Raw genomic sequence first — 121,538 nt, 5'->3', positions numbered from 1 at the left:
TGGCCCCAGAGTTGTAACTTTCAACACAGCAGTTGATCAGGAAAATATCTGTGAGATGCTCTCTCTCTCTTAAAAAGTGCTCCGCTATATGCTATATGGAGTGCTCCAGAGAAGCATGAAACAACTTTTTGTTTCAAAGATGGCAGAAGTTACCAGGGGGACAGCCAATTTAGACTTGATTCTGACCAACAGGGTGGAATTGGTTGTGAATCTGAAGGTGGAAGGCAAGTTGGGGGAAAGTGATTATGAAATCTATTCAATTCTAGTTCATTCTCACGAAAGGAGTGAGAACAGCAGAATATGGACAATGGACTTCAAAAAAGCAGACTTTAGCTGACAGACTACTGGTAGGTAAAGTCCCATGGGAAGTATCAGAGAGGTAGCCGTGTTAGTCTGGATCTGTAAAAGCAGCAAGGAATCCTGTGGTATCTTATAGACTAACAGACGTTTTGGAGCATGAGCTTTCATGAGTGAATACCCACTTCCCATCTGACGAAGTGGGTATTCACCCAAGAAAGCTCATGCTCCAAAATGTCTGTTAGTCTATAAGGTGCCACAGGATTCCTTGCTGTTTTCCCATGGGAAGAAAATCTAAGGGAAAAAGGAGTTCAGGAGAGCTGGCAGTTTCTCAAGGAGATAATATTAAAGGCTTAACTACAAACTATCCCATTACAAAGGGAAGACAGCAAGAATAGTAAGAGGCCAATATGGCTCCAACAGGAGCTCTTTGAGGACCTGAATATCAAAAAGGAATTAAAAAAAAAAGTGGAAACATGGACAAATTACAAAGGGGAAATGCAAGGAATAGCACAAGCATGTAGGAGCAAAATCAGAAAGGCTAAGTCACAAAATGAGTTCTACCTAGTAAGGGACATAAAAGGCAATAAGAGGAGCATCTTTAGGGGCAAAAGAAAAAAGGAGGACAGTGCAGGCACTCTACTTAGCAGGGAAGGAGAACTAATAGCTGATGGCATCAAGCAGGCTCAAGTGTTTAACGACTATTTTGCTTCAATCTTCACTAAAAAGGTTAATGGTGCCCAGATACTCAACACAATTAATATTAACAAAAGGCGAGGAACACAAGACAAAATAGGGGAAGAACAGCTTGAAGACTATTTAGATTAGTTAGACATATTTAGGTCAGCAGGGCCTGATGAAATTTGTCCTCAGGTATTTAAGGAACAAGCTGAAGCAATCTCAGAACCATTAGCAATTATCTTCAAGAAATCCTGGAGGATGGGTGAGGATTGCAGAACAAACATAAAAAGAACAGGAGTACTTGTGACACCTTAGAGACTAACAATTTTATTTGAGCAGAAGATTTCGTGGGCTACAGCCCACTCCATTGGATGTAGCCCACGAAAGCTTATGCTCAAATAAATTTGTTAGTCTCTAAGGTGCCACAAGTACTCCTGTTCTTTTTGCGGGTACAGACTAACACGGATGCTACTCTGAGAACAAACATAGTACTTATCTTTAAAAGGGGAACAAAGAGGCCCCAGGGGACTATAGACCACTCAGCCTAACTTTGATATCTGGAAAGTTACTGGAAAAAGTTATTAAACAATCAGTTTGTAAGCACCAGAAGACAATAGGGTTATAAGGAATAGCCAGCATGGATCTGTCAAGAACAAATCATGCCAAACCAACCTAATTTCCATCTTTGACAGAATTACTGTCCTAGTAGATAGCTGGGAAGCAACGAAAATGATGTATCTTGAGTTTAGTAAAGCTTTTGACACAGTCCCACACAACATTCTCATAAGCAAACTCAGGAAATGTGGTCTAGAAGATGAAATTACAATAAGGTGGATGCACAATTGTGAGGCCTCAGCTGGAACAGTGTCCAATTCTCGGTGCCGTACCTTAGGAAAGATGCGGATAAATTGGAGAGAGTCCATAGAAGAACAACAAAGATGATAAAAGGCTTAGAAAACCTGACCTACAAGGAAAGGTAAAAAAAACTGGACATGGTTAGTCTTGTGAAAAGAAGGGTAAGGGAGCAACTCAGGACGGTGATCAATTGTTCCCCATGTCCATTGAAGGTAGGATGAGAAGTAAAGGGGCTGCAGTAATCTGCAGCAAGGAAGATTTAGATTAGATATTAGGAAAAGCTTTCCAACCCTAAGGGTAGTTAAGCTCTGGCATCAGCTTCCAAGGGAGATTGTAGAACCCCCATCACCGGCAGTTTTTAAGAACAGGCTGGACAAACACCTGTCGGGGTGGCCTGGGTTTATTAGGTCCTGCCTCAGCACAGGGACTGGACTTGATGACTTCTTGAGGTCCTTTCCAGCCCTCCATTTCCATGAGTCTGTGTTCTACTCAGATGCCATGGTGTTGGACACGGCACAAAAACAGATACAGTGGAGCAAAGTGTCTCCCTAGGATACTTATAGAACCCCATCATCTCAGCACCTCACTGTCTTTCCTGTATTTATCCTTGCAACCCCACTGTGAGGTAGGCAAGTGCGATATCCCCATTTTACAGATGGGGAGCTGAGGTCCAGCGAGACTAAGGAAAAGAGACTTGCTCAGAACTACACAGGAAGTCTGTGGCAGAGCAGGGAATTGAAACTGTGTTTGACCTCAACCACTGGCTCATCCATCCTCTGCTACGAGCATTAATCTGAGCTTAATCTCTTGAAGAACCACAGCTCTGCAGCACCAACACAGGGAAGTCATGCAGAGAAGTGACAGCACGCTAACCACTGGCCCACACGGTTTCGATTCCAAATGTTTTCAGGAAGCATAAACATGCATTCCTTTTGTCATCTGCTTCCTTTCTCTCCCTCAGCCTTTCTCCTCCCACTGTAGCTTCTCTCTTGGGCTTTAGTGTCCTCTGTCTTGTACTTTGTGTGGTCATGTTATAGGTGCAAACTGTGGGTAAGGTGGCTTTAAAATGCTTTCCCCAGACAAGCGAGAGGAGAATTCTGTGGCAGTAGCATTTCACACTCACTGCTTTGCAGGGGTGTCAGTGATGACACCAATGTCAGGGCCCACAGGGGGAGTTTGGTGTTAGTGAAAGGTGCCAGGTTGACAGCCCTCGAGACTGATGGACATCGTCTTCACCAGAGAGCAGACAAACGGAAGGTAACATGGGGCAAACGCCCCAGGTGTACAGCAATGTGTTCTTCCCATCTTCCAGGGGAGACTCACTGATAGAGGTAATCTTTTGTCTCGCTGTTGTCACTGCAGAGAGGGAGTCAGCTGGGCCGTTGCCCTAAGTCGACAACATCATTTATTATTCCTGTTAGCACCAGAGCACCCAGCAGCTACAGAATCCCATTGTGCTCGGCGCTGCACAAACACAGAATAGAAACAGTCCCTGCTCCAAGGAGCCTACAATCTAAATAATATTCAGGAAAGTCCAATGGCCTGTCAGACAGACTTGTGGTCCCTTCTGGCCTTATAATCAATCACTATGAGTCTCGATGGAAGCTTAGAGTGTAGCTGGCTTGCTCAGCCTCCCTGGGTGTAGGGAAGAGGGTGGGGATTTCCTTTGTCCCCTAGTCCACCAAACTGGGTCAGCCACAATGCTTGCACTACATGAGTGTAAGGACAGCTAGAGCTGAGCCGGGCACTCCACCTCCCACGGTGGGCATGGTGCATTGGGCGTGCGGCCGAAACCTCGGGTCGCTCTCTCCAGGGCATCTCTAGGATGCCGCAACCGGGGCAGTGGGTCTGTGCAAACCTGCCGCCCTGCATGATCCCTTCAGCGAAGGCCCAGGGACACCCCAGCGAGGTGCTGTGCAAACTTTGCTGCTTTCCTGATCCTCCGGGCACTGCACCTGTATCCACAGAACCCTGCCCGAACGCCACGTCCAGTGCACTTGGAGCTCACTCTAAAACCCGGGACGGATCATCTGGAGAGGGCTGAGGAAGGGGAGTCTCCTCTTGGGTTGTTCCAACATCCTGGTCAGGAGTCTAATGGGGATCAGAGCAGGGCTCAGTCGGTGCTGCTCCCAAAGAAGGCATTTTGACTCCCGTGCCTCACGTCGCCACTCCCCCCTCTCCACGCCCTCCGAGAGCTGCAGTGGCTGCAATAACCCATCATTTAACTCTGCATCCGTAACAGAGACGCACACACCTGCACTAACAACGCTCACCACTGCCACCGCGCTGGGCAGGGTGCTCCCGAACCCCCCCAAGTCGATGCCACGTCGGCACCGGGAGCAGCCGCACCATTGCCTTTTTGACTCAGCTCAGTGGCTTTTTGGTGGGGAAGCGAGCAGGGGCCAACCCTGGCAGAGACCCTGCCTTCCCCTTCCCTTGCAGCCATGAGCTGGGTCTCGGCCTGCATCCCTGGGCTTCCTCTTTGCCTGTTGCTCAGAAGGTGTCTCCAGACACTGGTCAGGGGACGGGGGCAAAGTCCTGTCACAGAAAGTAAAAGGTTTTCCTGCAAACAAGACACCTTCATCCGTCCCAGCAGCGCGGCACCCCTGGGAAGTGAAACTGAGAGCAGCAGACTTCAAGAGGCAGCCTGTGGGCTGGACGTGAGTTCAAAGGCAGGCAGACACCCTAGCAACAAGCCATATCACCGGCAGCACTGTGGGCTGACGTCAGCCATGGGCTTCATGCTGGGGAGTCACGTGTGGGTGGGAGGGGGCACGTGGGGAAAAGCCACAGAGAGGAGAGAATCTTTTCTGAGAGCAGGGATGAGTGGCTTGCTGCCGGCCTCCCAGCCATACCGTTGCAGCTTTGCTCTGCATTCCCAGAGCCACTGTACCCACATGGACACACTGCTTAACAGTCCCTAGAGGAGCCCTGACGGCCGTTCTGACCCCAAGTGGTGCTGAGACAAGGGGAAGTCCACTGGAGTTGAAAGTGCTTGACACCTCTGAGCAGCAGACCCTGGAAGCCACACAACAAGGCCACTGTCCTTCTGGGTTAGACAGGACTCCCTCCAGAGCTGCTTTGCAACCTGCTGGAGGGGCAGCAAGCTAGGCCAGATGCTCTCGTGGCTAAGCCACAGAACTAGGAGTCAGGAGACATGGGCTCTAGTCCAAGTCCTGACACTTAGGTAAGGCACTGCACCTCTCTATTCCTCAGTTTCCCTAGGTCTCCAGGAGAACCGAACAGACAGGAACTAGGAAGGGGTAAAAGGTTTCCAGTTATAGTAGAACAGATCAGGACTTTCACTCAGACCAAAGATGGACCCTTGAACCATGCCTAGTTTGCCTATTTCTTATAGGAACCATAACCACTCTTCTTCCCTACACCAGCACCCTGTCTCATTCTTCTCCTCGGTGCACTGAGGATTCCTCGTCCCACAAGCTGAGCATGCAGGACAGGGAACAGACCCAGGAGAGTTGGGGCTGTGTTTTCCTGCTAGCCCTAGAAATACCAGCGCAGGCTGTGACCTGACCCTGCAGAACAGCGGTAGACTTGCAAAAGCAGGATAGTACCGAACGTTACAGGAGATGAGAGACAGCTGGGCTGGGCAGAGCAATAACTGCTGCATCACATGCTGGCTGATGACTGGAGTTGGCCCCAAGGGATGCTTGCCTCTGGGGTTACAGTTCAGTCTGCTATAGATGCATAGATTTTAAAGTCCAAAGAAACCACAGTCCAGCGGTTCTCAGCCATCGACATACCAGTCCCATCTCACTACAGAAACAAGCCTCAGGACTACTTCTCCCACCTAATAAGTCAAGTTCAGTCTTTGGATGCTGGGCCATGAATCTAATCTCTCACTGCAGTGCACCCTAGAGTCTTAATGTCATACATGGATCCACGTAGGGACCTGATGGGTCGGAGGAGAAATGGTCTCAAATGAGAGAGGTGAGAAAGATGGCAAGCAGCTACATGTGATGCACTGGGTGTGGCAGACCTAATCCAAGGTGGTGTTAATCACTGGGGCTTTATGGCCTTTTACGTTCAAAATGGAAGTTTACCGGCTGTATTACCAATCCATGGTATCACCCATAATGCAGTAATCCCGTACCACCTTAGCGCCTGCCACGCAGGTTCTCAACATACACAACACCTACTGAGTCGGTAGGAATTATGGGTCTGAGCCAAAACCCACTGTAATCAACAGGAATCTTTCCACTAACTCCAAGAGGCTTTGGATCACGCCCCACGTACACAAAGAGTTTGCAAGCCTGGGCCCTCATGCTGCAAACACGGAGAGGATTTTGCAGTGTTGCACTTTGGCAGCTTCCTACAGAAAAACATGGTCCTGCTCTTTCCCAATGGGGGCAGATTCACCGGTATGTTGCAAACACACAATATGCAGGGTGGCCAACTCGCCATTTTATCCCAAGTCTCATGATACTTGGCATGTTTTTTAAATCATAGACTATCAGGGTTGGAAGGGACCTCAGGAGGTATCTAGTCCAACCCCCTGCTCAAAGCAGGACCAATCCTCAGACAGATTTTTGCCCCAGATCCCTAAATGGCTCCCTCAAGGGTTGAACTCACAACCCTGGGTTTAGCAGGCCAATGTTCTCAGCTCCGGGAGCCATGTGCCTTACATGAGAATTGCAGCTTTCAGTCAAAGAGGTGAGTGTTCTAGCCCTCCAAGCAGATGTTGAGTAAAAAGAACCCAAAATGTGTCATTTAAAAAAAAAAAAAAATCATGATTTTTGCACCAATCTCATGATTTTTGCATGCTTGAGGCTGGCAATCCTGTATTTACACCAAATGCAGACCAAACCCATGGGCCCACTCTCTCACACACACATGTATACACTTAACACTGGGGAACTTCAGCTCGTCCAGACTTTGCAGCCCCTGCACATCCCCAAATTCCTTGCTCCTAATTAGCACTTCTAGAAGCCAGCAGCCCCCTGGGAGCAAGTGCAGCCCCCAGGGGCACTCACAAACCATATGCCATTGTGCCAGGAAAGCAGAGACAACACGCCCAGGGGGGAGAACTCTTGGAATGATGGACCTGGGAGCAGAGCACTGATGGGCGGAAATGACAGGTGAGCTGAGCTGAAGAGCGGAGCATGGCTGAGCGCTGCTGGTGCCTGAGGAGAATGAGATGGGGAAGGCAGAGAAGGGGTATGGGTGTGTAGAGGAGAGGAAGAAGAGGAGAGAGCAGTGGGAGTTGCAGTCTGAGCCAGGAAACAGAGACTGGGTGGGTGTGGGAGGAAGCACTGAGGGCAGAAAAGCTCCTGTAAAGCTCAGAGGAATGGCTGAGCTGGGGAGCGGAGCACAGGGGAAGCTGGGTTGCTCAGGTGGTGCTTCAGAGGGGATACCTGGCAGTGACAATACCTGTGGGACAGGTCTGAGATGGAAAGCAGCAGCTAGAGGGTCACAGGTGTTGCTGAACGGGCGCAATTGGACCCTGCCATTAACTATTTCCCTGCCACAAACCATTTTTGTCAACTTGTTTCCTTCTGATTTAGTCTCTTCATCATGGTGACAGGTTTTGCTTCAGGTGACGCCCTCAGGCGCCGATAGCTCCCGTAATGGAACACATATAAGAAAAGACCAATGATCAGCAGCAGCACATCTGGACCTAAACCACACCAGTCAGCAGTGACCTTTCAGTGCCGGTATCTGGGTGAGAGATCGACGGGGCTTTTTTCAAAGTGTTCTTATTGATCTCAGAACTAATGACATTTCACCCTTCAGCATCTTGCTCTGGCCTCTTGCCTCGCTCCTGCCAGCCTGGGACAGCTGACAGTGTCACTGCATGCCAGCGAGGCTGCTTCTGACTCCACATGGTGCTACCAAACACCCTCAAATCCCATTAACTCCCGAAGTGCCATTATCAGACAGTACCTAGGTCGGACTGTCAGGAGTAATAGGCTGGGTATATTCAGCAGCAGTCAAGGGGTTAAATAGGTCCTTATTGGATGGGAAATTAGCCATTGCACGCTAAGAATCTTAAAAATAAAATCTAGCCTTCCTTCATCATGAAATTATAAAGCAACAACAAGGAAGAGGGGAATACCTGAGATCGAAAACTGGCTCTGCGTGTCTCCTTTCAGTAAGTCATGTTGGACCAGTTTCAAAGCCAGGTGACTAACATCAGGCACCGTGGCCTGATTTTCAGAGGCCCTTGAACACTTGCAGTTCCCAGAGACGTCTCCTTTGCCTAAAGAGTAAAACCCTACAATTCCCAGACCAAGCCAAAGAAGGCAATATGAGCAGAGTTCTTAAAAGATGCCTATGGGATTTGAATGCCCAGCTCCTATTAAAATGAATGGGTGTCAGGGCACCCAAATCCCCTAATCAGCTCTGAAAATCTCAACCAGGGCTTCTAATGCGCTGGCCTAATGTGCTAGTTCAGTTGCTGTACCATGCGCATGGCTCTGTTTCTACTTGTTTGATGTTTTTTGCCCTGTCTTGCTTCATTTCCAGGAGATGGGGAGCCCTCTGGCTACTGCATGTCAGTAACTCCAGGGATGATGTGGTTTCTTCCACTTCTTTTCATGCAGAACTGGGGGGGAGGAGGAGTGGAAGCACCACACGTACCCACTCACAGGACAGATTATCCTTCTGATGTCTGCCCCACCCCACACAGTTCTCTGAGAGCGGTATCTTTCCCAGCCATCCCTGCTCATGCTTCTTATAGCCGCATATCTACAGGCTCCTAAAGTGGGGTTGACCTAAGGTTGAAGCAATGCATTGGGCTGTGTGGTTGGAAATGGACTATAGAACACCACACATTATTAGGGCATCTGCTCCATCCTCCCTCAGAGCAGTGCTGGGACCTGTGAGGTGCTCCTAGCATTGGGATGGATATGGTACAGAATCAAAGATAAAATAGTTAGATTAAACAAACAGATTGGGCGGATAGTCTTTGGTGCAGAGAGAACAGCTTTCCTATCTCTTATTCATTTGCACGCACATCACCAGACGCAGACTTCACAGAAGACTTCTCAGCTGGGGTCACCAGAACTACATATTTGTTGAGGTGTTGAAATATTTTTTGTGCGTATTGGAAATAAGAGCAGCATGATTAGTTCCTGCAGACAGCCCCGCTTACACTTACTGTGGTTACATAGAGGAACGCTAGGCTAGAAATGAACACCAGGTGGTAAAATTGTGACCATCATGGTAAAAATTGTGATGATGATGATGACGACGACTCATGATAACACAAGAGAGAAACATCTGTTCAAACTTGCTGAGGTGGAGATGTGTTCTGATTGCTGACCGTGTACGATCAAAGAAGCAACCCTGGTACATTTCCTAGAAGTAGGTAAGTAGCGTGTTAAGTCACAAGTGATGCTCAGAAATGCTGAAGAGCTAATAAACCTGGCTAGATTCAATCACCAGGCAGCTGGCCTTGCCACACAGCTCTACAAGTGCATCTCAGTGCCGATGCACAGAACCCCTTGGGAGTGTAATCTAAAGAGTCCCATACAGTTCTGCCCGGGTACCTGATCCCTGAGGCACAACATCCCCTGCGATTCCAGTCCTGGGGATCTTTCCACACCTGCACGCAGCTCTGCCATTGCGCCTCATTCCTGACCCGGAGAACGTCCTGCCAGTCCAGTTGTAGGCTTTGACACAACTCTACCGATCAAGTCAGTCCTGACCTCTTCTTCCAGTCCTGGGCCTCCTTCCGCTGCACCTCTGTTCCGACCTTCAACACATGCGATTCCAGCCTAGGCCTCTCCCACATAGACAACCCTACAGGAGCAGATGAATTGTGTACAGCAATTTTATTCAAACCATGGTGTCCGGTAGTAAAGAGCTGTTGCATTAGACAGCTTGGGTAAAATCCTGGTTCTATTGAAGTCAATGGCCAAAATCCCTTTAATTTCAATGAAGCCAGGATTTCAACCCTACTTTCTTTCACAGAGCAAGAAGCTAGGAAATCCAAGTTAACTGGACCAGCCAAAAGAACAGAGTTGGCTGCTATTAAGGTGTCTCTCCAGCAGATGTATCTATCAACAGGAGCAGGATATTAAATTGGAAGGACCATTGACCAGTCTGGGAGAGTAAGTTGTATATCCTCATGTCTGTTGATTTCTGCTGTGCTAAACTGATACAAGAAACAAACGACAAACCAATAAAAGAGAAAGTCCTCTGGGTCGTACCAATTTAGCACTGGTGAAGCCAATGGTGGAATATTGCATCCAGTTGTGACCTCCCTGCATTAAAAAAGATGCTGAAAAGTTGGAGACGATACAGAAAAGAGTCACACAAATTATTCAAAGTCTGGGAAAAAATGACTTACTCTAAGAGATGGAACTCAGCTCAATACGCTTAGCTTGTCAAAAAGACGGAGAGGTGACTTCATTACAGTGTGCAATTACCTTCAGAGAGAGAAATACCGGGTAGTAAAGGGCTTTAATTTAACAGGAAAAGGCATAAGTCTTGCCAGTGACGGAGGCTAAGGCCCTGCAAATTAGAAATGAGACACACATTTTTTGCAGTGAGGGTAGAGAACCAATGGAACAAACTAACAAGGGAAGTGGTGGAATCTTCATATTTTGAAGTCGTCAGATCAAGACTAGATGCCTTTCTGGAAGCTGCGTTAGCCAGGCACGCTATTGGGCTCAACACAGGGATAACTGGGTGAAAATCTTGAGTCTGTGTCAAGCCGGAAATCTCACTTCTGGCCTTGAAATTTACTAATTTTACCCGTATGATTTACCCACCCACTCTTTATCTTCAGTACTTATATGAGCCCCATCACCATAGCACCTCACAATCTCAACACATTTATTTTTGCAACCCCCCTGTACTATTATATCCATTTTATGGATGAGGAACTAAGGCAACGAGAGACTAAGTGACTTGCCTAAGGGCACGCAGAAAGTTTGTAGCAGAGCCAGGGACTGAACCCAGGTGTCGCAAGCCCCAGGCTAGCACTCAAACCATTGAACCATCCTCCCTCTTGCTACTAGTTTCCAGAGTTTCCCTACATCCCCCTCTAGGATTCTGTCCTCTTTATTTGGCTTACAGCCACTCCAGGAAGAAGCCTGGTCTTCAGAGTTACTAATATTGTTCAAACTCCACACTGCTGCTATGTCCTGCCACTTACTGACTTGAAGGGAGAACGCTTAACTTGAACTTTAACAGAAGGATAGAGGGGTCCCTCTACTGGTGCTATTGGGAACCATCTATAATATAAACCTGAACATTTAAAAACACCCAATGCTATAATACATAAGAATGTGAGCTAATAACCCTTCTCCCTGCTTGTGTGCTAATCATAAAACATGCGCAGAATGTTTAAATAATACTGAGATTTCCCCTGATAGCTGAGTGAGCTAAGAGGGTTTTTAAATGTAAATATTGCAGTGTTGCGATTATGTCCAGATCTCTACTTTTTAGCCCTCTTGGTTTTGGAGAAAATCTTTTAAAAGGGACTTGAATGTAAACCGAAAAGCTAAGAAACCAGAAGGCAATTTTTAAAAAATTGTTATTTTAAAAAATCTCATTACTTTTAAGCCAATCTCATCATTTTTAAATGTTTTTGGGTTGGCAGGCAGAATATTCCTTAGTTCCCTTCCACTTCATTGGGTGCATTTGCTAAACTGCAGGATGGCCTGGCTAAGTTAGTCAGACTTAAACCTGGTCAGAGTCTGCCCTCCGTTTGCCCAGAAGGGGAATTACTGTTTTATGGTACATTGGGGAAAATGTGCCAGGCAGGACTGAAGTTTGCACTGGCAGAACAGTGCAGGGTGTCCCAAACAAGGAATATAAGGGTGGAGTAGCTGCAGATCAGAACTGAGTGCACAGTCAGAACCATGTAAGGGCCCTGGAGTCCAGAAGTGATACCACAGGTCTTAAATTAGGAAGTTTGGCAGAGCGGTACATGGGAAGTATGCAGAACACTTGCTTTGCCTGCACTATGGATTTCTTGGCAGTTTAAGACCTTCCTCCCTTTAAAACAATTAAAGTTGGAGGCTTTGCAAAGACATGGTTCCTCTCCTGTTCGGAGTGCTAATGAACCTCCACTATGCTGTCATCACCAGAGTTCTGTCTTAGCCCATAAATCTGGAGTCTTTTTCTGCTCGTTTACATGTTCCAGGAACCAAAGTGTGAATCACCACACAGAGCACCCTTTACACTGGAAAAACTCCTTTAAACGATTCAAGAAAAAAAGAGAGAGAGGAAAGAAACAACCTGCAAGCCATCCCTTTCCTTTTTGGCTCACCACTTACCTCGGAAGTGAACAACTGTCAAGTCTGTCTTGGCCATTTGATGAGAGAAAGAATGCAGCAGATGAAAGGACCTGGGAGCAGCCATAACATCAGGTTCTTGTCATCACAGATCCATGGAGCAAAGCCAGAGGAGCCAGTGAGAAAAGAGAATCACGTTATGGCCAAATTTTTCAAAAGGGTAACTAACAAATGCAGCGTGAATGTTGAATATTACAGTCAAATATGCAGTCTGAAATTAGCTCTAAGGGACAGCTACCCCAGGTGCGCCTTGCTAACGCTGGTCATTCAGATATTTTAAAGAGACAGCCTGTAAGCCTGAACAGATCTTTTTCAAGGTCTAAACACAGCAAAATACTAAGCATGTGCTTAATTATCAGCATATGAGTTGTCCTGTTGAGACCACACAACCTACCAGGTGTGACGAAATGAGGCCCAAAAGAAAAAAAGAAAAAACCTCAGGCAGGGAACAGAGTGCTGTAGATTGCTCTCCTTTAATGTGAGAAGTTCTTTGAGAACCTTAGTTACATGATTCTTTCTTTCTGATGTAAGCAATGGCCAACAGTTAAAGTGAGGGGGTGCCAGATTTGCATGGATCATAGGTAACTTTGGGAATTATTAGTAGTGCCTAGAGCTGGTTGAAAAACAAGAACATTTTTTGGGGGAAAAATTTGACCCTGTTTTTCATTAAAAAAAATTAGAATTTTTTTGACCAGTGCCGGTGATAGCCTTTGAAATGAGGGACAATTGAGAGGTTTCAGTGGGAGTTCTGGAGCGGAAAGTTAAGTGGACTTAAATACTTTGCTGAAGGGGCCTGACTTGACTTTTTGTTTTACTTGTGAACCGGTGGCTTCCAGAGGTATAAATCTCATTACTGAGATTATAAACTCCCTGGGGCAGGGAGCTTTGTGTCTAAAGACCTTCCAACTCAGCCCTGAAATGCAAGAAACCAACAGGCCAAGCTAGTTGAAAAACAGTAAGCATGTTTTATACAAAAATAAAATAAAATAAAGAGGAAAAGATTCCAATTTTTCATGAGTTTCCCTCCCTCTTCTCCCCCTGACTCAATGAGAAAAGGGGGGGTGGGGAGGTGGGAGAAGAGGTAAAAGAGAAAAAAGATGAATACATCAAAAATCCAAACCAATTCTGACTGTCAGTTTTGAAAATCCAAACGATTGGAGATGTTTTGCTTTTCACTTTTTTTTTTTTTGTCATTTATCGTGAAAAAATGAAAATCGCCCACAAACCTATTCATTACAAATAAATCTCTTTACAAGACAGTAAAGATGGGCCCGTGGCTACAATGTCTGATATCTAGAGAGAACTAGCTAGTACAGTACAACTATACCAACAACCTCCCTAGTGGAGCTACAGCTCATACCAGCAGAGAGTTCTTCTGCTGGTACAGCGTGTACCAGTTCCCCCAATAAAACAAGCTGAAGTGGCAAAAGGACTTTTTTGCTGCGATACCAGAGTCTACTCTAGGGCTTTTGCCGGTATAAAGAATCAGACCCCTGCCATTATTGTACCAGCAATTGTTTCCAGTATAGATCTAGCATCACTGGCTGAGACAAAGCTGCATGAGCTAGAAAGCATCTCTGGGTCTTCCTGCCAGAAGCCATCTCAAAAATGGGGAAATCTAAAAAAGTTTAAAAACAGGAACTGGCTCTGTCACGCAGGTACCCACCTCACAGAAGGGAAAGTTTCTCACTGTCATGTGGGCAGGCTCGGTAAGAGCAGTGTGGGTACAAAAGCACAGAGCACTTGGTTATTTTCAGATTCTGTGCTCCCTGCCGCGTCATTGCCTATCAGCGTTTTGGGTAGAGTTGGGGTTTTACCAAATGCAGGCTCTGCAATTTCCTACCCGGTGAAGAGGAAGAGGTTAAAGTTCATCTGGGCCATCTCTTTAAGGTTAAACCTTAAAAAAAGAAAAGAAGAGCTGAGCTTTACCAGTGCCAACCTTCCAAATCAAATCAATGAATTTGTTACATTCTGTAGAACGTAAGGGCCTGATTTCCAGCTTTGTCGTTCTCAGTGAAATCAGTTCTCAGCCCACCCCAGAAAATGAAGCCCATAAGGTCTAGATTCAGTTCTATTTTACACCGTTTGATGCTGATCCAAAGCCCCTTGAAATTAATGGGAATCGTTCCCATGATTTCAGTGGGTTTTGGCTCAGATCAGAACATGGGTGGGTTTGATTAAGTACATGGGAATTGGTGGGAATTCTCCCAGTTGACTAGGGAAACCGGAGACAAAGCTATGAGATTCTGTCTCCAGTCTGCTCTCTCTCTCTTTCTTTCACCCTAACAGGAGCTGTGTGCTCCTTCTGTTGACTGTGCTTTAATTCAGTTGGTTAGATCAGTGGTTCTCAGCCAGGGGTACATGTACCCTGGGGCTGGGGGTATGCAGAAGTCTTCCAGGGGGTAAATCAATTCAGCTAAGTATTTGCCTAGTTTTACAACAGGCAACAGAAAAAAGCAAAGTCAGTACAAACTACAATTTTATACAGATAATGACTTCTTTATCCTGCTCTATAGACTACACACTGAAATGCAAGTTCATTTATATTCCAGTCAATTTATTTTATAATTATATGGTGTAGCCCATAGGATTATTTTACTAGCTATTATATCCTACTAATTCAGCCAGCAGTATTAATTAATCTTTCTTTTTCTGATATTAATCCATTTTATTCTTATATTTTATCAGTATTAATTCCTTGGAATTTAGGATGTGCTGAGATATGAAGTTCCTAATAATAAATTTTGCTGAAATGCAAGAAGCTTACCAGTTTGTAAGATCCAGTAAGATCTGCTACATAGCAAAATGTATAATCAGTTATAAATATGTCAGCATAAAAGCTGGCAACCTTTGGCACTATTAAGAATGGTCCCTGAACTTTGGGGAACCAAAGGGAGGAACTATCCCCATCACATCACAGGTTTATCCAGCTGGTAACTGCAGGGTACACCACAACTCGAGGTCATCAAGAGAACCTAGGTTGGCAGTTTTGGAGTGAGATAATTCTTATTACTATATTTAGAAAGTAAGTGTTATAATCCACTAACCTATAGGAGAAGGGTACCCCTAAATTTCTTAGGGTACAGTATAGTAGGTTGGACCTGAATTACATAGATCAGGATCCTATAAAATACCCTGTAAGGGTTGGTTCATTAGTCAGTCTTCTAGGATAGTTTTAGGGATAGGTACTCACTCCTCTAAATTCTGGTTCTAAGCTCTATACTCTTGTAACTCCTGAAGCTTCAGTTTCTTGGATTACTTTACTCTGAGACCTTCTATCACACTATCAGCTCAGTTTATGCAGTATAACTACTCAACATTCCTAACCATCGGGGAAGCCAGCACCATCGTCTAATCAGGCATACCAGGAGTGAGGCTTGTCCTTCACCTCCTATTACCGGGCTCCTAAGGAAGGTGTGAGTATGTTAGGTTAAGGTACTTATAACAGAAATGTTACCAGCAGGAGTTTTGGAATTCTATTACCGTTTTGCAGTTATAAGTTTCATTGCATTCCTTGTTTTTATGTTAATGGCAATAAAGATTTTATCAATTTGATATTGTCCTCAGTGTCTGCGTTCTTGCCAAGCACCCCAAGAATCTTCTCCCAATATAGAACTCTTGAGTTCTTAAACTCTGGAGTCTGAATTGGATAAGAACCTATAAATCTTCTGGTCGGATGCGATCAGTGGCGAACCATAAAAATTCACCCATCAAATTCAGGTCAACAATGGTAAAAATGAGAAAGGGGGCAATTTTTCAGGAGCAGTATGGCTGTGACACTTGTATTTTTATGTCTGATTTTGTAAGCAAGTAGTTTTTAAATGAGGTGAAACTTGCAGGTACACAGGACAAATTGGACTCCTGCAGGGGGTAGAGTGAGCTGGAAAGGTTGAAAATCACTGGGTTAGATTATCATTCTGATGTGGTTGCTTTTGGTAGAACCAGGTGCAATCCAAGTCAGTCATTGCTGAGCCAATTCCCCACTGTTTTGCCAGTGTCTCTCAGTCATGGCTTGCTAGACCTGTTCACACAACACTGCTGTTGCACCTCATTCCAGCACCCGTTGTTATTCCAATCCTGATCCACTGGCAAGCTGGGCCAGGACAGCGAAGGATGAGATGCACCAGGCTTGGAAAGGTGCACAAACCCCTCCCCTTGCCTGCAACATACCATATGCACAACTCTGACGACCAGAAGAATATTTCTCTTGCAGGAGCAGCTGAATGTAAACCTGGCTCCCTAGAACAGAACTGAAAGGCTACGCAAGGTTCTCATTGTGATCTGCAGAGAAAGGGTGCTCAGAAGTGCAAGGTCTTATAATAAAACACATTGCCTTCAATGGAACTAGTATAATGTACATCAGCCGAGGCTCTGGCTTGCATGTGAATCTGTCTCCAAAAAGAGTATTTGATTCCTTTTCTCTTTCACAATTTTATGACTGTCCAGGAAGAGGGATGGAAATAAATGTCACTGCTGTTATACCCTAAGATGCTTGCATCTTTTTTCTCATGTAATTTAACTGTCCCTTCTAAATTCCCTAAAAGAAACAGGAAAGCTCAAAAAAAAAAAATCAACCACTGAATCTTTGACTTATGTCAGAGCATGAAGATATTGCTCTTACTTTTTTAAAAAAATTGTTAAATCCGTTCCTTATTCACTGCTGGCAAGGTGGTTTGTCCTGGGCAGTTGTATACATTTACCAGCATTGCAGTGCTGTTAGATGGAGGGTGATGCAGCTGTTCACAAGTTCTTTTGTATTCACTGCACTATTCAAATGAGGATGGTGTTTGCCAGTTGTGTTGTTGCAGCTCTGTGGCTTACAGGGCTGACCATCGTTTCTGGGTGTACACGGATGTGTTTTATGGATTAATAATGGTGCAGCCTTTAATTATTTGTGATATGTCAATGGCCCACTCACTGCCAAACTCAGCACGTACAGAAACGTCTATTGCAAAATGCCTTTGGAAATGATGAGTACGTTGCCTACGCATCTCAGGCCTGACTCAGTCGCAACGGCATCGTTTCATGACGTCTCAATGGGCAGTGCCCAGCTCCTCTCCAGGACCCCTTATTACGGGGGAAGTGAGACCCCGAGTAGCTAAGTAACTTGCACAAGGTCACACAGGAAGTCTGTGGCAAAGCAGGAAATCAAGCCCAGGTTTCCCACATCATAAGAACGGCCCTACTGGGTCAGACCAAAGGTCCATCTAGCCCAGTATCCTGTCTTCCGACAGTTGCCCGTGCCAGGTGCCCCAGAGGGAATGAACAGAGCAGGTAATCATCAAGTGATCCATCCCCTGTCGCTCATTCCCAGCTTCTGGCAAGCAGAGGCTAGGGACACTATTCCTGCCCATCCTGGCTAATAGTTATTGATGGGCCTATCCTCCATGAACTTATCTAGTTCTTTTTTGAATCCTGTTATGGTCTTGGCCTTCACAACATCCTCTGGCAAGGAGTTCCACAAGTTAACTGTGTGTTGTGTGAAGAAATATTTCCTTTTATTTGCTTTAAACCTGCTGCCTATTCATTTCATTTGGTGACATCCAGGCACAACACCCCAACCACAAGGTCATCCTTCCTCAGACCAAATCAATAATGCCTGGTACATTCACAGTTCCCAATCTCTGCTTTTGGGTGCAAGGACAGAAAAGTGACATCTCAACCAATTGCTGATTCTCTCTCTTAGGTACTTACATGGCCCCCCACTGCCAGGATAGCTGAGCACCTCACAATCATCATTGGATTTATCCTCACAACACCCCTGTCTGGTAGAGAAGTGCTATTATCCCCAGTAAACTAACATGCATGACTTTCAATGAGACTTAGGCTCCCCAGTCACGTAGGGACTTTTGAAAAATGTTCTCCTATGTGACTTTGGAGCACAAATCCCAAAGTCAATGCTCCTAACTCTCTGGGCCCAGGTCCTCAGAATAAATTACATGCCTCACTCCCACTGGAGTTAGGTGCCTAAATACCTTTGATGGCCCGGGCCAAGGCTTCTTTGAAAATCCTGCTCTTGGCCTTCACCTTCATCGTAATGCCTTGCGCACGGCTACACCAGGCATGTTGAAACACTCTACTTCCCTTGTTTTGTCTCTCCAATTATACAGATTATATATACACCCACACCTCATATTTTAGCCAAAATGTTTTATTTTAAAAATAATTCCTCCATTTATGATACTTAGAATATAATACAAAAGTTTGTATACAATATGTCTGTATTTCACTTTAGGAAATCATTAATTACACTATATGTATAACATATAACAATATGTACACTTCCACCCCGAAATAACGCAACCCAATATAACATGAATTTGGATATAATGCAGTAAAGCAGCATCCTGGGGAGGCAGGGCTGTGCACTCCGGTGCATCAAAGCAAATTCGATATAATGCGGTTTCACCTATAACGCGGTAAGATTTTTTGGCTCCTGAGGACAGCGTTATATCAGGGTAGAGGTGTATTTTTAAAGAACATTTTCAGGCAGCTCTTGTGTTCATATTTTGGCACATGTGGTGGCTATTTTGTATACAAAATAAATATTTAACTACAGGCATTTAAAATGAAAGACTTCTCAGCTCTGCTGTAGCACTTGGATTTTTTCCCTTGATCTATTTTATACATTACGGCACACAAAATGACATCCAAAGCTATTTACAGGAAAATATATTGCAAAATTGTGTAACATATTACAGATATGCCAAACTCACTCAAGATACATCAGCACTGCAATTAAAAACCCACGGCAGGCCTGTGCCAGCTGACTCGGGCTTGGGCTAAAGGGCTGTTTAACTCTGGCTGGAACCTGGGCTCTAGGACCCTGTGCAGTGGGAAGGTCTCAAAGCCCAGGCTGCTGCCTGAACTTCTACATCACAATTAAACAGTCACTTAGCCTGTGTCAGCTGGCACAGGTCAGCTGCAAGTGTCTAACTGCAGTGTGGACATACCCTTACAGGCATGTTAAATATACATATAATAATAATAATCACACTTTACATCATTGTGAGTATACATGTAAAATATATTACAATATATGCACATAAGTAAGGTCCTGATCCTGCAAACACTGATGCAAACACTTAGCTTTAAGCCCAGTAGTCGTCTCTCTGGAGGCTAGTTTGTATATGTTTGCAGAACTGGAACCATAGGGTATGTAATAAACTAGACCCATTTATATTAGACAAACCAAAATATGTAGGGGATAATTAACTTATTCACGTGTACAGTACAAAGGCTTATCCTTTGTTTTTGTCGCTGTTGGATGCCAATAACAAAACTTGCCACTCCTCAGTTTGGAAAGAGCTCTGTTTTTGTCGCTGTTGGATGCCAATAACAAAACTTGCCACTCCTCAGTTTGGAAAGAGCTCTGAAAGAGTACTTCACATTAAATCTCACCCACTCGGCCAGGAAGGAGGTAAATATCATCACTCCCATTTTACAGACAGGCAGACTGAGGAACAGAGGGATTCAATGATTTGCCCAAGACCCGTTTCACAGCTTGTATTTAATAGGGCACCTCCCATTAACTTTAAAAATCATTTACCCCCTTGAAAATATATGAGCCAACGAGAAGATGTGCAGCACCTCCACTACAGACACACTTGGCAACCAGTGTAGCATTTGTTCATAGAGCATGTTCCTACTCCAACTGAAATGAATTGCCAAACTCCTATTTATTTCAACCGGGAGCAGGAGCAGGCCCAGTGCTTGTTCAGTTCTTGAGTGTGAACTCCCCCAAAGTGTTCAAATACAGAATGGCAGCCTGGGTCTGGACTGTCTATCCATTACCGGTGGGATTCTGCAGAGCTCTACTATAATGATAGCTGCAGAAAGCCCTGGGTGTCGCACTGGAATATCAGTCTATTGGCTACACCCAGCCGACGCCTCATTTCAAGAAGAAGAAATATTATATCTAAGGGGCCTCGTGTTTTTTCAATTGTTTACATTGTTGTGTTCTGCCAGGCTAACGAGACAACAGCTGTATTCAGAGTGGGGTTTGCTGAGGTTAGTTAGTGAACAATGATAATTCTGTGGGCACAGAAAGAGGTCCAAAAGCAACAGTGGAAAGCAGCAAGAATCAGCGACAGGGGAGCCCAACGGTTTGTGAACCTCCAACTATTTGGGGCTTTGCACAGTCAGCTGGGGTTTGATTGGATTTTCGTTCCATGTGGCGATTCAGTTTAATTGTGATGTCAGGGCCAGAAGAATCCTCGAAAGCTAAGCTCGTACACATTGGGGCCAAACACACAACATAGACAAAGACAGTAGGCCAGATCCCCAGTGGCACACGCGTGGTTCTACTGATGTCAGTGGGTTAGGATCTGGCCCAATAACTACTATTTATGCTTTCATTGGAAGTGCTCTTTTCCTCCACTCCCCTCCCTTTTTTCATAGTCTCTGCATTTGCTTTTCATGCAGCCTGTTCCCACCCTTCACCTTTTTCCCCTCTGCAAACACCCATCTTAACAGGATGTTCGTTGTGATGCACATGAATGTAAACAGGAAGCACAAGAGTGGGTGTGTGTGGGGTTTGCAGGTGAAGTAGCAGTACAAATGCTGAGTGCTAAAGTCTGAAATTGGAACACGCTGCATGCTTGTTCTCTGAGTGGCCGTCTTTTAATCTTCTCCCCGCGTATCTGAATTTGCTTTCTCTCAAGGTTGTGAATATAAAGACTCTGCCCTCATACATAGACACATGGATTTGGACTATCCTCTAATAAGGGTTATTGGGATGGTATGAATACACTGATTTAGCTTAACAGGAGTCTGACCAGCAGAAAGAAGCAGAATGGCTCCAGATTACCACCTCTCAACAACGCTTAAAAACTGTTAAGAGGCAGTTCTGGAGTTATTACCTTCCATGATTCTGTTCTCATGTCTCCAGACAAACCTACAAAACTGTTTTGACCAGGAAAGGCCAAGGCCCACAAAACACAAGACAACAAAGGATCCTAGCAAGGTTTAAAGGGGGTCACTCTCTCAGGGGGAGGGAGAGCCAAAAGTGAAACCAGACTGGAATGAGACTCGGAAAGAGGAGCCACGTGGGAGGTCTGGAGATGCTAGGCCTGCCTAGGTCGCCAAATGATGGTAGAGCTAGACTTGTTTTGAAATCCTCTCTCTAATGCATTCTGCTATTGCTAAATACAATAGTTTGGGTTCAAAAAGGTCTGCTCACCATATACCGCTGCTCACAAACTCCCAAAGGGAAGAACAGTAGGTGCCCAAACTCAGTTGGACCTGCTCAGTTAGCTCAGTTGATACCCATGGTACTACAGCCCATGTCTCAGTCTAAGAGTGGGAGAATCACATGATTCCACCCCAAGAGAGGAACAGGCATAAGGCCTAAGACCCGAAGGGGTGCACTCAGAGAGACCAGAAAGGAGACACAGGCCCTGGAACGAACATCAACACATATAGAATATTCCTTTACATGGGGAGTAGTTATTGCATTCGGGGCGGCTCTACGTTTTTTGCCGCCCAAAGCACGGCAGGCAGGCAGGCAGCTTTCGGCAGCACACCAGCCGGAGGTCTGCTGGTCACGTGGATTCGGCGGCATGCCTGCGGGAGGTCCACCGGTGCTGCACCATCAGCGTCCCTGCCGCTGAATTGCCAGCAAAGCCGCGGGACCGGCGGATCTCCCACAAGTGCGCTGCCAAAAGCCACCTGCCTTGCCGCCCTCACAGCGACCGGCAGGCTCCCCACGCAGCTTGCCGCCCCAGGCACGTGCTTGCTGCGCTGGTGCCTGGAGCCGCCCCGGTTGCATTGCTAGGTTCCTACTGTTTGGCTCAGATGACAGTACACTGTAGTAAAACAGGGAATCAGTTTTTGATGAGGCTGGAATTGGAGTCGATTTGCTCTTCCTGGATAGGAATTCGAAAGCTCCTTCCATCTGAAAAACACAGAGTACAGAAACTTTGTACCGAGCAGGAGAGGAAAGAGAAGCAAATGGCTCTTCTAGTTCCATGCACACATGGGTGCACAGAACAACTGAGGCAGGGAGCGACTTCTAGATTACTGCTTGCTGGTCTAGCCGATACGGGGTATGTAGTAGACGTGGGATGGGTTTAGAGAACAATGGGAACATATTTTACTGGTGCTGTGTAATGAGAAGAGCAGGCAGCAGTGGGCTGACCCAGAACCACGCATCTAATTGGCTTTGACTGGAGTGCCCACCCCCTTGTCAGTCAAACTACTCATTCATTTGGAAAAGGTGAATGAAATACCCTGCAGCAGCTCATTTGTACATGGATAGAAAAGGGTCACAACTTCATCAGGCATCTTACAAGGTTGCCCGACAGAGTAGCAATTTTTTTTTATTATTATTTCTATAGTATTGATTCTCCTCTCCCCATGCAGGTGGAAAAACAGAAAAGAGATAAAGAAAAAAGGAAGGAAAGGACAAAATTGCAAATAGAGGGAGAAGTACAAGTTCTGACGACATAGGCAGAAACAGAATATTTCAGCCAGGCTGATCCTGTGTCACGGATTCACTCAATGGGTATATGATGCACTATTATTTTTTTCAGCATGCTGTATAAATTCAACCCTCCTCCTCGGTAAACTGATCTCAGCATGTGTGTGTGTCAAATATTTTGATAGCTATAAAGCCTAGAAAAGAAGGCTCTCTCTTTACTTCATTACACAGAAAAGAGTGTAATGAAGTAAAGAGAAAAGGGAGGAAGGGGGAACAGCAAGCAAGGCAGGAGGAAGAAAAGATAAAGGACTGGGAAGAGAAGTAAGGGAGTAGAGAGGGGAAAGGAGAACGTCACAGTTCCCATCCACTTGGGGTTAATTAAAGCCTTCTAAAATGTTAGACCATGGGTCGGCAACCTCTGGCACGCGGCTTGCCAAAGTAAGCACCCTGGCGGGCTGGGCCAGTTTGTTTTCCTGCCGTGTTGGCTCCCACAGGATGCGGTTCACCATCTCAGGCCAATGGGGTTGGCAGAAAGTGGCACGGGCTGAGGGATGTGCTAGCCACGGCTTCCCGCCACCCCCACTGTCCTGGGATGGCAAACTATGGCCAGTGGGAGCCGCAGTCCGCTGAACCTTCCGATGCGGCAGGTAAACAAATTGGCCTGGCTCGCCAGGGTGCTTACCTTGGCGAGTCACGTGCTAGAGGTTGACTGAGGCCCCTCCTCTCTGAAATACTGCCTGCTCTTTAGCAACCAGGTCATCCAGATCACTAAGTCAAGCTTCTACCACTGGAGACAATTTTCTCTTCCATCTAAGCAAGCCATGCAGCTATAGGCACTGCTATAGAGAGCCAAGCTTTCTGTGAGCTGGAGAGTTTCCAGGGTGATCAGATATATCCCCCCAAACTGTTCTCAGCTCTGGCAGACCCACACCTCCAGCAACAGTCTGCATTGGTCAGACCCATGCACTATAACTTACACAGGGACCAATATAAATGAAAAATTTGGATCAGCCTTAAACACAGACCACGAGCAGAGTTTTTAAATGTTTTTCATGGCACTTTCCCATTGGCAAAGGGCCAGGGACGTATGCAAATCTTTGTTCAAGGCCCACCACAGATAGTTTAAATTAGGGAGTCATGCAAAGTGAAAAAACTTGACTGTCTACCATACTGGACCGTCCAGAGGACACACAAATTTGGCCAGGGTGATTGTGGAAAATTTTTGGCAGACACCAAAAGCACGACTCCAGTGGGGCTGTGTCTACACTGCAAAGCAATAGGGGTGAAAGCCTGGGTCCTGGCTTGACCAGACTCGGACCTTCTACCCCATAGGGTCCTAGACACTTGGAGCCAAGCCCTGGGTTAACACAACGTGTGTTTAGTAGGAAGGGAGATTAGGCTTGAGTCTGAGTTTGAACCCTGGGCCTGCACTGCAGCGTAGCCATACCCTGAGAGAGACAGGTTATCCGCCCACTTGCTCCAAATTAATTGTGTAGGACAGCAAGATTTTAACAGAGACTCACCAAGTTGTCCATTCACAAGAGGCCTCTTTGGCTTCTCCTTTTTGGTCGTCTGGATAATCAAGAGGAGGATGGACATTCCAGATACCATGAGCAACGTTAAGCAAATCAAAATGAGCGATAAAGACCCTAGGAGAAAAATAAAGGAAGGACCATTACACACGAGAGAAAGAACACGCACTGCTGGGCCCCTGCATGATTACCATCCTGAGTTACATAAGACCTAGGCACTCCAATGCCAGGATGATGAGCACCACACAAAAACTTGTTAAATCAAATAAGATGGTGAGCATGAAAGCTGGGAGACAATGCATGAGAAAGTGATGACAATTCCAATAAGGATAATGACATAATGGTGGCAACCTCAGAACCATGAAGTGAACATGTCGCCCTACAATTAAGGCTACATTTATGTCACAGGAGTCAGGGTGTCCACGTTTCCCATGGTTTTTAAAAGCTAACCATGACTGCAAGTGGGCAGGTGGCTACGATAGCAAGAAATTAAATTGTTTCACGGAGTTGGCAGTTCATGAGAGCTGCCAAATTCAAATCTACCATGTATATGAGGCTAAGGAAGAGCAGGAACCAGTTAAGCTGGGGAAAGGAGTCATTCTTCCTGTTTGAGGAGGGAATACACCCGAGAGGTTATGGGATGCCTGGGTGGTTCAATCACCTTATTAATGCCTTGAATTATTTTTTTAAAGATATAATTATTTGTGTATATATATATATATATATATATATATATATATATACAGGATGAGAGGAATGCTCATTGCAGGGCTGTGGGGAAATAGGTCTGAGGAGGAGAGGTAGGCTGCATGGCATATAGGATTAGGAGAAGGCCTCCCAAAGCTTGGGGAAGGGACAGAGGTGCTTGTGGAAAGAGGTAACAGAGGGGCCATGGAGGCATACAGAGGAGAAGAGGAGGCTGGCAGGCAACAAGTGATGAGAGGTGGGCAGCAACAGAGCTGTGCAGGGAGCTTGAAACAGCTAAGAAAGGGGATGTGAAATCTGAAGTGACTGGTTACAAAAGGGGCTGATATAGTAGGAGGAAGGTGAGTTTGGCAGAGGCATTTTGGATAGACTGAAGGGGAACAAAAGTGTTATTCAGAAGAGTAGGCAAAAGGAAGACAAGACCCAGCCTTCCCTTACCCCAGTTAGTCTCCTTTTTAATGGGAGTGGTGGAAAGGGCGTCTTTGGACGTGAAGGGGGTGGGTGCTGTAGTAGATCCATTGCTTCTGCGGCTGATGATAGAGAGGTATAAGGTGGATGTTTGGAATGTGGTGGCCTGTTTGTCCTGGTCATCGCAGATGGCATCTTCTATTTTTGTCCCAGCTCTGAGAGTCTTTTTACCATAAGCCGTGCAGCTGCCAGTGTAAATAAATAAATGGAATTATTTAAATAGCTTCAGCGCCGAATATAAAGGTGACTGCACAGGAAAAAAGATGTAGCATATGCAAATTTTTTTTGGCGCGTGTAGCTTCTTTATGTTGTATAAAGAAGACCTGGATTTCTTTCAAAAAAACAAAAAAACGTTTCCTGCTTGCTTGAACATTGGAAATTCAGATGAACCCTTCATAGCAACACTCAGTAGCCACTCCAAAGTGGAGTATGGGTTGCAGCTGTATTCCCAACTTCTGCTCAACTAGAGAGAACACCATGGGATGAGACAAAAAGAAGAGTGGTGTAGAAATGCTCCCAGGGGAGAAAACATCATCAGTTCAGGCAATGCATGCTGGTTTAACAACATGAAAAGACTCCATGCTTGTAAAACTAAACTGGATCTTTACGAAGAAAACTGTTTACAGGGATATTGCGACATCAGCTAGCGTTCTCTAGTCATGTGCACACAGACCAATTTCCTAGAGCCTCCTCAAAACTCTTCCCTCTTGCAAGCTGCGGCCCTCCTTTCAGGTTCCATGTGGTTTGCTACAATCACCAATAGCTTCCCTGTGTGAGGTGCTGGAGCCCCTTCCAGATATGTGAAATTTCCACTTGGTCAGCTTTCTACTGAAGCCAGCATGGTGGAAAAGGGAAAATGCAGGATGCCAATGCATCCCTTGAGCTGGCACATAGCCCTCTTGCAGGCATCCTAAGAGTCATCATGAATACAACTCTTACTGTATTTATTGCTGGCTTATCTTTGGGAATTCCATATACTGACCTTAGGGAAGGAGATAGAAGGGACTGCTGTGAGCAACCCTTAACTAAACAAACAAAAGTTTAAGCCCAGTTTGTTTGGGTGAGGGATACGTACTTGGTCCAGGGCCGACATCTGTCATTGTTTCCATCGGAAAAATGGCCATCAGGACAAGGGAAGCATTCTGAAAAAGAGACAATATTTTAAAACTATGGTTGTTGGATACAGATTTGGAGTAGCTGTGAATATCCTTTGGATAAATCTGGAGCAAGAATGAAACATGAGCATTACAATGTATAAAACAGCTTCCATTCCAGAATGTCATGCAAAACCAGAGTACATACAACAGCACCATTGAAACGGCAGTCAACATTTGGGTCTGTACAAAGGGAAGGTAGCATATTGAACAAGTACAACACCTTTTTTATTCTGTTTCCTGGAGCGGTACCTTGCATTTCCTGCAGAGTGTTAATGGAGGTAAAAGAGGAGAGGTCCTGTGGCAGCATTTTGCATATCACCCTGTTAGCAATAGTTGTCTTGGAGACAGAGATAATTCACAAAACAGCCAGCAGGTGCTTTTCACTGGGAAGAATAAATACTGTTATAATTTTAAAAAAAGCTAATTACTCACCTCTTCCTGACGGAGATTCCTCTGACGATCTGCTGTCGTATGGGGTGTAACCCTTCATGCACACGCAAACTGTATCTGAGATCTTATCACACTTCTTCACCTCCATGCTTCCCCTATCTAGGAGCAACAGAGTTGGGGAAGTGGAAGGGAAGAAAGGAAATTAATTAAAGTACAAATGAAACTGGCCTAGTGCTCATTTTTCTGCACTGGCAAACGAGAGACATGGAGGTCAAATCTAGTCTCTTGAACCCGTTTGCATGCAATGGATTCCCTTGTGCCACGTAACCAGGTCATTAAAGAGCAGAAGGAATGGATTCAAGTTAGAGTCTTATCCAGTTCTTCTTTGACTTGAAACATGAAAAAAAAAAAATGAAAAATTAAACCACCATTTTTTCCCAGTCAAAATCTTGTCAAAATTAAAAAAAATTCCACCAGCTCTAATGGCTTAAAAAAATGGGCAATTTTTGTGTGTGCAAAAACTTCATCTGCCAGCCCTTTGGGGAGTAAGAAAGAGAAGAGGGCCTGAGAAGAGCACCTAAGGGCCTTAGGGGAATATTCTGGGGACCTCTTGTAAAGAAGTGGCCACTGCATAGCTGACTTACCTGTGTAACAGACGGTGCAGCTTTTGCATGGATAGTAGTTATGCTTTGAGTTATAGTATCCATTTTGGCAGGGGACGCACTCTGATTCGGATGATGGCAAGCAGCGGTTTCTCATTCCCTCACCTAGAACAAAGAGCACGTATGGGAGAGAAATACCTTTGTGTCACTGTCTGTGCATTAGCAACCACGACCCACTTCTAGACACCTACCAGCATTCTGAAAATGTGGACAGTATCATCCATCCCCTTCTAACATGCTTAATCAGCATGGTGTCTGTCCACTAAGAACATGATTAACGCCACCAAAATCATTTCACTTTCGCCACAACAGCTGTCAGAGGAGTCTGAATTCAAAACACTAATTCAGAAGTGATGTAAGATGGCATCATTTCCCTTAATAACTGAGATCAGAGGAGTGGAGTGGTACAGCGGTTCAGGCATTGGTCCCGAGTTCTAATTCTGTCTCTGATGCTCATTTCTTCGGTGGCACTGGGCTTAAATGTTCTGGTTCCTCATCTGCACTGTCCCATTGTTATTTAGCCCACTCACAGGTATGTCAGGAAATAATCAAATCACATTTGCAAAGTGACATAAAACACTACAGCACACGTCTTTCCCTCTATTCTAGAGATTGCTGCTATCTGCTTTACAAGCAGCTAGGTAACATATCCCACCTCTCTCAGAATTTGAATTCCCCCTTCGAGGAGTACATGTTTTAAATACACACAGCATTATACTAAAGGAATGCCTGAATGGGCAGAAAGTTTCCCCTGTTAAATGTTCGTCAGTTGTGCCCTGATCTCAAGCCCCAACACTCTCCTCAGAGAACTTGCATATAATAGGTAGTTTTTTCGCAAGAAATGAGGCACACTTATCTTGCTGCAACAGATAAATGCAACAATACCGTACTTGGTACTTTCAGCTGAGTTCAGAATGCTTCTCAAACATTAATTACGTTTCACAACACTTTTGAAGTGGGTAACAATTCAATCTAGTTTCTGTTTCATAGACAGATAATTAGGAGCAGGGATTAAATGACTTGCCCAAGGTCAAACAGCAAGTCAGTGGCAGAGCCAGGAATAGCATCAAGAGGTTCTGAGTCCCCATCTTATGCTCTAGGTATCGAGGCACATTTCCTATATCTCGCTAATGACCTAACATACAGTTACAGGGGTTTTCAAACATTTTGTATTGGTGACCCCTTTCACACAGCACATCTCTGAGTGTGACACCCCCTTATAAATTAAAAATGGGGTAAATTTAATTTAATGGGGGCTCAGAACTGTCAGCCCCATGGAGCTGACAACTTGCAACTCCCATGTAACCACCTTGCAACCGCCTGAGGGTCACAACCCCCAGTTTGAGAACCCTGGTATAGGCTACTTGAAAATAAGGAGAAATTATTTTTATGCTCAGTACTTTTAACATCCAGTGGTAATTAATTTTTTATTCTCACCCTTGCTCTTGGAAAATGAGGATCACACTGTACTTTTTTCCACCCCACTCATTCATTTTCTCTAAGTGTCACTGGGTGCTAACAGCAAACAGTTCTGAGAAAGGATAACTCATTATTCTCACACCACTAAAACCCATTAACTCACTATCTATTGCGCATCCTACACTCTTAGGAAACAGACTACTCTCCTGAATGCAGAATGTTCCAAGAACTGGCAGGCAAAATTCAGGGCATTTTCCGAGTAGCTGGGAGAGAATTCATTTGAACAAAATATCAACCCACAACACCCACAATGAAATGACCTTGTACTACAGAAGATACTGTCTAAATCAACTACCTTGACTGCTGCATTTTCATATGGCCATTACCAAAGACTATATATATCCACTGCTTTACCTCAGTAATTAATTGCAAGACATAGTGATATATTCATCCGTGGGGACAGGAGGGAGATAGGTTTTCCCAGTCTAGAACTGACTCAGTAGCTTCTAACTGACAGTCTGTGGAAACTCCCTCATCACATTAAGGAGAAAAGAAGTAGCATGTGACCCATGAGGGATTGTCTGTACCCATTTACCAGGGATGGGATGTGTCCCAGAATGAGGAACTCAAAAACCGTCATAATTCAGTAGCTTTGGGAATACCCTGACGGCTTGTGCAGCAAGCCAAGTCTCAAGAATGGAGATCTGTTACAACCACTGATTTCAGTTTTTGCTGCAGTAGCTAATGCAGTACAAATTTTACATGGATGGGTGGATGGAACTGTGAATAAAGAAAGAGCTCTAATTTGAAGATGCATAGACAACTCTGTACAGGATTTTTTAAAAACAGAAACCTCTTGCAAAAAGGTGCAAGCACACAATCTAATCATCCTGTAGGGGTGAGAATGTACCTTCCCTTCCTGTCAGCTCTGAACTCTACACGCCACTTTCTATTAACAAACTGCCCATTGTACAGTGTGGTGTCACATGCCAGTTGTGGTTACTCTGGGTTGTCAAGTAATTTCTATAATCATATCCAACTAATAGCGCCTGTGTATTTTTTGCACTTTTCCACTTCCTCAGCTCTAATTGCAGAACTGTCATTCCGCTCTAACAGCAGCTGTGAAAAAGAAAAAACAGACAGAGCAAAATTCATTCAGTTTCTACCAAAAAGGAGAAAGTGGGAGGAAGCAAGTACTCCCTTTGCTGCCACCTATGGTCTTGCCAAATCATGCTCATGAATTACGTGAAGCAAAGAGAACTAGCTCTCTTCACAGGGAGATGTCCACATGGCACGTGGATCATGCTTGCAGAGCAATTTAAAAATCCAAAGATGCGGCCATCCATAAATCTTGATTTTTCCAGTGATGTTTGGCATGCCCTGTTCTCTTCAATAGGAGAGCATATGGTCAGTCACTTTTTAAAAAAAAAAAAAAACATATAAGCTTTAGCTACAGTAATGGAAGCAGCTTTAAAGACATCTTGCACAGCCTTACCCTTAACTATACTAGACCTATTTTCTTAAGATGACCCACCATTGCAGCTACAATGTAAGTACTAGCACCAGCAAGGCTCCTGTGTCCACCAGCATTTTAACCAGCATGCCATTTACTGCTAATCTGTGTCAGGCTAGACAATATGTTAGTTAAGATATCGGCAGTCAGTCCCTGCTAGTGCTCCCATCACGGACCTGCACCAGTGGGAAATTTTAAGAAAAATAAGCCAGTGTAAACAAGTCTTTGAAGATTTCATTCAGTAGAGTGATACATAAGCGGGTAACCTTGAGAAACCCTAAATTACAGAAAGAGTTTATTCCAAAGTAGACAGAATTCTAGATATTTTATAAAACAGTATTTTACAGTTCAGACTTTGTTTCTGACATGTCAGTAACATTTTGGGTTCACAAGATTATTTCCCCCACCACCTACCTCATTAACTGCTGCACTTTACATCTAACAAGGACTGTCAATATTGAGTCGATGACGAGGACTTACCAGGAGCACACTCCTTGCAGCATCGGTTATGTAAGGGATATTCAAATTCTCCACAAATCTGCCCTGAACACTGCATAGCAGAGAACAACAGGGAGAACAAAACAGCAGTAAAAGAAGAGAACACAAATTTGGCTAATACTCGTCCAGCCATGCTGACTCTCCACTTCCCCTGCAAAAAAAAAAAAAAGGTAAACTCTAGGAGTGGTTGAACCTAGACTGCTGAAGAACAGGAAGGCAATTCATATGCCTGCAATGGGGAAATTCCCACCACGTATCACCTCTTTTCAGCTCCTCCTCTTTTCAGCTTTCAGGCTCCTTCAAGGAAGAAGGGAAAATAAAGCTTTCTGAATCAATTCTATGAAAGTTTTATTTTAGGCCCTAAAAAACAAGGGCCACATGCCATTTCTTAGCTTAAGGTTTTATTAGGAACGAACCACGTCCTTTGTGAGAAACACCAGCCTTAGCCTCCCGTTATCTGAACTGAAGCGCTGTCACTCATTTCAAAAGCTAGAAGGGGAACATACTGAATAGTTTTGCAAGAATTCTGGCGAGCAGTTTTCAGGGATAGTGGTTAAATGTCACATATTAGCCTCTTGCTATGCAAGTATCACTCCAGCTCACGTAAACGGGCAGGGCTTTAATGGAGGGAGAAATAAGAGACAGCGTCCACCATTATTATGACAAAATTAACTCCTAAGTATTAAAATTAAGAGTGTGGTGCATCATATATAGCTCAGGGAATGGTGCAAGTGAAATATGGACTGCATACACGCCGATTCCACGGGGGCTAGGTGCACACGGAATCTGCCCTTTTGCCCTTAGTACAACAGTGGGGCTACTGCATTGGAGCCACAGTAGCTTCCACAGCAGCTGCATTGCCGTAGGCAGGGGAATTTGGCCTATACACCAACCAGCCATTCTAACCCTTCTCTCAAAGCCTTCCTGTGCTCTGTGGGAAATGAAGCACCCTGCAGAACTGTTTCCCTTAGGGACAGGGGATGAGGAACCCACATGGATGTCCCTTAGTATTGTTTGTTGTCCTCCTGTACAGCAAAATCACACCAGTTCTGTTCCCTTCGTGCCCAAGGAGGAGGACCTGGAAGGAGTGCCTGGGATGTGGGAGGGGGAAGTCAGCGGCAGCGAGAAGTGGGGGGTGGAGGGGAAGGGCATCATCTTGTTCTCCTTCATGAACAAATTAGTACAGCACAGAAAGGGAGAATGAGACTCATGACAGACGCAGCGAGGTTTCACCTACATTCATCATTCAAGTTTTATCAATAGGAGTTAGACACACAGGTTTTGGGATTCTCCGAATCTGCTTAGTTACCCAGTGAAAATGGCCTTTAAAAAAGAGTGTTCAAGCCAAGGCCCAAATTAAAAGACAATAGTCAAAAAGGGATTTTATTTGATTTTTATTTAAATTTGTCAAGTTTTTTAGAACCAGACTTCTAAGACTCAGCATTTCTGACGTCAATTTACAGTTCACTTGCAAGAAACCACCACCAGGTCTGTATTGGAGGGAAGTAAATCTGGACTGCAAACTACATCCTTCATAATCTGATACAGTTGAGAGGATTGCAGAGCAATTCTATTGCTGTATTTTATTTATGCTGTTCCCCTCTCCCCCAATGTCTCTGAATTTTTAAAGACATACTAATTTTTTTTCCATTCCACAGTCCTCTCCAAATCATTGGAAAGTTACAGCTTTAGTAAAGCTGTTCCTTTAAAAAAAAACAAAAAAAACAAACAAACCCCAGAGCTGATGTTTTTTTCACTCCAAATTATCTTTTGCTCTATCTGCAATGAAAAAAGAACACAACCCAAACTGGTCTGCACATAGGAAATACAGTGGCATAAGTCTTGCTAGGTAACATCACTATAACAAAATTTTATATCGTACTGACTTATTTCTTCCCTTTGCAACTTTTGATCAACTTAAACTGTCTTCTTCCCCCTTTCATAGCAAGTAGCAGGATCTGGTTATTCATTTGGAAGGGAATCAGAACAAAAGACTTTGATGTGGATGAAATTTACAACAACATAAGGTTGGAATTGTGCTAACACATTCAAAGCAAAAACAATGTAAACACTGATGACTATATATTCAGATTCTACTTCATTACAATTGAATGCTGGTAAAATATCATTCAGTTGGTAAATACTGATTATGTACACACTTTGCATTGCAGTGCTGGAAGTTGTAACTATATGCACATATCCCAAATTATATCACACAATTAATAACTCAACATTAGTCTACTAAAGACCAAATAGGTGTAATTTAATTCCTCCCACCTTTCCCTAAAATACAAACCCTCCCACTTGCCATGTGCCATGATAGCTTGGCTACCAAGCACTTTATAGCAGTAGGCAGACTGCTTTTATGTTATGAACAGTGGTAAGTGACCATGGACAAAGTTAATCAACTACTGTAAGTAGTGCTAAATGGAAGAACTGGTTCAACAGCAGATTACTTGCAGATGAAAACTGCCCTGTGATTAAGAATCTGACCGATGCAGAAATTGGGAAAGGCAAGATTGGAAGTAGAACACTAAAGAACCTTAAGATGATTAAACAGAACAGTATCTGAAATTAGTTTCCTTCTTTCTAAAATGTAGAGAGAGGAATCATCTGAGTGTCTCCACACAGCCCAGTTTAATCCACAATGAAAGAGATAACAGTGATGCCAGGATAACATCATGTGTGAGATCAAAATCACAGAGATATTGTTTCAGGCCCTGCCTACACTACAACCCAACCACGTTTAAACAAAACCAGAAGTTGGTTGCAAGTCAGAGTAGCTGGGGTCTAAATCAGTCTCTGCAGACTCATTATAGAAGGAACATCCAGCTACTTTTGCCTACAAGTAGAACATGAGTAGACTATCACAATTTCCCCACTCTTTCCCCCCTTCTATTTGACTTATATTCACTTTCATAATTCAATTTATTTAATCTGAGGTCTTAAATAGTCTGTCTTAATGAAGAATCTCAATGCTGGAGCACTGCCAAAGCACAGAGAAATATATTTAATGAAAAAAAGATAAATGTATATAAAAAGACTTTGATACAAGCCATTTAACAAAAAAAAAAAAAAGGCCATTTTAAATCAAAAACAAACAGCAAACCCTGTATTTACATTATATTAAGAGAATAAACTTGATTAGATATAAACACACCTTAATTGCAATTTCAAGCAATCCCCCAAAAGATGGGTTTTTTACAGCAACGGTAAGGCTAGAATAAAGTGAAGCATTTTTTATTTTCCAACGTTAGTGGATATGACCCTTGCGTTGCAAGATTCTCCATAGAGATTACTGCCAAAACAGATTAAACCAAAAAGCTCAAGGAACCTTAAGCTCTGAACTGCCTCTGCTAGACCACAGTACAGCTAGAGAAGAGTGGGACATAAATTAAACCAATGGAGGTTGAAACCAATCCTACTTGTAGGGATAAGCTTGTGAGACCTAACCAAACAGCTCTACAAATTTAACTAGTTTTAACAAATTTAACCAGATTGAGACAGAGTGAATTCTAATTAGTTGCAACGCAGCCGATGATTCTAAGAGCTGAATCCATTTTTGCTCACTGCAGCTCCCTGAACATTCACAAGTTAAGACATTCCTCTCTCAGTGTTTAGAAATGTGAGCTCTTTCGAAATGAAAGTGATTAAAATGAGCTTCTCATTCCCACTTCTGCAGAACAGCACAAGGGCGGGATTTCTGTGACACTGTAGATCAGTTTCCATTCTGCTTTAAATCAAAAAAAGGATTTCACTTGTAAAATTTCAAACACTCCTGTTTAAAAAGGAAAGTAATTTTTCAGATTGCAAAAGCAGTGCTGGAAAAGCAGTTATTTAATAGTCTCCAATACTGGACATCCAATACCCAGACTAAAAGGTATTATGAAAAATGCAGGAAGAGGAGGAAGATGAACCAAAAAAGTACTGATCGGGCTGGATAGCCTCTAAAGCAACGTGATTGCCATTTCCTCTCTCATGGCTGTCTGTTCTTTCCAGCCGTATTGTTCCTGTCAGCAGAGTGCTAAAAGAAAATACTTACTCTGTTCAAAAACTTTAATAGACTCAGATGCAGCAGGCTTCTCATTGGTAGAATGGAATGGAATGGAATGAAAACCACGCCTGTCCAGCCAAAAGCAATGGTGAATATAAATAAGCTCCTCAGCAGTCATTGTTCGTCTGATGGAGCCTTTCACTTATAGTGAATATTTTAAGAGTGTTCAAATTTTTCTTTTCTTCACCCTGCTAGTGGCCATTCTAGTACAATTAGAGGTGAAGTGAGGTGAATATATATTAAAGGCAGCTGAAAACACAACCTAATCAGCCCACCTGCATTGAGACAGTGTGCACCTCTGATGCAATTTACAGCTGACTTTCATGAGCTGAAAAGTATATATCCACACTCCTACATATAAAGGATCCTGTGCTGAGCAAAACCAATGCAGTTTATACACCAATTAATCCCTTGCTGGATTCTCCTAGAATGCTGTCAGAAAAAAAATATCTGAAACAATCTCCTTTAAAAAAAAAAAACTAAGATCCTCCAATGTTAATGATTCATAGATCAGCAGCTTTGCAGGCAACAGAAGTTAGATATTTAAAGATACTTCACGAGGCCTAAGCTGAACTTTCAGCTCAATAACTGCACAAGGTAGTATGAACTGCTTAGTCCAGATCCTGCCTTGTTACTTACAGTCCTTTCCTTCTTTATACTGAAGGTTAAAGGAGAACTGCAGTTCTTCTAAATGGACAGGGGTGGGTTTAAGTCTAGGACAACACATCATTCACATACAACACATATAGCAGCAAGGTAACTTTCTTTTTGTTTTTGGAAAGCAAGAAGGTGCTTCAGAGCTCTGCAGAGATGAGCATGGTCAGAACTCCTCGTGAACATTACGTGCATAGTCCATAAGCTTGCTGCCAGTGAAGTATTCGCTGTATTTCAGGATCTCCTCCAGCTCCAAGTGATGGTTCTGATTCTCATCTGCCACAGCTATCATCTGCTTGGCTTCATTTAGGGCATTGTACTCATTCATAGGATCCATGTATTCCTACAATAGATAAGAAAGGTCATCCATCTCCGCCATTGGGTGTGGTATAGTACATGCCTCCGAGCCAAAATTTGGAACCCTCAGCCCTTGACTGTTTGAGAAAATACTGAGGCCTCCATTACTTGACCCAAAAATGAATATAAACAATAGAAACCACTAAAATAGGTCTGTCTGCCAGGTCAATAACTTTCCTCTCAAAAGGTCCTTCCAAACACCATCCCCTCCTTGGTTCTACCAGAAGTCCAAAACTTCTCTGATGTTAGCTGGTGGCTGACTGCAACTGGTATTTCAACAATTTGTTTGATGTGGAAATTGGCCTCCAGCAGTCTTAGTCAGTGACAGAAGGTAAGAGAGGTCTGCAAGTTTCCAGACACCAGATTAGACCTAGAATCAGACAAGAAAAGATACCACACAAAATAAAAGTAGTGGTTGCTTAGGCCCCACTAGACAACTTTGGAGATCATTTTTATTTTTGTTTCCTCTCAATTTCTGTTCTGAGGAAAATTACACCTGCAAATAGAGAGGCTGAGCTAGGGTCCCTTTGATAGTCTAGCCCTCAATCTTTTGGATTAATACTTTTCTGCATAGGCATTTATTACAAGACCTCTTTTACAAGTGAAGCTCATATGACTGATGAGGGAAGTTATCTGAAATCCACTCCACATCATGCTTTATTCACAAAATTGCCAAGAGATGCAGATGCCTGCTACCTTGTTGTTCATGAACTGTAGGAGACATTAAGAATACAGCTTGATTTTCAGAAAGCAGGTTGAGCCTGCAGTGCTCATAACAAACAATATCTTTGATCTTGTAACCTGAGCAAATGTGATCAGGAAGCCTCTGATGGAAGCCATGGACCCATTTTAAAGTTACTTCAATGAGCATGTGCATGAGACAGACAGACACAAACAATATGTATTCTGGTGATACCGGTTTAAAGGAATCTGTGCTCTGACAAAATAACCAACCCTCAGACAAAGGGCATCAGTGGCCTCTTCATTTAGACTTTCTTAATGTAGATTTTCATGATAAAGGAAGGTTTTTCTTTCAAAAGACAAAACCTAATTTTTTCAGTTTAAGCTATCATTGAATAGAATTTACCAGTTAGACACCACCCATGTGGAAAGTAAAAACACAAGGCATTTGTAAGGACTCTCCCCCATTCTGAACTCAAAATATTCCACTCTGGAGAGAAAAAAAGGATTCCATTCATGATATATGTAAAGCTCTTCAAGTCAGATAAAGGAGCAACAAGTTCTACCAGTGCCAATGGTTTCTATGACTTACTGTCTGCCTATATAATGGAAATCAGAAAGATCAAAATTAAACTCTCTCACAATGACTAACCCAGAAACAAAAACACATCAACCAAATGTGATCACCTGTTTTGATAAGATTGCTAAGAATGCCTCGTTTTCTCTCATGACTTAGTTTCACACAAAAATCGACACTACTAAACTTTTGGTTCTATTGAACACTAAAACGGAAACAAATTACAGAAGTTTCCACGACACCAGGCTTTGAGTAAATGAAAAAAAATACAAATTAAAGTTGTAAGAGGTCTCTTTTTTTGCATGATTGATGGGTGTGGGCATTGTTGGGTACTTTTAGGAGGAGGCATTGCTTTACATGCACTTAGGACCTGGGATAGGTGAAGCGAACAAATAATATTTAAAATTTGAAATATATTTGTAACTATCAGGTAAGGATTTCTGAAGGAAACTTTTGATCTAGATAGTCTCCTCCAAACCCACTGTCAAAAATCTGACATGCAACACTGTGACACTAGCAAACCAGATTCCAACTTGCACCAAGGTCCCCATGCTCACTTGGATACTGACAAATACATAGCTGGAATCAGTCTGGCTCACTTGTGTATTAGTACTGTTAAAAAAGGTATCCAAGTTACAAAAAATCTTTAGTGTTTAGACTTTATTGAATGCTTGCAAGTTGCTGCATGCATTAATCTCACATATAACATCTGCATCCCATGTTATAAGGCAGGAGTGGGCAAAATTTTTACCCCGAGGGCCACATCTGGGAATAGAAATTGTACAGCGGGCCATGAATGCTCACAAAATTGGGGTTGGGGTGTGGGAGGGGGTGAGGGCTCCGGTTGGGGGTGTGGCCTCTGGGGTGGGGCCAGAAATTAGGAGTTCAGGGTGTGGGACGGGGCTCCAGGCTAGGGAGTGGGGTGCAGGGTGTGTGTGTGTGTGAGGGCTCTGGGGTAGGGTTGCAGGCTGTGGTGTAGGAGGGTGTTCCAGGCTAGGACCAAGGGGTTTGGAGGGTGGGAGGGGGATCAGGGCTGGGATAGGGGTGCAGGCTCTGGGGTGGAGCTGGGGATAAGGAATTTGGGGTGCAGGAGGGTGTTCCGGGCTGGGATTGAGCAGTTCAGAGGACTGGAGGGGGATATGGGCTGGGGCAGGGGCATGGGGAGAGGCTCAGGGGTGCAGGCTCCGGGCGGCGCTGACTTCATGCGGCTCCCAGAAGCAGCGGAATGTCCCTTGTCCGGCTCCTATGCAGAGGCACGACAAGATGGCTCTGCATAATGCCCTGTCTGCAAGCACCACACCTGCAGCTCCCATTGGCTGCAGTTCTCAGCCAATGGGAACTGCGGGGGCAGCACTTGGGGCGGGGGCAGCATGCAGAGTGGAGCCCCTTGGCTTCCCCTACACGTAGGAGCTGGAGTAGGGCCATGCAGCTGCTTCCAGGAGCTGTGTGGAGCAGCCACCAACTCTGCTGCCCAGCTGAAGCACTGGAGAGGGACAAGTCCCAGATCCCGCTCTCCAGCGGGAGCTAAAGGGCTGGATTAAAATGACTGCCAGGCCCACCTCTGTTATAAGGTAATATTTAAGTGTTTGTACTGTAAACCTCTGTACCTGTGTAAATCAGACAGGAAAGAAACATGAATTAGTGTGAAATGCTAGCTTCCAACAGGTGTTAGCTCCTGCCCAAAAGAGAAGGCCCATCAACACCAGACAAACTACTGTGCAACCTCAGAAGACAGAAGACTTTGACTGCTCTTCCCACCCTACCCCCGGGGTTCCCCAGTGAAGAAGAGACATGTAAATAAGTGATTTCCTTCCCTCAGCTAAGTTTGCAACTCGAAACAGAAGGGTGGGAAGGAATAAAAAACCCTAACAAGGAGGAACTGTATCTTTTTTCTGCTCCGACTCTGAGGGCAAGAATTATCAAGCATAAGCAAAAGATACCCAAGTGCTTAGCCTGGGTTAGCCTTAAAGGGCATATAGACCTTGCTTTTCATAGAAGCTTGTATTACTTTTTGAAACATCAGACTGGAATACATCTGTGGGTATATATAGTTACCTGTTAACCTTGTAAATAACTCTTATTTCCTTTTCCTATATAATAAATCTCAAGATAGTTGGTCATCAGATTGGTTACAAGCTTTGTCTTTGGTGTGAAACCTAAGGGGCAGTTGACCTGGGGTTAAGTGACTGGTCCTTTTGGACTGGGAGTAATCTGAATATTGTTGTGATTTTTGGTGTAAGGGACCATCTCTCAGAAAGGCAAGCTTTTCAGGGTGGTGAGACAGATTTAAGTACCCAAGGGGACTACTTGTGACTCCATATTAACTCTGTTACAGTGCCTGAGAAGTTTACACTTGATAATTGGTTAGCGAAAGCTAAGTTTAGAACTCTCAACTAATGTGGCGTTTGTGCCCTGCTTCTTAATGCTCTGCCCAGTTTCTTCTCAATCACAAAAGTCCAGTGAAAGACTCCAAGGCAGAGGGGAAAAGAGGATGGGTAATGGAGCTCTCACTGGGGGACACATCTTGAAGAACTTGTTACTGTACAAGGTAAACAACCTCTCCTCCTTCAAGTAGTATCCCTAGGGATGCTCCATGTCAGGAGATTCCCAAGCAGTATGCAAGAGGGTGCTGAAGAGACTGATTCAGTATGGACTGTAGAACAGTGTCATCGAAAACTATGTCAGCTCTGGAAGCAGGAACAAGAGCATAGTTCTGGGAAAATGTATGCGCTAAAGACCAGGTGGCTGCCCCGCTGATGTCTGAAATAGGTATGTTTTTCAGTACGGGTACAGAAGTAGATTGCTTATTCCACCAGGGCTCACTCACCCTCAAAGGGGGACAAATCGCCAAGGCTTCATAATAGGTTAAGATGTACCCTGCAACCCATCTGGACAGTCTTTGGATGGAAGTCAGATGTCCTTTCATTGGTTCTGCAAACAAGATGTAAAGCCTGGGCAAAGACTTAAAGGCCCTACCCTGATCTAGATTAAAGGCCCTTTTTATGTTCAGTATATGGAGATTTGTTTTTTCTGTCAAAGAGTGAGGCCTGGAATAAAACACTCTTAAGTGAAACACCTGATTAAGGTGGAATTAGGAGGAAAAAAACCAACACTTTAGGTAGGCTCCAAGCTCCCCTTCCCTCGTGGCCAAGTTGATGACTATGAGGAATGAGGGACAAATGAAGGACGGAACAGTTCCCCAAAGGTTCAGGGAAGGTTTCCTCAGTGTGCTGAGGAAACCTTCAAGTTGAAGTCCCATGATCAAGCTGACTTCTTGACAGGAGGGAAAAAGTTGAACAGGCCTTTGATAAACCTTGCAGCGGACGGGTGGGAGAAGACTGAAAACACTTTGATGACGAAAAGGACAAGGTGTGATGGCAGCTAAACGAACCTTGACAGAGCTCAGCAATAAGCCTGTAGTTTTTAAATTCGGCAGGTAATAGAGAATGTGTCTCAGAAAAGACTTGAGGGGAGGCACAGATTGGTGACTGCACCAAGTCTGGAAGCATTTTAATTTCTGGAGGCAAGTTTTCCTTGTTGTGAGTTTTCTACTTTTAAGTAGCACTGTTTGTAGCTCTGGGGAACAGACCTGTTCTATACCATAGAGTAAATCAGTAGCCACGCCTTGAGGTAAAGTGACGAGAGGCTGGGGTGCGTGATGGCTCCTGACTTCTGGGTGAGGAGATTCGCTGTCATGGGAAGAGAGAGAGAGATGGTTGCAGAGAAATGCAAACCAGCTCTGGAAACCACACCTTTCTCAACCACAACGGTGCTATGAGGATGGCTACTATTTTTTCCTGTTTCAATTTGTTTAGGATCTTGAGCAGTAAAGGCTGAGAAGGAACTGGAGTGGTGGCAGGTCTGTCCCCTCCCTTTATCCTCTTGTCCCGGAGCATAAGGGTGTCTAGAGTGCAGGTGCAGACGGGCTGACACTGCTGACAAATCAATGATCAAGAGTACATGGGGACACATGCATTCTGATGTGGTGCACTCAGAGACATTACTTGAAGAAGAACTAGAAGTATTAATCTCACCATCCAGGACACATTCTAACTCAGGCACTATGATGAACTGAACACTTAGGTAGTGTTGCTCTGCACTGTTAAAGAGAAACCATGTTCCACTCCCCAGGAGATTTCATTCCATTATCCTTATATAAAACTCTTACTTGCTTACCTCACAATACACTAACTCAACACAATTTCTCAGTCCACCCACTTTCCTCCCTACTATTCCAAATTTAGATTTTGGAACTCAGAACTTTTAGCACGTTACTGATTACTCCTTTAGTAAGCCATCTAAAAAAGCATTTACTTTCTGGAATTTTGGTCTCTTATTGCTCACTAATCTTACTCCTCCCCCTACCCACACACAAGTGTCCTCCCTTAGACAGGAGAACCAGTGAGAAAAGATTCATTAACTAAAGGACTCCTTCACATAAAACAGATTATAGTCTGCCTAATCTGATTCATCTCTAGTTTTCATGTTTTTAATAATCCTTTTCAGAATCAAAATCTCTTAACAAAAAACAAGTGCATGTTTTGCAGTCGATGGCACACCTACTTACAGATAAATGATTTTTGAAAAAAAAGAGTATGTTCTCACTTTTTTTTTTTAAACTAATTTCAGTACATAGGTTGCCAGTTACTCACTTTCAGATAGGAAGTGTGATTCATTCTCCCAATATACTGTGCTTCTATTCCTGTGATTTTGTGCATTACACATTTAAAAACCCCTATACACGGCAATATGCAAAAGCCAAAAACACTCCCTCTCCGCCCCCCCAAAAAATGACTGGTATATAACCTAAAGTTACTCTAGCATCCTTCTATATTTGTACCTGGCTATATTATGGTCCAAAATGTAAGCATAAGAACGCCGCCTTCTCCATCACCCTTCATCTGAGGCCAGGTTTGGGCTTCCTCTGGGTTTGGAAAGTGCGGTCATATTTTCAACAATGATATACATAAATAAAATAATGATTTCAGAGTCACCCACCTCCAGCTCTTCCATGGTGACAATGCCATCGTGGTTGGCATCAATCACTTCCTCAAATTCCTTCTTTCTATCTCTCACCCAATCGTCATCAATATCCTGAGCTTGTTGGTTCTCTACTGTACCAACAGGCAAGGAAATGAACTCTGAAAGGGTGAGTTTCTTATCTCCATCTTGATCTGTAATGCAAGCCAAAACACAACTGGAGTGAGGAGTCTATTTACTTACAAATGTCCATTGAGAAGTAAGACATGAACAATTCCTAGAGTTCAAAGCTCTTGGTGGTACAGGCCCTGTGGTTTCAGCACAAGTGTAAGTGAGGAAATTATAAAACTGATTCCATTTGTTCCTAAGTTATGTTTCTAGCTAAAGCAGGAAACGATCAATTAAGAAAATGGCTGGCTAAGTGAGATAAACCTTATCTTTCAGTGTTCAGCTTCTGGTTATAAGCACAAACCCAACTCCCTAGGTGCAATAAGTTCTGTAGTTCATACTGCTCAAACCGCTTATGCCTTGGGGTGCTCCATGCCATCTCTGATCTGAAGCAGAGCAGCAGAGAAAAATGAACCATACACTGCTTACACTACAACTCACCTGCAGATAAAATGATCAACAGGAATCAGTTATTTTTGAAAGGTACTCAAAGGATATTAGGCCAAAAAACTAACATGCTTTAAGAATGATCCAACCGAGAAATCTTGACTTGCAAGTTATTTCATTTTTCCAACCAAAGAGAAAGTTACAAAAAGAGAGAGACATGCAGTGTCCTGTCAGATTAACAGCTCACTATTGCATGCACAGTAGAGGGCTTTGTGCATCAGCTGGTCAGTTAGTCTGGCTATAGGTAGAACATAAACCATGCGTGTCCTTTCAAATCAGTTTCTGGTTTATGAATCATGACAGCATGTTTTTAACCTTCATGAGCATAAACACAAATCATATATATCCGTGTAATTAGCGGGAAAGCTCTTCTGTACAGATTATATTGGCTACAGTGTTTTAACCTGTTTTTAAAATAGTCTTCACAATGTACACTTCTCCATAGTCTGTAAAGGTTTATACTATAAATTCCCATACATATCTTAAGGCTTTACTTGTACTTATTTGAAAATTATTGCAATAAGTCCCTTACTGAAAGGCATACAAGTTGAATTTCTTCTTGAACATGTGCAATTTGGAAAAATGAGAACCTTGTCTGTCTCCAGAACCCTGGCCTTGTGACGTTTTAACAACATTAATTGAATGCTGTAGGGATTCTTAATATATGCGGCAGCTGTTTCCTTATCAATGTATGAAATGATCTTTTCTTGATACTGTAATTGTTGAAGTGTGCTATGTGCATTAGAAGAAACCTACAGAAGGATTTGCAGTAATATTTTGTAAAATTTACTACTGATTATTATGAATTTGTTTTTAAAATAATGAATTGTTCTAGCACTATTATGAAAATACATCAATCATTCTAATTAAAATTATGACAGAGGAAAGTTAAATATTTGAACCAGACTCTATTAGAAGTCCAATGAGAGGTATAAATTTTATTTTATGATTTGATGTTTGCCTGTGAATGGTATAATTAAGGCTATATTTTAGTCACGGGTATTTTTAGTAAAAGTCACGGACAAATCACAGGCAGTAAACAAAAATTCATGTGTCCTGTTCATGACTTTTACTAAAAATATCCCTGACTAAAACCTGTGTGTGTGTGGAAGGGGAGGTGCGGCAGCCATGGGGTGTGTGGCCTGGGGGGGGTGCCATGGGTGCACAGGGGGTGGGGGCGCCATGGGTGCACAGGGGGTGGGGGCATGGCTGGGACAGGTTCTCTACCCAGCTCCTGAGAAGCTGCAGCCTCCAGCTCCACGTGCTGCCTCTGCTCCACCCCAAGCCCCGGTTCTGCTGATCCCATTGGCTAGGAACTGCAACCAATGGGAACTGCAAGGGCGGTGCCTGTGGATGAAGGCAGCATGTGGAGCTAGGAGCTGAGGGAAGGGAGTTCCTGTCACCATTCCGGGAAGCCCCCCCCCACCCCCAAGGTAAGCACTGCCCTGTACCACAATCTTCAGTCCTGATTTATTACTAAAACATAGTTCAAATGAAAGTCCCAGACATAGTCCGTTTCTCATACCCAGTGCATACAGTCCTCAGTCTCTCATCTTCTAGTTCAGACACAGCACATACTATGTTTAGTGTCTTCCACCACACCCAGGCTCTTTGTCAGTCCTCTCCTGTCCTTGAACCAGGACCACTACCCCAGCCCTTCAGCTGGAGTGCGACCTCACTCTTCCTAGCAGAGCACTCCCGACCCCAGCTTCTCTAATGGGAGTTAATCCTCACAGGAGCATCTGTCATGCGCCCTGTTGCTGTTAACCATTTTGTCTAAGATAGGTCAAGAGGTAGGACCTTCCACTGTTCCCCTGGCTCCAGCTCTCTAGCATGGAGTCATCAGTGGAGAAGACTGTCTGCTGCACCTCTGCTTCAACCCTCTCTGGTCCTCAGCTTTGATACTTAGGTTTAAAAGTCAGCAGACAACTCCCTCTGCTGCTCTCTTGCTTTCAGCCTTCCCCCAGGAGCCACTACAGTTTTCTTTGGGGGAACTCCTCCAGTCTCCTGGTCTCGCCTGCTGATGTCTACCGCTTTAAGGCCCAGTGTCCTCTTTTAAGACCAGCTGGAATCAGCTGACCAATCATGGGTGCACGGGCATCTTCCCTCTTATAGGGCCATCATCAACTTGTGAGAGTTCTTCATGCCACTGAATCACAAAATGATGAGAACACACATCAAGTCCATCTATACTATAATCTACCAGACTGAGTGATCTTGTAGTAACACAGCAGTATCCAAACATACTGTAGTATGGTTGGGTCTTGCCCATAATACAGTGGACCAAAACCTAGAACGCCCTTAGAATTAGTATTGTGTTACAGGCAGAGTTCACCACTGATATAAAACAGGAGCAACTCCATTGCCTTGCCTCCACATACACCAGTAGTGCATTTGACTTCAGAGCGATACCCTGATGATAGCAGTTTGGTCCCATCCACGTATACAAGATCAAACCATGTTTCAGTTTGTTCCAGGATGCTACCATTATGTAACATGTCCCCTAACAGTAAGTTTTGTAGGGTACACAGGCCCCAAATAGCTGACATACCTAGATCACGGATGATTTCTTTGACCATAAACTTCAGCATCCCCCTACTATGCTCCGGATGGAGAAAAGACAAGAACTCTTCCTCATTCAGTAACAGGTCAGCAGGTGGATTGTCAGCTTGGTACCAACGGTCTTTCAGATTATCTAAAACTTCCTGTGCTAAAAAAATAAAATAAAATAAAAATTGTAATCAGCCCTGTAAACTTAATAGTAGTATAATACTCTGTATTTGGATAATATAGATTTTATTTACAGCTCTTAAAATACAACACAATTTTTCATGAATTAATTTATGTAAGATAGACTGACCTGGTTCAATACTTCAGGGTACTAAATAAGTAATCTTTTATAATGATGGAATGTTTCACTCCAAAACATCCTAAACTATACAAAGAAATCATTTCATATGCCACTGAACTACAGCAACCTTTGGGATAAAAAACTTTTAGCAAACACTAATATTACAAAGCAATTTAGTATAGGACATGGAAAGTATTGAGAGGGTCAAAACAATGGGGTCTTTGTTTGGAAAAAAGTGCCATGATATCTTTAATGGCAACAAGTTGTCAGATTCAATATTTTGGTTTTATGACTTATCTAAAAGATAATCTTTAGCAGCACAATAACCCCTACTACTATGCTGGTAACTGGTTCAGAAAAGACAAAAGACTGTCACCTACTAAATCACAAACCACTACACTGCTTAAGCCTTCATTGAATGTTCCCAGTCCAAACAGATTTCTCTGTACTTGATTTGCTCTTATAGATTTTTCAGAGTATCTACTGAGTTAAGTTATTGTTATTGGTACTCTGCTGGTACTTTCTGCAATCTTTACATCAAGATTTGAGGACTTCAGTAACTCCGCCAGAGACTTTGGGCCTATTACAAGAGTGGGTAAGTAAGATTCTGGGGCCTGCGATGTGCAGGAGGTCAGCTAGATGATCATGATGGTCCCTTCTGACCTTAAAGTCTATGAGTTTATGAAGAGAGTCAAAAGCACTCTCAATGGAGATCTGTTCCTTGCAAGTTTCTATATTCTATCAATTTCGAACAGAGCCATACTTAAAGTTCCATTAAAAAAATAAAGGGACTGTTCCACTCCCCATGCCTGAATCATTTTTGACTCAGACTTCAAAACAAAAACAAGAACACTCCAGAGACCTTGGTCAAAGACTAAACCTTTGAGATTTCAGCCCAACAGATAATAGTTTTGGAAATTTATAAAAGAGACAAAGTAACAGCTTAGAATGGAAATGCTGTGGCAACCAGTTATCACTCCAGCTGCACAGTAAAAACTAAATCTACATTTCAATGAGTGAGTTTGGAACTCCTCTCAGTAACCCAGGTGTTCTATATTAGAATTGGAGTATTTCAGAATGTTTTATTTTTAAAAAATGGTTGTATTCAAGAGGAAACCTTGCAAATTCTTCAGTTATGGTTAGAATCTAATAAGTGGAACATTTTTGCTGCAACGAACGGATGCAAATTTAACCACACTTGCACAGAATTACATCGGAACAAAAAAAAACGCCACCTTATGCTTCTGTTCCTTTCATTTTTTTGCACATGTCATATGCCTGACAAGCATTTTTTTTTTAAAACGCGGATGTTTTCCTGAATTTGACTGACTGAAAAAGTTACCATCTGAATAGTTTCCACTGAAAGTACACTACAAAGTTGTTTTTTTAATCTGCAATATAATTTACAATACACATTTGGGCAATCTGGGACTGAAACTGAACTTGAAGGGATTAAATACATAAAGTTTCCCTCCTATTTTGGGCATTTTTTCATGACAGAAACACTGGAAGTCCAGCCTTTCACACACACACACTTACCACCCATCAGCTATGCCAATAAACATTTAGCAAGACTCAACACCATTCTACATAATCCTGTGATGCAAGTACAAAATTAATGTGTAAATTCCTTGTGACAGGGATCATGTTTTATCTGTTTTGGGAGGTGTCTAACATGCTTTCGGGTGCTGTTAAATTATAAATAAGCAAGAAAGCATCAGTTGCTGCTATATTTCTTTAGCCATTTCATAATTAATGATCTTTCCGCAGAATTTAGAAAAGGGTTTGTTATAGAGGGCGAGAGGAATCCTTCAAGTGGTCTTAGTGTGTGCTCCAACTATGGGCAAGTTTGGAAACAAACAAACTACAGTTTACACTGTTTCTTTTTTAACTGAGGTTCCCTCTGCCCATTTCTTACAACAAGTTCTCCTTCCATCTTTAGTACATGCTAGTCTAAGTAATAACAGGAGCCAGCCAGAAAGCAGTTAAAATACCGAATGCATATTTTGAAAAGGAGAACTAGACAATCCAAGTTTCCTGGGCAACATTCTCGCTCTCAGTACAGGCCTGATCCAATGACTATTGAAGTTAATGGGAAGACTCCTAAAATTAGACTCCTAAAATAGATTCTGATGTGCACGTGGCTGCTCATAAGCATCACTGAGCATATATGAGTTGCAAGCTTTGCTTACACAGTCTTAGCATTGTCAGCCCTAAATATTCAAAAATCATGAGTCAGGCTCCCTCAAAATTGCCCTTTTCCTCTGTGCAGTTTAGTCACAAGTGAAGTGAAATTATAGTTTCAACCTAGTCTGCTGCACCAAACTACCACCCAGTGCCCTTACACTTTGGATGTCCCAGTATCAGAACAGCGGGGGTGTTGCAGGTCAGCCATAAGTTACATTTGCACAATTACTGAGAGTAAGAGTGCCATCCTTACACATAGCCTGGACCTTGAGAGCAACATGATGAATATTTTATCTACACTATCTAATCAAGATGAGATATTGTATCGAGACTAAACGAAAAGTAATTCTGCCTGTCCTCATCCTCAGGAAGTGGTAGACAATTAGTTTAATTTTTCCAAACAAAGCTCAGTTGTCGGTTGCCCAGGTATTAAAATTAACTGTACGTACAATTTCCTTATTCAGCAAATCTTAAAACATTTTTATCTGATCAGCATTCCTGTAAACTGTAGCTAACCACAATGCCATAAGATATGGCAGGGAAAACACCTGTATTGCATAAAATTCAAAGGCCTGTTTGCATTTTGGTTGCCTTTTGATTAGTGGAAACTTAACCCACTTTCAAATGACTAATTCCTGCAAGGAAAGACTAACAGTAAATTTAATACTTTTGAGACAGGAAAAGAAATTACTCCTTAAATATGAACCATATTTAGAACAACAGGTGAGGTTCAACACAAAACTGCAGAGTAGCACAGAGCAATGTTCAATCTCACTAACTTGAAGAATCTCTTTTTGCACAATACGGAAATAAGAAGGCTGTGAACTGATCTGATTTTGGTGCTATATTTGTAGTATTCGTTGAGTGCTAGGCAGACAGTACATATTTCTGATAGTTTCTTGCATGTATTTTGTGTTTATATATAAATGAAAAAGTTCTGCACATTGCAAATCCCTCCTTCTCGTCATTATAACAAACAAAATATTCAACAAAAATATTGCAATAGGATTGAAATTGTACACTGTTTTACTAACTAATCAGCTTGCTATGTTATATATTTGTCCACAAGAACAGAAGAGCAATGGAGGCATTCAGCACTGAGATACAGAATATTTTCTGGATTTAGTCCTCGTTAGAGTAAGAGACCCAAAACTGCTGGCGAGTAACAGGGATAGTGTTAGTTCCAACCCATCATTATCGTAACAGCTTTAACAGATCTTCTGTTATTCAAGTCTTAAATATCTCCTAAGAAAAAACCACCCAGTATGCAAAAACTGTGGTGGTACTTTTTTTTTTTTTTTTTTGGAGGGGAGGAGGGGCATGTCACACTGTCTGGAATGGTTCATGACTTTGAGTGCTGACCTGTCAATTAAACTTGGCTAGTTGGAAAATACCTGTCTGTGATGCTTTAAAGGGGCTAACATTTCTTGCTTTGGGGCTTTTCAAATCCTCCGACATCTCAGTGCTCTCCAGAGGAGTCTCTTCCTTACTCTCCTTGACCAGATCAATTAAAGGGTCAGTAAATGTTCCCTTATCAGCACAACAAATCATATTCACTCCCATCTTCGTTTTGTGTTAAGCTTTCTATCTATTGACACGTACAGTTTGTACAGCTTCCCTGCAGTGAGGCTTCTTGACAATCCTTCCCAACAATCGTGCATTTTGTTTTTCCTCACTAGAATCAGCACTAACACCAAATCACCAATATCACATGATCCTTCTTCAGCATGCCTATCATACCAAGCCTTCTGTGATTCCTGACTTCTTTCCAGGTTCTGTTGCAACAAATCCATCACAACTTGTAAATTCTCTTTAAAACGAATGACATACTCCCCTACAGGTTGTCTTAGCTCCTCAGTACTATGCTCCCAAGAGCCTCGAATTAAATCTAAGGGTCCCCTAACCTGTCTCCCATACAGGAGATCAAAGGGGGCAAGGCCAGAAGATTCTACAGGAACACTTGTATGCAAATAAGGGAGTAACACATCCCACTCTCGCTCTCACCTGGTGCCATACATTTTCAGTACAGCTTTCAAAGTTCCATTAAATCTCTCTACCAGACCATTAGTTTCTGGATGATAGGGGGCAGCCTTTGAATGATTCACTTCAAACTACTCCCATAACTTTTTAAAGACATGAAGTTGGCACCATGGTCTGACAAGATGAAATTCAACAAGGACAAATGTAAAGTACTCCACTTAGGAAGGATCAATCAATTGCACACATACAAAATGGGAAGTGACTGCCTAGGAAGGAGTACTGCGGAAGGAGTATAGTGGATAACAAGCTAAATATAAGTCAACAGTGTAATACTATTGCAAAAAGGGCCATCATTCTGGGATTGTTGTAAGCAAGACACAAGAAGTAATTCTTCCACTCTATTCTGTGCTAAGGCTCAGCTGCAGTATTGTGTCCAGTTCTGGGTGCCACACTTCAGGAAAGATGTGGACAAACTGACGGAAGTCCAGAGGAGAGCAACAAAAATGATTAAAAGGTCTAAAAAACATGACCTATGAGGAAAGACTGAAAAAGCTGGGTTCATGTATTTCAGAGAAGAAAAGACTGAGGGGGGACATAACAGTTTTCAAGTACGTAAAAGGTTGTTACAAAGAGGAAAATGAAATATTGTTCTCCTTAACCTCCGAGGATAGGACAAGCAGCAATGTACTTAAATTGCAGGTTGGACTTTAGGAAAAAACTTCATGTCAGGGCAGTTAAGCACTGGAACAAATTGTCTAGGGAGGTTGTGGAGTCTCCATCATTGGAAGTTTTTAAGAACACGTTAGACAAACACCTGTCAGAAGTGATTTAGTTATTACTTACTCTTGCCTTCAGTGCAGAGGACCGGACTAGATAACCTAGTGAAGTCCCTTTCAGTCCTACACTTCTTGGATTCTATGACAGTTTCCCTGGGAAAACCCACTTGCTAAAAATGGTGAAAAGGGCAGCGGATACCATCTCAGGTTTGATATTAGATAATACTGTGGCTTCAGGGTACCTGGTGGCAGAATCCACCACACTAAGTATATATTTCTTCCCAGTCCTGGAAGGTTTAGAGAGCGATACTACAATATCTACAGACACTCTGGCAAACACCTGTTTGATTATGGGCAATGGCTATATAGCAGCCTTGCAGGGTTCCTTTAATCTCTTATGCTTCTGACCATAGTCACAACTCTTACAGTAATTTTTTGTTGTCTCAAACACGTGAGGGCAACACAAATTTCATTTAAGCCTGTCACAGGTCCTTTCCACTCTTAAGTGTCCTGTATATGGACAATCATGAACTAGCTGCAGCAACTCTCCTCCGTATTTCTCAGGCACAACTACCTGCTTGCAAACCTCACCAGCACATCTCCTTCTACAAAAATCTACCTTCTCCTCCCCCCACTGAGGTATTATTCTGAGCCGCAATCTGCTCTTGGTCCAGAGAAGGATCGGCTTCTTCAGCCTTCATAAACTCATTTTCAGCCTTGCTTAAGTTCAGAGCAGATTCTGGGCAAAGCAATGGCATTTTAAAATTTCTCCTCTGAAGACAAGTTATCACTCTCAACAGACAAAAGTACTGAGGGCATTCCCCCAGTCCCTTCCCATTCCTCCCTGTTTTGTCTGTGGACCGAGGAACACTCCTTCTGGCTGAAGGTTATAATATTAACCTGCTTAGACATGGCTAAAATGTTACTACCTGTTAAAATATTAGCAGGAAACAGATTCCTGATGCTACCATGACATCAACCTTAAAATTCCCCTGCTCAAGGTGGATCTTAGCGAGAGGCACAGTCACAGAGAACTCAGTCAAAGCATTACATTTAAACTCTTAGAAGGAGTTTTGTCTTCCTCTCACCAAACTCTCCTTAACCAAAGTGCTTGAGGATACTGTGTCCCTCCAGCTCTTACAATCTATGACATTTACATCAGCATCCTTAGTACATTTTCCACTACCTTCCCAAGACTCAATTCTAAAATAGTTCACTGGCTCTTCCTCCTCCTCGACTGCTGTCCTTGGGACAATGGTCGTGGCATTAACACCAAAGGTTGGGTGAGTATATTGTGTGGGGGATCTTTAAGTTTTGAGTAACTTAGTTTTATATGGTCGGAGTGGCAAGGCACCTCCTCCACTTTGCCAGGCTCAGTGCTTCCCTCTCTGATGGCGAGTGCGGGGGAAGGAGGAGGCGGCGGCCTGGAGTAAATCAGCCCCATGCTGGACAGTGTTTATTTCACCACTTGGGGTTTATTTCTCAATATTTTCCAGGTAGGTCTCGGGGCAGACCCAAGTACTCCTCCGCAAACAAAAGAAAGAAATTCATAACACAAAACAAAGGGGAATATCTTTTATTACCCCTTCTCTGGCGGGGGGGGTGGGGGTGGCCTTGTTATTGGCTCCATGGTGCCGGTCCTTCCCCTAAACAGGCAGTTAGAGTAGCTTTCCCTGTAAGGAGGAGAGCAGCCTCCTATCCTGGAGAAGTCTTTCTCCCTACGCCCACTAGCCCTTCAGCAGCTTGCCTCTTCTCCTCTCTAACAAGTGCAGGGTTTTTTAAAGGCCTCAGCCAACCCTTAACTGGACTGCCCCTAGTTAACCAGAGATAACCCCTTTTCAGCTTATAGGGAAAAGTGCTTTTATCATTCTAGGGCTAGTATACTTGCTTTCCACCATTCTCTTTGTAACTGTCCAGCCTAACTCCATCACACTGGGAGCCAAGCAGTGTGGCAGACTACCTGCCTTGCGTTAGCATAAGGGCGGGTGAAAGTAATTTAAAGGACTTACTGGTACACCGGAGTCCTGAGCAGAGGGTGGGGCTTCAACCAGAAGGGGTGTGGCCTCAACCGGAAGGCGCAGGACCTTTAAATCCCTGGGCCCTTTAAATCACGATTTAAAGGGCCCAGGGCTCCAGCTGCAGTAACTGGGAGCCCAAGGCCCTTTAAATCACCCATGGAGCTACCAGCTGCAGAGGCAGCTGGAAGCCCTGGGGCTCGGTGGCAATTTAAAGGGCCCAGAGGTCCAGCTGCTTCTGGGAGCCCCAGGCCCTTTAAATCACCTGCCTGGGGAAGCCAGTCCTGTCCAGTTCGGCACGGCATACCAGCTTTTGCTGGTATGCCATAACAAACCGGACCGGCTTACTTTCACCTCTGGGTAAGAGCTTTAAAATCTGGGCTCTCTTGAGGATTTTTTGTAATAAAGTTGGGGTTAGATTTATTTCTAGACTCCTCCACCCCCCTCTTAACCTGGGAGACAAGGGGATTTCCCTTCCCTTGGGATTTGCCCCTACCCCTCTTGAAAAGTTCTGTAAAGATAGCTTCAGATCAGGAACTGAGAGCTTTGCGCACAAGTTTTGACTAGGCAGCAGGGAAAGGAATAGAAGTGGGGCATGAATACCTTCTGCCCCAGATGCCACAGCCACTGATTGCTACGGCTGAAGCTCCAGGCAACCCAGAAAGAACGTGAACACTAGAGACTGATGGTGGAATTGCAGATCAAGGAGAAGAAAGAAACCTAAGAGGTGGAGGAGGAAGCTCACCAAAGATGCATGGAACTAGAAGCTGAGGAGAGAGCACATCAGAAACAGAAGGACGCTCACACATCACAGCTCAAAGTACTGGAGCAGCAAAAACAGCATCCCCAGCTAGTGAATATACCCCCGCACAAGGAGAAAGCCTGCTCAATTTATCAAGAGACTGACTGTACAGAGCAGTGCCTGTCCATCTCTGAGGAACTGTATGATATCCACAAGATTCCAGAGGATAAGCGGATACCAATCTTCTTGACTAGAATAACTGGGGAGGCAAGACAAATTTTTAACGATATGGAGGAGGGTGATGCTAAGATGTATAAGAAATTTAAAGAAAATGTACTGAAAAGGTTTAAGATTACACCTGAGTCCCATCAATTTGAAGTATAGGAATCTTAAAATGTTTGACAGTGTAACTCATGTTGAATGTGTGTATACAATGTGTAATTTTATGAAAAACGGATAATAGGGTTGACTATGAAAAACTCATCTGATGGTACAGGAGCAGTTGTTATGGGTAGTTACAGATGAGGTGAAGGCAGACATCTGTCACAACCTTCCATAGTTTTGGAGGCTGCAGAAATTGCTGATGAATATGCTGAGTCAAGGGGTGGAGCGTGGCAACATCTAGGTGATCTGGTCTGGTTTCCAGCTCTGAATGTGTCAGTACTCAGCTGACACCTACAAACTTGGAAAGAGCTGGTCCCTGGTTTGCCAGCATCACAGGGTACATTGGAAGAATGAGGACAAAGTTGAGACTGCCTAACTGACCTTCACTTTGGACAAAGAATTTGACCTTAAGTCTTCAGAAATGAAAAGCTATTGTACCAACCCAGCACACAACCCAGGCCAGGATAGAGAAAAAGAATTTACGGTAGAACCCTGTTTATCCAATCCTCCATTATCCAGCTTTCACAGAGCTCCAGAAGCAGACACTCTCTCCTGTGGCTGCCAGATGGCGCTGCAGAGTTGCATGTTCCCATTCTCCAGATTATCCAATCTGGTCCTGGTCCCAATTAGATTAGACAAATGGGGCTCTGCTGTATTTCTTTTTTCAAATGACCATTCCTACTTCTCAAAGTAAACAATGAGCTGGGCTAATCTGCACTTGCTGGAGAACGTATTGGGCACAATAATTTATTCTGCTTTTTCTTTTTTTTCCCCCCATCTTGCCATTCTACTGAGAAGTGAATTTCCCAGTTTTTAAATCACAGCTAAAAAGGTGATAATTGAAAAACTGAAGTGCAGTGATCCTAAAAATTTAGGGTCCAACCTTTATAGGATTAGAGGGCTCTCAAAGACCTGACCATGCAAGGTGGTGTTTAATGTTCAGCTTCTTTCCTCTCTTCATTCTTGGCGGCAGCTACTGTGGCATTTCACCTCTGTCTCCTTTCAAAGCCAAAGTAGATGCAGTCATACAGCTAGAACAATAGTCCTGTACTGAATCTTGATTTCTAAGCTGCCAGTTCAGTCAATTTACTGCTGGCCAAAGGACTAGAGTAGTACAATGCTTTTCTTAGGTAAAATATGCCAGTATCAGCAACTGAAAATACTTACTTTCTTCATCAATTTTTAGCTCTTCGTTGTTTTTGATCTTCTCTGCAATCTCTTTTTCATTAAAACCCTTGCTTGCCAAAAACTTTATTTTATACTCATCCCAAGACACATGGCCTGTAAGACAGAGACATATCTCAGACATCACAAATAGTCTAACATTTTAAAATCCGAACTTCTAGTCTTGTTTCTTTTGAAATCATCTGTTAAAACACTTTACACATCTGCAAGAACTACATCCATTCACATTTATTCACAACCACCCAACACCTGTAAATTTCACTGGGAGCAGTGATGTGGCAAAAATACCTTCCAACCAATCCTCCTCAAAGTGGACTAAGGTTCCTTTCCACAAAGGTAACGTCTGAAATGTTCCTATGGCTGTCCATTCTAAGGATCAAAATTATGTCTTTGGATGTCAATGACAGCTCAGATGCATTATCAGGGGCAGAATTTGGTCCCTACATTATTTTTAATGGGTAGGGCTGCCTAAGGATTCTATCTGACTCAATGACAACCATTTTAAAATTGCTCGTTCCTTTTAAATCTTTTCTATTTCAAAACTAAACAGCTTCCCAGAGAGTGATCAAAGATTTAATAGTGACATTTGTCTGGTTAACTATACTGTTTTTGCCTTACAGTGTTATCACTGAATCTGCTCTCTTGAAAGAAATCAAAGTAAATAAAACGCCAACTCTAAGGCCCTGACAACCGTGGGGAAATTTTTTTTTAAATTTCCGACTGTTGCCAACACCAGCACATCTTAGCCAGCATTAGTAATGTTGGAAGCCCCAATACTGATATGCATTTTTAAATACAGTCTATTAGACCTGCCCTGAGCAGGGTTACATGATATATATGACATTAAAAGTGACTGTGGGAGAAATGAGAGCTCCCAATATTACTAATGTTGGTAAAGCTGAACTAGAGATAGCAATCATAGAAAATATTCAGAAAGTTTCTCCTAGTGTAGTCTAGTCTTCAGAGGAAAAAAATCCTCTTCAGTCCTCCCAATGAATGATATAAATGTAAGGATGAAACTGGTCTCATGGACTACAAAGGGACTAGGTCTAGGGTTTGGCCTATGATGAGTGCTTCAGAGCAACTAAATGTGCATTCCATAGTCAGTTTGACCTCTAGCTATAATGTTTTTAGATGCCCTAGAATGACTATTTCACAAGATAAATGTTGTTCTCCTACCATCGCCATCAGGGTCCACAGCTCGGAAATGCATTTTGTTCTCTTCCACAGCTTCCTGGAAATGCTCTTCTGTCTTCTCCATGATCCAACGCTGCATCTCTTTAGCGCTTATTTTTTTGTCCCTATTAATATCTACCCTGCAGAGGAAGATATGAGAACAGTTAAGAGCCCAAAAATACCTCAAAACACAAGATGTGTCCCTTCACTGCCCACTAACAAGAACAGAAGACAGTTAAAACAGAAGTGAGATGGTTCAGTTTAATTACAGAAAAAAAATCACATTGCTCACTACTTGTGTGATGTATTATTTAACACTGAGCCAGTGACTGAAGAGTAAACAGAGACAGCTATAAAGTTACCTGGGAAGTTAAAAATGGCTAAATGTGAAGTCTGAATAGATGAGTGAGCAGAATGAGACAAATTCCTTTAATAGGATCAGTTATTTTTATTTTAAGATTGTTCCTTTCACTGTTCAGGATGGCCATTATGTTTTAAGTACACCATGCTGTTTTCCTTCAGTTGCAGCAGTCAGCCTTTTCGCTCTTCTCAAATGAACAACGTTAGTGGGACTGCCCAGTGAAGTAAGGTGCTTAATTATCTTTCATTACCCTGTAAATTGGTAACATCTACCCAACTTTTAAAAACAGCAAAGTTTGTTTTTTTAATAAGGAAATCACAGAAGTACACTGCATGGTCCATGCTATGTTAACTCTACTTTTCCTAAACTTAAGGTTTAATTATTGTTTCTGTTTTTTCAACTTGCCTGCTATTGTAGATTCTCACTAGTGCAGATGTCTCAGCATCTTTTAATTCTTGCTTCCTTCCAGACCCTTTCTTCCTCTCTGTTCACCTCAATATCTCAATTCAGTGTACTTCCAAGCTTGCCTCCTGCTGGCTTTCAGGATCTAGCACTCTTCCCTCACCCTTTTTTTATTATTAAATACATAAACTCTTCCTCATTTACTGGGAAGACGAGATGCCCCTTATGCTTAACCATTTATTAGAAAAAACTATAGTCATTAAGATAAAGAAAATAAAGTGAAAAACCTTGGTGCATGGGCCTCCAGAAAGGTTTCTCAATTCCTTTAATGCTATTGTTGTAACCTTAAAGATATCTAAAACACCTTCTAATGATTATTTTTATCCCTTGATTGTGAAAACGACCATTGTTTCTACATGTTTATAGGATGGTTGACTGATAAGTGATCTTACAAAAGCTAAAGCTGAGGTAATGGACATCTGCTCCCTGTGAGTCTCGCCAGTCAGATCTGCATTCCTTTTTTAGGACAAAAAGGCAAGATATTTCTATGTTCAGTACTGCTCAGGTGCAAAACCATAACCTATATTACATTCTGTCTATTGACCAAACTGCAAGATATGTGCTAATTGTAAAGTCTGTTGGCAATGATGGATAAAAGAGCAAGAAGTTTGATCAACTTTTAGAGAACAGATATGACTTCACCATTGACAGTTAAAATAAATATTTCAGTTGAACAAATTTAATACATCATGAAATGAGAATAAGTATGATCACCCAAATGTCATTTTAGAGTCCCTATTCTGAACACAACATCAATAACCCAAATGTAAGTGAGCATCAAAAACAGAAAAGACATTTTGTTGACATTTAAGAACCTATTTAAAGTATACCAAAACCACCCATGTTAAAATTTTAAGAAGTGCATACAGGCACAGGCTTCACTTCATCTTTTTATCCGTTTGCATCATTATCTTAAGACTTCCGAAATTTTACCATTGAAACTTAGGCTATTTAATACGTTCCTCCACCTTTAAATGTCAACTCAAATGTTACAGTCAGAACAACCCAAACACCTGATCTTTTTAAATGTTCATCTGTATTAAAAAAAGTGCAACATTGAAGTTTTTAAATACTGTATTGTTTTCTCACAATGTAAGTACATGCACACATGGAATATCAGACTCGCTGTGGCAAGCAGTAATTTACAGCAGACGATGGTAAAATATGTTCGTCACACTTGTACATACATTATAGTTAAGCTATCCGAGTAATGATATTTGTGATATTTTGGTACTGAATAAGTAACAAAATGGCAACAGAAAGTGTTACCCTTAACTTGGACACCTCTCAATTGCATTAAACCAGATCAGATGAGAAGCCTACAGTCACCACACGACCTCTATCCGCTACAGAAATGTAATAATGGCTCCCAAATAAGATTGTCCATTTAGTGATTGTAAAAAGGCAGTCTTCTTGCATTTGCCTCTAATAGTCCATTGACCCATTCCTCAGTTCTCTATGTGGTATTGCTTTTATTCACCACTGTGTTCCCAAGAATCATCCAAATGTATTGATTCAATGAATTGGTACAACCAGTGGTAAGGCTGGCCATAATCCTTTTGACATCTATGAAGTATCATATTTTTTAGGCACACAGTGTACTTACAACTGTACAGAACAAGACATGGTCTTTGCTCTGAGCTTACAATCTAAGAGGCAGAATGGGCCATTAAAATAATAGTGTGTAGAGATATCTTATTTAGAATGGATTATTGAAAAAGATTCCCAATAATAGTAATGAAAGGTTAGCTACTGGGTAACATGAGGCTAAAGCTATACAAACAAAGCTGACAAATGAAGCTAGTACAGCCTACAATTCATGAATATTTAAGTAATAGGGAAAGTTTTGCTAAGAGATCTGAGAAGACAGCAAAGTGTTCAGCTAAAGGGGAAAAAACCCAGCTGTTAGTTCAGAAATACTGTATATTCCACAGAGCTGTAGCCTACATGATCTTAGAGAATTTAAGCTTCCATGTAAAGTGAACAAAATATACAGAAGAAATACAGCTCAGCATAGACATTCCTCAGTTGTCTCTAGGTGAAAAATGCCTGATGCAGGATGATAATCTTTCAACACTTTGCCATTCATCAGCTCTGATAAGTATATTGGTTCCTCTTGTTCAAGAAATACCATTAATATTACAGCAAAAATTAATGTGGTGTTTCATAAATTCTGTAGAAATCACTCCAAGGAATTGTTTCCAGAATAAGAAGTCAGACTGAAACAGCCTTCCTCTGACAATAATCCTTTCTGAGTTCTCAACAGCATAAAATACAAGATAAATATTACATTATAGTTCACTAAACTGTGAGCTTTTTCCACAAGAAAATTACAGATTTCCAAAAATAGACGGTAGCTGCTGCAATATGTGACAACTGTGCCATGGTCTGAATGCATTTTAGTGATATCCAGTGTAATTCACAAAAACTGTTACAAAATAACATTACACTTAATAAGCAAGTAAATCCAGTTAAGGTTAGTACTCTTAACTGGTGGCAATAAGTTTAGGTATAACAGGGATAGTTAAGAAATATTAGTATTAATGTTTATATCAGGCCTCTAAAGATAAACACGGTATTTCTGTTAAAAGGAACAAATGTGGCCTATTACAGGTGTTCCATAGGAGAAGGCTTACTTATAGAAATCCAGTTTATTTATAGTGAATCAAGCACAGTATTGACCAAGGTAACAAAAACCAGCCACCCAACTGACAGTTATCCAACGGCCTACATGAAATGAGCTTAGTGATCTCAGCCTATTTTCCACCTGGCAGGAGTCCACATCACAAACCACCACAACTGGACCTTTGTGGCAACCTCAGCAGACAGGTCAATGACTGAAAGGAGATTGAACTCACTTCTTGGAGCTAGAGTCCATTTCCCACATCAGGTTTCCAGGCACAGCCATTTGGGGAAGACTGTACTGCTCCTGCTCATGCTGTATATATTAAGATTGTCAAGCTAGCAATTTCCATTAGCTCTAAATATACAATTTGCTTAGGAACAAGACTATTCCCGTTGCATACAGATAATGAAAACCAGACTCAAAAGGTAATATTTAATAATGAGAACAATGTAATTTATTTACAGTTAAAGTGATATATAAGAACTTGCTAGATTACTTTTTAAAATCTCTAAATGCAGCACACTTTAAAAATGCACAGATCATGACAAACAGGACACATCTATCAAGGTAGGTAAGGTTTTTCGCTAAACAACCCATCAGATTTAAAAATCTAACTTTGTAATGACAAGCAAGCTAACATGTCCCCTGAGCTTCATTCCACTTTCAGTATAATTGTCCAAATTTACCACTGCATGGCTATAGTCTCAACATCTGCCTTCCCCCACAAAAGGATAGGTGATGGCATTATAAATGAAAATTGCGCTTAGGTACACTGGATGTACTTCAACATTATCCCAAATTATGCCCCTTTTAACTATTACATTAAAATACTCCATTGGTTTTGCCAATCCCCAACATAACCATTCCCCTACTTCTATTCTGAGCGATAAGAATAACGGACCTCAAATGCTATGAGAGCTTACAAGCATCACTAAAGTTCAGCCTCTTCCCTTTCAGTGCTTGTTAAGAACCCCATGTGCCCTGCCTCAAGAAGGACTGAGCTCAGGAGTTCCACAGGAGAAAGAGGGAAACAACCTTACCCCTACACATGCTGGAAGAAGACAGGATGTAAGTTTTCTGGCTAGGGACCCCATGAATGATTAGTCAAGGACTGGCATTCAGTTCCCAAATGCGTGTGCTTATAAGGGGCAAGAGATATAAGCAAAATATGAACAATTAAAAGCTGAATATTCACTTTCCAGACGTGCACAGTGGTAGGTCCATTACCACACACACATCCTGACAGGAAACCACATGTACTACATTACTGAAATGGAATTACTAAATTCAAAATGACAAAACAGATTTAATTAACCAAGAAAGCCCACCCTTTACAACTGAGATTTGTGGTTTGAATTCTTTTAAGAGTGGTAGCCGTGTTAGTCTGTATCAGCAAAAAGAACGAGAAGCACTTGTGGCACCTTAGAGACTAACAAATTTATTTGGGCATGCATCCGATGAAGTAGGTTTTAGCCCATGAAAGCTTATGCCCAAATAAATTTGTTAGTCTCTTTAAGGTGCCACAAGTACTCCTGTTCTTTTTGGTTTGAATTCTGGCATCCAGTCTAGTGTATGGTAATTCATGGTATGGCCACACATTGAATACTGAATATCTTTACACACTTCTTGGCCCACCAAGTGCCCAAATACTCACCTTCTTACACAAAGATAAAAAGATAAGCAGATAAGATCATCATAACATAAGAACATATGTTTATATGTTATGTTTTTATGATATACATCAGGAATTTCTGCATAAAGTGATCATTTTTGGCCAAGACTTCAATGACAGATGTCTTGTCAAAATTAGCCCTTATCTCAGTGTACTTCCAGCAGGAAACAATTCAGGGGACTTTTTTGTTGTTGTTGTTTTTGGTTTTAGAAACAGATAAATATGGAGTTTTTTTTGCGTTGACCCACAAATTCAATTTAGCATTCTTTTCCTATAACAAGAATAAAAAAGTTTGTTCTTTGTTTTTTGGGTTTTTGCGCAAAAAGACTTCATTAAACATCCAGGTTTCAGACTTTATGAAAATACCTCAAGTCTTTACAACAGGCAAGTTACTGTTTAAATCAATTAGCCCATTGGCATGTCTGAATCTTGAAGATCATACCCTCTCAGTTAATTCCCCTGTGGAACCTGAATGTTCTTTAACTTCCTTTTTATACATAATAAAAATAAAATTGCTCCTATCACTGGGAGAAATTGAAGTTTACTGCCTCTCCCTGCTTTCTCTCTCAGTAATTGGACAGAGAATGAAGAGTCTTTAAAAAAAAAAAAAAAAAAAACGCGAATCTGGTACTAAGGTATTAATGTCCTCATACATCCCAAAAAACACTGCCACCTCCCCCACAGCGACTCCACCAAAAGTACTGGAACAGTCTGTTTTTAAATACGTATTTAGTCACTACATTTAGAATGACTGTGTGCTAGAGCAACGTCTTATCTCCACTAAGTAAGAGTAGCCTTACAAACAGAAGCCAAGACTGTTATGACAAGTAACTTACTCTCTTCAATTACACAATCTTATCTATTCCAGGCTTTCTATAATCTCTGAAAAGAAAAAAAGTTTATGAATATAATTCAAAGAAACCTAAACTGTATAGCAAGGAACACAGCCTTAGAAAACTGTACAGGCTAATATGAGCAGAGGACTAGTTAAAATGCAATGGGACAAAAAAGGCTGTGCTGCATTGAACACAGGACTTCTCACCATATTTTGTCTAGCTCATGCCCATCATTTTTAAATTTTACATAATGCATGACTGTTGGAACAGCTACAACAGTGAGACATTGCATGGGCATGTATTCTTAGTTCCTAGGTCTAGTTTTTTATAGATGATTGATGTGCAAAATCTAATTATGTTATAAAATTTGTATTTTTCAGATCTGAAAGTTACGTTAAGTTCCAGTTAGAAATATTCAGCACATTACATCACTGGGCTTACCCCACAAGACAAACTGCATTTGATCAAAAACACATTAATGTATATACTCATTAATAAGACGAATATTTTTGGTAAAAAGGTGTCGCATCAAAGAGGGGGGGTTGGCTTATAAATGGGTCTACACCAAAATTTGATGATTTTAAACTCTATGGAATCATTGAATTGAATATCTAATACAGGGATCGACAATCTTTGGCACGCAGCCCACCGGTTTACCTGCTGCGCCTGCAGGTTTGGCCGATCGCGGCTCCCACTGGCTGCAGTTCTCCGCTCCAGTCGAATGGAGGTGGCAGGAAGTGGCAGCCAGCACATCCCTCGGTCCGCGCCGCTTCCCGCTGGCCCCATTGGCCTGGAACGGCGAACCGCGGCCAGTGGGCGCTGTGATCGGCCTAACCTGCAGGCATGGCAGGTAAACAAACTGGCCTGGTCCGCCTGGGTGCTTACCCTGGCGGGCCACGTGCCAAAAGTTGCCAATCCCTGATCTAATACATTGTAGTTTTGTTTACCTTGAGCATCTGCAGGCATGGAGCCCCTCAGCTCCTTGTAGCCACGGTTCACCTTCCTGCAGTTCCCACTGGCTGGGAACCCGACCCGCCAGCGGCTTGCCCTGACGGCCCGGGAGCCAAAGTTTTCCAACCCCTGAAATATTGGGTCAGCTTATGAAAAGGTCATACAGTTTTTGCTATTTTTACTTATCAATTTTGGGTATAAACAAACGAGCTAATGAACAAGTATATACGGTAATTACTGATCACGAAAATGTCAGCTACTATTTTATATGAAAGAAAGGCTGCGTTCCTTATTAACTTAATCAAAGAACACTTTGGCTGATAAGAGTGATACCAGAGAATAACAAACAAGGCTAACCAAATCTTCTGGTATGGGAAAAATCAGGCAGAACATGAAAATATCACCAATGTTTATTTTAATATATTTAAGATGCGTTAGCTGCAGAACACAGCTGACAGATCTATTTTGGGCACAGATTACTCTAAACACCAGTCAATTCAAGGGGCTTTAGTTGTACTTTGCTAAATATAAAAAGTTCCAGGCTCAAAGTTCAAGGAAAAAAATTCGTCTCCTGAACTCTAGTCACTTCAGCCCTGTTGTTGGTTCAAAGACAGTATCAGTTAAATATCTAGCTACTGGGTCAAGTTATCCATTTTAAAAAAAAAGACAGGAACCCCCAACCGTACAAGAGATGGGAGGATAGAGGGAACTGTCTCATTGCAGTTTCCCCAATCTCCATGTAAGACTGGACCAATATAAGATTACTCCCTCATACAGCAACTACTGCTTTTACCCACTTGTCTCGGAGTTTCAAATTTCTGTCTCAGTGTTTAGGTTTGAAAACATGCCTGTTTTTGATAAGTGCCTAAAAGATCCAATAGTTACTAATTTATCTAGAAGAATGTGAATAGGATAAAAACTCTACCTCCGAGTTGCCTTTTCCAGAAAGGAATAGTGTCTCACCTTGTTCCTTAATCACCCCATTAGATAATGTTTTCACCCCTCTAGCCAGAAGGCCGAGCTACATTTTGAGGGGACCATTCCAAGTGGCATATAAACAGATCCAGGAACCTTAGCTGCTGCTCATTAAAAAAAAAAAGTAATTTTTTTAAAAGTCTTTAACAAAGGCATTTTCCTTTTCCCCAAAGTCTCCTTACCACTGGTCAAAGGAAGGTCATTTTTGTCTCTTAACTCAATCTTTAGGAGTACATCTGGAAAACAAGCTTCTAATTCCCCAAAGAATTCCGCCAAGCTTCTAATCTGATCTCATGAGGGAACACAATGTGGAAAAGCACTTGAATTAGGTCGATAATCATTTCTAAGGTCAGAACAGAGGCAGTTAAACTGCTTTTGACCTGTCAAGGCAGCCTCCATCACAACAAATCGATAAAAGCAAAGGGAGACTGCAATTTGTGATTTACAAAAGTCTCTAATTAAGATCTGAATGTGCTAATCAGCTTTCAGTTTCATTATTGCCAGATGTTTATTTGATACAGTCTTAACAATAAATCCTTAATTTGTAAATAAACTGTCAGTACACTGACTGGTTGAACAGCAGATTATCAATAAATGATTTTAGTTTTCAGTGTAGAAGGGTAAGCCGGGATAACTATACACCACTGGTTCCCAAACTTTTTCTGCCATTTGTGCAGGGAAAGCCCCTGGCAGGCCAGGACAGTTTGCTTACCTGCCGCATCCGCAGGTTCGGCCGATCGCAGCTCCTACTGGCCGCGGGAGCTGCTGGAAGTGGCGAGGGCCAACGGACGTACTGGCCACCACTTCTAGCGGCTCCCATTGGCCTGGACCAGTGAACCGGCCACGATCGGCCAAACCCACGGATGCAGTAGGTAAACAAACCGTCCCGTCCCGTCAGGGGCTTTCCTTGAACAAGTGGCAGAACAAGTTTGGGAACCACTGCTATACACATTGGTTAGTATTTGAAAAGTAAGCTTTGTGTTAACCCTTTCAGACATCCGCTGTTGACAATACAGCACAGATACACCAGTGTTTTTCATTAGTAAGTTATGATTTTAGAGCTGGGTTTGTTGCAGTGGCTAAAGAGCCAACAAGTTTTGCAAGGTTGCAGTCTATCATAAAAAAGAGCCATGATCCAAGCGAACAGTTAGATGCCAGGAACTCCTCAATCTGACACAAACTCTCTTTAGCTTTGAGCAATCCTCTTAATATCTGTGCCTCAGTTCTTCCCAGGTTTAAAAGCAGAATAATAAGTGACCATCTCACAGGAGTGCTGTAAAGTTTAGTTAGTGATACAGCATTTTAGAGGTGTATTAAGGATTACAAAAATGTATTCCTTGTAATGATAGAGTTCTGTAAATCCATGGATATTTGCTTTATATCCATTGATGCAGCTATCCACAGACCATTTTTGCAGATAGAATGCGGATACAAATTTTGTATCTGCGCAGGACTCTAATGACAGGGATGATGTCATTACAACCCACCATAGAACTACCCTGCTCCCAGGAATTACAAATCAGACATTTAATTGAAGTAGACTGCTTTGTTTGGCAGGGAGAATGGAGTGCTAAATGAGCACCTTAAAGAAACAAAACACTCTGAATGGAGCTGCACTGCCAGAAGAAGCAACACCCTACTGAAGAAGTAATACCCTGTTTTCCACATTAAAGAACAGAATTGCTGCAGAGAAATATCTGGGGAAATTAGCAGTCTTCAAAATTGCAAAGGCATAGTCCCCTCCATCCTTGCCAGATACTCAATTATAAACTGTTCCAATAAAAATGGATTTCAAAGCCTCCCTGCCAATTCCAGCACAAACAAAATGAAAAAACTTCACATTCAAAATCTTTTTTTACTGCCACAAGAATTACCTTCAAATATTAGAAGTACCAACTCAGTCTACACTGTTATAACAAATAAACCCAGGGTTGCAAAACACAAAGAGAAACAACTCTGCCATCTAGTGATAGTGACAATTCACTGTGTTTTTATTCTTCATGTGTACTAGTCCTAAAACTTACACATGTGCACTTTAGTGCACTGATTTACAGGTCTGCTAACATAGGAAATTGATCTAGTTGTTGATTTAAGCCTCTCCTAATAAAATGAAAGGTGCTTTATAAACAAATACAAAAAGTAGGCATATTTTTATGCTTAAAATAGGATTTAATTTTTTTTTGTTACATTAGAATAAAAGCCTATCTATTCTGAGGAACTTCAAGTAATAATGTTTAGCATGACGTCATAATTTAAATATACCTTATCTTTCATTATACTTCACTTCCTAAGCTCTGGGAAGTTGCCTACATATGTTTAACTGCAGCAGTAACAGAATTTTGCAAGCTCTTCAGGAACACATGAAGAAAGGGAAAGAAATTATTTCAGTTTATAAACACTTGGGATGGACCAAAATACTAAGGTGACAGAAGTTATTTAAGCATTTAAACATGTAAAATATAAGAAAAAAAAAAAGACAGTATCAACTTCAAGGGGCTTTTGAACAAAAAGTGACTATATGTGCTATGAGAAAGTGAGCTTTTTGCTGAGTGTGTCCTTTTTCTTCAGTCCTGATTCTCTCCACAATATTTCATTTCCCCCTGCTAGTATTTCTGTGGATCATCTACTGCACTAATGCATGAGATTAGAAAATGAGCCTGACTATATCCAAAGCACTCAAAATCCAAAAAGTAAACAAGCTGGGAGGGGAAGAAACTCCTAAATCTTTCAATTTTAGTAATCCATGAAGTTACTTAACAGTAAGTTTTTTCATGTGGGAATTTCATTTTCTGTGTGGATTTTACCAACAATCTAAGGCCCCAATCCTGAAAGCTGATTAAAGTGCCTGGACACTGGAGGTGGGGCAAAGCGCACTCATTAAGCCCCATTGATTATTTTAAAGGGTCAGAGCCTAAGTTAGTTGAATACTTTACTAACACAAATGTAATGCTTCAGGCAAGGTTGCTCATTCAGGCAAGGTTGCTCATTCCTCTCATCGTAATCACCCTTCAAAAAACCTTTCAATCTTGTTTTTCAAAGAAGTTAAATGAATTGAACATCGAGGAAGTAGAGAAAGAAATATAAATGCAGCAGAATTGGCTGCATATTTTTCTTGATACACTATAACATAACTTACTTTGAAAATATGGCCATAAGCTTCCTTCTGTTCCTTCTCGGTTCAGAATCTTCATCAAATTCTTCCATCTCTTTTCCTAGAAAAACCTCTTGATGAAACTCCTTGTTAAGATGTCCATCCATCTCCATTTTGACCCCATTCAGGTGGTCTGGGGGCAGGATCTCATTCTCATCTTTGCCGTCAACTGCTTTCTCTTTTAAGGCAGAATTGTTTGCAGGCCTGGCATAGACATCCATCAGCAGAAACACAAACAGGAGGGACAAATAGAGAGAGCCCAAACTGCAGAGGAAGGCTTGTTTTGACATCATTGTTGTTGTTCTTGTCCAAAATATTAACAAATTAAATTATGGTGAAAGAGATTAGATGACCTGGAGGTGGGGGGGGGGGGGAGAAAAAGCAGAAATAAGGAACCTAAAATTGTAAGGCTACAATTTTATTTTAAGCTCCAAATCTAAAAGTAAAAACCCAGCTTATCTTAAATGACAGAAACCTGTTTTGCAATTAGAATAAATGAATGTTGTATAAGTAACTAGAGTAAGAAATAGGTTTATCAAAAAAGTTTAGTGCAGTTGCAAAAGCAGTTCCAGCTACCAAAAGAAAAAAAGGGAGCAGGGTAAAATGTGAGTGTAGGGAATGTTGTGAAGTTCAATGTAAATCTGTTTCAAAAGAGAACATGCACAGATCAGATGACAAAGGCTGAGGCAAAATGTTACATTACCGGCATAATTCTAGCATGCATCAGGCAAGTTTAAGAGATATGAAGCTACATTCCACAACCAACAAAGAAACATGGGGTTTTGATCTGAAAAGTGTCTTATTTAACAGGTCTCCTCCCTTTATGGCAGTGGTTCTTAACCTGGGGTGCAAGATGGCCTTACTAGGGGTGCAAGATGGCCTTTCTGGGGGTGCAAGACATGCCAGATTTTTTTTAGAAGGTAGATCATTGAAAACACAATTAAGCACAGGCCTGTAAGTACAACTACTTTGTTTCATCAAATATATGTATTTATTAACATTATACATTTAACGATTACTATAATATACAAATAAAAATATACCTAGGTTCAAGAGGTATGAGAACATATTTTGATTTTTGATAAGGGATGCGAGAACATATTTGGAGAACCAAAGGGGTGCAGGCTGCAGTAAAGGTTAAGAACCACTGTTTTATAGAGTCAGAGTCACATCAGCTTGCTGCTAAGATCCCCATCCTGTACTGGGCACCATGTAGGCCAGGGGTGGGCAAACTGCAGCCCGTGGACCGGATATGGCCCACCAGCCATTTTAATCCAGCCCTTGAGCTCCTGCTGGGGCTTGCCCCGCTCTGGCGCTCCAGCTGAGAAGCAGAACTGGGGCCACTCCACGTGGCTCCCAGAAGCAGTGGCATGGCCCCCCTGCAGCTCCTATAGCTCCCCACACCCCAACCCCTTACCCCAGCCCTGATCCCCCTCCTGCCCTCTGAACCCCTCAGTCCCAGCCTGGAGTACCTTCCTCCATCCCAAACTCCTCATCCTCAGCCCCAGCCAAAAGCCTGCACCCCCAGTCGGAGACCCCTCCTGCACCCTGAACTCCTCATTTCTGGCCCCACTCCAGAGCCTGCACCCCCAGGGACCTCACCCCCTCCCAAATTTTGTGAGCATTCATGGCCCACCCCTGATGTAGGCAGATGCTTGTGCCTGTACAGAGTTTCACTTGTGGTCAATGAGGCACTGTGTGGCCATAAAACTCACTGAAGAACTAGGACCTAAGGCCCCAGTTTTGCAAACACACACATACGTACATAAGAAGGATCTGACCATTGGGTCAGACCAATGGTCCAGTGTCTGGTCTTCCAACACTGGCAGATGCCTGGTACTTCAGAGGAAATGAACAGAACAAGCAATCATCAAGTAAGTGATCCATTCCCTGTCATTCACTCCCAGCTTCTGACAATCAGAAGTGCTTCACTGGACAAGTATTTGCAAAATCAGGACCTGAATTAAGTTTTTACTCCTTTTATTAACTGTATTTCAGATAGCACTCCAAATCCAGTTCAACTCTGAAAGAGAGAGCTGAAACTAACCTATAATGTATGCCAACAAAAAGACTGTTTCAAGACTTTTTGTGGGCAGCGCATGACCAAGTTCCCAAGAAACATTTCTGGGGCGGGCAAGTAGGAAAGAATCTTTACTTAGAACTGAGCACATACAATGTGGTATCAGTGAGAAATAAACATGGAACATCACAATGCTTCTTTTTTTTGTTTTTAAGTCATTTTTCAGACAAAAACAACATTTTAAATCTCAAGAGATAAAGTTATCATCAAAAGTGCATTTACTAAAACATCCTGGTAATAGGAGATTTAGCCAATTACAGAAGTAAGTTTCAGACAGAATCCTGGTAGAGTCATAACCAGTATCACACATTTATAATTACAACAGACAAGCTTAAGACATTTGCTCATAGTTTTGAGGACTATCAACCATAATGTTTCAGAACTTAATACGATCACACGTAAGATCAGAATAGGACATATTTCCTTCCATACTGAAGAGCTACACAATTAAAATCAACCTTGTAAGTTTCTGTTTGCACACCTACCTGGACAGAACTATTATTTTGACATGTGAGAAAATCCCCACCACCACCATTATACTGGGACAATAATATCAATTTCAAGCATCACTTCTCCATCTGAAAATTTTGTACCTAATATTGTTATCAATAATACCTAAAATTACTGTAGCTGAAAGAGATTGAAATAGGAAAATATTTTCTCTAGTTTGTTTGGTTTGTGCATTTCACATAACTTTGTGTCTAGTGAGTTTTGCTATTTGTTTATAGTGGATGTTATTATCCAGCCACTGCAAGAGTGTTTACAAGTAATCACTGCAAGGAAGCTGAAACTGAAAGTGAATTAAGAAGAAGGAGAGGAACAAGAGCCCAATAACATTGTTCTTATTACTCTCAGGCCCAGCCAAAAGATCTTTCTAAACATGAGGTGGAGGGAGAGAGTGAATGTTTTAATGATTTTGTTTTTAATTAAGGGAAAGCTGCTTAGAGGGCACTCGATTTTTTTAGTTAATTAAAAAAAAAATCCAGCTAAGAAGGTCCCATCGTGGTAAATGTAAGCCGATTCTGTTAGGGCTGATACATTTTCATGACCATTTTTACAAGGCTGAATTGAACACACCCATTTCGAGTTTCCCTTTTTGCAGGCTAATCCCACTTTCTATCGAACTCTATCACTGAACCTTCAATCTGCCTCATCCCACCCAATGGCTCAAAGATACAGCAACAACTTGAGGAAAAGTTGTCAGCATGAACAGACTGTACATACTGTATACAGTCACATACTCCTGGGGGAATTCTGCACCACTGTGCAATGCAGAATTTGTGCAAAAATCAATGCTCTGTGAGGAATTTCCATTTCCCCCTGCCAGCCATCTCTATCCTCTGACAAACAGAGGTTAGGGACACCATTCCTTACCCATCCTGGCTAATAGCCATTAATGGACTTAACCTCCATGAATTTATCTAGTTCTCTTTTAAACCTTGCTACAGTCCTAGCCTTCACAACCTCCTCAGGCAAGGAGTTCCACAGGTTGACTGTGTGCTGTGTGACGAACTTCTTTTTATTTGCTTTAAACCTGCTGCCCATTAATCTCATTTGGAGGCCCCTAGTTCTTATATTAAACTGTGTTTAATTTGTTCCAAGGCATCTCTAGGCTCAGCAGTTCATAGCCCTGGCACCTCTGGGTTTACTGCATCAGTTATTAAAGTAAAAAAAAAATTGTTTGAGCCCCTCTTTCATTACAAATGAAGCACTGAGGAGAGGACGTGGGTCCCCTCCCCCAAGCTGGGATCTGGGGGGAGAGGAGACACAGAAACAGGAACTGGGTTGGCATAGAGGTTTCTTTAACTTTCTGCTCCTAGGGGAATTTTGTCATCTGTATTGTTACAGGTATTTTGAAATAAATTACCAAAACAATTGAAACTAGCATGATTATATAGTGTCATTCTGACAAGACAGGCAGATTTTAAAATATTGCGCAGGGAAAGTGGGTTTTTGTTTGCTTGTTTTTGGCACAGAATTCCCCCCGGAATAAGAGCCACGTGCACTAACACACAACTAGCGACAGAAGGGAGGCCGGGGGAAAGGGAGCTGAAAGGAACGGACGGGGATCATTGAGCGACAAGGGGGAAGAGGAGCCCGCCGACACCTCCAGGTCCCAGTGTTGCCGCCCTGCCCCCTAACCCACACGGCCATCTCCAGAGCCCAAGTCTCCATCCACCCTCTCCTCCCACCAGCTGCCTCAGGTTCCAGCGCCCCGCCCCGCCCCGGGGTGTAGGCTCCTCCCCCACCCCCCATCCAGGTGGGTACAGAGAGACTCGGCTCCCTCCCTCCCCCCAGCCCCTCTCCTCCCAACCCGCCGCAAGCCGGGGGGGCTCCGCAGCAGACGGCCCACGCCAACGCCGGTACCTGTGCGGGATGCGGCCAAGCTCCTCATGCCCAGCCCGGCCGGGCCCCTCGGTTCCGCTCCCCTGCCGACTCTCCTCCCAAACCCCCTCAGGCAGCGATTGCTGAGGGGGGACCGGAAACCGGAAGCGCCACTCAACACTAGCGCAAGGACCCCGGGGCTTCCCATCCCGCCTGAGTGGAGGGAAGAAGCCACAGCACGGGCGGGATCCGGAGGCTACATACACGGAGACTTCTCTCTCCTGAGAGGAACCGGCACCTGAGCAGTGCCAAGAAAGAGCGAGTTCAAAGCAGGCACCGCTAAGGTCACCTATACATAAAGGACCTCAGGGTGAGCGACCATCTTGGATCAGGGGAGAGAAGGCTCGCCTGTAGTGGGCGGCCATTTTTGTTTGGGGCAGGGAGCCCTAGTAGCTATTCTTTCAGCGGCAATGGGCGGCCATCTTTGATTGGGGCAGAGAAGCAAATAGTATCTGGATACCGTTGGCAACCATCTTTGATTGGGGCCAGAGGACCCTCTGTGCTGCTGTCAGATGACACTGATGAAGCTGAGATAATATAAAATAGAAATATTAAGAAATGGAATTTACCAGCTCCCTTACTCTTCCTAACTTCCCCATTCCTACTGCTTCTCAGCCTTCCTCTACTCCAAAGTAACAACAAATAAAAAAGCAAAGTGTAACTTACAAAACTCTTCCATTTCATCCTCATGTTCATTTACTTCTATGCCATAACCCTACCCCTCTACCTCTTGTTTGCTCTGTTTCTTTCAGATGTAAGCCCTGATTGTCTCTTATTTATGTGCCGTGCAATCAGACCTCAATCCCAAGTGGTGACTCTGAGGTTATCATAATCTAAATAATTGTTTACTTCTAATGACAATAATTTAAAAAAGTAAAACTAGGAGGGGAATCTCAATAGATCACACAAATATAATATAATCAAATCTTTGTTTTGCAAGAGGGTAGTAACTTTTCTATCAAATCGGTACCTTAACCCCATTCTCCAGGCCTTGGTCCCCTCAGCTCTGAGTTATTGCATAAGGTTGTCTGCTGACTCAGGCAGACATCACTGTGTCATGCTTAGTTCACAATGCGCAGGTTATCTTTGCCAGCATACAGGCAAGAGGGTTAATTTAAAAAAGAAGTTTAGTTTCCAAAGCACAACATGGAAGTCTCCAAAACAAAACAAAAAGCCATTGCATCATGAAGCATTCGGATTCAGCCCCCGACTGGCAAGCCCAGATCGTTTCTAAATTAGTTCACATGGGTACTAAGGTGCCTAACCTCCATTGATGGCTCTGGGAGTTAGGCACCTCAATAGCTTTGAGGACCTGGACGCTGGCATTCAGATTAATTTGTCCTAAGGCCCCATGTCAGCCCCTCGCTGCGCACCCTCCACCTCCTTCCCGCAAGAGCCCCGGGCACCAGAGTCGCTGAGTGTTCACACGGGAAGGGCCCAGGGGCAGAGTCGGGGGACTGCCCCGATATGGGAGTCTTTGTTCGCGCGGGGCGAGCAGGACCCCTGGCCGGCTCCCCGCAGCCCCCCGAAACCGGCCACATCCCCCTGCTCGGCCCCCGCCACCCGCGCCGGCTCCGCAGCTCCCATTGGTCGGGAGCGGTGGCCAATGGGAGCTGCGGGGGCGGGGCCAGCGGGCGGAAGCGGCGGCAGCGCCCGGAGCCACCTGGCCTTCCCGTCGCCGAGGAGCCGGAGGGAGGGGGCTCCGCTTCGGGGGGTGCCCGAGGTAAGTACCGCCCGGCCCGGAGCCCCCAGCCCCGAGCCCTCTGCTTGCAGCAGGGGCCTTGGCGGTGCGCCCCCGACCCGGGGTGCTGGGGAGCTGAGGGGGGAGCGGCTCGGGGTGCCGGGGGCGAGGGGGGGTGAGAGAGGGTCTCGGGGTGGAGGGGGATGAGAGAGGGTCTCGGGGTGCTGTAGGCAAGGGTGAAAGAGAGAGTGGCCCGGGGTTGTGGGCGGGAGGGGGAAAGACAAAGTGTCTCGGGGGTCCACCGGGAGGGAAGGGACTCGGGGCTCCTGCCTGGGTGGGGAGAGAGAGGGAGGGAGGAAGGAAGAGGCTCGGCTTCCAGCCTGGGAGGAAGAGGCTCAGGCTTCCAGCCCACAGGGGAGAGAGAGGGAGGCTTGGGGTTCCAGGCTGGGGGGCGAGGGGGAAGCAGTTTGGGGGGGGTCCACCCGCTTCCCATCTTCCCCCCCACCACCACCATGTGTTCCAATATTTTGTTCTTGCATCTGGTCACCCTAGGAGTCTGAGCCTCTCCCCCTGTCCGAGTTTCTCCCCTTGGCACAGGGGCAGCTGGCCCAGCAGCAGGTGCTGCTAACGCTGACTCGGCAGCGACGGAGCTGCTCTACCGGCACGGTTCCGTGAATGAAAAGAAAGAGGTGGAGGAACCAGGGCATGAAGCCGCTGTTGAGGGGACTTGTGGCGCCGTCGCTGTGCTCAGAGAGGAAGAGTTTCCCAGCCTGCTACCCGTACCAGTCTCCATCCAGGACATTCTGCACAAAGGGCGTGGGGCTGCTGTGATCTTCAGGGCCTGTTGTTGAGGGGCACAATCCATTGTGGGGGCTGAGGTTTGCGCTGCCTCGTCCTGCCCGCCCAGGAAGAGGGAGGTGTGAGGGCTGGGCCTGGCCTGATGCTGATCTAAGAAGGGTGTGCCCATAGCATCCTTGGGCCTAGTTCTCGCCTCGGCCCCTGAGGAGGCATCAGTGTCGCTCTCTGCCACGATGAAGCTGCTGCGGCTTCTGTGCCGCCACAAGACAGCGCTGGGCCTGGGTGGCCTGGCACTCTTCGCTGTGGTCCTGCTCTACCTGGCCAAGTGCACCTCAGAGAGCCTCAGGCCCTTGCCAGGTCGGGGTCTGCCCCACAACCAGGCACCACAGCGACCCCGCGGTGGAGTGGGAGCTGGGCCTCCCCTACCAGCAGCCCGGCTGCCCCCTGAGGAGACGGCTTTCCTGGCTGTCCTCATTGCCAGTGGCCCCAAGTATACAGAGCGCCGCAGTATCATCCGCAGCACCTGGCTCTCGATAGCTGGCCGGCCCCCTCAGGATGACATCTGGTGTCGTTTCGTGATAGGCACAGGCAGCCTGACTGAGGAGGAGCTTCACAGCTTAGAGTTGGAGCAGAGCCGTCACCGGGACCTGCTGTTGCTGCCTGAGCTTCGTGATTCCTACGAGAACCTGACTGCCAAGGTCCTGGCAATGTATGTCTGGCTTGATCTGCACTTGGATTTCCGTTTTGTCCTCAAGGCTGATGATGACACTTTTGTACGCCTGGACGTACTTGTGGAAGAGCTGAGGGCCAAGGAGCCACGTCGTCTCTACTGGGGTTTCTTTTCTGGCCGTGGTCGAGTGAAGTCAGGTGGCAAGTGGAAAGAGAGCACCTGGCTCCTGTGTGACTACTATTTGCCTTACGCCCTAGGTGGTGGCTATGTGCTCTCTGCAGACCTGGTGCATTACCTGCGACTGAGCCAAGACTATTTCAACATGTGGCAGAGTGAAGATGTGTCTCTGGGTGCTTGGTTGGCTCCTATTGATGTGAAGAGAGTGCATGACCCACGTTTTGACACTGAATACAAGTCACGGGGCTGCAACAATAAGTATATTGTCACTCACAAGCAGAGCATTGAGGACATGTTAGAGAAGCATCAAACTTTGGCCAAGGAAGGGAAGCTCTGCAAGGAGGAGGTTAAGCTCAGGCTATCCTACGTGTATGACTGGGGAGTGCCTCCTTCACAGTGTTGCCAAAGGAAAGATGGCATCCCCTGAAAGTTTTGGAAAAAGGAAGGGCAAAGTATCAAAGGGGAACTCTCTGGGCTGGATCATTGTCATATGGGGACACCCCCTGTATGTAAGGCTTAAAAATTATTCTGAGATTTTTGCATGATTCATGTATCAAGACTGTGCAGGACCAACATAGCACCATAATTCATAAAAGCTACTGAAGTGCTGTGATTTGTCTACAGAGACACAGAATACAGGAATAAAGGTGGAAAGTGAGGGAAAGGTTATGTGATGGAACTTAGTGCAAAGGTGGGGGGAAGCAAACTCTTTTTTTTAAATAACTTGGATGCAGATGCAAGTTGGAAGATGTGTCCCAGATTCCAAAGTTTGTTTGTTTAAGGACATGTCATGCCTTCTCACCATCCCTGAGATTGTGAATATAATGTCTGCTGTTTAATTTCTGCAGGGAAAAAGTGCCATTTTGGCCAACCATACTGGCAGGTTTTGAAGACTGTAATAAAGAGATAGCAAATCAGTTGCTTGTGCCAGTGGAAGCAGGTGGCTGGTTAGAACCACTGGCCTGGCATCTAAATGAAGGGAAGCATTTGTCAGATATTTGCACAGGTTACTTTATACTCTCGCTGAGGGAGGGGAGGGTGTGTCCAGTCTTTGGAAAGTGTACTGATTTAATTAGAATAGGTTTGGGTAATATCTCTGAATTTAAATCTTGAATCATTTTTTTGTAAATGGCTTATGATGTACTACGTAACCTGGATTATCTGGCAGCTACTAAATAGGTCTGTATTTGGAAAAGTGTATGTGTTATGCCATATTGCAGTATTAGGATAGGTTCTCAACTATCTTGATTTGGAAGTAAACATTTATGCTACAAACCTAGCACTCAGTTATTGGGATTAGAAGCTGTGCTTGTAGTCTCCAAGTGCATTGTGTACAAAGAAATCTTAATTTCCTAATTTTTACAAAAAATAATCACACTGAGAAGTATATGATCTAATTATGCAAACAATAGGACTATTTACATCAGTAAGGATTACCTGTGTGAGTAAGAGTTACCTGTAACATCTCACATTGGAAGTACAAAACTTTATCAAGTTATCTGGACTAGATTTTTAAAGTAAAGTAATAATTCTGTGTTTAAAAAAAAAAATCTGAGGAATAGGTTATTTTAGTTGCTAATATGGTATGTAAATGACTGGAATTTATTTTTTCACTTCTCTATAGTCCTGTCTACACTACAAACGAATCCATTGCTGACAAGGGTTGTCGGGCATGTTTAGGGTTTAATTGAGAGTATAAATGGGCCACTTTTAGCACAGTGACAGAATGCATTACACTCTCAAATAATTCTAGCACATGTTCTGTGCAGACTTTTAGTTGTGTGACTCTGAATAATCCTGACATCCGATAATGGTGTTAAAAATGGTTCCATCTGTGCACACGATTATACCTTTGTCCACACTGGTTCAGGGGGACTCCCTTCTGAAAACCCTTGTCAGCAACAGATCTCTTTTCTAGTAAAGACACAGCTTTAAAGTTGATGCCTAAAGGCCATGTTCACACTCTTCAGGCTTTCTTACGGTTTATTGCACAGTGCACTTTCATACTAGTGTTATTTCTTTCATTGGCCAGTACACCTCTTTCTCTTACCTGTGGAGGGAGACTTCAACTTTAAATAATAAGAGTTGGTACTAACATAACATTTTTGCTTCTCAGACCTGATTTAGTAATTTATTCCAAAGGAATCAGATGAATTTATTTTCTCAATTAAAATCCATTTCTTCTATCTAGGTTTAAACAATTTCTTGAGAGGATTAAGTGGGGGAAAAAAACTCTTTTGGAAAGCAGGGCTTTGGAGCTATGCTCCGGCTCTGCTCCAGCGCCAGGCAAAAACCTGCAGCTCCATTGCTCCAGAGCTGCTCTGTGCTCCAGCTCCAGACTCCGCTCCAAAGCCCTATTGGAAAGGAAAATAACTCCTTATTTACATTAAGTATTTCAACAATACAGTCTGTAACTTTCCTTCTAAAAACAAAATTAATTAATGAAGATGTTGAAAAAGTAACTTATTTAATCTGATACATCCAGTCTTTTGTACTTTGACATAGTGACACTTACTGAAGATGTGCCCTTCAGTGGAATATATTCCTGCAGAACAAAAAGTTTAAGACTTCACCCAGCTGCAGGAAATTAAATTGGTTTCAGTAATACTTTTAAAGTCTATATGTCTCTTTGGTCTTTGGGCTAAATTAGTATTGTACACATATAATTCAGTGTTTGTAATTGTGATTATTTATAAATATTATAAGTGTACTATGTATTGTTAAAAGCTTAAGATAGCTAAGTATCTTATTTTATAATTATTTAAGAAAGTGTGTTAAGTTTGACAAGTATTATTTGTGAAATGCTTTAATTTATTGATGTATAGTTCCTAATTTAAATAGGGTCTGAGCTGTAGATCCAAAAATCTGCTGCATGACTCTCTCAACTTGATAAGAATGTACTATTCACCCGTTTGTCTAAATATCAATGTTTATGTAAGTCACAGGCATTGTTGCTTCTTTGTTTTGTTTTTGCTTTTTGAAAGGTTCTCCTTTCAGAGCTTTCATCTGAGGATGAGGATTTGAGCTTCAGAAGAATGGAATAATAATTGTCAAATCCCGTGTGACCTGTGGCCCATAGAAAACATACAAATGCGAACACACACACGCGCATACGTTAATTTTTTTGTAGAATACGGAATTCTTGCTGGGCCTCTGAGTTCCAAGGATATGGAGCTTCCTTCTGCAAAGCGCTTACTTAAACATATGAGTAGTCCTCTTGATTTCACTGGGACACTTCACATACTTAAATTAAAATCAAGACCAGATTGCTCAGCACCTTGCAGAATTAAATCCATAAATTATTTTGGTGAATATAGTTCTACTTGAAATCTTGTTCTACTTGAGTAACAAAGTCCTTCTGGTCTGGAATTACCTATGTTTTGCCTCAGCTCTAAAATTAATTGTTTTGGAAGGTATGACTTATGTAAGTTGATCCTTTTTTTTTTATGTTGTTCTGGAATATAGAAAAAACATTTTCCCATATGTTCTGATTAGAGTTTTTCCAAGCATAAATATTCTGAAGTGCCTCAAGATAAAAAAAAATTTCAAACCTGTCTGACTTTGTAGATCTGATTGACACTTTGGAATTTTTAAAGTTGAATTTTTAATAGCTGCTATTTTGCATGTTGGATGTTCAGTAGAATTGGCAAAGTTTTCAAGATCTGCAAGCCAAGTAAATTGCAGTTCGGTGAGTTTAAAAAGTGTTTTACGGTTGGTTCTGTTAGTCACTGGGGCAGAGAGTCTGCTGAGTTAATAAGCAAAGAGAATTAGTGACCCAGAAGTCATTATAAATCCAGGATCATTATCCGCTTCACAAGCCAAATAACTCAAGAGCTGTATTTCTTTAATTAGGAAGTCACAGGTAAAAAACCTATTGCTAATGCAATGTTAAGGTTAAATATCAAGTAACTTTACCCAGGCAATATTTTATATTGCTTGACTTTCAAGTGCTTGATGTTTCAAACTTAATTGTTGCACTAAAACATTTTGTTTGCATTTAATTATGAACCTATGTTTAAAAAATAGCCTTTAACATCCCAGATCTGGAACAGCACGTCCCCCCCCTCCCCACACACACACACAAAAAATACAGGGTTAAAGGACAAATATATTTTAAAACAAAATAGCTGAAAATTGTTTTTCTGACCTTATGACTGAGTTCTGTATTTCTTTTACAAGGGATGGTGACATCAGAAAAATTTAATGCAATTAAAGGATTTTACGATTTGTGATTAGACATCCTGTACTGCTGTTTGAAAAACAAAGTGAAATCCTAGCCCCATTGAAGCTAATGGGAAAGTCCATTATCTTCACTGGGGCCAGGATTTCACCCACAGTGCCTAACCTCTGATCTTAACGAGTAAAAAGTATTTTGGCCTATCCTTAAAGATCCTTGTATTGAAGTTAGTGGGAGTTTTGCCAGTTATTTCAATAGAAGCAAGATCAGGCCCAAAATATATTAATTTGTAATTTTTTGATGGCTGTGTTAAATTAATTATAAGGAATCAAACTTTTATTAAATAGCATTTCAGTTGACTTCTAAGGGAGTTCCTCATTTAAAAAAAAAAAGTCTGCTTTTTTACTTGTTACTCTTATGGTGTTATAGAAAACATCCACAGGACTCTTCCCTGGAAGACAAGAGGAAGATGGCTCACCTAAGTTGACCTAAACAATTTTCTAAATATCAGTTGATGTGGGCTGCAAGTCACTGTTTATTTGAAGTATTATATTAATATTACACTTGTGTTCTTTGCAGGGCTATAGTAAAACTATGCTGTTTGACAGAACATTAAAAGCATTTTAACCTTTTTTTTTTGTTATTCACTAGATGATTTCTGTAATAGTTTTCAAATTGTATGTATAGAATTGTCTATCATCCATATTAGAAATTGCATGCTTTAAATTAGGTCCTTCATAAAATCCTATTACCATGATAGTGCTTCAAGTGCAAGACCAAAAGATTTTGGTGCACCAATTGAATTCCTCTTGAAGTGGTCACTCTGGTATAAATTCAAATAGAAAAACAGATAATTTTTGCTTTCCTTTGAGTGATTTTTAAAATAGCATGCAGAATGATTAGTGATCTTGTTTAATGTGTAAAAGTGAACTAGCTGAGTCGCCTTATGTTAAAAATGTAACAACTCAATTAAAAATAGTTTTGCTATTTTAAAAAAATATTGCCCAGTAAGTCCTGCAACTATTTTAGGTAAATAGGTAACTGACTTCTAAATAGTCTTCTTGGAGCTGTAAGAAACAGCTCCCAGGAAAACACATACCTGTGCTTTTAAGCATTTGACTTCCCTGCTGTCTAATCTTGTCTGTATAAAGAATGCAGAAGTTCGGCTTTAAAATGTGCTAATTGTGGCAGATATTTCCTTTTATATGCTTACATCAATTTATTTTGGCCTTTTTAACTACTGGAGGAACTTTCATGCCACAACTACATTGGATATTTCCTGGCATTAAGGTTATTATTTTTGTAACTTGAATTACGAAGAGCATAAGGGGTATTGGAAGGTGGTTATGCTTTGCACTTCCACGAATTTCCAGTCAACTCCAGAATCATAGTTGAAGTAGAATTTCATGTTGCTGGATACTTGATATAAGCTGTCAATAGAACATGTATAGAAATGGTCATTTAGGGTCATGCTATCCAGAGCATTCCTGCAGATGTTGCTTTGTATACCTCTGTGAAATATCTTAACTATTTCATTCCTTGTATGCTATTTTGCTAGTTTATTGTTATCTTCTAATACAGACCACCCTCCGTTTTTATCCAATATCTAGTCAACTGTTGGACTGCATTAATTTATTTACTGGACCTTCCTGAAGCTGAAAGTTGCCGGTTATAAAGTGTGCCTTTAGAAACAAAAAAATAGTTGAGGTTTTGTGCCCAATATAGTTTTAAACAATTGACTGAAGTTGCCTGTTTTCAGCTACAAGGCATTGCCAGTTAGAGGTCTCAGTTGTCTCTTCTTTCAGCCTTTATATAGAGAAGAACAGTAAGAAACTAAAATCACTCATGATAAGCATCTTGTATACTGCATGTTATAGCTATCCATCTCCTTAGTTTTATGCCTTTATTGGCCAAAAAATATCTATGTGCTAAAACTTTTATTAAAATGGCTGTTGCTTTAATGGTCACTTCTTGTATAGTATGGGAAACAAAAATCAACTTCTCTATGACCTGTGGTTATTTTTAATTTTTTTCTATACCATTATGTAGTAGAGGTATCAGCAGTAGGCTCAATCATGCAGTCCTTTCATGTACAACATTTCCATTGATTTCCATTTCCATAAATTATGTAATGTTACCGTCATGCCCAGAATCCCAAATCAGCATCCAGGCTCCATTTATTAAACAATGCAAACAAGTCCAAAACGTGTCTCAGGGCTTACATCAACATTCTCCCTAAGTTGTCTTTTTCTGATTTAGCACTGCAAGATCAGGTCCAATGATATGGATACATTTATACAATAAATAATGTACATAATACACAGAAAATACTAAAAACAGTGTTTGGGCAAATGCTGCACAAATTTGCCTTAATTTTTAAATTGTTAGCAGCTATGAAAGGGCTTGATGCCAGTACAATGAAGTCAGTAGAACAACTCCCATTGATTTAAATGGGCTTAGGGTCCTACAACTGAGAACTTCTCCAAACCCATTAAATAAACATTCCATGTCTAACCCGATATATGAATCCTATAGACAGTGGTTTTAAAAATTCCAGCAAAACATAAGACACTTCACTTTAATATCTGCGGGTGATTTTCAAATGTCAGTGGAATAATTTGGTCAAGCACATATTCAAAACATCTTTCCTTTTGGCTGAGTTCAAAGTTACTATATTCTTACCCATTTTCTTTCTTACTGCTAAGTCAGTATTAAAAGAAACAGATCAGAAAAGCAGTACTGACAAAGTCTTGTCTTTGTTAAACACATAGGATTATTCTAATATTTTGCAAGTGAATTAGTTACAGGTCCAAGATGAGTTTGAGTTATAACCGGTTATTACTCCCAACTATAAACAAATTTTATATTTTAGTTGTGAAAGGTTACCAGTTTTCATTGGCAGCTCTGTGAATACCTGTTAGTTTTTCCTTGACAGGAAACAGCATTCATAAATTCCACCTTGCGTACCGATACTTAATGTCTCCTTTTTAATATTTTAATCTTCATATAAAAACAATGCAGTTATCCTTGGTATACAGCATTTGTATGGCATCACTTTGCCATATTAGTTGATTTCTAATGTGGTATAAAAAGAGCGGCTCTGACCTAACTATGAATAGCACTGACCTAATTAGAAGAGATGACTCAGATGCTCAGCACTGTGTGGTGTCTGTATTAAGTATATTGCTACGTTTGCTGATGTACAATCATGGGGAAGTAGTGATTTGATAAATAACGACAGTGCTTCTGAAAAGCATACATTAATCATTTATAACTACTGTGTTTGGGGTCTAAGAAACTTGAGTTCCCACTTTAATGACAGCCAACACTAGAGTTAAGATTGCAGTGTGACGTTCCTTATAACACACCGCTTTCACTCATGCCTTATTTCAGTATCTAGTTCCAGCCCCTTTTTATGTAAGTTAAGAAATCAACTGAACTCTAAAATGACAATATCCTGTGTGGCTAGAGCTCAAGAAAAATGATTATGTACGTTTTTTTTTTTAATTACAAAATTGTGTGATGACACAATGTGAGCCAATCAACCTTGCTATACAGACTTCAACATTCATTGTGTAACTTGCAGGCTTAAGGCTTTGAGCCAGAAAAGCATTTAAGCATGTTTAAATTTAGACACAGAAGTAGTCCCATTGAGATTACTCAGGTTCTTATGTGCTTTGCTAGATCAGAGTCTATATTTGCAGATTTAATATTAATGTAGGATTTTACTCTAATTAATAAATATCTGCAAAAGCAAATTTAGACTGGAATAGAGGTTTCACTGGCCATCTGGCTCCCTATCCCAAGGAATAGGGGCACTAGGTCAACAGGCTTCTCCAGACCTGAGGATGAAGTAGCTCTGTAGCTTGGGGTCCTACCCTAACTGAGAACTTCTCCAAACCCATTAAATAAACATTCCATGTCTAACCTGATATATGAATCCTTGTTCTGCAGTGAGGAAACCTTCCCCATGACTATACCTGCATGGAATTTAAGTTCAAATTCCAGAGGTTCAAATCTACTATTCAGGAATCACCTATATAAAGCCCAGTCCAACAGAGTGCACAGCCACATGCTTAAATTTAATGAAATCATCCTTGTCAGTCAATGAGACTCCTCAGGTGCTTAACTTCAAGCATCAGCTTAAATCTTGTGCTGGACTCAGGTCAAAGAGACAATCTGGCCCATTGATATTACTGTGGAGGTGTAAAACATTAAAGTACACCTTCTCCCCAGCATATTTTAAACAAAATGACAATGTCACAATTACACTAATGTCAGTTTCATTTATTTATTTTAACTTGGCAAATCTACATGTTTGTTCTCATATCCTTGTAGTTCAACTACTCCATCAATTAACTTATCAGTCAGTTAAATTCCCAGGGCTGGCTAACCATTTTTTTTTAATGCTCTAAATTCTGATTTCAGAAATGTCAGGTCTGTCAAGATGTTAATTAGATTTTAAGATGAAAAGAGAGGTATTAGTAATGTTCTAAGGCACGTTAACACTGTTGTTGTACAGCCTGACCTATTCCAATTGTGTTTCAGTGGTGAATTTCATAAGGTGCTGTTATAGATGTGCATCTCTGCACACCACGTGGGGCTGAGATTAGCATCTGGCCCTCTGCATTGATCCTGTAATGTGTAGTATATTAATATAATAGCTTTGGGGTCTTGATCCTCTGCCATTAAAGTCAATGGGAGGTCTGCAATTGCCTTTAATGGGAATTGCAGATGCTAAGGAACTCTGAAAATCAGGCTATAACTAACTTGTCACCATTGAAATGCAATTTTTATTTATTTATTTATTTGGTCTGGCATGCTTGCCAGTTTTTACCTCATACTCACACTTGTATTTATCCTTCTCCAACTAGAAAAAATGTTCAGGGGAAAGAAATCCATTAAACGTTCAAGGCTGCATTACATTAAGAAAAATATCTGGCACCAAAGTGAACTATGAAGTGGGATTGCAGTTTTGGGATCCTGATAACACAAAGTCAAGCCATGTGCCTAATGGTCTTGGTTTGTCTTTAATCTCTCAAATGTGGCAGCTCATTGTAGAGAATGGTTGAAAGTGACAGTGCCGGTGAATAATTAATGGCAAACATGTATGCTAATTTCTCTGTGAAATGCCCATTTCCAGTAGAATAGGCTGCCCACTTGTAAGAAGTTTCTACTTTAGATCTCTTGAATGTCATCATGACCATACAGAAGCCCACAGTATGTGTGCTAGGCATGTAAAAGGAACCAAAAAAGCCTGCACCAATTTAAGATGGCCCTGCATTACGTGATCATAACTATGACCCCAATCCTGCAATCCGATCCCGTCAATCCGATCTCCTGCACCAAAGTGAAACCCCATTGGCTCTACTGAGACTCTGAGAACCCGGGTTCAGCCATGGAGAGCCAGTTGCTGGATCAGGGCTTCATATAAACCAGTGCTCTGTCTGTTGTGTTTTCATGAACTGAACTAGCTTGAATGTATTGCTCTTCAGAACATGCTAAAAAACCCATCTCTTTTCTCCATCTTTTAGAGACAGAGGACAACTTTGTAAGTTGATTGTGGTGGGAGACGGGGAGACCATTCGGTTTGTATTGCATGGCTTTGCTGGTTAACTGTTGGATGGAAATGCTGGAGTTGTAATAAGGGAGCTATTTGAATATTTGTACTATATTATGCTGTGGGCGCCTACAACAAGCTATTTAATTTTCTACTGATAACATAAATCTGTAAGTTTTGCCTAATAGTTGCATTTGGAGCTGAGGGCATCTAGTAAAAGGCCATCACTAAACCTGTTTTCACTGCATTTATGGGCAGTTGCTTTAGGGGGGACTTGTCTGCAGCCTGAATTGAGCCCTGTATTTGTTTGTTTGCATTTGTCCTTAAAAGTGTTGGATGAATTGTTAATGCGAATATGTGAAAATTTAATTAGGGCTGGGCTTTTCAAAGGCATCTATCGCAGTGTTTCGCAGTCTTTTTGATACCAGGGACTGGCTTGCTGCCTTCCTAAACTGTATCAGGGAGATCTCGGGGACCGGTACTGTCCATTGAGAAATACTCATCTATGGGAACTGGACACCTGGTTCCTATAGACTTTCAGTGGGAATTGTGTGCCTAATTCCTTCTAGCCCTTTTGGAAACTGTAGCTTTGTTCTGTGGCTACTGTAGTACTGACCACATGGTCAAACCAATACGTCAGGTCTGGCCCAAGGGCTAAATGGTTGGCACCCTATCTCTACTGCCATGCCTTGTTCTCTGTCCACAACAAATCACAGACAAGCAAGAGTTGTTCTGTACTGCGATTTGCGCATAACCCCACGGGGAATGCTGCAAAGCCAGGAAAAAAGTAAACTTCCATGAAAAGTTCTGCTCGACAGACAACAGCTATAAGTGATGGAAGATCACTGCTAACGTTGTGTGAAGCATCCTGAAGAATAAAATAAAATGAGGAGAGGGGATGTATGCTTTTATGCATCTTGCTGTTGCATTGCACAGGAAAGTGCTTATAGAAAGATGTAACCGGTGGTGCACTCCCTCTTTATGGCATACAACGTACCCATAGTGTGGCAGGTGGCTATATATATATATATATATATATATATATATATATATATATATATATATATTAGCTTTAGAGCCATAAAGCAAGTGATATGTACTTAGGTAATGATTTCCCTTCATGTCTTTGGAGCAATTGATTGTAGGGCTGTACTGTGGTTAAAAAGACCTTGCATTCAAAATACATTTCATAATAAGAAGAAAGATTATTCTTTGGTGAATGAAAGCAGTAGCAGATGTTGGGGCATTACTGGTTGGCTTTCAGTTAGAGGAGAAATTAGTGACGGGGAGTCTGGGTATATTCTTAATTCAATTTGTTTATTTACACTATACAAACCAGTCCTGGAATGGAGATGGTGAAACAGCATGGAGGTAATCTCCTCTTAAAAGAATCTCCATTAAAATATTAATCCCTGGTTCCCAGGGAGCAACTCTGTATATAAATTAACCTGTTTAATATCAAGTAGCAATGCTACATAGTCAACTAGTCACAAAGGAACGTTGTGGGTTAGAGGATGTTTGGCAGAATAAAGCTATCCTGCCCGAGAGGAAGGTTAGAACAAAGGTGTAGATGACTCCTGGCTCCTATTCTTGATTATGCATGTGCCTTGCTCTGTGGCCTTGAGAAAATCATTTAGGTTTAAATTTTCAGTTTTGGGGGACTCATTTTTTGAGTGCCCAATTTGAGACACCGTGGCTCTGGCATTCCACTGTGCTGCTGACCCCAATTTAAGTCAATAGGAGCTGCAGATGCTAAATCTCTGCAAATCAGGCCCAAAGTGTCAATTTGGGCACTCAAAATTAGTAGACAGTCTATAAAAATTAGGCCTTATCTTTCTGTGTTTGTTTCTCTCGTAAAATGGGTATCATAAAACTTACCACCGAGGAGTGGTGTTGAGCTTAATTTATATTTGTAAAGCACTTTGCAATTATCAGATTATGAACGCAGTCTATTCTTTCACTAGCATGAAGTCAAAGTATCTCTCATTTGTTGGTTATAAAATCCAGTGGAGTATTTAAACTTTAATAACACATTTAACCTTATTGCTCACCCATTCTCATTAATACCCCTAGATTATGTTATGCAGAGTGGGGAATGAAGAAAAATAAATCAAGAAATCCATTATTATTTTCATTCAGGGCAGCAATTATGTGCTGGAAAACTCTCCAGTTATTCATTTCAATTGGTTACTTTCATGTAGCTTGCCACATTGCAAGTTCAAAGACATAAAAAAGCAGAATGTTAGTAATAGTTTGTCCAAGGATCATAAGCATTTGCCTATAACAGGGCTTGGAAAAATGATTTTTGAACCTAAAATGCTACATGTTCAGAACTCTAATGCACACTGAAGATTATAGATAGCGCTCCTAACTGCAGCAGAATAATTGACCCAGACTCACCTAAAATTATCAGGCGATAGCCGTGTTAGTCTGTATCCACAAAAACAAGGAGGAGTCCGGTGGCATCTTAAAGACTAACAGATTTATTTGGGCATAAGCTTTTGTGGGTAAAAAACCCCACTTCTTCAGATGCATGGTTAAAATTGGAAGCAAACCTGAACTGAATCTGTTTTTGAAGTCTGCAAAAGCCCAGTGAATTTTCTCCGTGTTATTTTTCATCGGGAAGCCTGTAGTCATTGTTTTAGGACCCTTTTTAATTCCTGTTAAAGACAATGGAAATGGTCCCTTTTACTTAAATGGGGGGTGGATCAGGGGTTTGCTAGTTCTGACCAGGAATAGAAGTAGAAGTGTCTTGAAGACAGGCTGGTTTTGCGAAAGTTGCATTTCACTATGCAGGCCCAAGACGTTTACGTAGTCCCGACTGATATTCAGATTTTGGAGGTTCATCCAATTCAATCCTCAGAACCTTTTGTTGTTCACACAATAAAATCTTGCCTCAAATGAAGAGAAGGAATTCCTCTTACATTAAAAAACCAAACATAACACTTTTCCCTTCTCAATGCAGGCATCAGCCTTTACTTCCATTATTCAGCTTCACCCTGGAAGTAATGCGAGTTTATTGAGCTGAATTTATGTCTCTGCCACAGATTCCTTTTGTGATCTCAAGTAAGTCATTTAATCTTTCTGTATCTCTGAGCCCTTTCTGTGCAATTGGGATGACAGTACTTCCATTCACCCACATGTTGTCTGTCTTGCCTTGCTAGATTGTAAAGTCTTCAGGACTGGGAGTGTGTCTTACTGTCCATGCATATAGCACCATTGAGTCCTATAATACAATACAATAATACAACCAATTGTACTCTCTTATAGTAATGTTGCCCTGATTTGCTTCATGGTCTCACAGTTGCCATATGACCTCAGTGGCATAAGGTATTAATGCTCTTCAGAGGGGCCATATACAAACAAATAGGGTTTTCTGGGTTAGTTTTCATTTCTAAGGGCAAATGGAATTAGCAGGATTCATTAATTAACTTATTTACACTGCCTGCACCTTTTCTTCTGACAGAGAGCCTTGCTAATAATTTTCCCGCAGCCAATGTTGACTATGAGTGAGGTTTAAAATTCCACTAGGAAATGTTTAGCTGTCGACATCATTTACAGATGGCTTATTGCCTGGCATGAAAGCAAATACTAATAAAAAACAAAGCACGAAAATTAAATTGAAAAGATGAAATCAATCTCAAAACTTTTATTCATAGGAACAAAAATAAACACTGAGCAGGTTACCGGCTCCCTGGGGAGAGTTCCCGAGCAATTGTTTCTGTGTCTCATTTGCTAGGCAGGCAGCCAAGAGTGAGGGACAGATTTTTAAAGGTATTTAGACTCATAAGGATGTAGATAAGTGCCTGGTGGGATTCCCAAAAGCACTTAGGGGCCTAATGGGAGTTAGGCGCCTAGGGGCTTTTGAAAATCCTACAAGGTGCCTAGATAGCTTTAAAAAACTGGCCATAAGGGGCTCAGGAGCCTGGCATAAGATTTTTGTGAGGCCTTCAATGCTCAAATCCAGCCCAAGTCAATGGAGTAGAATTCCAGGTGGGTGTATTGGTCACAGAGTGACCTGGATATCTGGCTCCCTCAAAAGGGGCTGTAAAGGGGAGTCCTGCTCCCTCTCCTCTGTTAAAATCACAGTCTTAGAGCGTTTCCCCTCCTCTCCCTGGTCTGGATTACAACAGTGCTCTGCCACAGCTCCCCTCTCTTCTTTAGCCCATGCAGTGAGAGGGCCCTTTTCTAGCAACACAGGGATGGATAGCTCAGTGGTTTGAGCACTGGCCTGCTAAACCCAGGGTTATGAGTTCAATCCTGGAAGGGGCCATTTAAGGATCTGGGGCAAAAATCTGTCTGGGGATTGGCCCTGCTTTGAGCAGGGGGTTGGACTAGATGACCTCCTGAGGTCCCTTCCGACCCTGATATTCTATATCAATCTAACTCACTGCCAGTAGCATTTCTAAAGTTCCTACCACCATGGTGTCCAAGCTCCAGCTATGGCATACAAAGCAGAGCTGAATCCTCATTCCTTGCCCTAGCTCACCATGAGATATACATTCACATCTATATCACTTCCTCCCAAATGGGGATCAACATCTGATTTTGGTGCCTTGGCTTATCCATCACTAAGAGGGGGCTAATGATACCTAGAGTATAAAGGGGGGTAAATCACTGTGAGCTCCTTAGCTGACAGCTAAACACCATAGGGAGGGGCAGGGTCAGCAACGCCTAGATTAGTTGAGCTAGCGAGAAGGCTTCCTTATCAGGAAGAGGAAACTCATGTGGCTCTTCTCTGCTGACTGGTGCTCTGGTACTCAAGGGAGGAGAGGGATTCCACATCAGGGTGAGTTGTAAACCCGAGATTGCTTTTCCAGTCACTGGAGATGCAAAGTCCCTGGCAATAAATAGCCAGGCTCATGCCCTAGAGCCCTGCTTTGCCATTGCACAGAGATGCAAATGTACCAGACTCCAGAACACTCAGGAGAAGAGCTTCAAACTACCAACATTTCTGCAACCCATCATTATCCCAGATCTGGCACAGGAGTGAAAAAGATGCTCTGCCTTTCACCCCTGCTCAGCATCTGGCTACAGATTAGAGGCCTCGGTGTTCCCCCTCTCTCCTCAAGGGCTCCAAACAACCTTGTGGTTGCCAGGGTTAGAGTAAGGGTTGGGGGAATGAGCTTTTGCAGTCACACTCTCACATCTACATCGTTTTAATCTGAATGGTTCCTGAGGAAACAGTGCTAATGGCTTGGATTGTGTATGGCTTTTGCATAGTTCGCTGGGAGGCACTGTGAATTATGCATGAGTTATGCTTTATGTTACATCTTTAATTTATTGTCTCTTTGGGACACAGCGTGTCTTCATTGCTGGATTGGCTCTGGTATCTATGGACTTGGATGACTGAGTTTAGATCACTTCAGAAATTATTCCAAGCTCATGCAATCAAATAGAAATAAGCAGTCGCAACCATAAAGCATTGAGCCTAAACTCCGGACGGTTTCCTGCTATCCTTCTGGCATACATGAATGCAGTTTGATATATCAAAGTAAAAAGGGGTAAGAAGAGGGAAAAATACAGATAATAAAGTAACAATGGCAACAACAAAACTTTCATTCATAACAGGCTGGTCTGGCCATGAACAACTGGAGCATATGTCAGTGGGCTGCTTGTGAGCTAAAGACAATTATTATGTCGTTATTTGTATTAGAGTAACACGTGAAAGCCCCAACCTGAGAATGAGCCCCTTTGTGCTGAGCGCTGTCTGTACATATAGTAAGAGCTAGTGTCTGCCCCAAAAAGCTTACAGTCTAAACAGACAAGATGGACAAAGGAAATATTATTGTGCCCATTTTATGGATGAGAACTTAAAGCACAGAGAGGTGCCTATGGCAGAGCCAGCAGATGAACCCAATCTCTGGGGTCCTGGTCTAAACAGTCCTCTCAACAAAATTAAAAGCAAGACTGACATTATCTGAAAGAGAGACTGATTTTTAAGACACTATCAATATAACAAATCACAATTTAAAATAAGTCCTTTATCTCTCTTACTATTAATGGCAAGAACTTCTAACCCCCAGCATTTTTGCTATTTGTTTAATGTTTGCATTTCGCCATTTGCGACTAGTCTGTTCAGTTTCATTTTTGTTTATAGTGAATTTCACTTTCCAATTCTCATGCAAAAGCTCAGCTATAATGTTTTACTTTCACAAGGTTGTAGGAGGACATGTGAATAGAAAGGCCTTTTAACTGGACTTCTAAACAAATCACAGAACACCAATGTTCATGTTTGATTTGTAAACACACCAGCACCTCTTGTTTGTATCTGCTAATAGATTCGGTTAAGCCAGAAGCTAGCCTATACTTAAGGCAGTAAATTTTCAAAAGTGGCTGTGGATTTTAGGGGCTCCAACTCAGACACCTGATAGGAGGTTTCATTTTCAGAAAGAGTTGAGCACTTGTCCTCTGAGTATCAGGTCCCTTTAAGGTGTTTCAATTTAGGTACAAATCACTAATCAAATTTAAAAATGTGGGGTTTGCAATCTATCTGTTGTACTACTTATACGAGCCCTATCATCCTGTTATCTGAGCACCCGTCACCGCTCTGGGTGCATGTTCTCTCTCTCTCTCCTTGAGTGAAGAGCAAGCATAGTGTTCCATGGTTCTTCATTGTCTGCGTAGCATAGAATTCCCTTGGTTCACAAATGTTGTTAATTAAATCTGCCTTGAAACCAAACCCAGCCTTCACTTATAGGAGTTGGAGGAAATGGTTGTACAAGTTGGGAACTTGCTTTGCAAGTTTGCAAAATAGTAAAAGGTCTAAGGAGCTCTCCAAATTGCCAACTCCTATGTCCGAGCACTGGTGATTCTTAAGAGTATGTCTATACTGCAATTAAAAACCCGCAGCTGGCCTGTGCCAGCTGACTTGGGCGTGCAGGTCTCAGGATAAGGGGCCATTTAATTGCAGCGCGGACAGTCGGACTCAGGCTGGAGCCAAGGCTCTAGGACCCTGTGTGGTGGGAGGGAATGTCTACATCACAATTATACAGCCCCTTAGCCCAGCTAGCACACGCTAGCCACGGGGGTCTAATTGCACGTTCTCTGAGTGAAGTTTTCTTGCCCTGATGCCCTCTTGAGTACAAAGTGTGCACAAAGCCAGAAACCACAAAGGATGTGGTCTGCCAAAAGCATGCTGGGAAATGTCCTCCCAGTCATCTTTTGGCTGCCTATGAATTCCCATTGACTACGGTCTCAAGGTAAGCACTCTGTTTGATTTAATAATTCAGCACAAGATTAAATTTTAATTCCTTTGCCTGCAGCTGCCTTGAGACATAGAAGTTTTATTTTGTTTCTTTTCAAAATTATTATTGGCTTAATTAAACATACAGCAGAGACCCTTTATAGCAAAGGGAATTGGAACATCTTGTGTATATCAAAATGTTTTGATTAATCAAATGATCATGGAATTAGTGTGCAACTAAGAGAAAACAAAAAACATAGCATTAGTGAAATCTCATTGGCTTTGGCAAAGCAAGGGCCAGATCTAGCCTGTTTGCCCAGAAGTGCTTCTGCTAGGAGGAGACTGGAGTTGCCTCCTTGTAGAATAAACCTGGGCCTTTGAACCCAACCATCTGTCCCAAGTTCTACAGGAAAATCCCACATGTCTCAGGTCGCCTGCAGAAGACTGGAGTGTTTACAGAAAGGGCTGGTCATTCTGCGTTGCAACCAGGGACCCTCCATCTTCTCTAGTAGAGTGGTTCTAGGTATCCTAAAGCAAGCAAGAGCCCCTGCACCAAAGAACACTCTCCAACTACAGGATTCCAGTCACCTTTTCTTCAGGGCTTCCCTATTATTTCTTCAAAATAACACAAGCTAAACACCTCAGTCAAGTTACTTCTTTCCTTTGGGTCTGCAGGAACCTATCTGCACCCTACAGGATCATACTCCTCAGGGCACCTGCTTGGAAATCCCAGAAAGCTACCATCTCTTCCATAACCTGCTCCCTGCAGGATAACCCTCTGCAGGCCGTTTACCTAGAAGTCACTTGTAAACTAAGTTTGCTTGCCTGTCTCTGCTGGTTTTTATGAGGACCAGGTGATCTTCAAGTTATCACATGATCTCTGGCTGCACTGCCTGTGCTAGGAAGCAGCTGATCAATTACAGATGAGGGTTAAACCCAGTTCCCTTAATGGGCCAGCTACCCTGTGACACTGTCCCGACCTGCTTTCTCTGGCCTGTATCAGAGGGGTAGCCGTGTTAGTCTGGATCTGTAAAAGCAGCAAAGAATCATGTGGTACCTTATAGACTAACAGAAGTTTTGGAGCATGAGCTTTTGTGGGTGAATACCCACTTCGTCGGAAAGATGTAGTGGAAATTTCCAGGGGCAGGTATATATATGCAAGCAAGAAGGGTTAGACTGATTTTTTTTCTTTGAAAAATGCCTTTTTGTTGAAGTAGCATGAACATTTGGTGAAACATTTTGATGTCAATGACATTTTTAAAACTTGTAGATGAAAAAACATTTGAAACAAAAATAAACTTTCTCTTCAGTTTCAAATTGACATTTTCAGTTGGTTTTTGAAAACCAACATAAAAATTTCACTTCAAAATGAAATTAAATTTTTATTTCTTTTCTTTGTCATTAGAAAAACTGAAATTTTCTGTAACGCTTTAAGAATGAAATAGATTCCTTTGAAATTTTTCATGGAAATCAAATTAGATTTTTCAATTGGCTGTTTGATATATTTACCTGCAATATATCATTCAGCCACTAGATGTCACTGTCTGTGTATAGAGTTCTGCACAGGGCTTGATCTCTGGTTAGCAAAGGTAACAAAGCTGAAACCCAAGCTGTGTGGAATCATGTTTGTGGCTAGAATTGTAGTTATGTTTCTTAATAAATGTTGCCTTTTAAGATAGACTGGGGTGTGGGGAGGGGAAAGGGTTGCCAGCACAGAAGGGGGAGCCTGCAGGAAGGAATGGGGATTGAGCCAATATTATTAACTCCCAGCTGTATTCCTCCATGGGATTGAGGGTGGCTAACCTGAGTTTACTCTCACTTCAGTCATGTTCCATCCCCCCCAGATAATCCACTGCTTAAACCAATGAAGCTTCCAAATATACAGAGAGAACATATAATATGCTCTTAACGTCTCAAAGTCCAGCATGAAGAATATTTCATGCAGGGCACATGGCAAAGCTGGAAATGAGATCTCTGTGTGACTGGTCCCCATCTGATGCCCAACTGCCTGGGCTTTGCACTACTGAAGTAATTATGGAATCCAGTGACATACTGGGGCTAAAAGGTTACAGGGGAATGGTGAGCTTTGGTGGAAAAATTTCCATCAAAGTATTTTTTGACAGGAAATAATGTTTTAAAGGAACTGGACATTTTTGCAAAAAATATTTTCCATTCCAGTCAAAATTTTCTGGGTTTTTGTAAAAAAATTAAATAAATAAATAAACATGAAAATAAAAAAGTGTTTCAGCACCTGAAAACAATTGGGCTTTGGGCTGTCAGTTTTTCAACAAAACCTGCAAAATTTTCGAAGAAAAAAAATTTCCTGACTAGGTGTGTGTGTGGATCTTTTTTGCCTGCTTTGTTTAGTTAATTAGCAAGCAGGAACGTGCCTGATGGATTTTTTTGGCTGCATTGTGATGCTGATTACAATGAGTTAGTTGGACAATAACCTCTCTATCCAGCTCTCTTTGCCTTTCCTGCCATATTCCCTTCTGCAGGGACAGTTATGGTACCTAAAGGGTCTTCCTGCATGTCCCTCTGCCCTGCCTTTGCTGTAGGAGCAAGAAGTTCCTTAATCTAATAAGCCACCGATCTGATTTGACTGGAACCCCAGCAGCAAAGCTCTGAGGAAAGGAACAATGGGTCTCTCACCAGCTTTTCTAGCATGTTAGTGGGGCGCCATTGAGGTGGACTCTAACAGGGATGAGGTAAAGAGGAGGGTGCCCCATGCTGCAGTCGTGAGAGGGAAATGAAGTGCAGAAGCTGACAGGGCATGTGTGGGCTGGGGTTGGGGAAAGAGGGGAGGGCCCCTGGAATTCGGCATGAGCCTGGGGAACTCCTGCTCTGGCTTCAGTCTTAACAGCCCATTGCCGCCAAGTTTTTTAGTACGATTCCAGGATATTTGGTTAATTCTGGGATCTCCTCCCCATTCAAAGGCTGCTCCCAAATACTGCATCTGGGAAACATCAGTGTACTATCCTGGCAGCCATTTGCTGCATGGCTACCTGCCCGGCCTTTAACAGGGGAGGGCACTGCCCAGAGGTTATAGCAGGGGACTGGGAATCAGGACTCTTGGGGGTCCACTCCTGGCTCTGACACTGACCCACCACATGGCCTCGAGTGAGTCACCAGGGCCTGATGTTCAGAGGTGCTGAGCACCCCCAATTCCAAGTGAAGCCACTGAAAGCCCCTCTCAATATTAGGCTGTAGCCCATCCATGCCTCAGTTTCCCCATCAGTAGAGTGAGGATGACGATGCCTTGTGCAAGGCTGTGGTGATCCTTAATTCACAAAAGGCAGTTGGAAGCCTTCCATCGAAGGGGCTATGGAAGTGCAAAGCATTATTACATTATTGTTATAAAACCCCATTCTGGCTCCTGAAACGCTGCACTGAAGGCAGATCCCGAGTCTGGAAGGTTTATGAGGACAAGGAAAGGGGTAAGAAAACAACAACCAAGATCTAATTTCTTAGAAGTAACAGATAGTCCGGGGAGGATATAATTGAAGTCTATAATCGCTGTAGATAAGATCAGCCTGGGTTACTATTTTCAGCTAGTCCCAGACGCTAGGACTGGAGGCACCAAAATAAATTCTAAAACCTGAGACAAATTAAGTGCAGTGGTCAGGAAGCTGAAGGGTCCCAGAGAGCGAGCACAAGAGCAAGAAGTAAATAAATATTGCAACAGGGTGGAACCAGCTACCAAGCAGGCTCCCATCCCGAATGCTGAGGTCACTGGAGAAGACACAGAGACGCCAGTCTCAGGGGGAATCCGGAACACAGGCAAGGGGTGAAATGACCTCTGTTTTAATCCCAACATGTCTCTTCTGTAAAAAAAGGACTTTATCCACGTAACAATGCACTAGAGCCTGAAAAAAGAGCAGGAGTACTTGTGGCACATTAGAGACTAAAATTTATTTGAGCATAAGTTTTCGTGGGCTACAGCTCACTTCATCAGATGCATAGAATGGAACATACAGTAAGAAGATATATATACATACAGAGAACATGAAAAGGTGAAGTTGCCCTACCAACTCTAAGAGGCTAATTAATTAAGATGAGCTATTATCAGCAGGAGAAAAAAAAAACTTTTGTAGTGATAATCAAGATGGCCCATTTCAGACCAGTTGACAAAAAAGTGTGAGGATAAGTAACATGGGGAAATAGATTCAATTTGTGTAATGATCCAGCCACTCCCAGTCTCTATTCAAGCCAAAGTTAAATTTAATGGTATCTAGTTTGCATATTAATTCAAGTTCAGCCATTTCTCATTGGCGTCTCTTTTTGAAGCTTTTTTGTTGCAAAATTGCCACCTTTAAGTCTGTTACTGAGTGACCCGAGAGGTTGAAGTGTTCTCCTACTGATTTTTGAATGTTATGATTCCTGATGTCAGATTTGTGTCCATTTATTCTTTTGCATAGAGACTGTTTGGTTTGGCCAATGTACATGGCAGAGGGGCATTGCTGAGTTCTCCTACAACTGGGAGCTCTGTTTGCTGGTAGGAACAGAGCCTGGCACAGGAGCAAAAGAATCAGAGTATTGCTTAGGCCATATACATGACTTTAAGACCAGATCCTCAGCTAGTGCAAAGGGCCATTGAAGGCAGTGAAGTTGGTTTCAACCAGCTAAGGAGCTGGCCCAAGGCATATATTCCAAGTGGACAGTGCTGTGCGAATAGTAGCCCTTGCTGTTTATAATGAGGTAGTGGCCACAATGAGTTACTATAGGTGTCTTCCAAACATGCACATGGCCAAACAACCAATGAGGTTTGGAGTGGTGGGAGGCGGGGAGGGCGAGGATACATCATCCAAAAAGAACTAACAGGCTGATGGCAAGTGCCCGCTCAGTGAATTCGAGAGGGTTTTTGGGTGGTGGGGATGAGGTAATTGGCTATTTCGTTGAGTGGGTAAATGTGTGCAATTAACTGGCAAATGCAGTTTTTATGAATGCAGGAAACCAGGGTATTTGCATATGCCAAAGGTCACAGAGGAGTCTCACTAGCCCATTGTGGCCATTGCAGAAAATATGTGGACTAACTGTGCAGTTGTGCTTATGGCCCCTAGCTTCTGACAGACAATCTCTGTATATCTGCAGTAAAGATCATATATATATATATATATATATATATATCACACACACACACATTCTCTCTATCTAGATCTAGATCTCTATATAAAATATTTGTATGGTATATTTACTGTGGCCTTTCAGTGAAGAGCAGAAAATCCAAAATACCATGTGCAAACCTATTCCTCTGAGACATCAGGCTTACATTTTCAGTCCCAAGAAGTCCAGATAATCTAAGTAAGCAAAATAAAATTGTACCACATATGTACAAACACCACGGTTAGCAACAGAACTCAAACTTGGGAATTTCAGCAACAGAAACGCAAACCTTTGCCATCTGGGCTTAATGACCACCTCCCACAGGTGAAAGAAAGTAGTAATCTGTGATAGTCACTAAGGACAGCCACTAGAGGGTGACATGATCCCAGACACTCATCTACTGTATTACACAAGCCTCTAGATTTCTGGATGCTTTATTGGAACCAAACTAATCCTCTAACTTTTTTGAGATTCATCCAAGCAGCTGTGCTGGCTTCAGGCCTCATTGGTTTAGATCCTTCCTTGTGCTCCATTTTGATTTGCCTTATGTTGGCCATTGTTCTATAAATGAATCCAGAGCCCCCAAAGGGCTCCCAAGCCGTCTGCAGAAGACAGGCAGACACACACAGAATTGATTGAGCACGAAGGAAGCGTGGTGGGCACTTGTCCACCTGCCTTTTCCCAAATCAAAACAGCGGTGCGGCATGAAGCGTGAGGCTGCCTCCGCATATCATTCGTGCTGAAAGATCAGAAGCGAGCAAAACCGATGACAAATGAGAGATGGCATAATCAGGGGTGGCGGAACATCTGGGAGGCGTTCCATCACTTGTCTCACCTCCTGTTCCGTTCTGCCCTGTGTGGAGAGCACCCCACCCAATGCATGTGGAGCCCTTCACTCCCTACCCTGACAGTTTGTTTATTATGTTGCATTTAGCTTTCGAATGTCTTGCAGATGATGTAAAAGATCAAAGACCCTGGCTTTATATTCCTTTCCACCCATTGATTTTCCCTTCCCCCAGTCAACCTTGAGTTTGCATAAACCCAGGGGGTTCCTCTGGGTGCTGGAAATCCGTCCAGTAAAACCAGCTAGATAATTAACAGAGTCCCAGTATGGGAGGAGCTGTGGCCGGCAATGAGGAAGGTGTATGCACAGGTGACATGGCTGCAGGTTTACATGGTTTCTTTGGGAGCGTGATTGTTCAAAGCCAAATTAAAATGATGGGCTCAGAGTCTGTTGGGCAGAAGATCTTGTGGTCCTTTTCTGGAGGCATTAGAACTAGTAGTGCTGGGCAAATTCTTCTAGGAAAACCATGGGAACATGGGCACCATTTCATTGTGGGTGGTCATGCGCCCCCAAAGAGATACCCTCCTTTTACCGCTAGGGAACACAGAGGCAGAGTGACTTTGGCAGAGTTTGGAGCTGCCCCTGTGTCTGCTGCACCTGAGGCTAGAGCCTGAAGCAATGGAGCATCCTTCCTCTCTATGAAATGCTCAAGGATGGTGAGCTCGTAAGACCATTTCTACAAGCAGCTTGGTCCAGCGACTAAGTTCTGGGACACAGTATCACCAGACCTCACTTCTATCCCCAGCTCTGCCACTGACTCAGTGTGACCTTGGGCCAAGTCACTTAGTCATGCTGTGCCTCGATTTGCTGTACAATGTAGATAGTTCTGCTTTCCGACCCTCATTTTGCAGCTAGAACAATCACGTACAGTCTGCAGCAATGGTGTAATCCAGAGTGGCTGTGGCAGAGGCTGGATTTGAACCCAGCCCATCTGGGTCCAGTCTAGACTGGCCTTTCTCTCTGGATGGAAGCCGGTTAGCCTCAGGGTGAGAGCACCAGGATAAAAGATGTTGGTGACCACAGTGAACAGAACGGTGTTGATAATATTTTAAAAATTATCTTAAGAGTTAAGCTATATCAAAGCCACCCAATGCCATTGCAAGGCCCCATCCTCTGGCACGCTATGGTGAGGAGTAACTCTTTGGAGACACTTACTGATCTTAGTTACTTACATGGTTCCCATTCCCACAGCATCTGAGCCCCTCACTGCCTTTAATATATGTATCCTCCCAACACCCTTGTGAGGTAAGGTAGTGCCATTATGCCCATTTTCTGGAGGGGAACTGAGGCACAGCCAGACTCCAAGATCACCTGAGTCTCAGGTTAGTGCACTAACCACTGAGCTAGCCTTCCTGTCTTAGAGCCCTGAGCAGGAGAATCATGCGTGTGATGTGTGTAAATCAGGGGTAAATGGACCACGGGCCAAATCCTAGGGTGACCAGATGTCCTGATTTTATAGGGACAGTCCCATTATTTGGGGCTTTTTCTTATATAGGCACCTATTACCCCCCACTCCCATCCCAACTTTTCACACTTTCTGTTTGGCCAGCCTACCAAATCCAGACCACCAGACACTGTTGAATGGGCTGCCACATCTTTTTACTTAGTTATTATCATCATTATTGTTATAATTTTTATATTAGTTTCTCTGGACTCTGGACTTTGGCTGTACCTTGACCAAGAAATGTGGATCTTGATTAAAAATAATTGATTACCTCTGATGTAAATGTTCCCACTGGGAGAATTATTCAGGATGTGCTTTTTCCCTTCCCCTCCTCCCGCATGGCAAACAACCGGCTGTGATTCACTGATCTCTTGCTAAGCAAACACACAACTCCTTCCATGTAATCAGAGTTTGTTTATTCCGCTGCCTTCCCTTTCATGTGGGGCCTATGGCTTTTCATTTCTTTGCAGCTATCAAATGGTGATTTCACTTGGCTTTTGTCAGCTAAATGGGCTGTAACAGTGAGTCATAAACAACTAAATCAGAACCGTCCATGTTTATTTGAAGAGCAGTTATGAGTTGCGCTTTTTTAGAAAACTATCATTCGTGATTCTGGAAAGCCGGCATCTTTTTCAGATTTGTTGCTCACTATGCTTCTGCTGAAAGAACATGAAGGAGGGAAAGAAAGGAGGAAAAAGGAAAAGAAAGAGAAATCAAGGTGAGGCTGTCACTCAGAATCCACTTTGATATAGGTCTTGATCCTGCCAACTCTAAAGCATGTGCCTTCAACTTCACTGGGGTTACTCGTGCTTAAAAGTAAACACACGCTCAAGTGTTTTCAAGACCAGGGCCTTAATTCCTAGAGAAGCTAAATAAATAGTGATGGAGTAGAGTAAAAGGGCAACTTTAGGGTTTTTTCCCCTTTTTTTAAACAAAAATTTGCTAGTGAATTTACAGGGCCCATGAACGTGAGAGTGTGAAATTTTTCAAGGACATGCCCTGCCCCCCACCCCTTTTTTTTTTTTTTTTTTTTTTTGCTTTGCTTTTTGTCTAAGTTTTTCCATGAAATTTTTCAGTTTTTGGAAACTGAAAAATTTGGAGGCTGGGAGTTTTTCTTTTTCCCCGCCCTCTAAAAAAAATGTTGAGAGACACTGAAATTTTCCAGTGACAGTTTCCATTTTTAACCCTTTTTTTTAGCAGCTTTCATCAGTGGGGTTTTAGTAGATGTGAAATGCAGAATATGGCATACGGTTCGAAGCTCTGTTTTCCAACATGAGCGTGCACCAGTCACTGAAGTCAGTGGGAGCTGCCGGCATGTAGAATTGACCTGGGGATTTGGATAGGCCTAAGGTAAAGGCCTGCATTGGAAACTGGAGAATAAGCAGGAGGAACAGACAGACGTCTAAGATAAATATAGGGCCAGTACAGCCTGGGAAGCATAGTCTAGTTCAGTCTTCTTGGCCCATTCAGTCACTGGCTCCAGCTGTCTGCCAGCAGGGGGCCAATTCATGCCAGTTGCTCACTAGGAATGGGCTGAGACCATCCAGTTCATGTCACCTTGGCCACGTAATGAGATTCAAGCGTTTCATTACCACTGACCGGCTTCAATTCTCACCCAGAGACCAACAGGTTAAAAAGTTTAGTCTCACTTTGACAATTGGCCTCCCTGAGCCTTCAGCTCAAGGTGCCTCCTACAGACCATTTTCTTGTCCTTGGGGAATGTTGGAAAGAAACCAGGGTTGTCAAGCGCTGTGAACAGGGTGCGCTACTTGAGATATTTAATACTCGGTTGTGAGAGCACCAGTGCTGAAACCATCGTAACTTGGCTATAAAAGACTCTAGTGTGAGAGAGACAGTAGCGTTTTTCATGCCAGCAGCTGTTCTGGGTTATGGCTCCAGGCTGGCTGCATTGCTCTGTGGAATACGTTATTAGACAATTAAACCAACAAATACTAGGTTAAAGCAATGCTCAGAGTCTGAGTCCAGCCCTCAAAAGGCCAGGACATGCATTGTGGAGGCTGGAATCGCATCCTTCACCTGCCCTCTTCTGCCTAGGCGGTTCAGTTCATACAGGGTCTAATTCTGCAAGGCTGAGCATTCCCAGCTCCCACTGACCTCAGTGCCTCATAAGTGGTGCTCAGCACTTGCAGAGTTGGGTCCGTGGTATACAAGAGACACCCCTGCGTGCTAGGCCCAGTGGGATGGGTTGGCAGCAGCCAGAGAGCACTGAGAAGTTCACCTGTCATCTTTGCTCTCAAAAGTGCTTTGCCTCACTAAGGGACACAGGAGGCTTCTTATGTCTCCACTCAGATCCTGGACAGCTCCACTCACAAGGGTGTGAGCTGGTTGCCATAGTCCCCCCCATCCTGGTGTGGAAGGAGGAAATAATTCCCATTTCCCTCCTCTCTTCCCTACCCCTAGGATCCAAGAATCATGAGTCAACATAATGCTGTGCAAGGTGCCAAGCTGGCAGAGGTCTCTGTGCCAAAGAACAGAAATTGCTTGGGCAGCAGGGGTGCCAGCTTCCCACATGCTCTGCTCTGCCAAAAGGCCCTCCCAGTCCCGCCGCCCATGAGTGAGACCCTGGTGAAGGCGAGAAGGCAGGCAGTCCTTCCTTCAATGCCCATTCCATAGTGGGTCTCTCTGCTCAAGCTGCTAATGCTCAGGGAGTGATGTTCCAGTCATGATGGTGCTTTGTTTTGATGTGGACATCTGTCAGCTGACTGCGACAGCTAGCTCCTTTCATGGCGGCTGCCCAATGGCCATCAAATGCGAGCAACATTAGGTCACAGGACCAACCTGGGCAGGATTTGAACTGGTGACCTAGAGGCAGAAGGCTCCATAGTCTATTGGGACCCTAGGGCTTTTGATTGAATAAATACTACTTCTCTTTATGCTCCTGTTTCCCATGCTGATCTCCACAGCCTACATGTGGGGCTATATTGCATTTAGCCACAATTGCCTTGGAACGGGCTTCATTTGGGAATGATGACCACAACCCAGGGAGTTTTTGTTATCACATGCACTGCATAGAACTGACCCACTAAGGAAAAATCCTAGGGATAGGAAATCCTTGATGGAGAAATAATCTATTAACAAAGTGGGCTCCAGGGCCATGAGAATATATCAATATTTCCTTTAGTTTTTCCTCCGCCGAGCGGCAGATACAATTGATCCACTTCGCAAGCTGCCAGTGCAATAAATGGAGCCCATAGAATTTTGTTTTTCTTCGCAGTCACAGGAGCTTTAAAATAAAAACCCAGGGCCCTGCAATCTCCAAACCACTAAGTTTCCTTCTTTTTACATCCTGGAACTCCACCATGGCCAACCTGATCCCAGCAATGAGGGGGAGGGACAGGAAAAGGGAATGGATTCCTAAAGCTGTATCCTAAACCCCTAAAAGCAGGGGGTTTACGGGAAAGACAATGAGAGGCAGCGTCTCCCTGGTATGGCAGTGCTAGCGGGCGCCATGGTAATACTCTGATTTATATATTCATTTCCTACTTCCATATGTGGTTTCAGATCCCAGGCTCTGCAGCAGCATGCTCCGTGCACACACACAGGCTCCCAGCGAAGGAAAGGAATAACTCTGCCGCACGGGATTAGGCTGATAAGATCCCACCAAAAAATAAATGGATTCTCTTAATTTTTTTGCAAGGGCTGTAATCAAAGGGGGATAGGATTAGACCCACCCAGCCATTCCAGAGCAAACCTCCGTGAGCTTGTGGGGAGGAGAGAGGGGATGCAGGAAGGGGAGCTGAGGGCTGCATTGTCCCCGGAAGCCTTTTGGGAGGTATGGGATGAAGTGAGGCCGCAGAGGGAGCACTGGGATAACCCCTAAGCTCTGCAAACACACAGCCTGCTTGTCAAAGGGCTGCTTTGCCCTCTGGTGTGGGCTCATGTGGGATGCTAAGAGTTTCCACCCTGGCCCAGGAAGGGTGCTGGGCTGACTTTTAAAGCATCTTTAACTGTCTACAGAATCTGGTGGCATTGCCAGTTACCTGCGGCCAAGGCTCCCCTCTGCACTGCACCCGAGAACGTTTGGCAGAAAGCATCACTCAGTAGGCTCAAGTCTCTGACAACCCTTGGCTAGCACCTTCTTCTTGGGTCTCTCCACAGCTCTGCTAGTAGATCTTAATATGGACACCTCGCTGCCATGCCAACCCTGGGCTCTCCACACAGCTCTGGGGCACAGCTCCGCATCTACAAAACCTTTGTGCTGTTTAGTGCAGGTGAATCCTGATACACTCTCCACTTTCTTCTGTATGCTAGTCTCGGGCCCCTTACTGGTACAGCTCTGCCAAGGGCCCGCAAGGAGGCAGTGTGGTCTAGTGGAGAGTGCACCGGACTCCAGGTCAGGACACTCGGATTCTATGCCTGGCTCTGTGACCCTGTCCAAATTGCTTCTCTTTCGCCTTGTCCATTTACATTATACGGTAAGCTGTTTTGGACAGACACTATCTATCACTATGTGCATGCAGCTGCTCTCAGCTGGGGCAGCCAGGCGCTACTTTGCTGATAACGCCCCTGCTATTCCAGAGCTTCCTCCCACCTGCATCTATTCAGAGTTCTGGGTCCTGATCTGCAACCTCACCCTCTATTATCCCAGTCCTAAACCCGAGCCTTCTGCTTGGGCTTCTCAACCCTGACCTGCAACACCCCGCTTGTGGTGCAGCATTGAGCCTCTCTTTATAAACAGAGAGGCAGTCCAGCCTGGACTCCTGTGTGTTTTTAAGCTGGATTTGCCCCACATCTCCAGGCAATAAAAGATGAGTGCATTACTCCCCTGGCTGTTCTCATGGCTGACTGCACTTTTCAGCAGAGTTTGGGAGTGGGCATCAGGTGAACTTTGGCCCTGTCTCTGTGATTCGCACCAGCACTCAGTCGTGTTCCACCCGAAGATTCCAAACAAAGGCCGCTCATACCAGCTGAAGCAGGTAGCGCCCAATCTCAAGGAGGATCTTCATGCCTCAGATCTGCCCCACGAGGCTGCAATTTAGTACAGTCCATCGAGGATGAAGGAGTCGCCATCAGGATCAGGGCTGGCTCCAGGCAGCAACTTATCAAGCAGGTGCTTGGGGCAGCCACTTCGGAGCAGGGTGGCACTTTCAGGTATTCGGTGGAGGGTCCCTCACTCCCGCTCGGAGAGAAGGACCTCCCGCTGAATTGCCGCAGATCGCGCTCGCGGCTTTTTTTTTTTTTTTTTTTTTTCTGGCTGCTTGGGGCGGCAAAACCCCTGGAGCTGGCCCTACTCAGGATAAAGACTACTGATGGGAGTAAGGATACGCTCTTTACACATCTGGTGGTGAAGCTGCAACACATGCACACAGCTTCTTCTATTGGCGTGAGCCCATCCGCAGTGAGCAGAAACCAGATCTTTTAGGCTGTCGAAATAAAGGAGACAAAATGAAATCAAGAAAATAGGGTGCTTCCTTTCTGGGCTCTGATCACGTGACAAAATTATCAGAGAGGGTGGGACAGTGAAAAACTGGAGGTGCCCCCTGTTTTCATCAGAAAAATGTCCTATCGGGAAGGTACCCCTGAGTGATGGGTGGTGCACACTTTTGTACAAAAAAGGGCGCTAGAGAGTTTTTAATTGGTAACACATGTTTCTCCATGGGAGGCTGCTCAAGTCTGTTCCAACTCGTAACTAAAAGCAAAGGAATAAAAAAATGGAGGCTTAAGTTTGACCGCAGTACATAAATTATGTTTGCAAAGCTGTCCCCCATTACACACAAGAGGGATTTTTTTCCAGCATAGGGGGACAATATTTCACCTCTAAGGAGAAGCTGAAGGGTCAAATTCTCATTTCAGTTCCTTCAGTGTGAACCAGGAGTTACCGTAGGAAAGCCAGTGGAGTTGTTTCAGATTTATGCCAGTGTTGCTGAGATCTGCGGTTGGGTTAATATGTCGACCTGAGCTAACCCAAAGGAATATATTGCTCTTGATTGTGATCCAGATTGAGTTTGAGTTTGGTTTGGGTTTGTGTCCAAATCTTGTTTTGGGTTCCAGTTCGTCAGCACTGAAATTGTACAGGCTTCTAGATGGGACGATGTCAGACCCACAGTGGCAAACATTTCACAAAATTATCTCAGCGGGCAAGATTTCTGCCATCTTGAATGGTGCAAATGGAGCGAGATGAGCTGCTCTCATGAGATTTCCATCATTTTATGGCTGAAAACTTTGCCTGAGATTTTGGCCCTACGTGAACCAGAAAATAGCACCCCCTTCTGGCTTTGGATTCTTTCCAGAACCAAAAATCATAGTTCCCAGGCTCTATATCAGAAGCTGCTCTGAAAAACAAAGAGACTTTAGATTTGAAGTTCTGGGTCAGGCTCTCTCTGGTTTTGAAAGGGACTGTTTATTTTAAGTTTCAGAGTAGCAGCTGTGTTTGTCTGTATCTGCAAAAAGAACAGGAGTACTTGTGGCACCTTAGAGACGAACACATTTATTTATTTATTTTAACTCAGAGTGCTTCTTTGGGAGGGGGGCTTTTCGCATATCTGTTGCAAGAAAAATCCTCTCCAATGAGGAAATTGCAGGCCCCAGGGCTTGACAAAAAACACCATGTTGTGACAGGCAACAAAACCCAACAATTCAGTGATACACACGTGCACAGCGAGGTTCCATAGTACAGTGGCGCATGACGCACAGCTGTGCAGTGACAAGTCCCTTCTCCAACAGCTGGCTGTGCAGTGACATTTGGAAAATGGAGACTGACCTTTTGGGATCACGTACCATGGTCCAAATAAACTCACCTACTCATAGACTCATAGACTCTAGGACTGGAAGGGACCTCGAGAGGTCATCGAGTCCAGTCCCCTGCCCTCATGGCAGGACCAAATACTGTCTAGACCATCCCTAATAGACATTTATCTAACCTACTCTTAAATATCTCCAGAGATGGAGATTCCACAACTTCCCTAGGCAATCTATTCCAGTGTTTAACTACCCTGACAGTTAGGAACTTTTTCCTAATGTCCAACCTAAATCTCCCTTGCTGCAGTTTAAGCCCATTGCTTCTTGTTCTATCATTGGAGGCTAAGGTGAACAAGTTTTCTCCCTCCTCCTGATGACATCCTTTTAGATACCTGAAAACTGCTATCATGTCCCCTCTCAGTCTTCTCTTTTCCAAACTAAACAAACCCAATTCCCTCAGCCTTCCTTCATAGGTCATGTTCTCGAGACCTTTAATCATTCTTGTTGCTCTTCTCTGGACCCTCTCCAATTTCTCCACATCTTTCTTGAAATGCGGTGCCCAGAACTGGACACAATACTCCAGTTGAGGCCTAACCAGTGCAGAGTAAAGCAGAGCCAGCACCAGGAATGCCAGGGCCACCGCCCAGGACCTGGGCAGGCGTGACCTTGCTCGGGGCCCTAAGCAACCCAGGCTTGGGGAGTCCCCTCATCACATGCAGGTGTTCGGCAGAAATTTGGCAGCTAGGACAGTGATCAGACCACCCCCCCCCCCCCGGCCTGCTGGAACCAGTTAGAGCTGGTCAGAAAATGGTGAATCTTTTCCATGAAATTTTTCAAAAGAAACATACAATTTGGGGTGGGGGGGAGGGGGGCCTGTAGAAAACGTTCACAAACACTTTCTGGTTTTTCTACCAAAAATCAAAACTTTCCCAGTCTTCCAAAAAAAACCCCAAAAAACATAAAAATTTAGAAATGCATTTTTTGTTCCCAAAAAAGACCATTTTCGATCCAGGTTTTTTCTTTGATTGGCTCTAGAACTAAGTCAGCAGGTGCAGGTGAATGGGCGAGATTGGACATCGGTCCAGGTCTCAGGGTCGTGGTCATGGCAGAGGATGTACTAGACTTTTCCATCTCTAACATAATCTGATTCGACGGTTCTCTCCGGGTCTGGGTCTCATTCCTCTTCACACTCCTGTAGTTACTGGACTGTTGTCAGATATTTGCATCATAACCCTGCCCCCAAAGGCACCCTATCATCCTGAGCCTCAGCATGCTCCAAATGCACTTCTTGCTGGGGCTCTGCTATTCAACACTCATGCACCAGAGGGTGATACACTCCTGGCTGAAGGCAAGCGTAGCTCAGAAACAACTTGGATTGATCTTGGGAGTGATTCTAACCCAAGTAAACGGGCTCATGCTCTAAAATGGGAAGGCTCTGAGCAGAGCTAGCTGCCCAGGACAGCACTAGTGTCAGATGAGCTCTGGGTGCAGAGGGTATTGGCAGTAAAGTTTGGGTGGATTCTGAGCAGCAGCGGCTCCAGGCACCAGCTCAGCAAGTGTATGCCTGGGGTGGCAAGCCACGGGGGGTGCCCTGCCGGTCGCTGTGAGGGCTGCAGTCAGGCTGCCTTCGGCTAGGGTGACCAGATGTCCCGATTTTATAGGGACAGTCTCGATTTTTGAGTCTTTTTCTTATATAGGCTCCTATTACCCCCTACCACCATCCCGATTTTTCACATTTGCTGTCTGGTCACCCTACCTTCGGTGGGAGGTCCCCGGTCCATGGATTCAGCAGCAATTCAGCGGCGGGTACACCAAAGCCACGGGACCGGCGGACCTCCTGCAGGCAAGCCGTAAAATCTGCAGGACTGGGGACCTCCTACAGGTGCGCTGCCAAAGGCAGCCTGCCTGCCGGGGTTGTGGTGGCAAAAAAGCTAGAGCCACCCCTGATTCTGAGCAGTGAGAGGTCACAATGGAACTGTGGATGATTAACTCTTCCTGTCCATGGTTCACTATACCAGCTCTCTTCCTGCTCAAATACTGGAGGCTATTAGCAGCAGCAGCAGTAAGAACCTCATTCACTTTGCTCTCTGTAAGTGAAATTCACCCCATGCAGAGGAGCCAGCATGAGGCCTGGACACCAATTAAGTACCACGTCAGCCCTCTTTGTGGTGCTTAATTGGTGTCTCCTCCTTGTGCTAGCCGTGTGTGTGTGTGTGTGTGTGTGTGTGTGTGTGTGTGTGTGTGTGTGTGTGTGTGTGTGTGTGTGTGTGTGTGTGTGTGTGTGTGTGTGTGTGTTTCAGAGGAGACCCAGAAACGGAGGTCCTATCAGCTCTTGAGCCCCTGGCACTTTTCACAAAAGCAGAGGTTTGTTCTATTGTTCCTGGCCCTCCTCTCACCATGATTCAGTGTGTTGTGCCTCACTGGCCTGCAGTGCTCCACCCCAAAGGTGGCTGCACATCAGCAGGATGTATAGATTCTGAAGTTCTTACTCTGGCCTCTAATGGGCGTTTTGCCTGTGTAAGGAATGTAGGATTCAGAGCATAATTTGCAAAGTTCTTTGAGATGTTTCTGGCTGAAAAGTACCCTGTAAATACAAGATGTTAAAGCAATTAAAATTACTATTACTCTGCACTTTGCACAGCTGTTCCCCTACTCATCTGGGGAACATGAGCTTTGCTGTAGCAAGAGGATATGATCTGATGTTGCAGTTCAGATTCCAGGGGAAAGGAGACACTCTTCCAGTCTAGACAGCTCTAGGACCCAGCTGTCATCACATATCTAATCACCTCTTCTGAAGCTGAATGGTAGACTCATAGGCTCCTTGACTCTAAGGTCAAGAGGGACCATCATAATCATCCAGTCTGACCTCCTGTAGACAAGTGCTGGGGCTGAGCCGAGCCTGGGAGAGGTTCCATACGTTAACAGTGCAGAAGAGCTAGGTCTTGTTATTGTTAGGTAAAAGAGCTGTGCAAAATGCCCTCCTAGTCTCAGCTCAGAACTTGCCCCCATGCCTTGCAGGTTGACAGCTCTTTCTCCATTTCGTTTGCTCTCTCTGGTGGAGTTGCACTGCAATGGATAATAACCATGAAGAGGTTAACTAACTGCAGTAGAAAGCCAATAAACATATTCCTCCACATTCCCTATGGAAGCAATCAGGTTGTTGCACTTGGGTAAATAAAGCACAGCGAGGGTGGGTGGCCAGATCTCATGCAATCCATTATAAAGCATGAACCTTCTGGGCCTGGATAAACTCCCCTCCTGTTGCTCTGGTCTGAGGGCTGTTAATGCTGTAGCTAATGCATAAATCTCCAATCTCCATCATTAGCATGGATTGCTCTAGCTGGGCAGTAACAATTCTCTGTCATCCACTGAAATGAACAGAAATAACTTCAATGTGCTTTGGATCAGAGGTTAAAGACCTAATATTAGGCAAAAGATCAGTGTAAGGGTGGATTGTAAAGAACTAGATTTCAATGCACTTATTGAAATAAGTTTCCTTTATAGTTTCTTATTATTATTTATGATTTGTAGCGCAGTAGCACTTAGGAGCCCCAATCGTGGAACAGGACCCATTGTGTCAGGTGCTGTACAGACACAGGTCACAAAGAGTCTCTACCCCACAGTGTAAGACAATAGCTGGATCCAGACAGATGGGGGAAATGCAGGTCAGCCTGCTAGACCATGGCTTCAGCACACCACCTCCCGAAACCACTGTGGAGTATTTTGTAGTTGAGTTTTAAAGGGGGATTGGAAGCAAGACAATGAGCTGGCTTTGCTTCTTTTCAGTCACAAGCGCACGTCCCCACCTAACAAGACCTCCAGTCACTGAGTTAATCTTCAGAGCCCCTTAAGACACACGGGCCAGAGATCTATAACATGCCATGCCAAGCTGAAAACAGAGCTGCCCCACAATGAGGCCTCTGCTCAATGTGAGGCTCAAATAAACAGGAAGGGTTGGATTTGTTTTTTGGATGCTCTTGAAAGGTACCAGACTGACAATGGTGGTAGCCAAAGCTCTCTGTTTCTCCATAGCATGTGTGCAGCCAAGAATATGGAAGGTGTTAGCTGCCCCTTGCTAATGAACCTCAGTCCTGTCCGCTTTGGAGTTGGACAACACAGTTCAGTCTCCATCCAGGCCTTGGCCTCTCAGCTACCAGCTGTGCTGTTCACTAGAGATCACTGACTCAGTTCAGATAGGCCCCCAAATGTAGTTCGCATTGTATTACAGTAGCACACAGGGTCCCACTCCCAACCAAGATCGGGGTCCCACTGTGCTTGGCGCTTTACAGACGCATTGTGAGAAACTCTCCCTGCCCTGACAAGTTTATAATTTCAATAGACAGACAAAAGGTGGGATGGGAAGCAGAGGAAATGGCATGTCCAAAGTCAGGCAGCAGAGCCACGAAGAGGACCAGTATACCACTGTGCTCTTATCCACTAACACACTGCCTGCTGTAAGCAGCTACAATGTTGGGCCAACCCTTAGCTGAGCTAGATGGATTCAAATACGCAGCACTGAAGAGGAAGGTTCCAGGTTCCGTTACCAGGCCCCAGGCCCTGATCTGAAGAACTCCTGAGACTGTGCGGTGAAGTGAGAGTGTCTGTAGCTTCTGTCAAAGATGCATTTCCTTTGCATCTGGGCACTGGACAAAACAGAAGAGAAAAATATTAATTTCATCCCTTAGGTTTCTCCCTCAGTTGCTCTTTGACATTCACAAATCCTGCAATCTTGGAGCAGAGTGTAACTCATGGATCCTGTCCCTCTCCAGCGGCTGGTGCACATAAGACATTCTGGGTCAGATCCTCAGCTGTGGTAAAATCAGCATAATTCCCTCGGCTTCCATGGAATTACAACAATTTACACCAGTTGAGGTTCTGACCCTAAGAGTCTATTACAGCTGCCAGCCAATAGAATCATTTCTTTAGCTCCAGTGGTAAAGGCTTGTGCTTTTACCAGTGTAGGTTTTGGGTTCAAACCCCAGTGCCAGTCCAAGCAGACATACCTATCTTCTTCCAGTGATAAGAGCAGGAAGAATTATAAGAATCACCTGAGTTAAATTCTGTATTGAAAGACAATCATTCAGACTAGCTGCAATTGCACCCAGAATTCTTTAGTCTGATACTCCAGTGTCCCTGAAAAATGTGACTTTTTATCCTAAGTGTCAGGAAAAGAACATCCTGCTACAGACTGATATCTACTATGGGCAAAATATAGTAGGCTTGGCTGGCTGAATATGTCAATAGCACAAAATAGGGCAAGAAATCACTCCACTGAAACTGATCATTGCTTTGTATTCCACACTCAACAGCCTTGTGGATTAGCCCCTTGTTCACATTTAGCTCAGGTTTTCCTAAAGTCTGGGAAGATTAAGAATAATGGGCCAAATCCTCAGTGATGTAAACCGACACAGGTCCTTTGAGTTTGATGGCCTGTTACATCGCAGCACTTGGTGTATTGTTGCCCTTCTGTGGAGCAGTAGCAGATTTCAGGGCCTTGTAGGTCAGTTTCATCCTTTGGAGGATGAATCAACTACACAGATTCTGTGTGTTTTCTTGGTGCAACTTGTGTACTTATTCTCTATACAGATATACACAACTGTCCTTGAACAGAGGTGGTCACAAAGAGCAAGCATGCAATCCTCTCTTTTAGAAATCTCAGCTCAAATACTAGTGCTGGGTTGCCAGAGAGCAACTGCACCAAGAATTGACTGTTGTTAGAGAGATCAAGGCAGACCACAAGCTCTTCTGCTGTTTGCAGAAAGGTCCCTAGATAAATAAATAAATAAAATAAAATCCAGCATCAGAAATTAACAATACTGCATTTCTTTGAGGACTGAACACTGATCATATACTAGAACAAAAACTTGGAAGACTATATGTGATGGCTCCATCTGGGGACACCTGCTGTACAGTATATCCAAAGGGATCCCATCACCCATTATTGACATGCAGCCAACTGGACAGACAGAGAGGAATCCAGTTGGGATTGCAGAAAGAATTTAGATAGGTGGAGTGTAAAACAACCCAAATTGGGACTTAGCCAGGTGACCAGTGTTAATTTACCACCATGACTCATATGGGCTCTCCAGTGAGCGCCAGAGCTCAGCATCTCCCATGCATTATGCACATTTGCCCACGATGGTATGACAATCATTTGCCAGCCCCAAGAATGTACAGTGCAGTATTGATTTGTACTATGTCAGAAATGTTGGAGGGTGCTCGTTGTTGTCAACACTATCCAGGGCATTCAGCAAGCCAGTGAAAGAGCCAGGAACAGAGCCCAGAAGTTCTAACTCCCAGGGCCTCCCTGTGATTTTCCCGTCATTCAAAATAAACCCTCTCTATTGAGGGAATAAGCTATGCTGTGTTGTGTGAGGTGGCCTGTCCACTTTCCTATTCCCTCACACCTCCATTCCATAAGAGGTACATCGTGAATTTGGCCAGTTAACCAGCACGTGGAATGTCTGTCTGTTAACAAACAAAGGAAGAAAGACAAACAGAACACCAGCATTCCTCTAGGAGCAATGCTGGGGAAATTGCTAGTGGATAAATCAGTTGCAAACATACCATAGCCTATTCTATTTTTTTGTAGCGGTGTGAGGTTTCGGAGTGTGGCTACCAAGTGTGTACTTGCTGGCAAGGCCAGGGACTGTGCTCATGGGAAATACCCCATTTTCAAAGAAAACGAACATTTAGATCTACTAAATGCATCTCTTTGTAGCTCAGATGATCCAAAAATTGCCTCAGCCTCCACTGTTTACTTTAGAAACAACAGAAAAAGAATGCGTCTCTCAGTCACATGTATTCTGGGCTTTTTTTTTTAGAAGGGTAATTAGAGCTCCTTCCATGGCTAATTAAATTCTCCAGTGAATGAAAGCATTTTCTGGAATGAAAGTCAGCTTGTTTCACTTTGTGCGACGCACGGCTCTTGTGCATCTACTGCTCCAGTTTTCTGCGGACGTTGGCTGTATTTCTTAAGTGCCTTTGTATCATCACCACATAGTCCTTTATGGGTGATTGTCTGATGTACGTAGCTGGTGTCTCTGGGCACCACTGGATGGAATCAGACTTGTCCACGTGTGAGAATCTGTTGCCCCCTTGTGGTTGATTCACAAAGTGGAGGTGAACTTTAATAATATTGCCAAAACATCATGTGTCCCGTGTCAACCTTTGTCGTAGGCCTGTTCCTTTAACTGAGGTGGCTGAGACCTGATCCTGAGTTCTCGTCCTTCTGTAAGAGAAAATAGCCACATTTTTCTGTTGTTATTTCTTATTGCTGACATGATGCCTACCTTGATAATGTGTGGCAGGCACAGCAAGGTTTGCTAGCAATCAAGAAGGATGTACTAGAGACAGTTGCAATGAAGTCCTTTGGATACAGGCCAGTTCCCGCTTCCATTGAAGTCAGTGGCAACTCGTGTTGTCTTTGATGGATGCAGGCATAGGCCCTCACTGTGTATGTGCAGGGCTGGATGGAAGGCGGATTTGATGGAATGCTGATCAAATACATTTTTTGGTGAATTTCAGCCAACTCTACCACTGATCAGCTGATCAACAATTATTCGTTGAATACATAATTCAGTGAACAAAGTAAAAATTCCACACTGCTCCTTCTGCGCAGAACAAACTCCCAGTCCCGGTTCACTAAGATAACTCTTCCCCTCATTTAAATCCCTATATCTTTCAGAATGCCCTCAAGAAGGGAGCATATGGCAATGAACAAGAAAGGAGGGGAAAAAAACAAGAAGAACCCAGATCTGTCACCCCTTGTCATGCTGTATAGATCAATGAGTAGCCTCTATGTGTCTAACTTTTGGAGTAAGGCATGACTAATGCCTTATGGACATGAAATAGTGGTACCAGTTTACCCAATTTTTGGCCAATTTAGTTCTAGTAGTGCAAACCCCTTTGTGAATGCCCTTGTTGTCAGTAGCTACCAGTGTGGTGCTCTGCTCTTGTTCAATGATGATAATAGTTGGCTGTGTGCATGTTCCCTCTGTGTGCTGCCCCGGCTCTGCAGATCGCTCACACAGCAGATCCTGAGAGAACCCCCAAAGACCACAGATTCTAGTAAGGTACGAAGGAACCTGAGCCAGGTTTATTGCCAAACAAAGCACAGTAATAGTTTCTTATAAACTCTACAGGACATACTAAGAATATGTGCCCCCTGGCAATGGACACAGCTCAGTCAGTGGTGGGACACTCCATTGCCCCCTAGGCTGGACAAAGACGTGCCCTCCAGGACCTATTTTTATACAGAAACAGGACAGATTACTCATAGCTACTGATGTATTGAGGTAGAGCCCCTTGGCTCATTAGGGTGCTGTTTCCCCTTTGATCATGTTGTTTTAGACAAACAGATCTATCCATTGTGCAGTCCTGTCTTTAAGATGCACCTGCCTGTTCCTTGTTATGTCTGTGGAGTGTCCTTGAATCAGGCTGTCCAGGTGCCATCTTGGCACAAGTTCCTCTTATTAGCACTTATAGTGAATGCACCTGCTTCTAACAACCCTCTTCTTGCCAACTTCTGTGAATGAGGCCTGCCTCTGGCTCACAGCCCAGCTTTTGCTTAGCAATTCCTGGAAGTACTTTGGTTCAGGCTTCAGGCCTCAGACTGGGCCTCTGACACAAAAGTTTGTTTCAGGGCCTCATCTTACTGCAGCTCTGATTTCTATTTAATAGTGACTTATTTCAGTTTTGCTTAAATTGGTTTAAAAACCAACTGAAGTTAAGCTAGTGCAAACTTTCTAATGGGGTTGACAAATCCTAAAAGCAGAAGACTCAGCCCTGAAGTTATCCCCAGCTCTGGGTTCCCATTGCATCTTCGCAGCTGGGTGATTATGTTTTATACTGTAAGTTCTTTGGGGCAGGGTAGGTTTTTCCTGTGTGTTCGGCAGCAGGCTGGGCTTACCAGCAGTGCTAAGCATGTAATAAATCATCCTCACAGTGAGCATGTCAGCAGATGCCTTTGGAGAGAGTCCATTTCAAAGGCAGATTCTTTCTCTCTCTGACGTTGGCTTTCCTGTTTATTCCTCTCCAAACCCCAGTAGACGGCACTAGGCTCTTCATCATCTTTTGACATATAAAGCATTCATCTACAATTTGCTTCCCATCCTTTCCCAGCAATAAATACCATCATGTTTCCTCGCCCACTGGAATGCCTCGCACTCAGACAAGCTTCCAGCCTGGCATTCTCTCGTCCATTATGTCGTTGTCCCACCAGTGGGGAGGAAATCTGGCCCACGCACTTGAAGAGAAAACAGACACCAGGGCCGACTTCACGGATGATCAGAAGCAGGTTGTCCTAGGAATCAGCTGCATCCCACAGGTTCCTTATGATATTGTATTGGGTAGCCAAGCAAGAGAAGACATCCCAGGGTGTTTGTGGTGGTGGTGATCCCCTGGGTCTGATCATGGGATAAAATCCTAGAGCAACTCCAGTAGATTCTGGTACATGTGGAAAGGGGACGGGGTCTGAGCAATTGCAATGAATGGGGAGATCAGTGGTTACTCCTCTCTTGTTTCATCCATGCTGCTTCAATTGCCAGTTAGTTCCTGAAATATGAGCAGCAACAGACAGGGAGCTGAGCAACAGCTCTGCAAATCCTAGCAGGCTTTTGCTGTTAGCAGAGACCTTGGCTTGTATGTGCCCAGGGTCCAATGGGAGATGACACGATCCCTGACATGAACTGACTCCCACAGAGAATGCTTTTCCTCCATCCTCTCCACACCCAGGGAAGGGACTCCCCCTTGCACATTCTACCCACGCTCCAGTAGAGGAGCTCCCTGGTTCTGTCAGTGGCATGGAGCTGAGATGTCAGGGGAAGGCAGACGTACATTTAGTATTAAAGCCATTGCACCATAGTTAGATGCTGGGGACCATTGATATTCTTCTCTCATTCCCATGCTACATTTCACAAGTGCCGTTTATCACAGGTTCTTAGATCATATCCTAGGTGCTCAGACACTGTGTTGATACAGGTATAGGTAGAGTAATCCTCTAATGGTGGGTCTGAGACCCAGACGCTTGGCATATGTAATACACACACACACACACACACACACACACACACACACACACACACACACACACACACACACACACACACACACACACACACACACACTGTGATGTGCACCATAGGTTGAGTGCTACATTGTTGAAGGGGAAAATAGCCTCATAAACTAAGCCATAAGGCCTTGACTGTGGTAGGAAAACTTCTGCAGTTTCATTGGAGCTACCAGTGCTGGAGGCCTGTCTACCAGCAATGTTATCCATGTGCCATCTGACCCTCTTCAGTGCAGGGTAAAATTCCCAGGTCCAGTCACTAATCCAGCTTCAACCCATGCTGAAAAACGGTTACAGTTTCCTATGTAGGTGGACCCTTAGAAGCTGTTTGCCACTTCCACCAGTCTTCTGAGGTGCTACAAAGAAAGGAATATGCTTCCCATAAAGGTCCTTATGTAGCAAGCATGGTCAGCAGAACCAGAAGTCAGTGACCATATGGGGACCAGCCTTAGTGGCAGTGGACACTGGTGATTTTCCTTAATGTCTCATTCCTGCTAGAAAAGTTGATGAAACTTTCCCCTGGCCTTTCTGAGTGCAGGGGGGAGAGAATAATCCTGTCCTGAAAGATTTAATATTTACTACAGCTGCAGGAGTGGGCGTAGCAGTGAACACACCTGAAATATACCTCTGGAAGGGAAAACAGGACTAGGATCACTTACTGCCTTTGTTATCTTAACTAAACAGCTCAGCGATAGTTGTGAACACCCCCGACCTGGTGCTGTCTGAATGGGTCTGTCTTTTCCCGCCACTTAGAAAGCATCTTAAAAATTGTTATTTCCCCAGATGGGTGAAAGGAAGGTTAGCTTGCCTGGAATCTTACTCACTCAGCTTCTCTGTAAGGCAAACAGGACAATCCCTAAGGGTTTCCCAAGTCATTCACAAGTCAGGAAGGGCGCTTTTAGCAGAGAAGAGCAGGGGAGAATTGTATTTGTGTTGCTGTGAGGGCTTGATCAACCCCCATTAAAGCCAGTGGGATTTCAATGGGCTTTGCATTCAGCCTTGAACTCTTGTCTTGCCCAAGTAGTTGGAAGGAAAGTATGTTTCCCCAAGAAAAATCAGCTCAGGATCTGTCTTTCATTGAGGTCCCTGCTTTTGAAAAGCAAAGGGGGAAGCCTGACTGATTCAGCAGCAAAATTCAGCTAAGCACCCAGACATCAGGGTGTGAACCAAAATGTAAACCATCTCACTTTGGCCTGTAAGCTAGGGTTGGGAATTTCATGACAATAGGCTCTGTCTCCAGATTTCTGATTGGCTTGTTTCCAGCTGGGCCAGGAATTGCCAGGCAGAACTAGAAGTGAAGAGGTGCAGAGAAATGAAAACAGAATTGCAGAATTAAACAAAACTCCAAAAAGTCCAAGTTGGCCCTAATTTTACTGATTTGCCCATTGCTGTGCTTTACCTATCTTAAAGGCTGACACACTGGAGGTACAAAGAGGTAGTGTGACCGCACAGTGAGTCCTGCCTGTTCACACAATGAATCAACCTCTTCGTATGGGTTAAAACCCCTGGGATCCTCCTCAAGTGCCTAGGTTGAACCCAAAAGTCTCCTAAATTGGTTCTACTTTCAAGAGCGGTGGAGGAATAAAGTACATTCAGGAAGAACATTTCTGCTCTGCTTCTGAATGGACCACCCGTATCCAGTAGAACACAGCTCAGCTGCTGCTGCGTGCTGCGGGTAATCTGGGGACAGTGTGCTCTGTGTAATGACAAATATTGTAGAACATCCAGGCTAGCTCCCCAGCTGAATATAGCAGGTAGTGTATTCGGGGAGAACACACCTGAACGGCTATGGAATGCATCAGGTACGAACTGATAGAACACAACGGAGCTAAATGTATCAGGTACATCCTGTTGATGAAAACAGATTTGTCCTGACAGAACACACCTGAATCAGAATGCGCCTGCCGTGTTGCTGAATGTACCAGGAACAGCTTCCCATTCTACTGATGTCAATGACATGTGCCTGGTAGCACAGAAGGGCTGTGGGTGAATAGCAGCAAAACAATCATAACCATTTCCCTATTTCCCTTCTAATGTTTCCTAGTTTCTTTCTTTTTCCCAAATATGGGGCCAGATCCTCAACTGCTGTAAACAAGTGCAGCTCCATTGAAATCAATTTACACCGCTGGAGAACCAGCCCATTGCTATTCATTATGGCCAGCCCAGCAGCCAGGAGAAGCAGGTCTGTAGAACGTGATATTTTCTTCCTTAACGAGCATGTGCAAGGATGGTTTTATTCTTCTTGCATTTCCTCCACTGTCTGACACCCTGAGAGCAAATCTGCCCTGTTTCACTCAAGCACATCTCCCTCCCCCATCCTCATCCCCTCCAAGAAGTCTGGCTTAACAGATGACTGCTGATGATCAAATGAGCATGCCAGACCTGCTAGACAGTCGTCTTTTCTGAGCAAACACAATAAAGAGCCCGGTGTTCTCTTGTCAAAATGTGTTAGATGCTTGCAGCCGGTAGGATAGCCCCAGGTTGCGATGTGACACATTTGCTCTTGTAAAATTGATGTTATCATCCACGGAAGCGTTGCATTTAAAGCAAACAGACCCCACTCTAAAGGGATATTGGTAGTGACTCATTTCACTGAATGTGTCTTAGCTGAGGGCTGTAATATTTTCTTCGAATGTAACCATTAAAGCACCATTCTCATGGCCATGGGGCACTTTCCATGCCGAGCCCATCTGTGCACGCTGTACATACAGACAGAGGCATCCCACCTCTTGCCATGGGATGGGGCAGTAGGTCCCGTCCCTCTGATATGTTTGATGGAGGGCCCAGAGAGAACAGAACAGAAGCAAAAGCAGCATTAAGGGAAGAGACACCAGTCAGTTAGCAAAGCAACTGCAAGATAAACCCTCAGCCGGTTAACATCACTGCATACCATGTTAGCAGCGCTGTTGTGTCGTCTGTTTCACTGCTACGTTGAATGCGTCCTTCAGACACATCCATAGTGAGGTGGCAACAGCTCCCACCTAGGGTGACCAGATGTCCTGATTTTATAGGGACGGTCCTGATTTTCAGAGCCTTTTCTTATATGGGTACCTTTTACCCCCCACACTCTGTCCCGATTTTTCATACTTGCTGTCTCGTCACCCTACTTCAACCGGAACTATGGAATTTTAGCTATTGGATCAACAGCTAGAAAGGGGATAATTTAGATGGGCAGGCTAAATACTGCAGTAGGCTGTCTTTCATTCTCTGTAGAAGTGGGTCTTCAGATGGGAGCTGAATGCAGAGGAGATGGTGGCTTTGCAGACCAATGTTCCATTCGTGGGAGCAGAGAGTTTGATTGTGGGAGAAACTGAGCTGGGTTAGGATTTATTTTGCAAAACTAAAATACACTTTGTTTGGCCAGCTAGGAAACTGACCTCTCCTCTCTGTTATCTGATCAATGAAATTTTCCTCCTTCTGGAACTCCCCTGCAGGAGGCCAGCACCCCCCATCCATTCAAAAATCCTGACTCCGGCCTCCCAAAATCATAAAATGGCTTTTAAAAACCATGAGATTATTAAACATAATAATATGCAGGGTTCTTTGTATTGGCCTTCTAGAATTGGGTGCCTCCAATTTTGGGGTTCACAATTTCAGTCTTTTCTCTGCAGCTACAAAGACTGTATTTATTTCTTTTAAAGGAAGACTGAGATGCTCACATCATCACAGGAATCCGGAAGCTGGAGCTTTAAGAACACCCCAGAGTCTCAGCATCAAGATAAAAAGGTGAGCATTGACCATGCTGCAGTGCCACTTAAATGGCATTCAAAGACTTAAATAGTGCTTATGTCTTTTGCTAGTCTGATTTTAACTCAATATGAACAATTTTAAAGGCACTATGCAAAGGTAGGTCGAGATTTAGGGTTAAATGCCTTTGCTCTGAGTGTTCTTGGAAATACGTCGCTTTCGAAACTGAGCTCTAGTCATTCCCAGCCCCCTGTACCCGCACACACACCTCTGAACACTATGTAAGACAAGTAGAGTTTTTACCCAGGCGTCAGGCCAGCATAAAACAAAAATACTGTGTTCGAGTGAGAATGGACATGATGTCATGTTGAGAGAACTGGAGCTACCAAACTACACTTGTTTGTTAAGTAACGTGTGAGCCGTTATGTGTGAAATTGCAAGTCGACCAAGTCAATTAACTTCATTCTGCCATGAAACATCAGAAATCCTGACATTAAAATGCTGATTTTGTACATTGGCTGGTTCAGCCAAGAAGTTAGCTCATGCATCTCCTCAGATACAAGATGGAGGAACTCCAGAGGACTAAGAACCAGGAGATTCCTATCCCAGATCTGCCACTGACTCTTGCTGTGGCTCTGGATATGCCATTTGACTGATAATGATTCTGACTAGCCTCATGGGAATTAATTGGTTAATGTTTGCAGAATTCGTAGATTTTAAGACCTGAACGGAACCATTGTGACCATCTAATCTGACCTCCTGCACAATGCGGGCCATTGCAATTCACTGTAGTCAATTCTTGCTTTGCAGATGAAAAGTGCTATGGATGCGCACTCTCTGTCTGGCTTCAGACTCCACTGCCTGCGCTTGTGGCTTTAGGTTGTAAATTTGTTGGTGTGTTCTTCGGCAGTCTGCTGTATTCTTACTACGGATCACCCATGATACAAGAGCTCTGTGCACTTACGGCTCTATAAATAACGTTCATATGGCTAGCTTGTAATAGGGCATTCTGTCCATGCAGGGCAGTAAGAGTCTTCCTTATGCTGCCACACGGGTTACCTACACTGTGGAGCTGGGCATACAGGACTGTGCAAAGCAAGTGGGTGAGGGGGAATGAAGTGGGTGGAGACTTGGTTTCTTCCCCTTCAACACCAGCCAACAAACCTAACCCAGCAGAAGGGATATTGTAATTTGCTGCTGAGAACATACCGAAAGGTCCTGTTATTTATTAATTTCTATTGGACTTTCCACACAGGTCCTCTGTGTGTATTAAAAAAAAATGCATTGTAAAACAAACTGATGAAACACCAGTCTATCAGGGGCTCTCTCTATCCTTAACACATCCATCAGGTAGGTTAAGGAGTATAGCCCCCTATTTTAACGTGAGGAAACTGAGGCACAGAGCAGTGCTGTGACTTACCCAAGGCCATGTGTTGAGTCAGCAGCAGTGGGGCTGCTCTGGAAAAAATGGGGATAATCATGATGTGAATTAAGGATGAAATTCACCCCTGTGCAAATGCCCAGGGCAAGACTAATGTGTCACTTAGATCCTTATGGGCCCTAAAGTGGGATGTAAGTGGTGCTTAGGTAGTGCTGGCCTTCTACATAGGGGTGAATTTCACCATCAGAGCCTAGGCTCGGCTTTTTTTGATCACGAATGTCCTGCCTTTTTATGAGTTTATATTTATACAATTTCTCCTCACAGAGCCTGATATAACTCATCGGAGAGACAAGCTGAGTGAGGTAATACCTCCTATGGGACCAGCTCCTGCGGGTGAAAGAAACGAGCCATTGAGCGACACAGAGCACTCCTTCAGGTCAAGAGCTTGTCTCTTTCACCAATAGAAGTTGGTCCAATAAAAGTTATT

At 43.3% G+C, this 121,538-nt stretch overlaps 3 protein-coding genes across 4 annotated transcripts; 1 reads left to right on the top strand and 2 right to left on the bottom strand.

Annotated features, from left to right (window-relative positions):
• Nucleotides 1-18,231: 18,231 nt before the first annotated feature.
• TNFRSF4 (TNF receptor superfamily member 4) lies at nt 18,232-32,161 on the bottom strand. Of its 2 annotated transcripts, XR_007770766.1 has the most exons (8): nt 30,845-32,161; nt 27,415-27,537; nt 26,813-26,929; nt 26,299-26,365; nt 25,194-25,408; nt 24,042-24,167; nt 19,483-21,993; nt 18,232-19,420 (listed from the first exon to the last, which is right to left on the bottom strand). XR_007770766.1 is itself a non-coding variant. In XM_050931494.1 (7 exons), the coding sequence occupies exons 1-7, from the start codon at nt 30,993-30,995 to the stop codon at nt 21,923-21,925; spliced, it is 870 nt and encodes a 289-aa protein (XP_050787451.1). In that variant the 5' UTR covers nt 30,996-32,161; the 3' UTR covers nt 19,413-21,922. The 2 variants fall into 2 exon arrangements, 1 of the variants encoding a protein (XP_050787451.1); XM_050931494.1 differs by having other exon boundaries at nt 19,413-21,993.
• Nucleotides 32,162-32,239: 78 nt separating this feature from the next.
• Nucleotides 32,240-72,084, bottom strand: SDF4 (stromal cell derived factor 4). Its single transcript, XM_050931483.1, has 7 exons — nt 71,558-72,084; nt 67,096-67,463; nt 56,080-56,216; nt 54,883-54,996; nt 45,332-45,490; nt 42,184-42,359; nt 32,240-35,913 (listed from the first exon to the last, which is right to left on the bottom strand). The coding sequence occupies exons 2-7, from the start codon at nt 67,401-67,403 to the stop codon at nt 35,737-35,739; spliced, it is 1,071 nt and encodes a 356-aa protein (XP_050787440.1). The 5' UTR covers nt 67,404-67,463; nt 71,558-72,084; the 3' UTR covers nt 32,240-35,736.
• Nucleotides 72,085-74,098: 2,014 nt separating this feature from the next.
• Nucleotides 74,099-79,711, top strand: B3GALT6 (beta-1,3-galactosyltransferase 6). Its single transcript, XM_050931488.1, has one exon. The coding sequence runs from the start codon at nt 74,288-74,290 to the stop codon at nt 75,326-75,328; it is 1,041 nt and encodes a 346-aa protein (XP_050787445.1). The 5' UTR covers nt 74,099-74,287; the 3' UTR covers nt 75,329-79,711.
• The last annotated feature ends 41,827 nt before the right edge of the window (nt 79,712-121,538 follow it).

This window comes from Gopherus flavomarginatus, chromosome 21 (assembly GCF_025201925.1).
Source record: "Gopherus flavomarginatus isolate rGopFla2 chromosome 21, rGopFla2.mat.asm, whole genome shotgun sequence".
Classification (NCBI taxonomy): Eukaryota; Metazoa; Chordata; order Testudines; family Testudinidae; genus Gopherus; species Gopherus flavomarginatus.
This window is presented reverse-complemented; position numbering and strand designations above follow the sequence as displayed.

Bases quoted from the DNA above. Each gene is read 5' to 3' on its own strand.
- TNFRSF4 (XM_050931494.1), bottom strand. From the start codon at position 30,995: ATGGCTGGACGAGTATTAGCCAAATTTGTGTTCTCTTCTTTTACTGCT. The intron at 26,930-27,414 runs GTAAGTCAGCTA...TGTTGCTCCTAG, and splicing joins CTGCACCGTCTGTTACACAG to ATAGGGGAAGCATGGAGGTG. The intron at 25,409-26,298 runs GTACGTATCCCT...TTACACTGGCAG, and splicing joins AGATGTCGGCCCTGGACCAA to CTGCACGGCTTATGGTAAAA.
- SDF4 (XM_050931483.1), bottom strand. From the start codon at position 67,403: ATGATGTCAAAACAAGCCTTCCTCTGCAGTTTGGGCTCTCTCTATTTG. The intron at 56,217-67,095 runs GTAAGTTATGTT...CTTCCTCTGCAG, and splicing joins CTTATGGCCATATTTTCAAA to GGTAGATATTAATAGGGACA. The intron at 54,997-56,079 runs GTAGGAGAACAA...TCTGTCTTACAG, and splicing joins TGTGGACCCTGATGGCGATG to GCCATGTGTCTTGGGATGAG.
- B3GALT6 (XM_050931488.1), top strand. From the start codon at position 74,288: ATGAAGCTGCTGCGGCTTCTGTGCCGCCACAAGACAGCGCTGGGCCTG.